General features: G+C 44.3%; 1 protein-coding gene across 1 annotated transcript; it reads right to left on the bottom strand.

Moving 5' to 3' along the window:
* Positions 1 to 36,164: 36,164 nt before the first annotated feature.
* Positions 36,165 to 127,156, bottom strand: LOC147718216 (nicotinamide N-methyltransferase-like). Its single transcript, XM_086967169.1, has 3 exons — positions 127,009 to 127,156; positions 54,801 to 55,008; positions 36,165 to 37,221 (listed from the first exon to the last, which is right to left on the bottom strand). The coding sequence occupies exons 1-3, from the start codon at positions 127,154 to 127,156 to the stop codon at positions 36,786 to 36,788; spliced, it is 792 nt and encodes a 263-aa protein (XP_086823295.1). The 3' UTR covers positions 36,165 to 36,785.
* Positions 127,157 to 144,179: the final 17,023 nt, after the last annotated feature.

Genomic DNA, 144,179 nt, shown 5'->3' with positions numbered 1-144,179 from the left:
ATCTGTAAGAAACTGTTCGGTTCAGAGAACTGAAATCAGATCTTTAAAGATGGCGCTCGAAAATGCAGAACGCGAATTCCCCACACTTATCGTGTGCGATTCTCATTTTTGCGTCAATTCTTACAACAACAAACTGCAGAGTTGGATCGAAAACGACTACAAAGATGACACAGGTGCGACAATAAAGCATAAAAAGCTCTGGAACGAGGTAGCTCTTTTACACAAAGAACTACAAAAGACTCACGTGATTCACGCACAGAGTCTTCAACGTGATGGCGTTCACGTTGCAGGGAATTCATTGGCTAATACAGCCACCACGGAAGCAACTAAACCGGCTTCCGTAGCCACAAAAAAGCGTACAGATAAGTATATAGACGGGGAAACTATGCTAGCAGTAAAAACGACCGTAAAAGGCGACTGTGCAGCACTACCCGTAAACTATCCACTCAATTATGCATACATAATCGATGCAAACTCCGTTCCTTTTGCTCGAATCCCTGGAGTGGGGGATAGAGTAATTCCAAACATGAACAGGAGAATATTTTTAATAGCAGACGCACACATGGGTTTGGGTCTTAGGCACAGAAAGATCAAGGAATCACTGGCTGAATTACAATCAGTATTCTGGTGGCCGGGAATGAGTGTAGAACACCAAATATATGCAAACAACTGTGAAAACTGCAATAGGGATCGCAGTAGCGAACCTTGCTACCGGCTACCAATCAGAAAGAGCGTAACACTGCCTACACCCCATCCTGCGTCCTATTAATAGTTAAGACGAAAAGCACTTAAAAACTGAGGTCTCCAGCGCTCGGCTGACGCTAGAACGGTTATAAAAGATTAGCGAGTCCATATCGGCACATGCGCAATTACCACGTTCCATTCTGATCAGGGTCCTGCTTTCAGCTCTCGAGCTTATGGGGGGGCCATGGCTAGCATGGGAATTGGGTTGCGGTATTCTTGTCCGTCGCACAAGTGTGGTAGAAAGAAAAAACCGGGACATAAAGCAATCTATAACAGCGAAGGTATTAGGTTCAGGCGCTGGGTGGGTCAAACATTTAATAAGTGTCCAGACTAGTCTTAACAACATGCCAAGAAATTCTCTAAAAGGTTTCAGCCCATACGAACTATTGTTCGGAATAAGAATGCGCGTTCAGGACCTCGATAGTCAGATGTCAGTGGTACAAAAAGAAACAACGCAGTTTGAAGTAAAAGACCGTTTGGCTGTTTTACAGGAACTGAATGAAACAAGAAAATCATTAAGCAACATAAAGTTAAAGCAACAGCCAAATACCACTGACGAGGCACCACCCGCAACAGCCCCAGCAAGGCCTGTCTGGATTCCAAAGATTGGGGATCTAGTCAGAGAAAAGATCGCGGTGAAGAAGGAATTTGGGCCTTCTTACAGAAAAGCAGTACCTGTCTTAGCAGTCACCGGAACAAGATCAGTTGTGCTACCGCCCCTTGCTGGTAAAAAGGAGAACAGAGTCGTGTCTATCGATCTGGTAAAACCACAAGCATGTGGCCTATAATCAACAGTAGGCCCAGTGGACTCCCAAGAAACAACAGAATACCCAAACTTGCAACAATCCAAGAGGTTCAAACTGAAAGACTCATCACATTCGATCAGCCTGCAGTGCACAATGAAGGACTATGCAATAATGCCATGGAACTCGTGCCTCTTGAAACACAGATTGAAACAGTTCGTCAAGAAACAACACCAGTCTACAATGATGTGGCATCAGAAAGTGCTACCGAGAGACAGATTGAAAGAACAATCCCATCAATTGACAGAACTGCCTCTGGTTATTTCATCAACTTCGACAACTTCTCTGAAGATTTAAACGACCCCGAAGTGATGCCAGAAACAAAAAAGTCTTTTAAAGAAAAAGCAACGGAACTCTTTCATCAACTGAAGGAAATCTACCTCATTTCCCCTTGGCTAGAGTTCTGGTTCGGTCTAGGTGTATTTTTCCTCCTGCTTTGGCTCATCATGGTACTGTGTTTGGGAAAATTCATTGAAGGAAAATATATTACAATGGACACAGCAAGTCAGAACATCAACCTAGTCCTGAAACCACACAGATCATCCCACGTGAAGAAAAGAGAACTGTCAACAGTAAATGTCACAGCAATTCCAATACCTGGTGGGGTAGTATGGGAGAAAACAGACTATGAGATCTATGGTCCGGTCGAAATCCTGAAGTATCCTCATCAACTAAAGGTTTCCTTAAGTGACTTTGTTACACCTAGTACATTCTCTGATGATTGGGACTTTAACAGTATTAATGACATGATGTCTGATTTAGTAATGTCAGCTAGATTCACAGATCATGATTATTTACAAGGTTCATCCAGTTATGAGCAGTTATTCTGTTACACCCATTATGGGGATCATTACTTGCATAAATCTGCACAGCCTAGAAATGTTTTTATGTATAATCAATGGGAACATTGTTCTACACCACCTAAAAGCAGTTCTAAAGCATTTTTTGAGAAATTCAAATATTTTTCAGGGTTTAACACCAGTGATGCAGAAACGTTTTATTATAAACTGTTAGATAAAACAGGAATGAAAACAATGCTGACAAATTCTAAATTGATATATTCAGAAGCATTTTATGACAAAATGATGACAATTGGTTTTGATTATTGGAAAAATAATATTGAAACGAAAACAATTTGGGGTACAAAAGATTGGCAGGTGCAAGGCATAGAAGCACTGTTTAGAACCTGCATGATACCAGAACAAATGTTATTTTTAAATGACACTGTACACCAAACATCTTGTTTTGGCCTAGCTAAGAACAAAGAAATGAAAACACCGTCTATACCAAAGCCAATAGCTGAGAATACAACTGCAGATAATGAGTTAGACGTGTCACACATTTTACATTTCAACAGAACACATCCTGATTGGAAAAAGTGGTTAATCTGGCCTACAGACACAAATAGCTGTCAAGATAGATTCCTGAACAAAACACAGGGTTTAAAAATGACCAGATTAGACCCAAGATACTCCCAGAGACAACATCCAGGAATTATAACCACATACAGTGTAGGCAAATTTTGCCTAGAATGGCTAACTACATCCACACTGGCTGAAATTAAGCAACACTTGTCTTTATTAAAAGATGGTGCTGATTTGCGCGATTTCATTCTTGGACCACGCAAACAGCGTCAAAAGCGTTTCATAGCGACCAGCATCTATGCTGCTTACAACGAGGCTTGGAAAGTAAAGCAAATTGAAACTGCTGAAAAAATACGAGAAATTGATCGTATTAATTTGGAAAAATCACTTTCTGTGGTAGACAATGGGTTAATGACTCTGTCTTCCAGAATATATTCTTTGGACAATATTGTATCCTCTGCCTTTGATGTGATAGACAGAGATTTGCTAATGTTACAACATGGCCAGTCTCAATTACGCTCTATTATAGAACTAGGCTGGACGCTGCAAAATCTTCGTTCAGGCTATGTGCCTTGGCGTCTGATAAACACAACGTCATTATTTTCCATTTTTAACCTTACTGATAAACAGATCAGTTTGGCACAGAAAGGAGCAGACTATACAATCTTGAGCATCGAGAAACTCGAGAGATTACCATTGACAATGTCAGAGAGCCCTGTCATTGAATGGATAATACACGGAATTATCACAATTCCGATAACAACTTTCCGTTTTAAAAAGTGCCTTGAATACATACCTGCTGGCCAATATGAACAATTGGGTAAGGGATATGTTAAATCCGAATGGAAATTACCATACACTCATTCTTGCTATAGTGACAGCGACAAAAATGTATTTCTTAGTGGTGAAAATTGTAAACACTCACTAAGCGGTATACTTTTGTGTCAGGGTATTAATTTACACGGAGCATGTGATGGAAATTCAAACAACCTTTCATGCCACCAGCTAGTCACACCTGCAACTCAGATAGAGCCCTTCTTTATGCAACTCGCAAACGGGAGTTACATTCTTAGAACGGATCACAGGTGCTGTGGCCTCGCGCCCGGACTAAGTTATCTAGTAGAAGTAACGTCCATGGTCAAATGTTGTATTCAAGCATTGTTCCCGAGCGGGCCTCCAGACATAGTGACTCCCCTCTGGCCTCGTCAGAATCTCTATTCTATACGAATTGATACATTATGCAAAATGAAATCTGTGCTTTTACAGACAACAGTGCCTATAACGTCATCTAAAGAGACGTATGATCCTCTAGTCGCAAGGACGGCTACTGAGGTCCATGACCTTTTATCAACAAATTGCCCCGTGCATTTCGTACAAATACTCGACCAACTCCTTAACATGTCTAGTGCTACAAGCATCCCAGGCATATTTAAGACAGTCTTTACGGGACTGCTAACACCCTTCCAGGCAATTTTGGGAATCTTTCCTAATTTTGTGCACTCCATCTTTGGTGGTATTCCACTATTTTTTGGACTCATCGCAGGGATTCTATTTTTGACCCTTCTGCTACGTTATGGCAAGCCTCGGCTCAGACATAGCTCCCATGGGAATGGAAGAAACAATCCTAGCAATGCGCTACAGGGACAGGATAACTAACGTCCTCGGATTGGCCAGGCTGAGAGATCTAAACATGACCTGGTTCCTTTCATTCAGACCAATATGGCAAAATTGCATTTTACCTGTGCTACGGTGTATGCTTTGCGGCGATGAATGCGTGTTGGACATCTGTCTTTCACTTCCATCAGCAGTACCAATGGACGTCGATACTTTGCTAAGTCCAATAACGGCTCACGCATTGTGTTGTCCCCAGCGGCTACCAATCCTGATGACGGCATTCGTGGAGACTCCTGTACTACAGCCAAGTGGTAACAGTGGAGCGAGTGACAAAAGCAACATCATCCAGGTACAACGTTCTGTGAGCATTGCTGGTCCCGGCTATGATGACAGCAATCATTCTCACACCTGCCAAGTTACAGCGCTATCTAATTTGGTTGAACTATCACCTGATTTTGTAGACCAATTCTTTGCGAGCCTGTCTGATACGATGTTCTCACCCATAGAGAAACAATAACTTTTGAGAAGCTTTCCGACACACGGCGTTCCCATGAACTCTGAATTCGGCCTTCAGTTTTGATCAACAAAAACTGCCAGGAGCTTTGGAAAATCTATTTTCTTTGAATTGGACTATTTTTCTAAAAAATTGACCTTTTTTGGCATGAACAATTCTTTGCTTAACGTAAAAACTATTCTTAGAGAACAGAAGCTTCACACTTCTATTTCTAAACACATCTAGAGACATAACAACATAACACCAGCCTCTAGCACACATGTTATTACAATGCATTTTTATGTGATGATTTATCTCGCATTTCTTCTGTCAGAGATACTTCATGTGTAATTCTTTTTGCATAATCGTTCATTGACTTCATATGCAATACCTTTTGAATGATTACTATGCTTTTAAAACTACGTACAGTACCTAAATTCCATGTATTACAAGTACGCCTATTTCGAATGCATTTATGTATTTTGGGGTGGGCTATGTTACACAATGTTACACATGCATCTAATTGCTTAGTTTTAGTAATTTTGATGGACATGAATTCGTGGAGTGGGTGTCATGTGCTTATCTAGGTTCCTGATCGATACTGTGACCTTATGCCCCTATTCGGCTATAAATCCATTTATTCCCTATATTGGCATAACCGTTCAAGTGCGATTTTCTGTAAAGTCATCTCTGGCCTCACACGAGCAGAGCCACAGAGCCACATTCCAGCATGACTCTCTGCTACTTCCTTTGCGACCAATTAGTGCAATGACAGAGCAGCAGTCACTATCTGATATTCCAAGATAACACTCCGAGTTCTTCAACAAGATAAAAACTTAGCAAACCTGGAAATCCCCGCTTGCTATGTTTTGATTAGTAATGGAACTCTAATGAGCAACTGATAACTATCACTTCCTAGTGACATCTTTAATTGACGTCTTATGTCCAGCAAACTTGCGTCAAACCCGGCACCTGTCAGGTATAAATATTACCAACGTTGCCTTAAGCAATGAGCGAACATGTTGCTGATGCCAGCTGCCTGCATGACCCCGTGTTGGTAAAAACTAGCACTCTGTCGCTGCAGCCTGCTATCCTGTGGTGGTGAAGCTACTGATTACCATTATCGCCGCTACAGCGCGACCTATGGTGCAGTACGCTTGAGGAGCCGTGCAGCCGTCCTCTGCGAAGACATCCAGCCCAGCTGCCCGCGGACGCTGTCACCCCTCCTTCCTCGACGCGCTGAGAGAAGCCGCTGCCTTTCTCGTGCAGAGAAATCCAGTCCCGGCGCTTCCAGTTTACCCTCGCAGGTGACTGGGATATCGAGAGAGACCCCTGAAGGAGATACCAATCCTCCATCATTCTATTCAGAGGTATGGTGTTGACTAAACCCTTAGAAGAGAATTCTTGAAACAAACCTTGGCAAAACCAACTTAACTTAAGCTACTTACTTACTCCCCCTTCTCACGTGTTAGGCCTAGGTCAGGCACACTGGGGTAGGCTTAGTTAGAAGCACCAGTTGAGTATGTTAGCCTAATGTATATATGACTGTATATATGTTTTATTACTTTTAAACCATTGTATGGCTAAGAAACCATATCAATGCTTTTACAGTTCTATTTCGCTATTCTTATCTTACTGTACGTACTTTTTATAATAACAGTTATTGCAATTGTGGCAATACATTTCTCTTGTATGAGAAGAAAGACTGTTCAATAAATGTTAACCTTTATTGATAAACGCCCGTCTCTCTATTCTCTACATACTGTGAAAGTAAACTGCACTAGACTGACTGAGTGAAATCTATGTCTATTGTTTCACACGACCCTAGAGATCGACTCTTGATCTGAGGAGCAAAGTTGTCATGTTGCACGGTTGTTGGAAAGCTGAATCCCTTCTTGTCTGTGCCAAGGAAGCTGATCACTTCCTATGCAGAGAAGAAAGTTTCCAGTGACCTCTGAGCTAGTTGGTAACACAACCCAATTAAGTTTAGCATAGTCAGTGGAGGCCTGGAATATAAGCAGTTCCACGTCGATACTACTGTTTATGTTATTCCAATGCGCAGGGCCTAGTGGGAAACTAGGAACTACACTACACAACTTACAGCATACAAATTACAGGGCAACACGAGAACCGAGGAAATGCAAAAACAACAAGAAGCGGCCGCAGAGATACCGCTTGCAACACAGTGACAGTCAGGGACAGGGGCGAAACCAAGGCAGGGGCAGTCTTGACTCGGCTCAGCAGCGGCGGCGGCAGCGGGAGGAGAACGGGCACACTCGGGGTGGCCACGTGGCAGGAGGAGCGACCGGAAAACAAGGTCAGGTCAGGTCACAGCCTTCAGTACTTCAGGGACCCCCTGAGAAGGCCTAGGGGGTCAGGGAGACTCTACCCTGCCCCCTTCTCAAGTTTTCCACTTTTGTTTTGCACTATTCTCTTAAAATACACAAAATTGCATCTGGAGGGTGCGAGCACCGTGCGCGCACCTCGCGATTAAAAGATTAAAAAAAAAGAAGAAGATTTTTGGGGGCCTTCAGGAGTCCTTCAGGGACCCCCTGAGAAGGCCTAGGGGGTCAGAGAGACTCCACCATGGGCACTTTTCATGTTTCCCATTTTTTTTAGGCTCCCTTCTTCCTCGAAGACAACACTTCCTGATTTTGACCGATTCGAATGTTGACAGACGTCCAATAGCAAATCAAACTTAGGCTTGGGCAAGGGAAGGTGCTCGCACGGGTTGTGCGCACTAGTGCTCGCACGGTGCGTGCTTATAGATATATACATGTTTTCAAATACAATTTTCTCAAAAACTATTGGAAGAATTTACACCATTTAAACAAAAGGAGGTACTGCATACCAGTCCCTACCAAGTTTGGTGTAATTCCGTTCAGAGGTTCGGGCTGCAGCCATGTCTAAACGTCCTATGGAAAATAACATGGGGAAAACACTTTTTGGGACCCTCCTTTTTTCTCAGCCACCACTTGACAAACCCCCCCACAACTTTCAGGGAAGCAGCACAGCGGAACGGGCCATCTTCTTTGAGAAATTCCCAAAGATTCATCAACCGGCGCCAAAGTTATTCCCAATAGAATGTTGCGGATTTCCTATGGAAACTAGGTCCTAACTATATATACCTACTGGCGACTGCCAGTAGGTAATTAATATATATATATGTACAGAATGTACTGTGGAGGATAAGGAGAAACTCTGCCGGTTGCTGCCGGAGGTGGTGTGCAGCAACCCTTCCTCGTGTGACATCTCTGAGAGGGCAACCTTGATGTGTCTAAAACAAAAGAGGAAAATGTTGCAAGAGTTAGATCCTTGCAGAGTGAGAGAAAAAACAGGTTTGCTTGGGCATTCACTGGCTTGTCTTTCAAGAAAAGTATGTAAGAGTGTATTTCACCATTTTAGGATGCTAGCAGTGCATCATAGTAAAATGAGGAAATTAGTGAGGAGGTTGTATTATGCAAGAAGTCCAGCACTTAAGCTAAAACAGTTAAACAGTGCTCTTTTGCATGGATCTAAATAAGATGTGAAGAACATTTGTGAAGAAATTGAGTTTTGTTATTTTGGTGAAAAAGAGGACAGTGCAGAAACTGATACAGTAATAGAAGGTAATGTGGAAGAGAATGTACAGATTTCAAGTATAGAAACATTTGACCATGAAATTACAAAGTTTAAGGTCAATTCAAGTGAAAGGCCTAATTTTTCTTGTGTGTGTTGTCAAAGAACTCATTATAAGAATCAGACTAGGTTAGTTGATTTATATGTAAAAAGTGAAATGGAAAATAATAATGAGTGGAAGGATTTTGCAACTTATTTGTTGGTAGAACATTGTTTGGATTTGGGTTCTAATCAACGTATTTGTAAATAATAAATTAAATGAAAACAGAATGCCTGCTAGAGCTGTTAATAATAATCTGGAGTTGGTAGACATTCCTTCTGAATTGATGGATTTAAATGCCTATGAGTCTATTATAATATAAAATGGGAGTTTTATAAAGTGCCTCGTTACGCTCAGATGGTGTGTCCCCGCGCTAAGACAGAAAAACTCATGCAGACTGGGCCGCAGGGTCTGCTCGGTTACCGTGTATATAGGTGTGTTTTTAGCTTCTTCCTGAAACTGGGTTCAGATGGCTCCAGACGAAGGCCCAGAGGTAAGGCATTCCAGCTCTTCGCTGCCAGGTAGCGAAAAGATCTACCTCCCATGCGAGCCCTTCTTATCCTAGGGACCGTTAATGGGCCTCCATAGGAGGAGCGAAGAGCGCGCGCGGGCGCGTATCTGGTGACCAGGTTCTGGAGCGGTGCTGGTGCCTTCCCAGTAAGGATGCGATGGCAAGTGCAAAGGGCCTTAAACTCGACCCTACTCCTTACTGGCAGCCAGTGAATGGTTTGCAGGGCAGCTTTGGAGGCCGATCTTTTGCGAAATTTTAGAATGAGGCGGGCTGCCTCCTTCTGCAACACCTGGAGGCGATTTATTGCCTTACTGGTTGCTCCCAGATACAGCAAATTGCTGTAGTCCAGGCGCAATGTGACAAGGGCATGCACCGGCGTCCTATGGGCTGACGTAGGAAGGAGATCTACGACCTTCCGCATACTTTTTAGGACGCTGAAGCAAACACCCACCACACGTCCTATCTGAAGTCCAAAGGATAGGTCAGCATCAAGCCAGACTCCAAGGTTCCTAGCTTCTTGACAGGGTGTTGGAACCTCGCCTAAGCATGAAGGCCACCACGCCGACGACCAGACAGATGGGTTCCCCCCACCACGAGCACCTCGGTCTTACTGCCATTTAATTTGAGGCAGTTGGTGGACATCCAGGCTGCAAGGTCTTCCATGCAGGCTCTGAAACTGTCCACCGCAAGACCGGGCGCACGTGAAAGGGAGATAACCAGCTGCGTGTCGTCGGCGTAGGAAACTATGTGCAGACCATGGCCCTCAGCAATAGGGGCCACTGGGGAGACATATAGATTAAATAGGGTGGGGCTCAGGGACGAGCCCTGGGGCATGCCCTGGCCCAAGCCGATTTCCCTAGAATAACATTCGCCCTGGCGGACGTGAAATCCTCTACCCGTCAGGAAGGATTGGATCAATTCGAGTGCAGCTCCAGATATCCCTCCACTATTCAGACACTGTAGCAAGGTGGTGTGAGCTACAGTGTTGAATGCTGCACTCAGGTTCAATAGGATGAGGGCCATAGTCTGATCCTCATCCACCCCCTGACGTAGGGTCTCCACGGCCATCAGAAGCGCTGATTCCGTTGAGTGGCGGGGACGGAAACCAAACTGGGTGTCGTGCAGGAGGGCAGCCTCTTCCACGAAATCCATCAGTTGCATGTTCACCATTTTTTCCACCACTTTGGCCAGGTAGGGCAGAAGGGAGATAGGTCGGAGGTTCTCTAGCTTTTTGAAGCTGATGTTAGGTTTCTTCCTAAGAGGTAGAACCACCACCTGTTTCCAGTCTCTGGGCACGGTCTTAGTCCTAAATGACACGTCCAGTAGGTGTCTGATATATGGTTCCAGCACCGGTAAGCTATCAACTAGACGTTTCGGCGTGGTGGGGTCCCTTGGGGAACCCGACTTGACGGATCTACAGATTTTTAGGAGGTCCTCTGGGGACGGGGTGACAAAGTTGGTCAGTATAAGTCTGTCCCCCATCCCTCGGGCTTTCCGCAAATTCTGTCCCTGCAATGGGGTGACTAGGAAATGCCAAGTAAATTTTAGCTATCTTTTCGGCGAAAAAGTCCGCGATCCTATCACAGGATTCCACCGAACAGTCATCTGGAGCAATGGCTGGTTTCCCACTCGAAAAAAGTATTGTAGAGCGAAAAAAGCTCCTTCGTGGAATTACCAGCTTCACTAATTCTGATAGTATAATATGCTGCTTTAGACTTCCTGATTAGTCCATGATAGATTTGCCTCTCAATTAGGTAGACCTCCCTAGTTTCCTTAGAAAAAGCCCCTCGCCACTGCCTTTCGACTCGCTTCAAAGCTGCTTTCGCAACTCGTAGTTCATCGCTATACCATGGGGCAGTTTTTTGAATGCGGCCACCTGATTTGGCGCGGGAGAGTGGTTCCGTGGAATCAAGTGCCTTGTTGATACGTTTACATAGGTTGGTGTTAGCTGTGTCCGCATCATCCCCCCCAGGGCTCCCTTCTCTGGTAAGTGCCGCACAGAATTTAGCCTGGGAAAAGGTGGCCCATCTTTGCCTGGGGTGGTACAATGTTGCTGGCTCCAGAGATCTTGCCCCAGGAATGCGTATGGAGAATGGTACCGGATGGTGATCCGACCAGGGGATAGGAATGGGAGTCATGGCTTCTACTTGCCCCCAATTGACGAATATGGGGTCTAGCAAGTGGTGAGTGGGACCACTTACTACCTGATTCAGCTGGAGGGCTCCTAGCGCCTGGCAGAAGTCCCTGCTAGCATTGTCTGTGGGGTTGTTCAGATGTAAATTAAGATCCCCCAGTACCAGGAATTTATCTTTGTGCAACGCAGCCTCCATTATGCCTTCTACCAGACTCTCTTCAAGCCTGGCCATAGGGCCTGGGGGTCTATAGATTAAAATGCCCTTCAGCGTTCAGCCTTCTTTTACTTTGATTGTAAAGCTCCCTGCCTCACTGTCCAGGATGGGAGAGTGGTCTAGTTGGCATCGTAGACTTTCCCTGGCTACAATAGCGATGCTCCCTCCTCTACTGGTGGGTCTATCCTGCCAAGCATTATGTAGCCCTCTGGTAGTGCCTCTAAGGCATCAGGGGTAGAGCCTTCATCTAGCCATGTCTCAGTGAGAAATACAAGATCCCACTGTTTCTCAGTGAGTAGGTCGTAAAGATCTAGTTTGTGTTTCCGTAGAGAACGCACGTTGAGCAGGCCACAGTCCAGGATATAGTCTCTAGGGGCCACATCCCTGCCAGGATCATAGGAGAAGTGACAGTATTCGCAGCCCATATTATCCTCCACTCGCAAGTTATGTAGACATGGGTTGGCAATGGTACTGCGGAAAGCCATCAGCTCCTGCCTGCTCCACCGTATATGTCCCTCCCGAGGGACATAGGGTCTGGCCCTGGACCACGGACGATTGCGGACGGGCACAGACGGGCTTGCCTTAGACGCGCCCGCTGCGCTCGTCCGCTGCGCCTCCGGGGAGTGCTTATTTATATAGGGAGGTGGGAGGCGTGGCCTCAAAAAGTGGGCGTGGCCCGGGGTTTGAGCACGCGATGGCGGCGATGTTGTCCCCTCCCTGTAGCAGTGCTAAGATCCGCTGCGCCAAGGATTTTGCAGCAAATTCCAGGGTAGTTAAAAGCACACAAAATACAATTCAATATTTTTAAAAGCAACGAGCAGTCTCTCCCGACTTCCGCCTCAGGAGTAGGTCAATATCTTTTGGCCCGCTAGTGATTCAGCGCAATTTAAAGGGTAGAGGTTAAGTGGGCGTGGCCTCGAATAGTGGGCATGGCCAGGGGTTTGAACGCGCGATGGCGGCGCTGTTGTCCCCTCCATGTAGCAGTGCTAGGGTCCGCTGCGCCAAGGATTTTGACGCAACTTCCAGGGGAGAAGTGCTCAGGGTAAGTGAGGCATTAGTTAAAAGCACACAAAATACAATTCAATTTTTTTAAAAGCAACGAGCAGTCTCTCCCGGCTTCCGCCTCAGGAGTAGGTCAATAATCTATTCTGATTCAATGTGTGCATCCTTTTCAGGCTATTGTTTGCATGGAGCCTAAGACAGGGAAATTGCCTCCTTCAGATTTACAGAGAGGATTAAAGGGAAGAGTTGTTTATTTGCCTCTAGATTTTAAGAAAAATATTGATACAATCGGTGTCGAAAAAGTAGAAGAGGAACCTCTGGTTATTCTAGTTAATGGTGTTCCGACAAAGAGTAAGAAAATCTGGCGAGAATTAGTAGATGTTAGGAAAGTCAAGAAGGCAACGTCGTATCTGGAAAAAAACAACTGGAGAACTGTGCTCTTTGGATCCAGTTAATGTATGCAGGTATTTCAATCATAGGTTTGAAGCTATGATGTCTTTTATCACAAAAAAAAAATCCTCCGCTTGGAAAGGTTTTGGATTTCTTTTGGAGAAAGGAGTATCAAGCAAGAGGTGCTTCTCACATACATATGCTGCTATGGATCAAAGATGCACCCAATTTTGGAAAAGATTCGGATGACTCAGTGATGAGTTTCATTGAACAGTATTCTACATGTGCTGTTCCAAAAAGTACAGAAGAAAACAATGTAAGATATCAAGTTTTACGCTTTCAAACCCATCATTGTGGAAAATACTGTTGTCGAAAGTTCAAATCTAAAGACAAGTCCTACTCAAAATGTCGTTTTGCATTTCCACGAACAGTAATATCTAAAGGAAGACTGAACAATTGTATGTCTTCTCTGCGACATACTGTGACAAGAAAATCACGGAAAAATACATACAACTTAAGAAGAAATGAAGAGTCCAAATACATAAATGACTACAACCCAGTCATTTTGTCCATGTGGAATGCTAACATGGATATTCAATATGTTGCTGACAACTCTATTGCTGTGGCTCGATATGTGATGTCTTACATCACAAAATCAGCAAAGACGGAACTGAAGAAAATGTGGGAGGAAATTTCTCATGAAAAGAGTCTAAGAAATTGTACAATTACAGTCTGAAGATGTTGTTGCATCGAGAAATTGGAGCATATGAATGTTCTGATCGGTTATCATCAGCAAGTCTATATGCAAAATCTAGAAAAATTATTTGGGTGAGTCTAGGTCTTGCTGCAACACGAAACCGAGTTTTGAAATCTGTACAAGAAATTGAGTATTTGGCAGAGAAAGAACCAAACAGTACAGATATTTTGAAGACAAACATGTTGGATACATACTATCCAAATAGAAGTAGTCATGTTGAGAACGTTTGTCTCTATGAAGTTCTGCAAACCTATACTTTTAAGAGGAACATCACAGGAGATATCAATAAAGGAGTATATGCTGTAATTGGATGTGAAGGATGTCTGGTGAAACAAAGAAAAGTCCATTTGATTAATCATAGAAAATTGAGTTGCGAGTCTCCTGACAAAAGGGAATTTTACTATTTAGCTCTTTTGCAACTCTTTAAGCCATGGCGTACAGAAGAGGAACTACTTGGAGATTTTCTCAGTTATGAAGATTCTTTCAATGCAACCAAGGATACCATAGAATGTCCTGTTTTTTCAAATTATCTGCAAATGTAGAAAGAGGAAATACAGCAAGAAGCTAAAATTGCAGCAGAGATTGCTAGATACAGTTCTCAAGACAGTCAGAGTTCTGCTTCATTGAGTCAGGATCACTAGGAGGACAAATTATCCAAAATGAAGCTGCCACTGCCATGGATGAAGTAGAAAGAGCCATGGAACAAGCTCAGGAGGATGTAGTTAACTTAGAAGATTTGGAAAAAGAACTAAACTTTGAGCAGAAAAAAATATATGATGAAGTCACAGAACAGATCGAGCATGGTTTATGTCGTGAGAAAAAAGAGTGCTCATGTACGTCATTTATGCCTGTCCGACTGCACATTACTGTAAAAGCAGGAACTGGAAAAAGTTTTATGATCAAAGCAATTGCAACTTATCTGCAGAAAAGAACGTAGTAATCGCTGTCTTGTGTTGTTAGCGCTCCAACTGGGTTGGCAGCACATAACATTAAAGGGATTACTTTACATCGTTGGTTGATGCTGCCAGTAGAGCATGATAATAAATTACAATACCACAAGCTATCTGGAGAAGCTTGTTGTAAAGTTTCCAGAGTCCTGAAGAAAATGAAACTTCTAATTATTGATGAGGTAAGCATGGTATCAAATGTAATGCTTGCTTTTGTGCATTTAAGAATGCAAGAAATTCTTAAAACAGAGTATGATGTGTTGTTTGGAGGCAAACACATCATTGTTTTTGGAGATCTACTGCAGCTATCTTCAGTGAAAGGACAACCAGTGTTTAAAATGCTTACGCATGAAGATACAAGGAAGTGCCTAGGAAGCATTGGACATTTTAACTTATGGTTAAATTTCAAATATGCAGAAATGCTTCAAAATATGCGACAGGCAAAGGATGAAGATTATAAAAATATTCTACAAGATATAAGAATTGGAAAAGTAACTGAGCATGGCAAAGAAGCTTCACATGCACGATTCATTTCAAATTTGTTTTCAAACAAAAATATTCTCCCCGAGAATATTTTTGAGAAAATTCCTGAAAACAAATCTGTGATATGCTTGATGCCAACTCTGCAAGAATGTTCAATCTTCAACAACAAAATGTTAAAGTTAGAAAATCAAGAGATTGTGAAACTGGAAGCTATTGATGAAATAGAGCATTAAGGAGCAACTATTATTTTGTCAGAAAAGTTGAAATCAAAATTGGATTCCTTAGAGAAGACAATATCTAAAACTGCTGGTTTGGAAAAGACTCTGTATGCATGTTTAAATTGTAGTATAATTTTACGATGGAATTTACATGTGGAAAGAGGTTTAGTAAATGGAAGAATGGGTCATGTTGTTGATTTTGTGAATTACCGAAATAGAGATGGAGTTGAATTTTTAAAAATTAAATTTGATGGAATTGTAGAAGTACAACAAATCAGTCGTTGTTCTGCTCAATTGTTGCTTGTGAAAGATTTATATGTCCGCCGAAAACAGTTTCCGGTTTCTTTGGCATATGCGGTGACTATTCATAAATCTCAAGGTTTAAGTGTAGATAGTGCTTTGGTGAATATTAGAAGTTCTGTGTTCAAGGAGGGTATGGCATATGTTGCTTTATCTCGAGTCAGAACTTTATCTGGATTGTACTTGATTGATTTTGATGAGACAAAGATTAATGCAGATCTAAGTTGTATAAAAGATTATAATAGGTTAAGAAGAGAGTATGCTCCAAATTTAACACAATACCCTCTATTTGAAAAGCGTGTGGTTGTCAGGCCCAGGGGCGCTTGCGGTCTAGGGCCCGCCCCATTTGGCCTACGGCCATGTCCCAAACGTTTATGTGGAAAGACTCATGGGTCTTCCCCTGCTGGACATTGGTGGTTGCTTTGTTATAGGGCCAGGGCAGGCTAAACTTTGGAAATGTATTTTGCCCTAAAAATTCCATTGATTCCCTATGGTCCGCGAGATGAGTGAGGTTTGGCAGGGTACGCGAGATGAGTGAGGTTTGGCAGGGTACGTGAGATGCGTGCACTTTGGCAACCGCGTACCGCGAGATGCGTGCAATTTGGCATGCTGTCGCATTTCAACGCCGCAAGCAGGGGAAATTACGCGGGTGTGGTTACGTTGATGTACGTGACCACACCCAAGGATCTGTGCTCACTATTCTGGAGATTTCTGAGAAGGAGGTTGATTCCAGGCAGGCTCTATGTTTTGGTATGCTGTTTAACCCTTTGATGCAGATTTGTGCGTGCCGCGCTGGAGCAGACCTTTCCGGAGGAGCTTCTTGAGTTGGTAACTTCTCCGGCAGTCTTTGAGAAGGTGGTTTTGGACTGGATTTCTTCGAGGAATTTCTTACTTTGGGGTCCAGAGATTGCAGATGAACCTATAATTAAGAGTAGGTCGTACTCTTTAGGTATGAAGGCGATTTAATGCACAAAAAGGTTTTTATTTTTTGTATTTACAGAATCTAAAGAGCAAGAAAGATTTAAACGCTGTTTCAGTTTTTTATATCATGTTATTTAAGGAATTAGAAATCTTCAATGTTTTTGGTATGAAGTAAACCCAACATAATATTTCGAATAGAAAGTTATTGTTTTAGCACAGAAACAAGATAAATCTCTTGCTTATGTTTTCTACATGTAACTTGATTATGAAGCTATATCAAGACAAAATTAGAGTGTTTTGCAATACACAGTTTCGTGCTATGTGAACAAGTTTAAAGGTTTTGATACTATCTAACAGTGAACAATTTACAGAAGATAATGTAAATCGTGCTATTTTTTCTGAGAGAGTTATTGTCAGAAAAGTACAGATGTTTTATGTGCAAAGAAATATCAAGCATTTGGAGAATAATTAGTATAAAAGGTCAAATTGCAAGAGGTTTAATTGCGATATTATTCCACAGAATTTTGTGAAGTGAATCTAGTTTTACATGAAAACTCCATGCTTAGATTGCTGCTTGCATTAAGGAAAATTTACTGAAATATAAGTAAATAGGTATTAGTGCGTGTCTAACTTTTTCCTTTTCAGATCTCCCTCCCAGCTGTTCCCTACCCAACTCCCCTTTTCCCCCCGCTTGATCACTTCAATATTCTGTGTAATAATTACAATCAGAATTGGAGGTATCAAGAGGTGGGCCCTTATATCATCGCATCAGATTCCGAGGAAGACTTCGTCTGACAGTGGTAGGCCGAAAAAGAAGAAATGAGAAAAATTGTAATGAAGTTGTAGCAAAAATAAAACAATTGATGAACCAGTAATTGTAAGCAGAAAGGAAAAGGATTCAGTTAAAGATGTTGTTGGATTTCAGTTTGAAAACAGTTCTGGTGTCAACTGCTATGCTAATGTAGTGGTTAATGTTGTTTTTTTCTTCAAACTTTACAAGAACAGATTGTTGAAAATCGGGATCAAAGATTTTGGTTTTTTTTTAATTGTGTGTTTGAGAAATGTAGCAGTGATAGAACAAAAATAGAAAGTGTTTCTAAAATTCGAAATGTTTTAGACATATTTTCTGGTCTAAATCAATTTTCACAGATTATTCAACAAGATTGTCAGGAATTTGTAATGTATATGCTTGTTGTATTGCAAGATGAAGGTATAGATGTAGAAAATCTTTTTGGCCTTTCTTATAAATGGCAGCATAACTGCGACAATTGTTCCTTTTCAAGTACTACTACAATAGACACTGAAAGATTTATATATTTGACTTTACCAGACTGCAAATCAGTGTCTTTTAATAATCTAGTTTACCTTGGTGGGGTATTATGGCCCGAATCAAGATGACCCCTCAGTATTAGAGACCATTTTTTCTCATCTCTTATCTTTCCCTGAGCCAGTAATATTTGCCGGCGATTTTAATATATAGTACTTGATCCAATTTTGGACAAGTCTCCAAACAACCGGTCCCGTATCCCTTCAAAGTCTAGGTTTTTTTTGCTTAGTTCTATGAATGCAGTATGGGTACGTGGATGTTTGGAGGGAAAGATCTGGGACTCAGCAAGGGGTCTCTTTTAGAAATTATAAATATCATCATCAATCCCGGATTGATTTTGTATTGGTCAGCTGGAGTTTAGTGTCTGCTGTTAAAGATATACAATATTTACCTATACATCTATCTGATCATTCAGCCGTGGTATTGGATTTATCAATAACCCTTAATGCCTCACATAAAAGATGGACATTTGATCGTTCCCTGCTCTCCCACCCTGATAACATCTTATTTCTTAAAACGGAGGACCGGCATTTTCTTAATGAGAATGTTGGGTCAGTTGACAATGGTACCGTCTGGGACTCCCTAAAGGCGTTTTTAGGAGGCCTCATCACCGCTAAGGTGTATTATAGAAGGAGTATAGGGAGGCTGTTGCTTCGTTTGAAGCAAATATAGCCAATGCCCAATATGATATCGATATCAACGGGGCTTCCTCAGTAACCCTTTTATCAAAGTTACAAAGTAATCTTCTCTCCTTAAAAGGGCAATTATCCTCAATCTTGAACCAGCGTGTTCAAGACAGATGGGATGCTAGTAAGATCGCCCATTTTGAGTACGGTGAGGGTGCAGGGAAACTATTAGCCTGGAAATCCAAAACCAATCAAATTCGTAACAACATAGATCTGATCACGGTTAATAACATCTCAAAAACATCAGATACGGATATAAGACAGGCTTTTAGAGATTTCTTTCAGGAAATCTATTATGAGGATAAAATACCTGAACCTGGCCAAATTAGGAAATGGTTAAATCAAACAGCTTTGCCGACTTTATCGAGCGAACAGAGTGATCATATGGATAGCATAATCACAGAAGGAGAAGTTTTAAAGGCTATTCAATGTATAAAGAAAGGGAAAGCTGCAGGACCGGATGGTCTACCAGCAGAAATCTATAGAGCATTGGTGCAAGAACTAGCCCCCTTTTTGACAACTTTGTTTAACCAAATTCTACAAGACGGTATGTGTCCTCCATCATCTTGGAATAATGCCTCTATAACCTTAATACTAAAACCTGGAAAGGCACCTACCGCATGTGGGTCGTATAGACCCATATCAATTCTGAATGTGGATTCTAAGATTTTTACCACAATACTCGCTAATAGATTGGCAATGGTGGCACCTGAAATCCTTCATTCAGATCAGAAAGGGTTTGTGAAGGGACGGCAATTATACAAACTAACATATGATTTAATAGGGGCAATAGATGTGGCCTCTTTGGAGTCCCTCCCCTTAGCGATCCTCACGCTTGACGCAACCAAGCCCTTCGACAGAGTGAACTGGGCTTACCTGTCGGAGGTCGTGGCGAAATTCAACGTGGGTGAAAAGATGCGGAGAGTAATTAGCCTCCTATACCAGAATCCGAGTGCCTGCATCTTGGTAAATGGTATACTATCTGAGCCTTTGAACATCTCAAGAGGTACTAGGCAGGGCTGCCCTCTCTCCCCACTCTTGTTCGACTTATACATTGAACCATTTGCACAGAGTCTAAGGGAGAGTTTCAACATCAGACCATTGATGTATAAAGGGTGGGGGAGAAAGGTGGCCCTATATGCCGATGATATTCTAGTATACACCTCAGAGGTACATACCGCGCTACCAGCAGTTTTAAGGCTGGCCTCGGAGTTTGGAGAAATATCTGGGTATCAGATTAATCCTGATAAAACAGAGATGTTTATTTGGAACGAAGATCAGATTCCAGCAGATATCACGATACGCCCAGGGAATACGTTGAGATACTTGGGTATTAACATCATCAAGGATATTAACCAGATAGCTAAGATAAACTTTGTTGCTGTCGCTAAAGAATGTCGTAAATTGTTAACTTCATGGGCAAAACTTCCTTTATCATTTTTAGGTAGGGTTAATTTGATTAAAATGTCTATCTTACCTAAGGTTTCTTTTCTTTTTAACACTATTCCATTATATTTTGATCCCATATTAATAAATAAATTACAATCAGATATTAACTCCTTCATCGGGAGTAACCGACTCTCGAGGATTTCCTGGAAAAAGCTTAGGAGGCATAGAGAAAAAGGTGGAATCGCGGCCCCAGATTTTCAACTATATGCATGGGCATTTCAATTATCACATGCCAGATTACTTCTAAAAAATCCATCGGGGTACGGGGTTGAATCTTTGTATTCCACTCTTCTCACAAGTGAGGGGGTTAGTCATTCAGGGTTTTTGTTTAAATTTGGAGATCCTAAGTTCTTTAAAAAAAATTAAGTTGAAGATTCTGCAAGGATTTGCCAAGTTATGGGCACAGATAACAAAATCTATTAAGGCAGGGTACTACAATAGTAGGACTCCACTGTGGGATCTCCCAGAGACCCCCACCTGGTTGAGAGATAGCCAATCGACACCAATTAAGGAAGCTGGATTGACTGTCTGGGGGATTTGTTTATAGAAGGAGAGCTACTTCCGTGGGAGTATCTCAGAAACACCATTGGTATAAATTTTGCTAGGTTTAAATACTTACAAATAGACAGCTGGTTCCAAGCGTACAAGTCCCGCACAACGCGTGGAAATAAATTCCCTATAGGAGGTCACAGTCAATTAATAGCATCCTTGGTTGACAAACCTCCCGCTAAAAAGGAAATTTCAATTTGGTATAACTTGATTATGGAGGAAAGAGACAGAGATTTCTCACTACCAGAGGACCTTTGGTCATCAACTATAATGGGACGGAATCTACAAACCCTCTGGGGCCTATCTTGTGGAATGTTGTGGGATGTAGTGAAACCATCTTGGCTCCGTAGAAATCACATCTTTACTATTCATAGGGCCTACTACTCCCCATTAAGGCTTTCGAAATTTACACAGGGGAGCCAGGTAGCATGTCCTAAATGTGGTGAGGTCGCTGCTTCGGACTGTCATATGTTTTTTGAGTGTCCAGTTCTGTCAACTTTTTGGGAGGGCATAAAAAGAACTTTGTCTCTATCTTTGAACTCGAGCATAGTCCTCGATCTCCCACTGATCATCTTTGGCATTATGCAAAATCTTCGAAGCTCAGAGAAGAAGCTAGTTTTCTATTCTATCTTGCTTGCTAGGAGGGAGATATGCAGAAGATGGAAAGACCCTTTGCCCCCTACAATAGAAGACTGGTATTCTTCGACTCTATCTGTTTCCAGATTAGACATGGTTAGGTCTAGTAACTCAAAGAAAAAGGCGTTTTGGCATCTACTAAACTGGGCACATTGATCTCCCGGGTTTTTTTTTTGGTTTTTTTCGTTTTTCCCCCCGGGTCCAATGATTAAGCCACATGGATACATCCCAGGGCATGGTACTATTGTGGAATCTTCCACTCTTATTTTTAATGATTGGTTTCCGTCTGGTGAAATGGAGTTGGTCGAGAATGAGGACCTGAGGGTTGAGTTTGGATAGTTGATTTTGAACCCCACCAGCTAAGATATCTGCTGAGACAGTATCCCGCTCGTACACCACTGAACTTCATCATCGAAACAGATCATTGTGGCAAATGAGGACAACAAAAGAAAAGCAAATCAAAACATGGTCTGTACTCAATGTAAATCTGCAATGCTATCAACATTATTCATACAAAGATATGGACAGTATGTAATTTTAATGTTCCAACGATGTAGACCTGATGGAACTAAATTGACAACTTTAATTAAAAATGTTGTGGCTTCTCAATTATCAATTTCAGGAAGAACCTTTGCAACTGCAGCAATTATTTACCATGATGGTCCTTCGACAACATCAGGACATTACACAGCTTATTTAAAATGTCAAAAAGGCTGGACTAATTGTAATGATACTCAATTGACTTTCAAACAACGTTTGCCTTTTGACTAACAAAATTCTTACCTAGTGTTCTTACAACCGAAATTTTAGGAAAGGTAATTGGCCTATGAAGATTGGAGCAGTTATTAAAACTTAGTTTGCTGTTCAAAATTACTTTGTGAGTGAGAGTGATCCACATAATAAAAAACTTGTAGTTGTCATAGAGGTAGTGTAAGTGTATCACATAGTGAGTGATATCAGTACTATAGGAAATGTTGATCATGAGTGAGCCATAGCTGGAAATATAACTATTGTTACATGATGTAAAAGATGTTGGAGATTTTCTTTCAGAGACTCGGGTAAATGGAAGTTTAACAGTACTATTGAGTAATTTCCAAAGAAAAGGACTTTCCATATACTATTTGGCCTCGTGGAAAAGTAAGTGGATCAAAAATGAGTTAAGATGTGTTTTTTTTTCTAAGTTTTACATTATTTATTGAAACGTTGTATGGTTTTTTTAAACATAATCTTTTTGATAGTTTTTTTTTTCAGCCCGCTGTCATATGATGAGTAGTATGGAACTCACTGTTTTAAGTGAAATTCAATATGTTCTGAGAACAGCAAAAATAAACCATATAACATGTTGTACAAGTTATTTTGTATTTTGTATTATGAAATATATATTATACTCCCCTTGTCTCACGCTCACTCACCTTTTTCCACCCTCTATCACCCCTCTTTACTCACCCTCACTGCCCTTCTCTCACCCTCCCTCACCCCCGTTCCCTTACTCCACTTCCCTCACTTATCCTCATTCCCTATCCTTTACTCCCCATACCCTCACTCTCCTCTCGTAGTCACCTTTTCCCAGTCCCTCTGCTTCACTCCCCTTCCCCTTCTTTCCTTCCTTTGCTCCCTCAGTTATTCCCCTTCCCTCAGTCACATTACTCCACTTTACTCACTCCTTCTCTCACTCCCTCTCTCCTCTCTCTTCCTCACTCCTCTTCCCTCACTCCCTCTCTGTTACCTTCACTTCCTCTGTCCCCTCACTCTCTCACGCCCCTTCACTCACCCTCACTCACCTTCCATCCCTCATTGTCATGAATGCACCCTCACTCACTCCCCCTTCCCTGTCACTCACTCCCCTTTCCTTACTCCCCTTTCCTCCTTTAGTTTTGATAACTCACATTCCTTTAGTATCTTACTCACCTTCAGTTCAATTCTCTCTCCCTCTGTTCCTCTGTGTCACTGAATCTATCCGCCTCATTATCCTCTAAGTAATTTGCTCTCCTTTTTCCCTCTCTCTGTCCTTCACCATTCCTTTGTTTTCTTTTCTGAGTCCTTCACTCCTACTTTATATCTTAGTACCCTTTTATGACTTTTAATCTCCTGCCTTGTCTCTTGTATTTTGAAATATATATTATAAAAATTATAAGTACTTTTTTTTGCTCTTCCATAGATATTACAATTATTACAAATATGGCTTTAAGTTTACATTACTTATAAGGTAAGTTTGACAAGCAAAATGTACTTTCTCATAACTCTTTTCCTTAACCTCACTACTCTTCTCTCACCCACTCACACCCCCGTTCCCTTACTCCGCTTCCCTCACTTATTCTCATTCCCCATGTTTACTCCCCTTTCCCTCACTCCCCTCCCACACTCATCTTCTTTGAGACCCCATGCTTTACTTTCCTTCCCCTCTCTTCCCTTCCTTCGCTCCTTCACTCATTCCCCTTCCCTTACTCACCTTACTCCATTTCACTCACTCCTTCTCTCACTCCCTCTGTCCTCTCACTTCCTCACTCCCCTTCCCTCACAACCTCTCTCTTAGCCTTACTCTCTCCGTCCCTTCCCTCTCTCACTCGTCTTCCGTCACGCTCACTCCCTATAACTCACCCACACTTCCTCACTTACCTTTCTTTGCTCCCTTACTCAGGCCTTTTCTCTCACTCTTTCCTTCACTACCTCTATGTCCTCACTCCCTTAGTCCCCTTGTCTTACACTCACTCGCCTTTATCCACCCTCTATCATCCCTCTTTCCTCAACCTCACTTCCCTTCTCTCACGCTCCCTCACCCCTGTTCCCTTACTCCGGTTACCTCACTTATCCTCATTCCCCATCCTTAACTCCCCTTCCCCTTTCTCTCCTCACACACTCACCTTTTCCCAGTCCCTCTGCTACACTCCCCTTCCCCTTCTTTCCTTCCTTTGCTCCGTCAGTAATTCCCCTTCCCTCACTCACCTTACTCCCCTTTATTCACTCCTTCTCTCACTCCCTCTGTCCTCTCACTTCCTCACTCATCTTCCCTCACTCCCTCTCTGTTACCCGCAATCCCTCTGTCCTCTCACTCTCTCACTCCCCTACACTCACCTTCCATCCCTCATTGTTGTGAATGCACCCTCACTCACTCCCCCTTCCCTGTCACTCACTACCCTTTCCTTACTCCCCTTTTCACATTTAGGTTTGATAACTCACATTCCTTTAGTATCTTACTCACCTTCAGTTCATTTCTCTCTCCCTCTCTTCCTCTCTGACACTGAATGTATCCGCCTCATTATCCTCTTAGTAATTTGCTCTCCCTCTATTTCTTTTTCACTCTCTCTGTCCTTCGTCATTCCTTTGTTTCCCTTTCTGTGTCCTTCACTCCTACTTTATTTCTTAGTACCCTTTATAACTTTTAATCTCCTGCCTTGTCTCTTGTATTTTGAAATAAATATTATAAAAATTATAAGTATTTTTTCCCCTTTTCCACAGGTATTACATTTATTAAAAATGTGTCATTAAGTTTACATTACATATAAGGTAAGTTTGACAAACAAAATTTACTTGCTCATCACTCTTTTCCTTAACCTCACTACTCTTCTCTCACTCACCCTCACCCCCGTTCCCTTACTCTGCTTCCCTCACTTATTCTAATTCCCCATGTTTACTCCCCTTTCCCTAACACCCCTTCCACACTCACCTTCTTTTAGACCCCCTGCTTTACTTCCCTTCATCTCTCTTCCCTTCCTTCGCTCCCTCACTAATCCCCCTTCCCTCACTCACCTTACTTCACTGCACTCACTCCTTCTGTCACTCCCACTGGCCTCTCACATCCTCACTCCCCTTCCCATACTCTCTCTCTCTTACCCTCACTCTCTCCGTCCTCTCACTCTCTCACTCCTCTTCTGTCACGCTCACTCCCTATAACTCACCCACACTCCCTGACTTACCTTTCTTTGCTCCCTCACTCAGTCCATTTCTGTCACTCCTTCCTTCACTCCCTATATCCCCTCACTCCCTCACTCCCCTTGTCTTACCCTCACTCACTTGTATCCAACCTCTTTCACCCCTCTTTACTCACGCTCTCTGCCCTTCTCTCACCCTCCCTCACCCCGTTCCCTTACTCCACTTCCCTCACTTATCCTCATTCCCCATCCTTTACTCCCCATACCCTCACTCTCCTCTCGCAGTCACCTTTTCCCAGTCCCTCTGCTTCACTCTCCTTCCCCTTCTTTCCTTCCTTTGCTCCCTCAGTCATTCCCCTTCTCTCAGTCACATTACTCCACTTTACTCACTCCTTCTCGCACTCCCTCTCTCCTCTCACTTCCTCACTCCTCTTCCCTCACTCCCTCTCTGTTACCTTCACTTCCTCTGTCCCCTCACTCTCTCACGCCCCTTCACTCACCCTCACTCACCTTTCATCCCTCATTGTCGTGAATGCACCCTCACTCACTCCCCCTTCCCTGTCACTCACTTCCCTTTCCTTACTCCCCTTTCCTCCTTTAGTTTTGATATCTCACATTCCTTTAGTATCTTACTCACCTTCAGTTCATTTCTCTCTCCCTCTGTTCCTCTGTGTCACTGAATCTATCCGCCTCATTATCCTCCTAGTAATTTGCTCTCCTTTTTCCCTCTCTCTGTCCTTCACCATTCCTTTGTTTCCCTTTCTGAGTCCTTCACTCCTACTTTATATCTTAGTACCCTTTTATGACTTTTAATCTCCTGCCTTGTCTCTTGTATTTTGAAATATATATTATAAAAATTATAAGTACTTTTTTTTGCTCTTCCACAGATATTACAATTATTAAAAATATGGCTTTAAGTTTACATTACTTATAAGGTAAGTTTGACAAGCAAAATGTACTTTCTCATAACTCTTTTCCTTAACCTCACTACTCTTCTCTCACCCATTCACACCCCCGTTCCCTTACTCCGCTCACTATAACTCGCGCGCGCGCAATCCACTGCTGATGATGTCACATATTACATCATTCATGACATGGTCAGTGTCATCACTGATGACATCTCAAATGACATCACTGATGAAATCACTGATGACATCTCAAATGACATCACTGATGAGGAGACGGCGTATTCCTGAGGCAGCAGACTGTAAGGATCCCTTACCAACATAGCACCATTCCACCCTGCGCAGCATCAACCAGGCAAGACTACAAAAACATTGCATCCTGGGATTGGTAGTCGTCATGCACACAGCGACTAGCCAAGGACATCTGCGATAGGACGTAATCTTTATGGGTGGAGCAGCGCTTAACTAATCAGGTGGGAGAAGCTGAAATGCATTCGCCCAATGGCGGGTGATGCAGACTTTCCTTACCTGTAGCACAAGGAATAAATACTGTTTCCACTGGTTCCTCTGGTGTTGCCTCTTCACTCTCATCGTTGGAGGAGGTGACTGGTTTCAAATGCATATATATATATGATGATCAAGCCACTCCGGTGGTGAAACGCGTTATGGCGGACTCATGAGAAAATAAACGCTACTGCTTGCATTTACTCTGGGCTCGTGTCTGCTTTTTCGGTGCTTGCTGGAGATTACACGCTGCATCTGATCTCTTCAAGCGGCTTCTGAGATATATATATATATATATATATATATATATATATATATATATATATATATATATATATATATATATATATATATGTAAAAAAAGGGGGGTCCCAAAACGCATTTTTCCCATTCATCTTTCCATAGGGCGTTTGGCCTCACTTTTAGCTCGAACGGCTGAATGGATTTACACGAAACTTGGCAAAATTGTAGGGACTGTTAGCCCGATGTGCCTTTGCTGGGTCTCAATATATGTGCTCCAGTGGATTTTGAGAAATTAACGTTTAAAAAAACAGATATATCTGTGACAGCGTCCCGGATAGCGCTCCAGATTGCGTACTTTTCGCGTAACGGAGCTTTGCGAAGCAAAGCTGATTGGCTCTCCGGTGTCTGTCAACATTCTAAATAGTCCGGTGCGGCCGCCATCTTGTCTCTCGGTAGGATCGAGAGACAAGAGGAGGAGAAAAACGAAGGGGGACTTTAATGAAAGGGGGCAAGGTAGACCCCTCTTGACCCCTAGGAATGATGTTGGGGTTATTAAAGGGTCCCGTGGGGCAAATAAAAAAAAATTGATTTTTCGCGGTAGAAGCGCTTCCCGGTTCGGGAACCGGGTCACGATCTGGTAGCGAAACGGGAATTCACCATTTTGTGTTTCGATTTAATTAAATTACAAGATGGAGGAAAAATAATGTGAGAAATGGGTATAAGGGGGTACGAGAGACGTATCTTGATACTTGTCTCCCAGCGGCTGCGCGTGAGCGTTTTTTTTTTTTTTTTTGCTGCGTGACGTCTGTTAACGTTCGATTCGAAGGAAATCAGGAAGTGTTGACCGCCATTTTGACACTGCGAGTAAATATATTGTTAAAAATAATTGTTATAAATTAATTCGTATTGATAAACAGAAAGGAGAGGTAGTAATATGGCAAGTTACAAGCGTTTTAGTTCCAGTCAATTTTGACGAACATCTTTGTGTTCGAAGAGACCCAATTAGGTTTGTGCCGGTGGGGCACAACGTTACCACACAAGGGAAGAGGGAACAGGGGGACCCTCGGAGAGAGAGTCGTCCGCACTCTAAACGAACCATTCGGTACACGTACGATATGGAGAGAGAGAGAGAGAGAGAGATAGAGAGGGAGAGAGAGAGAGAGAGACGTGTACAATAATAGGCCATTTAGTGCGCACACAACACAGAACAGCAGGGGTCAAGTAATATGGAAACACAGGCAGAGGGACGACGTAGATCCATACATTACGTACACACAAACTCGGGCGGGGGGAGACAGTACATGTATTATATACAAAAATCCAAGACAAAACATAGAACAGTTGCTGGCCAAAAAGATCTCTTCCTGCATGCTGCGCATCCTTAGCATCCTACTTAATTCATCTGGGGGCTGAGCTCTTTTTACCTTTTTCTTCTCTCTTATCGTCGGCTTCCTTCGCTGGTGGCTTTGGTTGCAAATACTTATACCTTTGCCAATTGGTCGGGAACTAACCTGGTCGGGCTAATACTCAGGGGGGATCTTCGAATCATTTTTAGCGAATGGGTTTCCAGGCTGAGGCAACGGTAGGTGTCAGTCGGGAGAACAATGGGGCAGCTTTGAGTTTCATGTCTATGAGGGTGCGAGAAGGAGGTGGTAAATCTTAAACATTGGCAACATTCCTAGTCCTCCAGACGGAGGGTACTTGGGTAAACCTCACCTCGAAATATTCCTTAAACTTTCCCTATTTAGTTAAACGTAGGAATTTATTCATTGGTGCACGTCATTCTTGGTTGTATTATTCGGGGTGCCAAGCGAAGTCATATTTTGTCATCCTGTAATAACCCGTCAAGTTTCTGCTTCAGGCTACCTCCCAAGCGCTGGGTTCAGAGAGAGACATAGTCATTGTTTGCTCGTCGTGTATAGGCACCATATTCAAACCCTTTTTCCCATCCCATCGGCCGTTAAGTCACCATTTTTCCGTACTTCAATCGACGTTCCGAAGTGACCTGCAGAAAAGAGGGAAAAAGAAGGGGCGGGGGCAGCGTTTAAAACACATCAGCACGCATAAACCCGAAAAGGCTTTTACTTACTACATACTCGGCCTATCTCCACGGGATGCAGTCCCTACCATCTCGGCGTTTAAGCCCAGGGGGGACCGGTAATGTGGGAGAGATAATTATCGGAGGCCTGTGGATAGCATAGGTCACCCAAGTGTGGCATTACGGATCGTGTGCAGGGGAGGGTCAAAACAAAGGGCAGTCGGTGTAAAGTGGGGGCGAGCTCGTGCTCTCCTTTGAGGAAGAGAGATAACCTACAGTGGTACGGGGTCATTTTCGTTCGTACTAGGGGGGCCAGGTGACATTCCTTCGGGGTGGCTTACGGGCATTTAAAACAACTTCCCTGATACAGGTAGCATATAAAGTAGAGGCTAAATACCAGGATCTTTATCGATTGCTTTATGCTGTACAAAAATGAAAAACACATACAACAAACCTGGACCATTCATATTTGCAATGTTTCTGCGTACTATACTTTTTAACCCTTAACTAATCGAGCTGCTTCATTTCACCTGCTTTTGTTTTTTTTTTATATATCGGAAACAGTGGCCATTTATTTGAAACTTACCAATCTACGCGTTACAACCACGTTTGCTTTTTCAAAAACCTTTAATAAAAATGTTGGTGCACAAATACGGGCCTACAACCCCGTGGGCTGGCCACGGAGCAGGCTGGAACTGTAAATGGGGGGGGGGGGGGTATTTATTTGTGGAAAACATAACAGAGTAAGTGGTCGTTGATTTCATAGTAAAAAGTGCAACAAGTGCAACAAAATCATATCGATAATTCATTGTGAGCAAGTACTAAAAGTGTCGACAATTCGAATCTTCAATAAATACAGTAATCAATGATGCATTAGAACTTAATATCAATTCATTGTCCGAACGTGTAATCAGTACCCGTCCCATGTCAATTCATTGTTCGAACGTATAATCAATACCCATCCCGGATCAATTCATTGTCCGAACATATAATAAGTCTTATCCCATATCAATTCATGTGCTAAAAACTGTATACATATCTCATGATATCAAAGCTGAGCAATCGGGGCACAACAAGGAGTTGAGAGTTTCATTTGTACCGGCGCCATTTTGGGTGAGGTCAGGAAGGTCCAAGTATAGTCAAAATGTCTCCACCAACTCGTGGTTGGACCGGGATCTCTTTCGGCAGTCCAAACATTTTTGTTGAAGGGTAGCAGAGGGGACTGGCGACATGAACCATCAGTCAAAGTGGGGTGGGAGGCAACAGTCTCTCCTACCGGGTCATACTGGTGTCCCACCGGAACTGATCAAGTTGGTAGTCTTGCAGGATTTTGGTCATTTCAAGACTGAGGCCGGCGCCGGCATGAGCGCGCCGACGTCCCGCGGCTACGTCGTGGTCGTTCCGTGGGTGATCATAGCAGTCATTCCCCATCGGGGGTGTCTGCGGGGGTCGGGGCCCCAGTGGCTCTTATAGAATCTTCAAAGTCGAGGAGAACGTTTCTGGACGCAAGACTCATTTTCTAGCTGAACTCAGAAGCGCTGTTGCACCGCAACAGTGGACGAGACCCCCGCTGGGTGAGCGGAGCATCATTGCCTCGCAATAGTGGACAAGACCTTTTGTTGGGTGAGTGGAGCGTTGGGGGTGCAGCTGAGGGGCCCCCAACTGGGGGGGGGGTGGGAGAGGCTCGTATGCGCCACCTCTCCCTCCCAGCGCACCCCACGCCGACACCTGGCATTGATATCCGTGATGTCCGGACCAGGCGATAAGAGGGGGGGGGGTCGGAGGCAGAGGTAAGACATCCCCCCCGTGGCCTGCAGGGCGCCGCTTCAGGGCCGAACGGGGAACTCATACCAAGCTGGGGTCAGACCAGGAGATACGAGGCGAGGGGGGGGTCGGTGGCATGTGCAAGACATCCCCCCACGCTGTCGCAGCCATTATTGAAGAAAGAAGAGGGGGGGGTCGGAGGCAGAGGCAAGACATCCCCCCCCGTGGCCTGCAGGGCGCCAGAAGAGGATGGGAGGACCAGTACATTCCGGGCCGACCATCCCACGACCTCCCCGGCCGACGGCTGCCAGCAGGACCCGCCCTACACGTGCCGAAGGCCTCGTCTTCCGGATGGGCGTAGCCGCTAACCTGTTGCACTTCGGGAGTTTCCGGAATGGGGGTAGGTATCTGCTGATTTGTATCTATTTCATGTTACCGTTATTGGGCGTGGCGGGCGGTGGGACAGACATGCTTGGATCAGTGGGGGGGTGGCGGAGCCTAGCTACCTCGGGGCTGCCGTAACGTCAAGCTTGGCTTCTCTCACCACTTTCATGTTTCTTATTTCTAGCGAAGTCAAAAACTCATCAGTGGCCTACTGATTTTGTTCGATTTCTTTCCCTTCCTTTTCAAGTGTGTTTCATGCTAAAGTTTCTGTTTAACAGGATACAGTGATTACTTCGTATTTTACATATGCCTTCTTTATTAGGGGTACCCTCCGGTTGAGACAGATGATGTACCTCTAATAAATGGTCCGGGTGGAACTAGTTTATCAATCAGTGGGGAGTAGATGGGCAAGACAGATTACAAAGGGGGACAAAGGTCCGCATTACCCACCCTTCACTACTTGCAAAGACTAGACAGAATATTTCTATTCCACGTTATTTGCAAACAGAGAATACCTCGAAAGAACTATTCCTTGAACAATAAATGTCCAGCCAATCAATCAATCAGTGGGGAGAAAAACAGGCATGACGATTACAACGGGGGACAAAAGTCCGCATTACCTATCCTTCACTATCTGCAAAGGGAGACAGAATATTCCTATTCTTCTCTGTTTGTAGACAGGGAATATCTCAAAGAGCAATCATCGATAAAAAATTAGTAGGATTATAACACTTTAATAACTTATAAATATATACATCGCAACAAAAACAGTAAACACCTTAAAACATTTTTTATTAAAACAGAAGCAACAATGACAACTAACAGTAGTGATATCCTGGGCGGGTGATGGAACTGGGATTGTTAATGGAAAAACATCTACAGAGAAAGCTATTGGTGAATTATACTTCTCCGGAAATTTAAAACTCACAAATGTTTCATTTGTGTAATCGTTTCATAAACATGTACATTAAAAAACTAAATACGCTCCACTGTTTTAGAAAATCTTTACAGCTTGCTAGATCACCCTTTAAAGTTACAACTACGAAAACCTACTTACTTAAGCTGTTGAATTCGGCTTCAAATGTAAAGTATAAGTTCAAGCTAGCATATCATATGTCTAAAAGGTTTAACATAATTGATATGCAAATTTAAATACTACCCTTTCTTAATGGTGACACCTTATCTCTCCTATATCCCACAATTTCCATGAGCAAAGCAAAAGAAATTCTGAGGCCCTGAAGAAATAAGGCTTACTATGGTGTTCAACTCAATCTGGTGTTTGGGAGATTCCATGTTTTAGGGTGATATCCTGTGACAGTGTGCAGGCACCAGAAGAATTTTAGCCTAGTTCATCACATTGGAGAATGAGGGTCTGGGTAAATATCTAATCTGGTGAAGAACCATCCCTTCTTTAAACCCCATGGTGACCAACTATAGTTTATTCTCTATTTCGTTCCCTTGCCATAACAAAATAAAAGTCTTGGGTTATTTATGGAAGGGAATACTTTTTGTTTCTTCCAATTTTTAAAAGAAAAGAGGAGGAGGGGAGGGGCAGCGTTCAAAGCACATCAGCGTGCATAAATACGAAAATGTTTTTACCTACCACGTACTTGACATTTTACAGCTTTTCATATTTGCTATTAAAAAACCATTGAAATTCACTGAAAAAAACATAGGTTATAGGCCATATATAGTTAGGAATTAGCATTTACAAAACCTTAATTTACTCGCACAAAACCATTGAAATTCGCATATATAGTTAGTTGCGCTAACTATATATCGCGCACCCGCAATCCACTGCTGATGATGTCACATATTACATCATTCATGACATGGTCAGTGACATCACTGATGACATCACTGATGACATCTCAAATGACATCAATGATGACATCACTTATGACATCTCAAATGACATCACTGGTGATATCACTGATGACATCTCAAATGACATCACTGATGACATCACTGATGACATCTCATTTGACATCACTGATCACATCACTGATGACATCATTCATGTGATTATACAATGAACCTCTTCAGACTCTAATATAACCTTAGATACACTCAGTGTAAACAGACACTCACAGACTGTCACTCATCCATGGAGTTACTCACACACATAGTCAGTCATGCAAAGAATCAATCACACATCCATTTCCTCAACTATACAGTTATACACACCTTACTTATTCAAACATATACTAACACATATTTTCTCTCTTATACAATCCCTGATACAAGTTCACAATGATCCATACAGCCACTCACACTTTCACTGGCTCTAATGCACAGTTATTTATATATGTCAACTCTCACATGTACTGTGTTTTACATATGTACTTACTTTGACATGTAGCACTGAGATATCCATTCACTCACCAATACACTCATGCAGACAGTCAACAGCCCATGCAGCTGTTTCCACATGCACTTTTGAACCCATACATCTAGTGAATCAACTGCTCACACATCTATGCACAGAGTCATACACCTCCCAGACACACACACACACACTCAGTCTCCCATACAAATACTTGGGCAACCAATCAATAACCCATATAGTTAATCATAAAGCTACTGATCAACACATGCAGCAGTTTACAGAACAGATATAATGATGCACAAATTAAGACAGTTTAGTCACTAACCCATGCACTCAGTGAGACACATTTAATCACTCACTCATACAGTCAGTCATGCACCTACTAAATCCTTCATCCAGACACTTATACATCCACTCATTCTTCAATATGTAAGACATATTTTAACTTTACAGAAACATACAGTCACTGGATGATGTCATCAGTGATGTCATCAGTGATGTCACTGACCATGTCATGAATGATGTAATATGTGACATCTTCAGCAGTGGATTGCGGGTGCGCAATATATAGTTAGCGCAACTAACTATATATGCGAATTTCAATGGTTTTGTGCGAGTAAATTAAGGTTTTGTAAATGCTAATTCCGAACTATATATGGTCTATAACCTATGGTTTTTTCAGTGAATATATATATATATATATATATATATATATATATATATATATATATATATATATATTTCTTTAGCAGAGTTTACATATGTGACCTTTGTTTTTGCATGTTCTATTCCCCTGCTGTCCCTTCCCCCATCCTTTCCCTCGCCTGATCGCTCGAACACCCTGTATACCTATAGGGGTGTTGGTGATATCAGGAGGTGGACCTTTTTCTGTTGCAGCTGGATCCTGTGGAGCGTAACCTTACACATCTATCCATTATTCCTTTACCTGATTGGTCCATGGAATGCATGCATCATGCCTCTGCCTGAGGTTAGCCCTCCTCGAGTGCAGAAACCAAGTACTGCTAAATATACACAGCAGCCATTTTATTACAATTTTTGGAACTACTGTTTTTTTACTTCCGTAAGATGCCACAGACTCTGGACTGGCACTGGGTTTCATCTATTTCACCGCATTTTGATTCAAGAGTGATTGTAGAAGCCTAATAAATAAATACCAGTCTGTCTGCACGTATGATAAAAGAGAAAATGTATTGCATGACAAGATACAAATCAATAGTACATGCATCACAGAGACAGACAGCAAAGTAACTGAATATCAAAGAAAGAAGTGTCTTCCAAAGCCTTTTATTGGTGCAATGTGCAAAGGAAAAATTTAATTATTTGGGCAATATATGCCCAGTAAAAGTACAGTATTATGACATTTCATGAGAAGTTAAGCAAAAGGGGCAGCTACTGCCCATCAGTAGCCTTAGCATCTTATACAAGTAGAGAACACTAGACCAATCAGAAGAGGCAAACACTGCGTGATCTCTGCATAGTCTGAATAGATATGAGCATTGCCACCCACATATGCTCTGCTTCTGACATTTTGGAATTGCCCAAGCTAATGCAATGTTCCAGCAATCGCGATTTCCACAGATGTGATTTGCACCATATGTTCTAGTGAAGGACAGGTAGAATGCACCACTTTCAAATATGGTGCGCCCAAGCGCTTGTGGGTAAGCTAGCGTCATGTACTGAATGTGGTTCTTGACCAAGCGTGCGTTACGAGAGCAGCTTACTTTCAGCAATCAGAGAAACATATCGAATTCTTTTGTGACAAGATGTATGGGCCTAAAGGTAGATATTGGTATCAAATTATAAAAGTGGATTCCACATGATGAAGCTATTTCCTTAGACTGACCTGATGGGTGAAATAAAGGCGAGCCTCCAACCTGCTTTTCTCATTCATCAGTAGACAGCCCTTGCGCCTAGACTACAGCTCATCTCAAAACACCAAGCCCCCTCCTTGTACTTTAAAAGATGTATAACTTTGAATGGTTCCATTCTAAAGTTGTCTGTGGCCAGGTTTGGGCTATTTAACATATTTGGAAACTTGATGGTAAACAGCCTAAAAAAGTAAGAATACCCAGCGGCACCAGCGACAGCCATTTTGAAATGGGGAAATGGCCATCTGATATAACGGGCAAGTGATCAACAAGCGGAAATATCCCTTCGAGCAGTTGGGATTAAGCCTGGCCCATCTAGTTACGTTTTCCGGTCTGGTCGCACAACTGTGTTGTTGAAAGACCTCGAGTGCCCATGTGGGAAGTCAACATTCATATTAATATTTTAAAACTTAACAAATAAAGGTGCCTCTTATCAGATGGGAAGGGCATTGCTATAGATGTCTCTGTACATTCCTGCACTGTAACACCCAACATAATTCTGGTGGTACAGTCTGCTAACCACCTTCATGCCTCACTTCATTCATCCTGCTATCACATGAGGCTCTTCAAACAAAGGCAGCACCAAGGTGATTATAATAAAGTAACAGCAAACACACTGAAGGAAACTACCTTGTGTGTGGATGTGCTCACTGTGAAACACCAAAATGTATTAATTCAAAGTAAAGTTAAGCAGTCGCTGAAGTGGGCTGATGCTGTATTTTGTAGTGGGTGGAAACAAAATGTGAATGACACAACAACAGACCAGTGGACGAAGAAAGGTGGCTAAATGCCCCTTTAAGTAAGTGTATTATGCACATAATTTTTATAAAGTCAAAAAGTGTTTGCTAGTGCCATACTTCAAAAAAGTTAAGAAAGTAACATGTAGAAGTGATAAAAGATACAAAAAAATGAAAAATGATAAGCCATGAGAAGCTGTATATTTTTAACATCCTACATCTTTTATGAGGCTAATTTTATGACAAAAGGCATATTTAAACCATTATGTCAAGCATTTCTGCAGTGGGAGAACCCTATACATTTCTGGCAGCATCACGCATGGAAGTTCTGGGGTCTTTCAGGGGTCCATCTTAACAACCTATGACATTTTACAAAATTTAAATGACAATTGTGCTTTAACTTGTACTATTTGGCCCAATGTTTTCAGAAAATACTCAGCAAAGAGCCATGTTGCAAAAACTAACGGAGGAACTTTATTCACTCAGTAAAGTTTGTGGTAGATATTTATGCCCAACCTCTTCCAAAGATCACCAGCTGTCACAAAGCAGGCCCACACCTCTTGACTACAGATGCACATCTCCAACTGTGTAATGTTCACTCTATCAGTTTTAATAGGAAAGAAAGCATAATTCTCTGTAAAGCGGGTAACCTGTGCTCACAGCTCTCTGGTGATCGAGCAAGAAGTCAGATCTTTTCTTTGATACTTGCAAAGATCATACAGTGAAGTGTGTTTTGGGAAAGAACGTGGAGCACGAGATAGTAGCACATCAGCAGTTAATGAGTGGATTTAGGTCGAGACACCTGAGTGCTGTTTATATAAATTATTGTAACTTAATATTGTGTGTCCTGCTTATAAAACATTTTAGCTTTCGCCAGTATTTTATAACCAGTGCCTCTGATGCCTCCTTTATGTACCTGAAGGCTAAATATCTTTTTCCTTGCGTGCTTTCACAATGCTAATAGCACTGTAATCAAAGATGTCATACAAACATTGCACTTTCCGATTAGTAATGTAATGCTCCACTATGACGTAACCAGCATCCGTGAGGGTGTTCCTCAGAAACCCCTCATCGATGCAGAGATGAGGAAACTTGACATCGCCAACCATGTAAAACGTTGCCTCAAGACCTGTAGTCATTATCAGGTGTCCTCCGCATTTCAACAGTGATGACATATTTTTCAAACCATCGCAGTAGGTCTTCTTGTCTTTGGCGAAGAACTCCAGGGAGTGCACCAGGAGCAGACAGTCAGCCTGGGGCAGGACAGTTGGAGACAATGGGTCCCTTCTGTTGATATCACATTTGCAAACGTTTATGATTTTTCGTTGTACCATCTTCTGCTTCTCAATCCACGTTTCACTAAAAACAAACATATAACATGATTAACATGTATTTAGTTATTGACAAACATCTTTTTGGTAGGATCGTTGTTGTTATTCAGTACTAACAAGGGGGCATATTTTCAAGCCCATAGCGCCACTGAAGAGTTGTTTGTTCCAAAGCTCCGGTGGTGCTCTATGCTTGGCCATATTTACAAGGCTGTGCTGGGCCACTTTGTATGGCCCTCTGTAATGCAGTATCCTATGCAAAAAAGTGAGTAATAGGTGTAGCTGTGGGCATTCCCACCAACACCCATGGGGTTTTAATGTCAATGGTCTGTAAATCCGAGGCAGCACCAAAACCAGTGCCAAAAGAGAGGCGAGCACAGGGATGGGCCAAATGTAATGTCATGTGTACTTATAAAGCGCACTGCAACCCATCCGGTATCCTGGCACTAAAGAGATGGAAAAGAAACCTATAACAGAGACAAGTGGGCATTAAACTCTGGCATAGAGCCGGGTTTTTATTTTTATTCAAAACGGAAAAAGATCTTTCATCAACCGCAGCTCTATGGGCAGCTTATTCCAGAGTCTTGCAGCAGCAACACTGAAAGCTTGTGCCCCCAATGTAACTCTTGTGACCAAAGGTACTTTCACACAATTAGCTGAGAAAGACCGAAGGCAACGAGTGGGGACATACCCGCTAAATTTGTTCTGCAATGGCATAGGCCCCAGACCGTGCAGTGTCCTGAACACGACACAGAGGGATTTGAAGTGAATCCTGAGAGGAGGGTAATTGGTGAGGGTGCCGTATTCTGGATTCTCTGTAGTCTCCCAATTAAATACTGAGGAGACTCCAGCAGCAAAGAGTTGCAATAGTCCAGCCTGCTCATGATCATACTCCTTACTATCAAAGAGCGTGCATGTGCAGGGAGCAGGGGGAGGACTTTCCAAAGGGACCTGATAAGGGAGAAGAAACTCCCCAAGGTCATATTAACCTAAGTTTCCAAGGTCAGCTTCTCATTAAGACAGATTCCCAGATTGCGAACCGACTTAGATTCTTCCAATGGGGGATCAGCAGGAAAAGGCCAGAAGTCGGCTGGAAGGGCGTAGGGCACTCTTCTACCCTCAATACTGAGGATCTCTGCTTTATCTGCATTAAATTGCAGAGAGTTATTTCTCAGCCAGTCAACCGCATTATGCATGCAGACATGGAAGTATCATCCACGTAGTTTACCAGGCCTATGCCGTAAGATTCGCCCCAGAGCTCCTAGCCTCCAAGCACACCTGCCGGAAACTGGAGAACATCTGGCTCAACGACAGAACACCCGCCAACCACACAGCCCACAAAGACGCCATCCACAACCGTCACCACCTCATCAGGACCACCAAAAAAGCCTCATTCAAATACCGCCTTGACAACAATGCACACAACAGCAAAGAGCTATTCAACATCGTGAAAGAGCTCTCCACTCCCAGCTTCTGCTCGAACAACATTCCGCCATCACAAGCCCTGTACGACACTCTCGCTGCCTTCTGCCACCGCAAGATCACCGACATCCACAACAGCTTCACCCCCGGACGAACCCCATGGACCCCACCACAATGAATACCCCAAACCCCACCAACCACGACCCCCTGACCACTTGGACCAACGTGAGCACTGAAGACATAACCAGGACCATGAGCTCCATCCATTCAGGCTCCCTGTCTGACCCGCTCCCTCACCACATCACCAACAAAGCCGCCAGCATCATTGCACCTCACCTGCGTAACACCATCAACCTCTACTTCGAGACCGCTACCTTCCCAAAGAGCAGGAAACATGCGGAGATCAACGCCCTCCTGAAGAAACCCAATGCTAACCCGAGGTGACCTCAAGAACTTCCAGCCCATCTCCCTGCTTCCGTTCCCTGCGAAAGTCATGGAAAAGATCGTCAAAGGCCATACTATGGATCAGGTCTTTTCTACGTCCCCCATAGAGGTGACGGCACTCTTGCTGGTTCTGTGGTCAACTTTCACATACTGGGCAATAAGAAACCCCTGAGCAGTGCCCCTAGACAGCAAGGATCAGCGTCAAGGGCATACCATCGGGTGACTCCAGAAATGTTGACGCAGGCACTGTGCGAACATCCTTGCCCTCTTACGGGGATTTTGGATAGGGACATGGAGTCCTTGCAGGCCTGGTTTGTGGACAGGCTGAATTACTGGCCCCTTCGAGGGCCCCTCGTTCATTGCCCAAACGGGTCTCTGCTCTTTGGTTCACTGAAGTGCTGCTTGCCTCCCGTAGGCAGTGCAAGGTGGCGGAAAGGGCCTGGCGAGCTCGGGTACGATCCAGCTGCCAGACTCGAATATAGAACCGTGGTCAAAACCTATCACCGAGACATTCTCCTCGAGAAGAAGAGCTACTTTGCCAGGAGGATTGAGGATGCCTCGATTTCCTGCAAAGAGATCTTCACTATCGTTAGGGAATATATTGCCCCACGGTCGAATGTGACCCAGACTGCCCCCACCGAGACGTGGGCATTGGATCTCGCATGCTTCTTTACCACAAAGATTAAGCTGATTCAGGACTCCTTTCCATCGCGACCGGCCATTGCCTCCCCTTGTTGGACCAGTTCCATCGGTTCCCCTAGGGCCAGTCCTGATAGACTTTCCGCCTATTTCAACTTCTTCGTCATTGACACTCTTGGCCAATCTTAAATCTGGATCGCCGCTCAACCCATGTCCGGCCAAATTTCTGGCGAAGATGGCAGCAGTGGTAAATCCGCTGGTCAATCCCCTCCTGAATCTCTCTTTGAGCCAGGGCGTGGTCCCTTCGGCTTGGAAACAGGCTATGATCATTCCCCTTATTAACCCCTTCAGCGCGGCGCTAATTTTTGCGCTGTGCTGAGGGTTCTAAGGTTCTAACGGGCTCATGACGGAACGGTTCCGTCATCAGCACAGCTCACCCGTAGCTGATGACGGAACCGTTCTGTCATCAGCATGGAAGGAGTTAAGAAGCCTGGTCTAGATCCCGAGGTCTTGGCCAATTACAGACCTATTTCTCTCCTCCCTGCATTGGCTAAAACCCTGGAGAAGCACGTGCATAATGTGCTTTCTAATTATTTGGAATCACACGATTTACTTCATTCCACTCAATCGGGCTTTCGCCCTAATCTTAGCACTGAGACGGCGCTGCTGGAGGTGTCTGAAGACATCAAGGAGACGCTGGACTCGGGTGGCAGAGCCATGCTGATAATGCTTGACTTGTCGGCGGCCTTCGACACCGTCCCCCATGAGGGTTTGCTCGTCAGACTTCATGAGATCGGTCTGAGGGGGACGGTGCTTAGCTGGTTTACATCTTTTCTGGCCAGCCGCCGACAAACGGTCTGGGCCTCCTTCAGCTCTGCTGAGATGCCGCCATTGGTAGTCGGAGTCCCGCAGGGCTCTGTATTGAGCCCAACTCTCTTTAACATCTTTATGACCCCTCTTGCGGCCCTGGCTGAGTCTTATGGGCCCCAGATCGTATCCTACGCCGATGACACCCAGCTGCTCTTTACCTGTCGGAAAGGAGAGGACTTTGATGGAGAGAGTATCCGTGAGTGCCTTGGGGCTGTTTTTAAATTGCTCCAACTTAACAGCCTCAAGTGCAAATCAGATAAATCGGAGGTGCTCTTCTTCGGCTTCCAATCCGATCCTGACTGGCAGGTATGGTGGCCTGCTGACATGTCTCCTCCGGTGCGGTCATCTCAGTTAGCTAAGAATTTGGGGATCAAAATTGACAATGGCCTGACTTTAAGATCTCAGATCCTTGCCCTCACTGGCACCTGTTTTGGTCTTCTCCGTATGCTTCAGAAGTTTTTCCCTTTGCTTTCTGAGGACCACAAGAGGACTACGGTACAGGCCTTGATCAGTTCAAGACTGGACTACTCCAACGTCCTATATCTTGGCCTGCCGGAATATCTCCTGCAACGGATGCAGGTGGTCCAGAACGCGGCAGCGCGTGCCATTTTTGGCCTGCATAGGTGAGTCAGAGTTTCTGGCTTGTTGCAGTCGCTTCATTGGCTGCCTATCCGGAAGCGGATAGTCTTCAAAGCCTTAACTCTTGCTCACAAGGCCTTTTATGCCACAGGGGCTAAATACCTTCAAAGGAGGCTCGTCTTCTATCGTCCTTCTCGATCTCTGAGATCAGAGTCAATGTTTTTTGCCACTGTTCCTCGTGTGAGGAAGGTCCGTATTGGAGGTCGTTCCTTTACGTTCCGGGCCCCACAGCTTTGGAACTTACTGCCCCTGACATTGCGCAGCACCTCAAATCTGTTGGCCTTCAGGAAGGGCCTAAAAACTTGGCTTTTTGCTTCCTAGATTTCTTTATTCTGCTGATCCTGTTCTCTTTTAATCTGTGTGTTGTGTTTGTCTTTTTCAGGCTGTCAATAAAGCGCCGGGACACTCTTTTGAGTAGCTGAGCGCTATAAAAGACACAAAATAACATAACATAACACCCAGCTCACCCGCTACCTAGAAGACAACAGCATCCTGGACCCCTCCCAGTCCTCAGCAACTACAGCACCGAGATTGCCCTCATCACCGCCACAGGTGACATCAGAATCCTACTCGACAGCGGCTCGACAGCGGCCCTCATCCTCCTGGACCTCTCTGCCGCCTTTGACACCGTCTGCCACCACACACTGTGCACACGCCTCTACGATGCAGGGATCCGAGACAGGGCCCTGGACTGGACCACCTCCTTCCTCACAGACAGAACCCAGAGAGTCCGTCTCCCCCGTTTCACTCCGGATCCACCACTACCATCTGCGGCATCCCCCAGGGATTCTCACTTAGACTCTGTTCAGTGTCTACATGGCCCCCTCGTTTGCATCGCCAGACTACACAACCTCAACATAATCTCCTACGCCAAGGACACCCAGCTGATCCTCTCCCTCACCAAAGATCCCCTCACCGTCAAATCCAACCTACACCAGGGCAAGTTGGTCATTAATGTATGAGCAGAAGGTGGGATAGTTATCCTCCACCTGTTTCTCAGGGTCAAAAGAACCTTCAAGGTGGAATACTGGTGAAGCACTGGCTTTTCTCAGGAGAACTTTCCAGTCCCTTCTAAGAAAGCATCTTGTTTCCTTCGTAGCAGGGTCATTCTGGTTGATGTTAAACACATCAACATTTAATCAGAAGGTTATCAAACCAGCCAACTGGTATAACATTCCCCACTTCCCTAGCAAAAATCAAGTTCAAAATATGCCCCCCGTATGTGTAGGTTCTACCACCAATTGTGAAAGAGACAGGATCATACACAATTGTAGGTGATTATTGTACCCTGGGCCCATACTCCCGTTAACCCATAAGTTAAAATCCCCTAATATGAGGACTTTGGCATGTGATAGAGCCATATTACTAAACACATGGATCAGGTTTTTCTGTTGATGAAGGCTTGCCACCCCAGAAGGCCTGAAGCAAATAATACCCATCAGCACCTGGTGCCCATGGTCTTTTAGAGCGAAGCCTAAAAGCTCGACCCCTTGGACCACATCTGTTGGACTTGGCCCTTCTGGCAGATTCACCCCTGAACTTTTTGCATTGAACTCTGAGATTTCTGGTCTTTGCGCACTTTATCACTGTGGCGCAGTGTAAAGTGTGTGTGCTCTCTGAGTGTGTGTGTGAGATTGGCCTGCCTTCCCATAGGAATGCATGGGGGTTGTGTGTGTCCATGGTAGTTCCTGATGTGTAGGGAGTGCATGGTCGAGTTTGGTATGTGCAAACTCGTGAGAGTAAATGCTGCACGAAGATGTGTGCAGATTTACTGTGTCTAGTGTGGAAGTGCCACTTCTAGAAGTTGGCATGTCAGTGCAGTTAATGTGATTTGACTGTCTGGCTTGTGATTGGTTGGAGATGGCTGGTGTGCCTGGCCCTAGGAGTCAGGATGGGTCTGTCCCGATGGTGAATAGAGAGATTGACAGCCAGATGGGGGGAGGAGTGCACCTGGGACCTGAATAGGGCTGGGATTTCCCTACGCAATGCTGGCTCCACCCCCTGTGGTGCGACTGATGACCCTAGCCTGTCCTCTGAATGGGGAGGGGGCTGAGCACAACAGAGTGCTCCAAAACCAGCTGCATCTGGTTTTCCCATAACCCTGCGCCCTAGAGACAAAGGGATTTGGTGTATAAAAAGAGGCTGTGACCTCATGTTAAATGTTCTTGTTTCCTGACTTAAATCTACCAGGGGCGTGCTGCTGCTGGGGCCTAGGGGAAGGCTTGCCTCTCTGGGCCCTGCCCAGCCCCTGGATATTGGAGGATTTCTTTGGGACCCTTCTGCCTTGCCCTCTAAGCCTGGAAAGACTTCTGGGACCCTTGGGCTGTATCTTCCTTGCCCCCAGGACTTTTGCAAACCTTTGGCAGCATGGGAGCGCTGTGATGCCTTTCTTTTAGTTTCCCCCACTGGCGTAGGGTTAATTGGCACCAGCTGTCTGCTCTCCCCTGTTCATGGCTGTGAAGAGACTGGTGGTGGCTTGTGCCCTGATCGCCGGACTGTGAGCCGTGACGGCATTTTCATGCCTCTTATTTCGATCTTTTTATTTTCTAGAGCTCACCCTGCATTATGCCCACAGTTATCTTTCTAATTACGGGTGACCACCCTGTTTTATAACTTTCGCCAAGAGGGAGCCTACCCCTCCTTTTCCAGGAGATCGCCGTCAGCGGCCCGCCTGACTGTGGGCGGGGCCACCGGACGGAAGTCCCGAGTGTCCCCGGAAGTTGTTTTTGGAGAGAGAGGAGGTCGGGAGCCCACCCCGCCTCCTCGAGCCCCCGCGAGAAGAAGGGATGTCCTCCCGCGTCCTGGGGCTCCCGTGAAGTGGAGAGAGCCCCGGGGCCGCCGGCAGAAAGGAGCCCAAGTTTTGCGGGGCTCCCATGAACAGGAGGAAGCCCCAAAAGAATAGGAGCCACCTCCCAAGTCCCGGTCCTGAGATGGGGGTCCGGGCGAAGCCATGCGCCTAGTGCAGGCGGGGCTATCATAGGGAGAGAGAGCCCCGCCGCCTATTCCTGCAGAGGGGGCAAGAGGCACACTACTAGTGCCCGCCCCTGCCGCTTCTGGAGAGAGAGACTCCCCCCAACAGAGCCGGTGAGTAGGGCCGGGGCAAAAGATGTAGTCCCCCATGGGGCACCAAGTCAGGGAGGCCCCGGTTGCACAGTGGGCTGCCCCAACTTGGCAAGATGGGCTTTAGAGGGCCCTGTAGCAGTCAAGAGTGGCCCCATCTTGCAGCGGGCCGCTCCTACGTTTGGGGCATGTTGTTTATGGAGCCTAGGTGGCTACCCCGCCCCCCATGAGTTTCCGAGCCGGATGGCTCCCGCGGGGGCTACATATCCTTTTAAAGGCCAACGTTCTTCCCTACAGTTGTGCTTCACACCTTTAAGAGCCAGATGGCTCCAGCATTTGGGCATGTTTTGATCTAGAGCCTAGAGGGCTCCACCGCGGTGCTAATGATGTTCAGAGCCTAGCGGTCTCCACGGGGCACATTATGTATTTCCAGAGCCAGAGGGCTCCAGCAGTTGGCGCAGTTTTGCTCCTAAGGGCCAGTGAGGGCCCTTGTCGCAGTTGTGAGTTCCCAGCTGCCCAGCAGTAAGTGGGCAGCTGCTACATTTAGTTTTTCTTTCTAGGGACATATCTCTGGACTCAGGAGTGAGCAACACTCCTTCGCCCCTACTTTGGCCTTCCACAGCTGTGCAGCACTTAGTCTTTAGACTCTGTTCTTGTCCCAAATGCTTTACACATCGCCTCCGGGATAAGCCTGACTGCTCGTGTCAAGCTACCAAGGGGGTGAGCAGAGGTTATCTTGGCGGTTGACTTCCTTGCCCTGACTAGAGTGGTGGTTTCTGCCTGGCTTTGGCGCAAGCCTTAGCCAACCAGAAATCCCCATTTCTAACAACGTCAATATCCACAGGGAAAAAGTTCCACACCTCCTTAAATAAAATCCCAAGCCCGCCACCTCTACCGCTAGAACGTGGCTTGTGAAAGGCTTTATAGCCCTAAGGACACGCCAGACTCTGCTCCAAATCAGAGCTGGGGTGAGTCCAAGTCTCAGTCACCACAAGGGCATCTAAGTCATGAGACTCTAGCAACAGCTGTGTCTCCAGATAATGTTTACAGAGGGACCTAACTTTGAGCAGACCACACCTTAAGGCATCCCTTCTAATGAGGTTAGTTACAGTCCCTGCCATAGCCACTGGCTGAGGTTCTCCCCAACACCACCCTGCTCACCTATTGCCCGTAGAAGAGTACTTGAGTACCTAAGAGTTGGAGCAGAAGGGGGCCTTTTCCAAAATCAGCAGAGTGGCTGGAGCTGCGCATGTCTGCTGCGCGTCAGCTTGCTAATATGGTACACCCCTGCATTTTGAAAATTACGCAGCTCAGTGCAGCACAATTACTTGTGGCACTGCGCCATTTTCATGTAAATATGCCCCAAGAAATTACAGAATGTTTCAAGAGGTATCTTCTGTACACTTTATATATCACACACTTATCTGGACTAATCTCCTATTTATGAACTATACGCCGGTTTTGCCGTGGGTTATTTTAATAACCACTCCACTCGTGGAGAAAGACTCACCGCCTGACATCGTTCAGACTCCCTTTTCTTGCTGCTGATCCCCGCTACAGGAGTAGCATAGCTGTTTGCCAAAAGCGCCGCTGAGTGACTGTGAGCGCGAGGCCGCAGAGGAGGACGAGGCGCCGGCCCCAGGACTGCGAGTACCAGCATTCACCACCTTCAGCTGGTCCTCTTCCTGTGAGAGCCGCGCCCCCTTCCAGTGCCCCGCCCCCAGCGAAGCGCTACAACTTCTCGCGGCACCCGCTGCGCGGGTGCCACACGTGGAGAAAGACTCACCGCCTGACATCGTTCAGACTCCCTTTTCTTGCTGCTGATCCCCGCTACAGGAGTAGCATAGCTGTTTGCCAAAAGCGCCGCTGAGTGACTGTGAGCGCGAGGCCGCAGAGGAGGACGAGGCGCCGGCCCCAGGACTGCGAGGACCAGCATTCACCACCTTCAGCTGGTCCTCTTCCTGTGAGAGCCGCGCCCCCTTCCAGTGCCCCGCCCCCAGCGAAGCGCTACAACTTCTCGCGGCACCCGCTGCGCGGGACGCGCGCGGGACGCGCGCGGGACGCAGCCAGGTCCCGTTGTTGCCCGTTAGTGCCCGATAGAGACCGGACCGGGCCATTCCTCTTTCAACAACGACCCAGCAACAAACAGACATGCCACCCAAAACAAGAAGTGCCTCTAAACCAAAATCCAAACACGCGCAGGAGGTAGCACAAGTAACAGGCCCTATTGACCTATTCATATCGAGGGTCCATGAGACGATAAACCAAAGCATAGCTCTGATGGAGAAGAGAGTATCATTAGATCTCATGAGTGCAAACGCAAAGCGCTCATCACTAGGCGCTATAGCAAATGCCACCTCTCCAATCAACCTTAACACTCAAAACAGCTCCCTTCCAGTGACTCTGTCAGTACCAGATTCAAATACCGTCCCGTCGGTAGTAGACCTGTCAGTCACGCACTCTGAGTCGGATCTTTCTATAACATCTGACGACCTGGAAGCAACTCCCGATCTAGCTGGCTGTCAAACTCAGGGCGACGTCCAACTCACCGAAAACCTGTCCCAGCAAGGCGAGAGAGAAGGAGCAATTCCGAAAACTCGTCTAGCAAACAGTGAAGAAATACCTAGTCTATCGTGCCAGGAACACACAACAATTCATTCAAACTCCTCAATGACCCACAGTATATTACATCTCCCCGAAACCACCCTTCCACACAAGACAATCTCCAACGACAACATCATAAACCAATGCAAGACTTACAGAATCACCTCGCAAGTTCTTACTACAACCAAAGACCTATTATACCAATATCTAAAGCCCATTCAGTTAAGCATCAGAAACCTCGAAGCCCAACTAACTATAATCTCGGCCACCCTCCTAGATTCAAACACTCGTATAGACATAAAGGGGCAGCGCAACACCTCGCACCCACCCAAAAAACAAAATCAAGCACACATGCAGAAAACAGCCAATCATACAAACCCAACATCTTCAGTACAGAAAAACTTAAATCAAAACACCACACTACCCAAATCCACAGCAAACACGTTTCATCCCCAGAAAGAGAAACCACCTCCCAAAATAGTACAGCAAACTGTAACCACAGATAAAGATACGGTAGACACCCCAGGTCCAGAACTAAACATAGACTCCAGCAGAATCTGTCCAGAAAATAAGTCTGAATCCCTTTCATCGAAACCTTTGCCCCCTCAAAAAACACCCAAAAACACACCTAAAAACCCTCCTGCAGCTAGACGTCCTGCCCATTTGCCCCCGGAAGCTACTCCTTATACAATAGTCCTTACAGGAGTACCTGAGCTAACAGACGACACACCAGAAACTGCATGGTCACTTAAAAACAAAGCCATGCAGTGGCTAAGCATCAATAGGCCCCTTGAATCCCATCTCTCGGGAGGGATCACCACAGCCCACAGGGTAGCCTGGCTAGGCAAAACGAAAAAATCAATACGCGGTGACTGCATCATCGTAACATGTAGAGATCCCTCAACCGTAGACCACATCTGTGCTTGGCCTCAACTCGACAAAAAAGGGGGTATAGACGCCCGACACCTTTCCTTCTTCTACCCCCCAGTGAAACAACAACGCAATCCACCACCCTGGGCATGGCACCATCTCCCCAAAGATTCGCGAAACCAGGACCCATGGTACCAAGTGCCATGGAACCAGATGGAACACCCACATGAATACATAGCAAGGGGCGGACCGAGAGAAAGGTATATAGAACGTCAAATGCCCTACTGGCAGGACAGACCCTATCAAGCATATGAAGGATGGCAGGGCTTCCCAACCCAAAATCGTTTCGATTGCCTCGAAATGGTCGACTGACCATTCCTGGATAAATCTAGCTACCACGAATCTGACACTACACAACACTCTGCATCCGATAAGCAGCACACAGCATCTCCAGAGTCTCCCTATACACTTGAGATACCATCGACATACCCAAATAATCTCTTGACTAGTATTTTCCCAGCAGAAGCGGATACCAACTTGGGATTAAGCATCCAGCATGATGCAGTCAATGCAGTCAATAATAACAACCGGACAATATCTGCCAACGAGAAAGAAACACAGACCATGAGTATAGGTATTGCCTATTGGAATGTTGCAGGCCTAACTGCAAAAATAACATGCCCTCTATGGCTGAACGCAGCAAGGAGCCAACAAATCCTGTGTCTGCAAGAGACCTGGCGTACAACCCCTCTCCATCTAGTGGGTTATAAAACATTCTTTACTAAAGCAACACCTAGTATAATGGGAAGGCCAAAAGGTGGACTCATGATCTTTTTTTCCAACACCGTTCCACTCACTGTGAAATTACTAAAGGAAACATGCATCTTCCAAATCATTCAAGTCACGCACTTGACAGCTTCAAAGAGAAATCTATTCATACTCATAAACTACTATAATAACACTGGCACGCTGGAATGCTGCTCACACTTAGATGAAATGGTGGCATATATATCTTCACTACAAAAAACAAACCACAACGCAACACTTAATTATATCTGGGGAGGTGATTTCGATCAAACACTATGTCCAAATCACAAAAATGGGACCTGTGGGCTACAGAATGAACTTGGAAACCCCATCCCCCATTTTTCACATACCCCGGGTGGTAATAAGCTGAACGAAATCCTCTTCACCTTGGACCTAGATTTTGCTAACGAACTAGTCAATCCGGTGCAGGAATTTCTACCCACCTTCCATGGGCGAGGCTGTCAGACAACCATTAACTATATCCTAGCTTCAAACACCTGTAAAGGACTACTAAAAAACTACAAAGTAGGGTCTAGTCCAATTAGCGATCATTATCCCCTTAGTGTGGAACTCCTCATGGAAAAAACAGGTTTATCTTCAATAAAAGCCAGCTCCCTCGACCAACACTCACTGGCCATAAAGAAAAAGAATGGCTATGCTATTAAATGGTCAAAGATCGACCCTGAAGAGACAACACAAAGGGTACTCGGAAAAACACACCTATGGTTAACGGACTGTCTGTCTGCAGAGGCATCCCCTGAATCAATCATCATCTCCTTTAATAACATCCAAGGAGCAATAAGGGAAGAGCTATTTAAAAACACAGCAAATAAACCAAAACTTCCTACGACGAGATGGTTCGACACTGATTGTCGAAAGTCCCTTACATCCCTCAAAGAAGCTCTTCGACAGAAACCAAGAGATGCCCAAATAATCTCACAACGGAGGAAAACATACAATAACGCCTGGAAACACCGCAAACAACAGATAAAGCAAGACCTATGGCGTCAATTACATGACAGCGCATTAAGGAAAGACAGCACTGCATTCTGGCAGACCATAAGATCACCCTTTCTGGACAACATCACTGACCCATATCACCTAGACGTGGCAATAACTGAGAATGACTGGGTCCACCTCTTTACAAAAATCTTCGGTATACCAGCGGACCTTCCCCAAACAAAAGACCAGAAACAAGCAAAGAATAACATTTACCCCATTAACTTACGTTTCACTCTCAACGAGGTCAGAAAGGCTATCAAAGCCTCAAAAACTGGTAAGGCCCCGGGCCCAGATGGGGTACCTATGGACTTGTTTATATATAATATTGATTATTGGTCACTAATAATCACTCGGGTAATGGCTGCAGTCACTGAAATTGGACTCCTTCCATCATGGTCAACATCTACCCTATTGCCAATATTCAAGAAAGGGGACCGCAACGACCCCGCGTGCTACCGACCGAACTCCCTTCTGGACTCCACGGGCAAGATTGCAGGTCGACTACTCCTGGACCGACTACAATCTTGGGCCCGAGAGAATAACACCATCACAGACCTGCAATATGGCTTCCAGAAGGGGCTTGGAACGGTGGAACAGGCCCTAAACCTGATCCTCCTGGCTGGAAAGTATGCACGCGCGAAAGGAGGCAACATCTATCTGGTCTATGTAGACCTGAGCGCGGCGTTCGACTGCGTACAGCACGCAAAGCTGTGGCAGATTATGACAAACCTTGGAGTGGACCCACCCATACTAGCTTTCCTGAGGGAGCTATATACCAACGCGGAAGGCCGAGTTCGCTACGGCACCGGTGGTGAACTATCACGCCCCTTCAAAATATCACGAGGTGTAAGGCAAGGATGTGTACTGGCTCCCTTCCTGTTCAACCTATACACCAACGGGCTTGAACAGGCTATGCTGGAAGGGAGCCAGGACCTCCCGCAGATAGCACACCACCCGATACCCATCCTCCTGTATGCCGATGACTCGGTCATCCTGGCCCGGACACCGAACCAACTCCAGCGGCAGTTGAACAAATACGTGTCATTCATGGACTCCCTGGGTCTAAAAGTAAACATTAAAAAAACTTTCACAATGACTATTGGACCAAAACGGGGAGTTTCAAAGCCCATATTCATTAATAACAGCAGATTGGAAAAAACATCGGTATACCCATACTTGGGCATACTCGTGGAAGACACAATGACCTGGCACAAGGCAATCGAAGCCAGAAACCTCAACTTTCGCCGAGCAGTATCACCACTAATTGCTTTCTCCAGAAAACTAGGAAAACCAGCCCCAGCGGAACTGCTAACGATATACTATGCAAAATGCCACAGTGTGGCCACATATGGAGCAGGTATCTGGGGTCATGGATGTATTGATCAACTCCAGGTTACGGAGAATGCTTTTATCAAATACATCTTAGCTCTCCCCCAAAGCTCCCCGATCCTAGCCTCACATCGGGAGCTGGGCATGGAATATGTGACCGACACCATACGATGCCAGCCTCTCATACTCTGGCACCGTATATGGTGTAACCCCGAAAGTCACATAACACGCTCCCTCATTACCGAATGCCTTGGCCTAGCGTACTGGAGGAAAATACCGTGGCTCAACTACATCCACAAATTTTTCCAAGATCTTGACCGTGAGCAATACTTTTTAGAACCACCTTCAATAGAAGATATTTCAAAGAAACAGTTGAAAGTACTATGTATGGGCCATTTAAGAGAACTTCGCAATCAAGCTGAGATTGTCAAAACACATAATGAAAAAATCCGCACCTTGCAGACAGAGAAACTCATACAGCCCTACCTGACATACTTCCTTTCGAATTATGAAAAATTCCTATTGACAAGACTACGGTTCGATCTTTTTTTTCCGCATGGTCTCATTTCCTGAAATGAAGAACTGGTCTCGAAACCTGATGCGATGCCCCTGTGATGGAGTTTCCAAACAATCAACGATACACGTCATCCTGTTTTGTAAACACTACAGATCAGCAAGGAAAAAATGGATTCTGCCCCTCCTCCGTTCAAGCGGACTCAGACAATCATACCCAGCACTTGCCTATCTTCAATCACCGAAATCCCCGCATGAAGCAAAACTGATAGCGACCTTTTTAAAAACAGTAACATCAACTCGTCGTAAAATCGTCTTTTAACATTATATGTGTTCAAATGTCAATGACCTCTCTTGATTCTGTATTATTTTTGTGTTTTTTCTTTTTTTAAAACTGTACTTTTTATGATTATACAATTTTATAATCGAATAAAAGTTGATGAAATGAAAATGAAATGAAATGAAAACTATACGCCAAGTTGTAACCTTGATTTCAAAAAGCAGGATCGATGTCTTGAAGAAGGATTCTGCAGAATCTGTCCAATGTGGGCAATGCATAGCTGTAGCAGCAGTAGCAACAGAATGCATCACTGTGCATTATCAGAGTGTAAGGGCACACTTTTTTATTGCATTATTAGAGGTTAACAGTAAACTGAATCACTGTGTATTATCAAGGGTTGTCACTGTTCATTGTTAGGTTGCAACTGCACTTGGCATCATCTAGGCACTGCTCACATGTGTTGGCCAACACAAAAAAAAGAAAAAAAGAATGAAAGGAAGAAAGAAGGAAAGGGAGAGAAACAAATAAACAAAGATGCAAAGAAAGAAAAAGGGAAACAAAAAAAGAAAGAAGGAAAGAGAAAGAAAGAAAGAAAGAAAGAAAGGAGGAAGGAAAGAAAGAAAGAAAGAAAGAAAGAAAGAAGGAAAGAAAGAAAGGAAAGAAAAAAGAAAGAAAGAAAGAAAGAAAGGAGGAAGGAAAGAAATAATGAAAGAAGGGAAGCAATGGAAGAAACAATCAAAGAAAGAAAAAAGGGAAGGAAAGATGAAAGAAAGAAAGAAAGAAAGAAAGAAAGAAAGAAAGAAAGAAAGAAAGAAAGAAAAAAGAAAGAAAGAAAGAAAGGAAATGTAAGTAGTAAGAAGTAAAAAGATGATAACTTAATACAGAACAGTTTCAAATGGATACAATCTGGTTTGTTGTCAAAAAGCAATAGTCAGAAAAGCAAAACTCTCCAAAAGTAATTTACAACAGCATTGTTAGGAGATGGGATTCGACAAAGATGGAATGTGCAGTAGAAGTGTCCTGCTATCACATCAGGCTCTAAACAAAAAGACAACACTAAAGTAATCATAAAGTAAACAAAAACACTGGCACTAAAGGGAACTACATCATCATGTGCGCACTGTAAGAAGGCAAAATGCAGTCACTCAAAGAGAAGTTATCCAGCTGCTGACCCAGTGCTCCAAGCAGGACACTGAGTGTGCAGAATCAGAATGTGAATGACACAACAGACCGAAGGATGGAGAGAGGTGGCTGAAAGCCCACCATCTCGAAGTAAATTATACATATTTTAGTAACATCAAAAGGTCTTGGCATACATTAGACCTAAAAGACAATGAGAAAGAGGACTAGCATAAATTTATGTACGATCAGATTAGCAAACTATGCAGTAGACATACCTAATGAGGACATTAAAACCAATAGAATTAAAATGGGAGAAGCAAACCTCAGATAAAGCTACAAAATATTAATATAGCAAAATAATATTGTGATAAACTTCAAAAAAAATAATGATGGCATGTCATGGGTCTAGAGCCCTGAATACAAGACAAGCAAAGGGTGTGTAATACTGGCAGGTACTGCCTACATGAGGTCACTCTGTGAACAGGTGCACCAGCAGAGGTGGTATGTGGAACACCAAGGCAGGGGCATCATCAGGTAAAAGCTTAGACCTCAACTGACTACACACCTCAAAGCAAAGCAAGCCAAGGACAGAGCCCACTGCAGGTGGACTTCAGCAGCTAGATCACATTCCCAGTGAAGACAGGGCCCACTACAGTTGAACTTCAACAGCTGCCATGCAGTGCAAGTGAATATAGAACCCACTGGCGGTGGACTTTAGTTGCTGGCCCACAGTGTCAGAAAAGATGGAACCCAATGCGGGTGGAATTCTACAGCTTGGATGCAGTGCTGGCGATGATGGAACGCACCATAGGTGGACGTCAGCAGGTGGCTCACAGTGACAGTGCACATTCACAGACAGTGGCAGGTGCAGGAAAACAACCATCCACTGAGAACAGGTGCAGCGTGTGAATGCTGTTCAAATGCCCCTTCTTCAGGTGCTGCACAGCACACTGCACAAACCATCCCAAAGTATTGTCAATATCTCAGGTTCCATGGAAATGGAAAACATCCTACAATTGTCACACTCAGTCACAATGTCACTCTGTCAATCTTTCAACCAACCAGGGGCTGATTCTGGGCTTCAGATCTCCTCGGCTACAGCTAACCACAGGCCTTGTGTGCGTACATCTGTTTTGACCAAATGAGATCACTGATTATGCCCTGGCCACAGTCTTTGTTGGAGTAATGGCTCATTTAATGCACAGTCTGATCTCTCCAAACTTATTTGAGACAAAAAGTAGAGCAAAAAGATATCCCTATTGATCTAATTATCTTTCTTTTTTTAGGCAATCTAGGCACGCCACAACTCAGATTCAACTGGCTGTGTAGGGATCGGTGAGGTGAAATAGAAAAACAGGTCCTTAGAGAAGGGACAGCTAACTCAAGACAGTAATATTGTCTAAAGGCAACCAACATCTTAAAACTACACACAAACTGATAGTTCACAGCCAGTTGTATAATGTACACAACACCATGTTTTGCACATACATTCCACACTCAAGAGGAAGCAATGGGTTCCAGTGATGACAAACTACATAGCTGTAGAAGGGGCCAGCAAGCATCCCTTTTCAACTTGGAGTGCAGGTACCTTGGTCTTTATCCCATGAATATCATACATCAGATGCCAACATACATTAGCAGTGTCACACTGGATACCAGTCACCCATGTCGAAAGGAGTACTACTTTGGATGACTCTCTTCACCAGTTGACTTGAGTGCTCACTTATTGAGTAACATATTTCACAAAAACATCCAGAGTGTCAGCCATGAGGTTGTGGTGCAAGAATCATCCCAGGTCCATAAGACATGTTGAAACATGAAATGGTGTGACCCAGTCCTAGAGTACGATGAACATGTGCCATACAGAAAGCAGTACATGACACAAGGATTACTGAGTACCTCTGACCGGTAGAAGGTGACTTACATACACTGTGGTACTTTCAAGCCTATTACACTGAATATTTAACACCATCAACACCAACGTGGTTCGCACAGAGTAGGATCCTTACCTGCTGCCCTGGAGTTCACAAAAATACTTTATCGCGTGACTACAATCCACTGCATCAGGTTCATTCTTCAGCCATTTCTGCACCTCCTCCATGGACTTGTCATGCAAGCAGGCGAAGGTGATCTCAGTGAAAGACTCACAGGCTGCGATGGTATAATGGATGAGGGGGCCAATCGAAGCTTGAATCAGAGAGCCCCCTTCCACCGCACCTGCTCAGAAAGAGATCCACACTTCAATGTACTGCAAAGCTATCAGCAGATGTAGGGTTTAATGTCCATCCAGGATCTGCACACATCCCCTCTTGGTTGTCCAAACCCCACTGCGCACAACCTTTAGCCTGCAGCCAACCCTCTGCCGGTGAGCAACCCATCGCCATTCACTTTGATAGACATATAAATATTTATGAATAAAGGACCTTTCACCAAATATCTTTATCTATTCATTTGCATCCTGCTTCTTACTAACAGTCCATGGCATAAGGCAGTTGGCATTTTACTGGCATACAAAGATAGCGACACTCAAAAACAATTTGTTAAAAACACTGTGCAATGTACCTATACATAATGGGTTCTCTTTACAATTGTTCAACAGTATACAATACATTTATTTCAGTTTTATTCATCAGCAATGCCATATGTATGAATCCTATAGAAAACAAGCACCGTTCATTAGAGTAGCAAAAGTGGACATGAAATTTTTTTGATGGAGTCACACACCCTAAACTTTGTGAGGGACCCTTGAAATGATTGCTTCTGACTCAAGATTGATATCAAGTAACAACTTGAGTTATTCAAGCTTTGTGACAGACTTGTTAACCAGTTGCTTCTGACTCGGGAGCGACATCCAGTAAAGTTCTGAATGGCTGCTGCTTGTTAAAGACTTCAAACTATTGCCTCTGACTCAAAAAGGACATCTAGCAATTACTTGAAGTACTGTAGCTATCGGAAAGGCCAAAACGATTGGCTGTGCCAAAGTGGGTTGTTAAATGCATTCATAAACTTTAAGTTTTACAAGTGCAGCATAGGGTTATTAGCACAAGGCAGTTGCACTCGAACAGTATTTCCAGGTTAAAGGTCCATAGTAACATAGCAGTGCCTTACACACATATGTTAAGTATCCCAAATATTGTTGAGAGCCCCATGACATCCGCATGCACAAGGTCAGATGTGGCAGCATCACAGACCCTCAACCTGAGTGTCCCCCTTCTGTCTGTGTAACTCCTAAGGGATATACCACATGGGGATGAGGGTCTCCTGCCTCTAGCCATAGCTTGCCCTCTGTCCATCAGCAGGCGGTGTTGCCTTTTACATAGCTATTTGTTTTCTACTTCTTACATACTTGATAGCCAGGAACCAGGTCAGAGTTTGAAGACTTAATGTCTGAAACCAAATCTAAGGGCATACCTTCTCACTACAGACAGTGCCTGCAAGGAGATTCAGCTGGGAAAGCATTTTCAGCCAGAGTGTGGTGAGGTTAAAGGTGACACTAGCAGGAGTCGTGGGAGCTGAGCCAGTGCTCAATGAGCAAACCTGCTGCTCACTTCCCACTGAAGCAAGAGGCTCTCGGGGAATAAAGGTTTGGAGGGGATGGGTGCATTCACTCTTAGATGGGGTTTCTTACTGTCAGCTCCTTCCTCACACTATTCCTACTGAAATCCCTTTGCACAGGCACCCCCTCACCACCACACCATATTCACTCAAAGAAATCCCAATCCTCTACTTAGAGTCCATCATCTCCCACACCATCTCAACTCACATGAAACCCACCCATTACCCTCACACTCTTCTCACGTATGCACAGCGGACCTTGCACAGCTTCTCATAAACCTAATTCGCAGTCAGCAATGCCCAACCAATCCTTAAACTATTTTTAATGATATGTTACCAGCACTCTTCACTCAGGCTAGCACTACTCAAAGCAGTTCAGCTCTATTATACGTATACTATCCACTCATACTGGTCCAACTCAGAGACGCTCACTCCTATCACACTCACGCTATCCCCACTCAGAGTCACTCAGTCCTCTCACACACAAACACACTATACCCACTCATCTATCCCCATGCAGAGTCATTCATTCCATTCACAAACACACTAAACCCACTCATATTATCCCCACACAGAATCATTCATTCCATTCACATACACCCTATGCCCCCTCAGAGTCGCTCACTTCTATCACATGCACACTCTTCCTACTCCCTTTATCCCCACCCAGAGCTGTTCAGTCCTATCACACAGTCAGGATAAACACTCAGCACCTCTTATTTCTATCACATGCTTATTATCCCTGCTCCAAGCTGCTCATTCCAATCACATGCACGCTATCAACCCTCATACTATCTCAACTCAGAGCCTCTCAGTTTTATCAGATGCACACTATCCTTCTGGGGGCCTGAACCCCAATATTTTGCTCAACTCCAATATCTCCATCACAAAAACATTATCTTTGATGACTCAGATCCAGCACCTTTGATCTAGCATTAAGAGACTACACCCTCCACCACAGTAGGACCAACAATTAGAAGAGTACATTTAAATAGTGATTGGGTCCACTCAAGAACTGAGTTCTAGAGAAATGGGATGCTAGAGTTTTATTTCAAAAAATGTAGAAAAGGCAATACAAAGTAACATCAATGTTAGCTATGAAGCCACAGATACAGAAATCCAAAAACAAAAACCAGAATAGTCAGGTTCAAATAATTAATGCCAACAGCAGTTCTAAAAGGGAGCTTTACAAGGTTGTGAGTAAAATACCTGTCTTGCTCAAATGGACAGAGTTCTCTGAGCAAAACAATTAGTCCTTCTTCTGAGTCCTTTTTCTGAATCTTCAGCAGGTCCAGATGTTTGCTGAAGAGTTAGATCTTAGGGTCTATTATTAATAGCTGGTGCACACTTTGAAGTGGGTGAAGCTTCTTGTGTCCTCCCCTAATGATGTTTTTGTAATTCCTTGCCCGGGATTCCAGATATTCTCGGCCCAACTTTCTAAAAGTGTAATTTACAGAATTGGGACTTAAATTCTGGATTTAGCATTAAAGAGGGTTTTAAATAATAATTCTTTAGACACCAAGCTCAACATTCCTACCCGCTCCCAATTGAAAGTGTTTAATTATTAGATGTAAGAAAGCAACCTAATGTTGTACTATGGGAAGGGCTGTGTTAGAACAAATGTGGGTTTTTTCTCTACAAGAACATGCAAAACCTAAAAGTGCATATCCAACTTTTTAAATATAATGCTCCCTGGCCCACAGTCTGTTTAGAGTCTACCCTAGGAGTGACTTTTATGTATTAAAAATAAAGGTTTAGGCCTGGCAATATTCCCATGCAGAGCTGCTCATTCCAATCACACTCAAACTATCCCTACTTAGAGCCCGGTACTCCTATTACACGCACACAATTATACTACCCCTATTCAGAGTTGCTCATTCCTATCACACACATACTATCCCCACTTAGAGGTACTCAATTTTATCACACACAAACGCTCTACTATTCCCACTTAGAGATGTGCAGTGCTATCACATGCACACTATTCCTACTTACACTATGCTCATGCAGAGCTATTCAGCCTCATTATATGCACACTATTCACACTCATAATATCCTCTTGCAGAGCTACTCAATGTTATAACAGCCCCACTATTTCCACTTACGTTATCCTCTCTCACACTATCCCCACATAGAGCTACTTAGTCTTTTGATACGCAACATACACTATCCCCACTCACACTGTGCCCATTGAGAGGCAATCATTCCTATCACACACACACACTATCCCCACTCACACTATCCCTAGTCAGAGACACTCAAGGCATATTTACAAAAAATGCCAGAGCACAGTGTTAAAATAAATTTGACAACGCAGAGCTTCGACATTTCTAAAGCTGCCAAGCCCACATGCACCATTTTAGAACAGTGCCTGCACTGCAGGGGCGATTGTTTAGTTGCAGGAAGGGACACCTCCCTGAACGTAAACAAGCAATAATGGTGATTTGCTTTTTTATGTGTGTGGTAGAATGCAGCACACATAGAAAGAACAAAAAACAAGGTAAAATTAACATTTTCTCCTCCTATCTCCATTCTAAGGCCAGGTATTACCTGGCCCTAGTTTATGGTGCTGCCCCAGCCTTGTAAATCTGGGGCAGCATCAAAAAGCAATGGGTGTGGCCCACAGCAAATGCCCACAACTTTGCCGCAGCTGACTGCTGCGGAAAGCGGCTTATTTATAAGGTTGCGTTAAGCTATATTAAGTGGCTTAGCGCCACCTTGTAAATATGGTGAATGGCGCAAAGCCACAGGAGTGTCAGAATATATGACGCTCTGGTGGCTACGGGGCTTCTTAACACAAGCAAACTATTCCAACTCACACTATCTGTACTCAGAGCTGCTCATTCCAATCACTTGCACACAATCCCCACTCACACCATTCCCACTCAGAGCCAGTTCGTCTTATCACATGCACACTATCTCTACTACCCCTACTCAGAGCAGTTAATTCCTATCACATGCACACTGTGCTCACTCAGAGCCACTCTGTCTTATAACATGCACACTATGCCCACTCACACTATCCTCATGCAAATCTACTCAGCATTATTACATGTACAGTATCCACACTCATACTATCCCCATGCAGAGCTACTCAGTCTTTTCATATGTACCTATCCCCACTTACATTATCCTCACACAGGCTATCACCATTCAACACCATGTAGTCTTATCAGACGCACACACACTAACCCACTCACACTATCCTTACTGAGAACCAATCACTCCTATTCCATGCAGACTATCCCCACTCATACTATCCCTTCTCGGAGATACTCAGCCTGGACACAAGCACATAATTTCCACTCACACTATCCCTACTATGATCTGCTCATTCCAGTCACATGCACACTATCCCTATTCACACTATTCCCACTCAGAGCTGCTCATTCCAGTCACAGGCACACTATCCCCACTAACACTATTCCCACTCGGAGCTGCTCATTCCAGTTGCATGCACACTATGCCCACTCACACTATTTCCACACAGGGAAGCTCATTCCTATCACATGTACACTATGCCTACTCACACTATTACCACTCAGAGCTGCTCACTCCTATAATATGAACACTATCCCCACTCACACTATTCCCACTTGAAGCCAGTTAATCTCATCAAATGCACACTATGTCCACTCACATTATCCCTACTCCTATCATATTCCATGTGTACATAGGGCAGTTCATTCCTATTACGCACACGCTATCCCGTCCTACACTATCCCAACTCAGGACAGCTCATTTCTATCACATACACATGATCCACTCCTGCACTATCCCTACTCAGGGCAGCTCATTTCTATCACATATACACAATCCCCTCCTACACTATCCCTACTGAGGGCAGCTCATTTCTATCACACACACACACTATCCCTACTTATACTATCCCTACTCAGGGAGGCTCATTCCTAACACACACACACACTGTCGCCAATCAAATTATCCCTACTCTTTTCATATTCCATGTTTACATCGGGCAGTTCATTCCTATCACACACACACTATCCCCTCCTACACTATCCCAACTCAGGGTAGCTCATTCCTATCACACACACACACTACCCCCTCCTACACTATCCCAACTCAGGGTAGCTCATTCCTGTAAGTAAACACACAACGAGGGGTGGAGAGACTTAACATATAACAAACTAGAGAAACTCATCTGTTTGAAATAAATGCCTTGCTGGCATTTGAGAGTTTCCATCCCCGATCCCTACGGATACATTTGCCGGTTGGCCAGTTCTTTCGAATACGTCGGTACTGTTTGGATAGAGCTGATTTTATTGTGCAATCCGATACCCTCACGCAGAAATTGCAACAGCGGGGATACCCTCCCAGGGTCATCAAAAGAGCCAGGAAACGGTCAATAAATGCAAATCGTGACTTCCTCCTATCTAAAACTATCAGACCCCATTCCAATAAACCAGTGTTTGTATCTATCGTTAATACAGCGTCACAGCAGGTTAGACGACTAGTATTAAGAAATTGGAAAATATTGAACTCAGGGGGCCTGAATATAGAGAGACTCCTCTTTCCTTTCAAGCAGGGCCAGAACTTAAAAGACCTACTTGTACATACAAGACCCAGGGTGTTGGCGGGTACGAGGGGCACGACAACTGTGGCAGGCTCTCCCAGATTGATGGGCCACACAGGGTGTGGCTCATGTAGCGTATGCCATCTTACGTGCAATACCCAGTCAATTGACCTCAGACTACCAACCCCATGGGAACAAAGATCCCACATGAACTGCAACTCACAGGGGTCATTTATTTGATCACCTCTCCTTGTGAAAAAATGTATGTGGGGATGATGAGCAGGAAGGTGCGAACGAGAATCACAGAACATCGAAGCAAAATAAGGTGCGGGAAAACCAATACTAAACTCACAGCACACTTTCTAGAACGGGGACACACGGTTGAAGACCTTACATGGACTGCCATAGAGAGAGTACCACTAGGGAGACATCAAGCGGATGACCAGAGAACATTGTTGCTGAGAGAGCAAAAATGGGTCTACCGTTTAAGAAGTCACCTTGTTGGGCTGAACGATGAGATCCTGTGGCAGTCATTGGGAAGACAGTAGAGACTTACTCTTGTGGGGACTTAGATATAATAGGTACCCACAGTACATCTTTTAGGTGTACTGCCCGTCCTCCAAAATCTCCCACTCCAAATGCTATTTCCTCAGATACCAGTCGCAAACGATTTTTATGAAACCAATTGTGGGGGTTTAATAACGGAATTGCATCAACATCAGCATACTATGGTTTAATTTGAGGTATAAACATCTTCGATCATGCCTTCAGGTGTGCTTTGCAATGATTACACCTCTGGCACACAAGGTTAATTACGTCTTGTGCCACCCTCCTCCACCTATACCAGTGTTATTCTTGGGCACTAACCAAAAACAGGTTTCTTATTATTTTTTAATGAAACCGAATTCGGATTCGCACTAACAACAGGATACTATGGTGGTATTTTGGGTATAAACACATTCTATCATCCCATCATGTGCGCGTTACTATAATTACTCCACTTACATACAAGCGCACTAATATCAGTATACTATGGTGGAATTTTGTGTATAAGCTCATTTTATCACCCCATCACATGCGTTTTACCAGAATTACACCGCTGACACACAAGGGGAATGCTAGGAACACTATGGTGAAACTACACGTTCCATTATCCTTAGGCGTTTCCCGATGGTGCGTGATGATGTCCTGGGCAGGACCGTCAGATCACGTGTGGTGTGAGCCAGCCCGCTTCAGGAAGACCCGGCAGCAAGAAAGCCCCGTGGTTCACCGACGAACTCAAGAGCTCCAAGAAGAACTGCCGAGCCCTCGAGAAAGTCTGGAGAAGGGAACCTACACCGGACAACAGGACCACCTTCAAGCTGGCCACCGGGAAGCACCACCAGCTGATCCGCGCCGCCAAGAAAACTGCATTCAAGGACCGGCTGGACAACAACGCACACAACTGCAAGGAACTCTTCAACATCGTGAAAGAGCTATCCAACCCCAGGGCAGGAAACAACGACATCACCCCATCGCAAGACCTCTGCAACTCCCTCGCTTCATACTTCCACAACAAGATTGCGGACATTCACAACAGCTTCAACAACCAACCAACGCACACCAACACCGAACAACCACTCCCCACCACCACCCTCCACGCCTGGACCCCAATCAGCACCGAAGACACCATCCGCACGATGAACTCCATCCACTCCGGATCACCGACCGACCCCTGCCCTCACCACGTCTTCAACAAGGCCGACGCTGTCATCGCACCCCACCTGCGAGACATCATCAACACATCCTTCGACACCGCCACCTTCCCTGAGAGCTGGAAGCACGCCGAACTCAGCGCTCTACTCAAGAAACCCACAGCGGACCCTACCGAACTCAAAAATTACCGCCCCATCTCGCTCCTCCCGTTTCCAGCCAAAGTCATCGAGAAGACAGTCAACAAGCAGATGGCCGCCTTCCTCGAGACGAATGGATCCCTCGACCCCTCACAGTCCGGCTTCTGAGCCAATCACAGCACCGAGACCGCCCTCATCGCCGCCACCGATGACATCCGAGCCCTGATGGACAACGGAGAAACAGCGGCCCTCATCCTCCTAGACCTCTCCGCGGCATTCGACACTGTCTGCCACCGCACCCTAGTACAGCGCCTCAGCAACGTCGGAATCCTGGACAAGGCGCTGGAATGGATCATCTCCTTCCTCGACGGAAGAACACAGAGAGTCCGCCTACCACCGTACAAGTCAGAGGCCACCGAAGTCATCTGCGGCGTCCCTCAAGGATCCTCACTGAGCCCCACCCTCTTCAACGTCTACATGAGCCCCCTCGCAGCCATCGCACGCCAACACAACCTCAACATAATCTCCTATTCCGACGACACCCAGCTGATCCTCTCCCTGACCAACGACCCCGCCGCCGCCAGAGCTAACCTGCACGAAGGGATGAAAGAGGTAGCCGAGTGGATGACGACCAGCCGCCTGAAACTGAACTCGGACAAGACGGAGGTCCTCATCCTGGGCTCTTCACCCTCCGCCTGGGACGACTCCTGGTGGCCTCCCACCCTGGGCACTGCACCCAAACCGACAGACCATGCACGCAACCTGGGCTTCATCCTGGACTCCTCCCTCTCCATGACCAGGCAAGTCAACAACGTCTCCTCGGCGTGCTTCAACATCCTACGCATGCTACGGAAGATCTTCTGGTGGATCCCCACCGAGACCAGGAAGACCGTCACCCAGGCCCTCGTCACTAGCCGACTGGACTACGGCAACGCCCTCTACGCCGGTACCACCGCCAAGCTCCAGAAGAGACTCCAGCGGATCCAGAACGCCTCAGCCAGACTCATCCTCGACATCCCACAAACCAGCCACATCTCCGGACATCTGAGAGACCTTCACTGGCTCCCCGTCAACAAAAGAATCACCTTCCGCCTCCTCACCCACGCACACAAAGCCCTACACGACCAAGGCCCGAGCTACCTCAACAGCCGAATCAACTTCTACGCTCCCAAACGCCACCTCCGATCAGCCAACCACGCCCTCGCCGCCGTCCCCCGCATCCGAAGAGCGACTACAGGAGGAAGGTCCTTCTCCTACCTGGCCGCCTGTGGTAAATATTTGATTTACCGTCCTAATTTCTATGCAGGTAAGTACTTAATCAATAATAACTCAATCGGAAAGAAAGAGGCAGAGTCCGTGGTGTTAGAGTTCTTAGGGGTTTTATTCCTTAAAAAGGAATGGTACCAGACCGGATATCTTGTTCCTGCCACCACTGGGGTGCAGGAAGGGATAGAGCAATATTTTATTGACAATACATAGCTTATATACTTAAGTCACATTATAGAAACCAATACAGTAGGCGTAACAGCTGAGAGAAACAAGATAAAACACACACGTGGTAGTGATACGTAATTAGAAGGCGTGAACTAGGCGTGAACATAGAGGTGTGGGCTAGAAACGTCACAGGTAGGTGTCACAAGTGGGTGGCAACAAAGCAGAATCTTGTGACGTCAGCAGAAATCTGAGGCCTGGATGCGCGCGCAGCTGCATGACGTGTGATTGACGTGAGACCGGAGGGTGCAGGGGACTTGACATTTACACTGGTGGAAAGAGACAGAAGTCTGGCATGTCAGATCAACTCGTACTCTATCATATCTGGTATCTGATGTTTAGGAACTATATTATCTAAACGAAAAAGGTCTCTGGGGCAGAAGCTATTCTATACTGACTGTGAGTGCGTGTATAAGCGTCTAAGTGTCTGCATGAGATAATAGGGGGCATGGGCCTACCATGGTAACAGAGGCTATGAATTACTTGCACGGAGACAGTGAGGCCGGACCCTTCGCTCTGCAGCTGGGGGGATGTTTACTTAAACTAGTAGGCAGGAATGCATTTTCGAGGAGCGGAACAGATAATTGAAGGTTGAATTCAGTCTTGGCAGGCAGCAGGCTGAGCTAAGCGCCGTTAGCCGCGCAGGAAGTAAGGCAGAGGTCACGGGTACAGAGGCAGCCCAGGCTGAGGCGTTCAGAGTCAGAAGGCAGGAAAAGGCTCGATGGCAGAATTCAGGGCCTACTTCGCCAGAGCTGAAAAACGTGTAAAGTACACCACAAAAAGACATTGGCATAGCATACTTAGGAATGGAATATTCAACCCATTCAGGGTGGGTCTGAAAGAGGACATGTTAACGTTGGACGCAAATGTATTTGCGTCTTCATAGCTGGCACAGGAGGGAAGTTACATGCACTTTAAGCTGGTACATGGAGACGGTGGGGTACACGTTAGGGAACATTACCTGACCATAAAATTTATATTTCCTCATTCCCTCCTTGTTCCCTACGGACCCTTCATGATATATCGATCCTCATGAATCGATCAGTCTGTTCTTGTAACATCATTTGTTCTTCTTTCTTCCTTTCACGTTTTGAGAGAAAACTGGAATGTTCAATGCACGATGTGGCACACAGTCCACAAATCGCTGGCCCACACTGTAGGCACAGGCAGCAACTGAATATTATGACAAGGGCAATGCCTAGGAAGGATAGGATCTTCCATCCCCAAGCGGTCAACGTTGTCCAGAACCAACCGGACCAAGTCCAGGTGCCTGGATTCTGATGTATCAAACTTGCAATTTTATGAAGACGTGTAATAGCTTGGTATACCGTTGGCGCGTTTTCTGGAATGAAAACACAGCAACTTGACCCGATGACCTTACAAGCTCCGCCTCTATCTGCCAAGATGACGTCAATAACAAGACGATTTTGAAGAACAACAACCCGCATAGCGGACTGCTCCTCTGTTAAGTTACCTAGGGCGGAGGCCGTTTCATTCACTACTGCTTCGAGTGTTCTAGTTAATCTGCGTATTAGTTTACTGTTTTGGACGGGACCTGTGAAGAAAAAGAATCCTTTATTGAAATCTGTGTATTGCTCCCATGCCGTTTCAGTGTAGTCGACAATCGGGAGATCTCTTCTTAGTCTATTCTTTACTAGGTTTGTATTTCTGTGATAATCAGGAGGGGCTAGAAAAACAGGTGGCAGAAGGAATGCAATGTAACAGGTACCATCCCAATCTGGAGGTAAGCGTATGTAAGCGGTATGGCCACAAACAAAGTAGGAATGACGAGTAGCTCTAAAGGAAGATTTGCCTTGATCACTGAATTCGACCACAGTAGTACATTTGCTATGACCTAAGTGTACTGAACCCTTCTTTCTGACACATAAATCACCAGTGACTGGTAATACTGACTTAGCAGGGAGGACTGGTGCAGCTTCGGATTCGACAGTAAGAATCATAAGGTTAATTGTATAATTACCTAATCCATTAACTTCATTTTCTAGATCAGTTCCTATTCTAGTGGGAAGTCCCTTCTTGTCCGGGTAACAGGCATTAAGCAGAACTAAGTTCAAGTTTCCCCAAACCCAATTCCCTTTGAAAACAGCGACATCAGGATCTAAGGAATTAATTATTCTAAACCATGCACCACAGGAGCCATTGTGAGTGAACGGGTACGGAAAGAGGGGCAGAACTCCCTTGTATTTCTGATAGGGAGGGAGTCGGCCACATATCCAGCAGTTTGTAGCGTTGTTAGTCTGATGGGAGTGATGTAACATACTAATGAATGTGTTGTTGCGCAGCGCGAGTCTGTAAGAGAGTTCGTGGGGAGGTAATTCACTAAAAGAATGTTCGGCATTGACATTGTAAGCAGATTGTTCATGCTTGAAAATAGGGTAATATATGGGAAGCAATATACTAGCAACAATAATCAGAAGACTTAGAAAAAACATAATCAATAACGTCACTATACAGTGACTGCGGAGTGATTTACAATATGTACGTTTCTTGAGTTGTCTCTCTCTCTCTCTATCTCGATCTAGGGGATACATGTCAGAAACTATTTAACCGATTCACCTAGGGGAGGACTTAAACAATTAAACTGTCTGACTTGCTAGATCGAAGTTTCATTCGGTACTCCTCTTGGGGAGTTTTCTCTTGTTTGGTAACTTTAAAGTCTTTAGTATCGAGGCAGTCCTTTGAGGGGGTGGACGAGTCTGTTTCTGGCAACAGTTCATTACATTTTTTAATATGACTCGTATGGATCCACCCCTTTCGGCCTTCCACCTTGATAGCGGTCCGCGTTGTAAGAAGGACGGTCTTCGGCTCTTTTCAGCGGGGCTCCAGCGGACTATTCCTGTCGAAGTTCCTAATTAGCACTGTGTCACCGGGACGGACATCATGTGGCTTTACATCAGTGTTGTCAGGGAAGGCTGCGGCAACCTGTGAACGACATGATTGGAGTGCAGACATCAAGGAGGCAAGGTAATCTGTCAGCATATTACAATCAACATCTGCAATTTTCTTAGGGATGGGCGTCCCCCACATATTCGGTGGTCTCCCAAAGACCACCTCATACGGGGATAGTCCTGTTCTCGAATGGGCGACCATTCTCATATAAAACAATGCAACTGGCAGGGCGACTATCCAGTCGACCCCTTTCTCTTTACAAACTTTAGCAAGGCGGGTTTTTAGTGTCTGGTTATGCCTTTCTACAAGGCCAGCGGCTTCGGGATGTCGGACACAATGGAATCTCCACTGATATCCTAGCAGCAGGGAAACCTGTTTCATGAGTTCGGATGAGAATGGCTGTCCGTTATCTGAGTACACGACACGAGGCAAGCCGTATCGTGGGAAGAATTCTCGAACCAGCTGCCTGGCAGTGGTCGGAGCAGTGTAATCTGGGACTGGATATGCTTCGGTCCAACGGGAAAGTGCACAAACAATTACGAGGACATATTTGAATCCTCGACAACGGTCCATCTGGATATAATCCATCTGGAGGACTTCAAAAGGGTGATCGGGAGGATGAAATCCACCTTGCTCTACAGGGACGCTTTTACCTGGATTGAACTGACAACAGATCATGCAAGTACGCACTTTCTGTTTTGCTGCTGCTCGTAAGTGTTTGTTGTACCAGAGATTCTGTAAACTGTCTAACATCGCTTTCTCTCCTAGATGTGCTGGACTATGTGCTGTATTTATTATGACTTGAACCATAGAGTCGGGGAGAAACCATGTAGATTTTCCCTTCGTCATCCAACCTTGATCTGTCTGGATCCCTCCTAGTTCAGTCCATTTCTTTATTTCATCTGCAGTAGCATGTGTCTGAATATCTATTACATCTAGTGTGGGATCCCTAACTGTCATACAATGTGTCGGTACTATTGCCTTTGTCACGTCAGTTGTCTGGGTGTGAGTCAACGCTGTATGTTTTGCTGTCTGGTCTGCCAGGTCGTTACCCTGGGAAACAGAATCCGTAGCTTTAGTATGTGCTTTACACTTCATGACGGATATGCCTGAAGGCAGATGTATTGCTTCTAACAGTGCTTGAATGAGGGAACCGTGTTGGATCTTGGCACCGTGAGAGGTCAAGAAACCTCGTTCTTGCCATAACATTCCGAAGTCGTGTACGACTCCGAACGCATAACGGGAATCAGTGTATATGTTAACATTTCTGTTCTTGGCTAGTATACAGGCTCGGGTCAGAGCGATGAGCTCCGCTGCTTGAGCAGACAGTGTGTCAATACGATATGTTTATTTTACTTCAGTTTCAGTGGTCACTGCATACGCGGCCACTAATTCTCCTGTACTTGTTCTCATACATGAACCATCCACATAAAGTGTCAGGTCTGGATTTGTCAATGGAACATCTGTTAAGTCTCGTCGGGGCTTTGTTAATGCATTAATGATCTCTATATAATCATGCGGGGCTGGATCTGTCATAATTGAAGGTAACAATGTTGCGGGGTTTAGAATGCTGCAGCGTCTGATCTCTATGTGTGGCTGGAATAGCGTCAATTCATAACCTGTCAGTCGTGCTATAGTCAAGTGTTGAGTCTGAGTTCTGTTTAAAAGAACCTCTACAGAATGTGGAACTTGTACTGTTAATGGATGTCCTAAAACAATTGAGTCGCTCTGTCTGATTGCTAGTGCTGTTGCTGTTACTGACTTTAAGCACGCAGGGAGTGCCTGGGCTACTGAATCCAATGTACTTGAAAAATAAGCGCAAGGCTTATGTGAACCTGCTTGGTCTTGAGTGAGGACAGACAACGCTGTACCATCACGTTCTGTAACAAAAAGTGTAAAAGGTTTGCTGTAACATGGTGTTGCTAAAACTGGTGCTTGGCATAAAGCTTTCTTTAATTCTTCAAAGGCCTGTGTATGTTCCTGAGTCCAAGGAAGGACAGTCGAAGTCGCTGCCTCCTGTGTTGTCAACTGAATGAGTGGTTTAGCTAGAAATGCATACTGAGGAATCCATTGTCTGCAGTACGAGGTGAGGCCTATAAAGGCCCGCACTTCCTTTTGTGTCTGGGGTTGTGGCATATTTACAATTAACTGGATACGGTCAGGAGTGAGCTGTCTCCCCACTTTGGACAGCAAGTGACCCAAGTACACAACTTGCTGAACACAGAATTGTAGCTTCGAAGGAGACACCTTGTGTCCCTTGTCGGCCAGAAAATGTAAAACTGTCAGTGATGCTTGTTCACATTCGGGTTCACTTCGTGCGGTGATCAGCAGATCATCGACGTATTGCAGTAAGGCGGTGTTAACTGGCATTTGAATACCATCAAGTTGTCTTTTCAGTGCTTGACTATAGATGCTGGGGCTTTCTGTGAATCCTTGAGGTGCGCGTGAAAATTTGAAACTTCGTCCATTTAAACTGAATCCGAAAAGGTATTGGCTCTCTGGGTCAATAGGCACACTGAAGAAGGTGTTCTTGAGGTCAATTACAGTAAAGAACGTTGCTTCTGAATCAAGCCTAAGCGTGGAAGGGTATACTCAGATGTGAGTCCCTTGCTCATTGCACCATCAGGATTCAAGCAAGCCGGGCCGAAGAGGCTGAAATGCCAGAAACCGGTCCCCGGTAGCTTGTTTCCTTCCCAGTGTAAGAATTGGCTTTTGTAGTTTGGTTTGCCCTGTTCCCATCATACACTGGGACAGGAACAGACTAATTTGCATACAGTCAGGTTCTGAAACTGGGATGGTGCAGTGAGCTAAAAAACGGTGTTGGATCTAGCCCTGATCTCTTGACTGGGTGAGAGTATTCTGTTTAATTCAGAGACTCTGTCCCTCACCACCCCTTGTTGTAAATATTTTTGTCCACCCTAAGCGTGGAAGGGTATACTCAGATGTGAGTCCCTTGCTCATTGCACCATCAGGATTCAAGCAAGCCGGGCCGAAGAGGCTGAAATGCCAGAAACCGGTCCCCGGTAGCTTGTTTCCTTCCCAGTGTAAGAATTGGCTTTTGTAGTTTGGTTTGCCCTGTTCCCATCATGCACTGGGACAGGAACAGACTAATTTGCATACAGTCAGGTTCTGAAACTGGGATGGTGCAGTGAGCTAAAAAACGGTGTTGGATCTAGCCCTGATCTCTTGACTGGGTGAGAGTATTCTGTTTAATTCAGAGACTCTGTCCCTCACCACCCCTTGTTGTAAATATGCTTCTGAATCAATAGCAGTCAGTAGGGATGAGATGTCGGGAACCACAGGGTACTGTGGTACAATGCATTTATTTAGTTCTCGTAAATCAATCACCAGCCGATATACTGGCGGTGCATTGGGGTCAGTACGTTTAAGAATCGGAATGATAGGGGAATTACAGATATTGGAGTCGGTCTCTACGACCACTCCTTGGGCAATGAGCTCTTCAATGATTTCCAGTAAAGCCACTACAGCATCGGGTGGTAACTTGTATTGTCTGATTCGGGGTAAAACAACACCTGGCTTTAGTGTAACACAGTATGGTGTAATGTGCATGCAGCCTACATCGGTTGGGCCTTGTGCCCACAGGTGTTCTGGTACATTTTTCAATCTGACATCAAACTCTCGTAATACATAGTGACCCTTAAAGTCACGCAAGAAAAGTCTAACTCCTTCCGGAGAACAACATATCACTGCTCCTAGAGCCTTCAATGTCTTTATTCCTAACAAGTTTTCTGGACATGATTTCGTAAGTAACAAGTCTGTAACACGTGATAATGGACCCACAGCCAGGGGGACGGGTTCTGATACCTCATTTAGAATAGGCTGTCCTGAAAAACCAAGGGAAACATTCTGTGAGCCTGAGAGGGGTGCCCCTGGGACTTCATTATGACTGATTGTTGTGCGGCTTGCCCCTGTGTCAATTAAGAACTTTCTGTCTTTTCCCAATACTTGACTGTGTACATAAGGACCCTCTTGATCTACAGGAATCTCAATAAGAGGCAAGCCAAACTCCCTCTCTAGGCTGTTTCATGTGTAACGCTGATAATCGGGATAATCAGATTGGGCATACTGGCACATCTGCCGTGAAACTTGCTGCGTCGCGGCAATGGGCTGTGGCTGTGATTGCGACTGTGATACCGCAGCGGTCTGTCCTGTATGTGATGAAGCATGCATAGGTTGTGAATTCTGTGAAGTCTGTTGCTGACCCTGGTCTTGTCTAGGCGGATGCGGTCTTTCTTTAGTTTTACCTGTTGCTATATTGTGTTTCAGGACTGGACATTCATGTACGTAGTGACCTGGCTGCTTGCAATAGTTGCATGTCCCTTTAACGGGAGCTGCTGCATTACCTGTCTGGGTCGTACCCTTTCTCTGGCCGTCGGCTGGAACCGACTGGGCCACTAACATTTTCATTTTCGTGTCTTTCATACGTTTCTGTTCATGATCCTGTTCTTCTCTGATTCTGTTCTGATGATACTGTAACATCTGTAACATCTGGGATGGCGTATTTGCTTGCCATGTACTTTCAACTTTATATACACGGTTCTTGACTGATGTCAGGGAATTCTCGACTAACTTTGATACAAAAAGATGTGGGTACGACTCGCTACCTGGTTTTAGGCCACTATTAATAATGAAACATTTCTCGAACCTTGAATAGAAGTCACTGGTATATTCATCGTGTTTCTGTTTACAGGCTGAGATCGCGTCCCAGTCTTCCTTTTTAGTGGTCAGTAATCTTGGCAGAACCTGTACTATCAAACCTGGTAATGCTTTAGCTTTCTCCCCAAGGCCTAGCCCTGGGGTACGAAGTTTCTCCTCGTCTTCTATTTCTGCCCATATAATCTTTTTGTCTCCCACCTCCCATTCTCTTTCCTTAAGTTTCTTGTAGATGCCTGTGGGCAACAATACCTTTAACATTTTCATGATATCTGCATATGTGTAATCTCCCATCAGTAACATGTCTTTAAGTTCTCTGTGAAAACCTGCAGGGTCTTTGTCGTGACAGGGTACTAGTTTCTTCATTTCCAATAGTTCTAACTTGGTCAGAGGTGTGTGTACATACACACGTTTCAAGGTATTATCGGTACCCATAACTGGATGTACTTCTCGTAAAGGGTTCTGTCTTTCAAGACGCTCCATATGATACATTTTTCTTTCTGGGGGCGGGGCGGAAGCATATTGTGAGCTTAAGAAAGTGTTATATCTGTGCCGTTGTTCTAGAATTATTTGTATTAACTTGGTACTTAGGCCTCCCCATCTGTCCATGAGTAGTGCTTCTAATGTATCGTGTAAGGGACCTGGATCAGAATGTTGATTTCTGTATAACTTGAGGAGGTGCTGAATCATATATGTACCTGCTAATTTCTGCTCGTCTGGAGATAGGTTCAGAAATGTCTGCGCTACTGTGTCATCATTGTATATATTAGGATTGTCAGCCCATAGTACTGCTGACCGGGCTAGTTCTTGTTCATCCATAGAATTGAGTACATGGTACCCCATTCGTTCTCGAAGCATTTTATCAGTGTCTTGAAACTGATGTTCAGGAGAATTCGGTTTTGATATGCCAGAGAGAAAAACTCTCTTGCTTTCTGGACGAATGCCTTTCCTAAGGTAAGTTCCCTTACCTACATACGCTATTGTATCTGTAGTCTTTTCTGGTTCTTCAGGTGCTTCCTCCTCCTCGGAGGAGGCATTTTCTTTTTCTTTTTCGTGTATTTCTATTACTGCTTTTCTTATTTTCTTGTACATACTAGATATACAATTCACTTTATCATGTTTTCCTTCTGCTATATTTTGACCCCACTTGTTTAGTGCTTCCATTTCATCCTGTTCTGTCTCAGGCCTGTCTCGTTCTCTTATTAAGCAATTTATGAAAAAACGTAATATATATGCTTTAGTGTCAACTTTCTGATGTTCCAGGGCCTCCTTAATACTTTCAGGATTTTCCCCAGTCTGGACAAAATGATATATTCTATCTAGATGATCAGTCATCCCTGAGAATAACGCTAGGTAATCCGTAGCTTGTCGTAAGCGTAGTGATGCTAACAATATTCTATCGTCTTTGCCGGGTACTGGATCATATCTGCAAACTGAAAGCGGTGCTTTGAGTATGTCAAGACGGGGTGATTGGAGCGTAGGGTGGTTCTGCATGTCCCTAAGGTGTAATCTGTGTGTTGCTGGCGGGGTCTGGTAACCCCCGGTCGCACCTCCTGAGGGAGAGGCTTGGGCATTATCCCTCTGTGGAGTCTGTATATGTACTTGAACTTGTCTCTTAGTAGGATCAGGTAAAAACGGATTTGGTATCTTAACCTTAGGTGTGAGAAGTGGTGGGGGTGGAGGAGGAACGACAGGCTGTCGGACGGGGGAACTTTGTTGCGGTAATGGCGGGATATGGTCTGGAGGCAGGTTGCCATCTCCGTCCCCGTCACCGTCGGTAGGCGGGGCGCGTGAATTGGAGTAAGCGGGTGCTACATCATCTAGATAGGAATTCAGAAATATGTCTTTAGTAGTCCTGTGAGTTACTTTAGTTGGAACCAATGGTGGCGGCAGGTCTTTCGGTATTTCTGAAGTGGCTTCAGGCGAACCCTCGGCCACTAAGTACATGCCATTTACAAGATTGTTTCGTGCGCGGTCTACTTGTTCTGATTTTACTCGAATCCCTTCAATAACTAATTCATTTTCTCGGACTTTATCCGGCGCTTCTCTAAGTCTGTCTTCTCTACGGAGTTCTTTCTCAACTCGTTTATGTGATTCTTTACGCCATAATTCTATGGCATCTTTCTGTGATTGTCTGGCTTTCTTTCTCCATAGAGCTTCTTCTACTTTCAGGATGCACTCAGCATCCCATGTTCCTGTAACGGGCCATCTGTGTCTTTCTTCTAGGTGCTTAGTATAATCGGCCCATAAATCTAGATACAATATGGCGTCTATGCCATGTTTATGGTACATGAAATTTCCAGGCGTGTCCCTAGGGGGGATAGGAATTTCTTCCTCTAGTATCCCTTTCCTAGTTCCTATCTGCTTTAACTTATTGAAAAACGGCATCTTGTTTACTTTAATACTGTATACTCAATCCTTGCTATTTGATTCTGAACACAGCTAGTTACACAAGAACACAATAATGCACATTAAAAACAGTCACTCATACCACAACATTTATCACATGAAAAACATTTGAGACATATATGACTACCCCCCTATACTGGATGTACTGCTAAACAGCACAGATACACTGCTAAAAACAGTGCAAGAACTGGAATAACGGATATACTGCTAAACAGTACAGATACACTGTCTAAAACAGTGCAGACCGAATTTGTGTACCCAAACCCGTCTTTACCGGATACATAATAATGCACCCGTCTAGATACGTCCCAGCAATGGTACTCACCGGGAAGCACGGAAACAGAAGGCCTCAGAAAACTCGACTGGACTGGACCGGACTCGACTCGACACGTGGATACTTCGGAAAACTGGTGGGCCTCTTGACACCTCGGACCTTGCTTCTTTCGGCTAGGCTCTGGTCGGGATCCTCCGCACTCCTCACCGCCTCGTCTGGGTGCTGATCGCAGTCTTCGTCACCTCCGTGGGCCAGAGGGAGATACAGGAAATCCTGCCAGTACGCGTAGTTCCGTCTAACTGATGGCAGGGGACAGAGCTTGCAACGCACCAACCGGCGCGTGGGGTAGGGGAGGGGTCCCTGTTCGGGCGCCAGAATAATGTGGTAAATATTTGATTTACCGTCCTAATTTCTATGCAGGTAAGTACTTAATCAATAATAACTCAATCGGAAAGAAAGAGGCAGAGTCCGTGGTGTTAGAGTTCTTAGGGGTTTTATTCCTTAAAAAGGAATGGTACCAGACCGGATATCTTGTTCCTGCCACCACTGGGGTGCAGGAAGGGATAGAGCAATATTTTATTGACAATACATAGCTTATATACTTAAGTCACATTATAGAAACCAATACAGTAGGCGTAACAGCTGAGAGAAACAAGATAAAACACACACGTGGTAGTGATACGTAATTAGAAGGCGTGAACTAGGCGTGAACATAGAGGTGTGGGCTAGAAACATCACAGGTAGGTGTCACAAGTGGGTGGCAACAAAGCAGAATCTTGTGACGTCAGCAGAAATCTGAGGCCTGGATGCGCGCGCAGCTGCATGACGTGTGATTGACGTGAAACCGGAGGGTGCAGGGGACTTGACATTTACACTGGCGGAAAGAGACAGAAGTCTGGCATGTCAGATCAACTCGTACTCTATCATATCTGGTATCTGATGTTTAGGAACTATATTATCTAAACGAAAAAGGTCTCTGGGGCAGAAGCTATTCTATACTGACTGTGAGTGCGTGTATAAGCATCTAAGTGTCTGCATGAGATAATAGGGGGCATGGGCCTACCATGGTAACAGAGGCTATGAATTACTTGCACGGAGACAGTGAGGCCGGACCCTTCGCTCTGCAGCTGGGGGGATGTTTACTTAAACTAGTAGGCAGGAATGCATTTTCGAGGAGCGCAACAGATAATTGAAGGTTGAATTCAGTCTTGGCAGGCAGCAGGCTGAGCTAAGCGCCATTAGCCGCGCAGGAAGTAAGGCAGAGGTCACGGGTACAGAGGCAGCCCAGGCTGAGGCGTTCAGAGTCAGAACGCAGGAAAAGGCTCGATGGCAGAATCCAGGGCCTACTTCGCCAGAGCTGAAAAACGTGTAAAGTACACCACAAAAAGACGTTGGCATAGCATACTTAGGAACGGAATATTCAACCCATTCAGGGTGGGTCTGAAAGAGGACATGTTAACGTTGGACGCAAATGTATTTGCGTCTTCATAGCTGGCACAGGAGGGAAGTTACATGCACTTTAAGCTGGTACATGGAGACGGTGGGGTACACGTTAGGGAACATTACTTGACCATAAAATTTATATTTCCTCACGCCAAGACCTGGAACTCCCTCCCGACTGACCTGCGCCTGACCCAAGACCACCTCTCCTTCAGGAAGAAGCTGAAGACCTGGCTGTTCGAGCAGTAGCGGCACCCCCCCCACCCCCAGCGCCTTGAGACCCTACGGGTGTGTAGTGCGCTCTATAAATGTCATTGATTGATTGAAGTAAACAGCCTTCTTAAGAGACAGAAGATGTCTCGGACGCCGTCTTCACGGTGATCCGGACAACAAGCAGAGATGGCAGGGCAGGCCCATGGAATAGTGAGGAGATGAGATAAATAGGGGGGAAGGGGCACCTTTGTGAACTATGAGAGACGCCGGAGGGCGCCGCAGCATTATGTTGTTGGAACACGGACTACACTATCAGTCCGACATTGGTGGCCATTTCCTTTTCCTTTTTCTTTCTTTGTGATGCACATTGTGTTCCCTGGTTACCCTCCTGATGGACAACAGTTCGTGTTTATATACCATATAAACTCGGTGAGTACCAATGCAGGCATAGTTGATCACGCCCGATTTTTATTAACGAGAGAGGGAAGTGTGTGATTAAGGGAACAGACAAGGTGATATCTGGAGTGTGTGTGTGTATATATGCAGCAATGGTGGTCTTTCTAAAACAAACCGAAGTAATACCATTTAAAACGTGTTTAAAACTCGGATACTCGAGGGACCATTTGCAAACCCGGGTAGAGAGTTGAGAGGGTGCATTTATACGCCTCTGACCACACAGTGAACTCAAAGAGATATTTTTAATGTATATGGAGGACAACGGATTACCTGGGAGTGTAGCATGTCTGTACCATCTCCTTTTCTTTCTAGTTAATGTTCTCCCTCACTATTGGGAACATTCACTTCATGTGACGAGAAGGGTTAGGATCTTATTAGACCAGCTCTGACTTTGGGGCACACTAACCGAAATACAGTGGGGCCAGAAGTGGCACTGAAAGGGACATCAGTCCTGAAGAAGACCGGGGTGACCTTTTGAGGCACAGTAAGTCGGTCGAAACATGTTGACCATAGCAGTACCAGGAGGGAAGTCTTGACAAGCCTCATCTTCTTATCAAGACATTACCATTATTTTTCTTTTTAGTCCTGGTGGAGGAACCTTGGAATAAAATGTGTGGGTTGGTATCCTTAAACCAGTTTTAATTCTTTCCTATTAACTGCACTTTTTTTCGCACCACTACTTTCAGTCACTTGGTAATTTGCACTGCTTCATCACTTTTGTATGTTACGTGTATTATGTGTTGAGTTCTGTAGTTATACTTTGTTTTGTGTGGAATTTATTATTTTGTTCCCCCTCCCTTATGCTCCGCCCTGAGTGTGGCTACACCAGGGTGTATTGCAAGCAGGCCCTATGATGAAGCATGTCACACACTTCGGTGTGTGAGTGAGGGCAGTTTTTTCAAACAGATGAGTTTGTCTAGTTTGTTATATGTTAAGTCTCGTGCTCTCCACCCCCATTATGTGTTTACTTGAGACTTTATGGGGGTTCGGGGTGGTAGAGTTTATTTTAGACCCCCTCCCCTTCTATGTGTAAAGTAGCTCATTTCTATCACACACACACACTATCCCCTCCTACAATATCCCTTCGCAGGGCAGCTAATTCCTATGACATACACACCCTATCGCCTCTTATACTATCCCTACTCAGGGAAGCTTATTCCTATTACACACACACACACTATCCCCGTCACATGTGTTTTTTTCACACTCATCAAAATATACTCACAGAGAGCACACCTTGTTGACTCACTTGTTTAACCAGACGTGTACATACTCATACATCTATCTTTCATCCATTACATATTATGACACCCCAGTGTGACTTTAACCACCTCATTTATTCACAGTGTCACTTCACTGAATATCTAATCATGATTACACTACCAATATGAGTTTAACAGATGAAACAGATTAAATATTGCTATGAAACGGTGGAAAACTGGCATGGGCCCTCCTGGTGGTGAGCAGGAGCGTAACCCCGGGCATCGGTCCACCCTGCCCATGCTTAGCACTTGCCCTAGGGAAAGTAGCTGTTACAGTGCATTAGCACCTTTATACTGCCCCTCATGTATGTCTCACCGTCTTCCCTCTTTTCACAGTCTCTCCTGCTGCTTCCACCACTCCCTGAAACACCACTCCCTTGTAGTGTAGTTCCTATATTTCCAATAGGTTCTGCGCATTGGAATAATATATCCTATAGATTTGACGTAGAACTTAGGTCGGCTAGGTCTCTATCGAATATATTAGACTAAATTGTGAGTGTCAGCTGGCTCAGAGGTCACTAGAAACTTTCTTGAATTCACAAGAAGGGATTAGTTTCTGACAACCGCATGAACATGGCAACTTTGTTTCCCCAAGAATGAAACTGATCTTCAAAGTTGTGGAAAGAATACATAGATATTTTACTCAGTCAATTGTGCATGCTTCATTTATCAGAGGAGCAAAGAAATAGAGAGACGGGCGTTTTCAATGAAAGGGTTTATTGAACAGCCTTCTTTCTCATGCAAGTACAGTGAACTGCTACAATCGTAATACTGGTTGCGAAGTATAATGCGTACAGTAAGAAGAGTATTATAAAATAATACTGTAAAAGCACTGTATGGTTCCGAGACCATAGATAAATACATACATAAATACCAAAGGCTAAAAGTACTCAACTGGTGCTTCTAAATTACGCCTACCCCAAATGTACATAACCTAAGTCTAGTACGAGGGAAAAAGTAAGTGAGGTGTAGCATAAGTTTAGTCTGTTTTTTGCCAAGAATCTAACCAAGATTTCTCTCAGGGTCAAATAGGCTCCGTACCTTGGTTTTAGAATGAAGGAGGTCTGGTATCTCTGTCTGGGGACTCAATTTCCCAACACCCCACGAGGGGAGCTTGTAAACACTGCAGCTGGATTCTCATCGTCAGAAAGGACAGCTTCTCTGTCAGTGCATCATCTGGAGGGTTGACTTCCTTCGGCACTTGCTGTAGGGCAAGTGTAGGCATATTTATATCTTGAAGGTGCCTTGTTTGTAAAGGCGGACATAAAAACATCACCATTCAAGTAAGGGGATGTCCCTGACTGCTGAAGCCGAGTTTTCCAAGAAATCGTTGTGGCTTTTTGGAACTAGTGGAAGTAGCTATGCCTTTATTTCGACTGGATGGGTTATGTCTAAATATGGGTATGATTTATATGCCTATATAAGGGCAATGTTAATTATAGCTTTATAAGGGTATGAATGGGTAAATTACGCTTGATTCTCAAATGCTTCACAACACCCACACCACTTTTTTATGTTCAATATTACTAAATTCCAAGCATCTTTAAACATATCTAAAGCAAGATGTGTAAAAAATCCCTCCAAAAATACATAGAATGCATTTGAAAATGGTTGTACACGAAATATGAGCATTTGTGCTGTACACATTTTTAAAAGGCAATGTTTTCATTCAAAGCATATAATGTGTCATGGAAAATGCTTATCAGAATGAATCATGAAATTACATTTATGAAATGGCTCATAAATACAGAAGAAAAAAAGTTGAGACCATTCCATGACAGAATATACGGTTTAGGTTGTTGACAAGATTAAATATTGTCTCTTGGAAGTATTTCGAAGAATTCTTGTTCTCTAAGAATAGTTCTACTTTAAGCAGAATACTTTGTGCCAAAAAAGTTCAATTTTGGAAAAGTCAAATCGTAGAAAAAATAGAGTTCTTAAAGTTGGAAGGTTTGTTTTGAAAAGTGAAGGTCGAATACAGAGTCCCATAGAATGCTGTGTGCTAACTTCAAAAATCATTTTTGTTGTTAGGAAAAAACATCAATGATAAGCGTGGCTCAAATCCACCCGAGTGACTTACCGCACTCACCTATAGTTACCATATAGGAAGTCAGCCGGACAGTGGAGAAGAATAAACAAAAGTCTTTATTAGGCCAAACAACACTCATATGAGAGGGCCCTGTCCGACCTCACTCCTAGGAGTGCGAACGAGAGGACTGACTCTCTGCATCACAGCAATACATTATAATGCAATACAGTAACGAGGGGCACGCCCCTTGTGGAAAGTTACCGAGCCTCAGACCAGTGAACAATGCTCTCATACAGCAGGCATCTGCACCTGCAAGGGATACATTATTATCTCTGCTCAAGGCCATGGAGCTAGGCTTCGGCGTCTCTGGGCATGAGAACATTACAGATAACGAGACTTGTAAGTTTCGGCCACAGTAAGCCGAGAAACGAAAACTGCTGTCTTAGTATATTTCTGTATTCCTGCGGGAGGGGCATGAGCGAGCAGAGCCCGCAGGCACAGAGAGTTACACAAAATGGTGGCACACAGGCTAAGCTAAGAAACTAATATGGTCACACATACATTTGAATATAAGCAATGAGTGAGTATATAAATTCAGCATAAGTGCATATACGAACTGCATTAGTTAGTCATATGATGCTAACTCGCACATCATCATAGGGTAATTAGGGCATTGAAAAGTGAATTCTATCAGCCCCTCCTTTTAGCATCATTGGCTAACTTATAGCCTCATTTATTTGCAAAAGGTAGTGCCGACATCCATTCTAGGGGCAGGACCTTATTTCTTCAGTCTAGAACATCTTCTGCAATAAACATTAACCAACTTGCATCAGCAGGTATTTCAGTAATCATAGAAGTGGCATATTGACCATGTAACTTCTTTTTCGGACGTATATTTGCAGCACACATTGAACAACATGGAGGGAGGCAATATATGCAAAGGCAGCAAGACAGAATTACACTCACCACTCCAACCAAACCCATCAATATTTTCCAACCCCAGGAAGAAAAGGCACCCCAGAGCCACCCTTGTAGAGACCATGTCCCATTATCTTGGTGTAGTTCAGTCGCTAATCTATGCAATTTTTGTACTGCCAAGTTAACAGTCGGGGCGGAGTCAGGGATATAGACACAGCAAGAGGTCCCGATGACGCGACAGGCCCCGCCCCTATCAGCTAGTATGACGTCAAGGACCATCCTGTTCTGGATCGTGAATAATCTCATAGCCTGAATCTCAACAGATATGTTAGTCGTAATGTCAGCCTCAGTCAGAACCACTTTTTCCATTACCCTAGACAGTCGTCTAATAGCTCTACTGTTGAATATAGGGCCCCAGAAAGGAAGCAAACCCTTCGAAAAATCAGTCCATTGTTGGTACGAGGTGTCCGTCTGATCCACGTCATCTACCTGTAGTTCCCTCCTTTTACGCTGCTCTAGCGGCTGTTCCTGAGGACTGGGGAATCGTCGATGAGTTCTGTGGTAATCAGAGGGAGCCACATACACAGGAGGAATCATATAGGCCAGGTAGCACACCCCACCCCAACCCTCGGGCAACCATAAGTACCCATTTTCACCGCAAACAAAATAGACACTGGGTGGAGCAATCAAAGAGGGGCTAACGAGCAGGCGTATTGAAGCAGTCACATTACAAGAGCTATTACCAACTTTTATGGGACCCCTTCCCTCTATACGGAAAAATGGAGAAGGACCCACCACAGCCAGGGGTATCAAAGACTTGGAGCTGTCGTTACTCTTTGGGGGATGCCTATAAGACAAAGTGGCGTTCAATTTCATGAAACTATCCCTAAGTCGATCAGTATCATTAGGTGTCAAGAATCGACCCAACTTTTTCTCACATGTCTCTATAAAGGTCTGGTCAAAACGTCCGTCAGTATATATTCGTCCAAGGGAAGCTGAAGGCAAAGGCCGCACTCGCATTGTCATCGTCCACCCCCTATTCTGCAAGCGTGGAGTCAGAGAATCTGGCTGCTGGAAATATTTAACAAGGCCTATAAGAGTATACCATCCCACACAACTATTCACTGGCGTTAAAGGGAGAGCGAGGAATCTATCTTTTTTATAGGCAGCAGAAGGTAAAAGCCCGCAAACCCAACAATCTGTCAAGTTGGTAGTGGCGTGTGCATGGTGCAAAGTCTTAATGAAAACATTGTCCTTATAATTTTTTCTCATCATTCTCTCACCATAATCAACAGTGACCATATTATGTTCTGGAACAGCGGTGGGTGTGGGTGCAAAAACATGCACGGGATAATGTTTATCTAGAAAAAACAGTATTCCAAGAGTCACTAGAAAGGCAATCAAAATGACAATTATAACCACTATTTTTCCCTTTCGGGGAAGGGCCAACCAGGGGGAATCAGGCTCAGGTCTCGGGGGAGCGGCAAAGGGCTGCTCCTCATCAGGAATGGGCCGCCCAAAGGGATACATTCTGTATACTTTTAGCACCAAAAATCAAAAATAAAAAAATAAAAATCACACTACTACTAAAAAAATAGTCCCAGACAATCCTCAACCGGCCAGAGGGGTTCTTCAACCCTTTAAAAAGGGATCTTCTCCCTGTGTCCTTCAAAGCCTCACAGGCAGGCTTTTACCGTCCATACCTATTTCCATCGCCGTTATTCAACAATGTAGAAACAAGGGAAGCACTTAATTCGGGCCCCGCGCCACTCTATAGTCTCAAAGAGCACAACCTTCGGCCAGGCACCAGGGCTCTTAGAAGTCCATCCCTACCACTAAATCTTCTTATTCATGAAAACCACTAAGCCCTTCTTCCAGTGCCCAGTCCATCATTTTCAACACTGTTACTTGTCTTGTTATTTCTTGTTCGGGGCCTCAAATTATAGCGAGTGCTCCCTGGCACTTCGGGATCAGTGAACAAAACAGGTGTATCTGTGGCAGACAAAACATCTGTGGCAGACGCTGAACTTTCCGATATCTCTTCACTAGTAGCAAGGGGAGTTGCAGAGCTCACCGAATTGTCAATTCCGCTACGCTCTTCTCCAATCAGTGAAGCATCCGAGAAAGGAGCATATCTCGGTATTCGTTCAGACTCCTGGTCAGCGATGCCATCTTGTACCCATTGATCATAGGGCAACGGGAGCGGGACTCTCTTCACGTGTGAGGCGTGAGTCCACGCTTTTCTGGCGTCGATCCGAAGCGCCGTGCGCGTGGTGAGGAGCACCTGGCGCGGCTCTGACCACCTTGGTTCCAAACAAGACTTCCGCTGATATCTCTTGACAACCACCCAGTCCCCTGGGTGGATGGTGTGTCCAGGCCCCTCCGGCAGCGGCTTCAGAGTGTCTGCTACCTGCTGATGAATAGAACGAAGATCTTTAGTCAAAGCATACAGATAATCTGTCAACAAAGGGTAAGGAATTTCTGTAAAACATTTAGGTCGGGGCACTCCCCAGATATTGGCCGGGCGGCCAAATACCACCTCGTGCGGGGAGACGCCCATTTTTGCATTTACAGTGACTCTCGTGGAGTAGAAATTGCTGTACAATCCTTCGTAGCATATGCCTCCACCCACCTACTAAAAGCACATACGACTACAAGGACATATTTCAAATTATTGACCCTTTCCATTTCGATATAGTCCATCTGGATCACCTCGAAAGGGAAAGAAGGGGGTGCAAAATTTCCAGTTGGGACAGGAGTACCCTTTCCAGGATTGTGTCTCAAACACACCATACACTGACGAACCAAATTGGTGGCCATCTTAGAGATGTTTTTATTGCTCCAAACCGGGTCTAACAATTTGCAGATACCCTTGGCACTCACATGGGCAGGCCCATGTGCCATCGTCACTACTGGAAGGACATACGCATTCGGTAACATCCATCGTCTCTTGTCTGTCACATCTGTCCAACATTCATCCGCATCCAGTCGTCCCTGCCCATCCTTCCATGCTCTCAATTCCTCATCCGTCGCTTTGCCTTGTATGTTCTTGACACTCTGTACCGTGTCTGCGAACATATGAACATCTGGGACCCATCTTGCTGGTCCTGCCACAAACATTCGTGGTAGTTTTTCTCTAGCAGTCTCCTTTGCTGTTTCATCGGCGAAAGCGTTGCCTCGCCCTACATCGTCCACTATTGTCTTGTGTGCGCTACATTTTATCACAGCCAATCTTTTGGGTAATGTCAGAGCCGTTAACAGTCGTAATTTCAGGGGGCCATGTTGGATGCGTTGTCCATGGGAGGTCAAGAATCCCCGTTCTGCCCAAAGTCGCCCATAATTATGAGCCACGCCAAAGGCGTATTGGCTGTCAGTGTAAATGTTCACATCCAACCCCTCACTCAACTCACATGCTCTCAGTAAGGCAATAATCTCGGCGGCCTGGGCAGAATTGTAAGGTATTCTAGAAGTCTCTACCACCGTCTGTAATGTTGTTATTGCATATGCTGCTGTCGATGTCCCATCTGGTAATTTAAAACAGGAGCCATCGACATACAATTCCCCGTCTGGTTCTTCCATGGGCCTGTCTGTCAGATCCACCCTCCCCTTTGTCTCTTCTTCAGTCCTATACAGACAGTCATGTATGTCATCATCATTTGTGTCAGTATCTGTGGGGATAGGTAACAAGGTGGCGGGGTTCAATGTGGCACACCTTTTAATTGTTACATGGGGTGCAAAAAGAGTCATCTCGTAACCCGTCAGACGAGCGCTTGTTAAATGCTGCGTCTGTGTCCTGTTTAACAAAATATCCACACCATGCGGTACCATTACTGTGAGGTCTGATCCCAGCACGAGCCCTGCCGATTGTCTTATGGAGACCGCAGCAGCCGCTGTGGCTCTCAAGCAGCTCGGCAGCGCTCTTGCCACATTATCAAGCATGGCGGAAAAATACGCGCATGGTCTCTGCTTCCCCCCAAAACACTGAGTTAAGACAGACAACGCGCAACCTTCCGCCTCGTGCACGTAAAGAACAAAAGGCTTCTGGTAATCAGGTGTTCCAAGAACTGGCGCAGAACACAAAGACGTTTTTAGTGACTCAAACGCTTCCTGACATGCGGGGGTCCAGGGTAGGGGCTCGCGCACTTCCTTGGTAGTCAGATACAATAGGGGTTTTGTTAGTAACGCATAGTTAGGTATCCACTGGCGACAATACGATGTTATGCCTAAGAACGCGCGCACCTCTCGCTGCGTGTTAGGTACTTGCATGTTAGTGATCGCTTTTATGCGCTCCGGCGTCAATCTCCTCCCCACTTTCGAAAGGAGGTGACCGAGATAGGTGACCTCCGTTCGACAGTATTGAAATTTCGGGAGGGACACTTTATGCCCCCTTTTAGCCAAATGGTGCAACAATTTTACAGTAGCATCCCGACAACCCTGCTCATCGTCCGATGCTATTAGGATATCATCCACATATTGCAACATGACGTTGCCAGGTGGAAGTTCCAGGTCATCCAATTGTGCCTTTAGAGCCTGACTATAAATGCTCGGACTCTCCGTGTACCCCTGGGGAATTCTCTTGAAGCGGAAGCTTCGGCCAGCCAATGAGAATTCGAAGAGGTAACGGCTGTCTTCATGTACTGGAATACTGAAGAAAGCGTTTTTCAAATCTAGGACAGAGAAATATTTGGCCGAAGGTGGAATCATAGTCAATATTGTAGTGATGTCCGAGACCACCGGATATTGTGGCTCCACTACTCTATTTACTTGCCGCAAATCAATCACAAATCTATAAACATCAAGAGTATTATCAGTAGCATCAGGTGACCGTCTTTTAAGTATAGGCAAAATAGGACTGTTACATATATTTGAATCAGTCTCTTCCACTACTCCAGACTGTATTAAATCTTGTATTATTTGTAACAAGGCCTTCTCTCCCTCCCTAGGTATCCTGTATTGTGGAATTCTGGGCAATTTGGCTCCCACCTTCACTCTTATTGTCACCGGGGCAATATCCATTTTCCCTACATCATTATCACTGACAGCCCACAAGCTGTCGGGTATGCCTCGGAACTCAGGTGGCAGCGTGTCGTCTTTTGAAAAGCACTGTAGGGGGCGGGCAACATTCGGGCCTAGAGTAAGGTACACGCCATCCGGAGAACAATAGATGGTGGCATGCAATCTCTTCAATAAATCTAAACCCAGCAAATTTTCTCCACAATTTGATGTCAATAAAAACTGTGAATCAACAGTAAAAGGGCCAATCGTTAACGTGAGAGGTTTAGAAATGGGGCTAATCACCGGAGTTCCTGCGAAACCCACGGATATGTTATTCTTGCCAGACAGAGCCGCCCCTGGGACCCGAGAACGAGCCACTGAACTTTTCATTGCACCCGTATCCACTAGAAATTTCTGTTGAGACCCCATTAAGTCAGCTTCGACATAAGGTCCCCTCTGATCAACTTCCATAAGTACTGGTCCCATGCTCTGTCCTACGCTGTCCTAGTTGTGGGAGAACCCTGTCAAGTCGTCCACCGAGTAATCATCGTTATAATACTGGCCCCCGCTCCTCTGCGACTGTTGTCTATCTGCCCCGTTGTCAAAGTAATTGCCTCCCGGTCTCCCGGCTCCTTCTGATCGCGCAGCCTGTCTCCCAAAATCACCACTACCTCGTCCTCGTCCTCTTCCTGGACCAGTACCTGACTGGAGCAGTGGGCAGTCTCGCCACCAATGCCCTTCCTGCTTACACTTGGCGCACTGGTTCGGTCCCAGCCTTTCCCTACTCTCACCTCTCCCAAAACCACCTCCGCGACTCAGCGCCGCACCTCTCCCCCTGCCTCTTGCCACTTGCTGCAACAAAACCCTCGTCTTTAAATCCTTAGCCTTCTTTTCCTGCTTGTCCTTGTTCTCATTTTCCCTGTGTTCGTAATATTGCGCCATACTTAGTATTCCCGAAGGAGAGGACGTCGTCCACATGCTCTCCGACGCTTGCAGTCTAGCTGATATTTCAGGTAATAAATTTGTAACAAACCTGTTAACAAAGAGCCGTAACCCTCCATCCAGTGACACATCCTGCCCACTAAAATCCATGAACGTTTCCTCAAACCTCGTAAAGAAATCTGAGACCGCCTCATCCTTTTTCTGCTTACAAGCCGTCAACTTATCCCAATCTACTTTTTTCGGGGGAATAAGGGAGTGCATATACTTTATTATGCGCCCCGGTAAAGCTAATATTTCAGCCTTCGGCTTCTCCCCTGGCTTACGCTCCTTGTCCCAGTCCTGTAACTCCTGCCATGTACCTCCCAATTCCTCCCTATGATCCGTACCTTTCACCTGCCGCCACACATCAACCGGGACCAAAAGCCCGAAAAACAATTCAACATCGGCTAACGTCATCACCGTAGAAGACGCCGCTTCCGTAAGCTCTTTGTAATAGGCGGTCGGATTCTTTCTGGAATCCGGCAGCTGAGCCTTCAATGACAACACCTCACTTCTCTTCCATGGCGTATACACCCATTGCTCCTGGAAATGTGCATCAATTCTGTTCCTTGTAACAGCCCTCGTGACCGGGTCTAACAACTCGGGGACCTCGGGATGAAAAATAGGGTGCACCTCGCGCATTGGGTGGAGACCTGGGAAGTGGGGTGTACCAACAGAGGGTAATTCATTCCTGTATTGCAATAGCGCGCGCAGACTACTCATCACTTCCTTCACCCCCGTGTTCGTTCTGTACGCTCCAGCCTGTATATCTCGTAAAACCGCCGGAGCCACACCTCCATATCCCTGCTCCCATAGCGGTATCAATACATTAGACATGTGCCACAAAGCGTGCTGCTGCATCAAGGGCTCAAAATCTTTCATGGTGGACCAAATATCTTCGAACGAATAAATATTATTCCTGGCCCATTGACATGCCTGATTAGCCACCATACTTTTTTCATCTAAACCAACTGTAGAGCGTGTAAGCAGCTTCCGTACCTGGGAAAACAATCCGCTACCTGCGCCGCGACTCGGTGTTAGCATCTCCTGACTGGGGGTGGTACTAGCTGAAACAGTAGGGAGTGCTAAAGAAAATGGTGAGGGTGCAGGTGAAGTGGTCTGGAGTAGAGAAACGAGGGGTGTCGAGGGCAGGGATAGTTGGGGGGCACTCGCTGAAGGACCTGGAACGGCACTACTAGGGGCCGAAAGTGGCAAGGAGGGGTACAAGGGCTGTGGGGCATAAGGGGGAGGGGGTCGGGCATTCAAAATGTCCTCCATCTCATCAGGGTCGTCTTCTCGCACCACATAACTTTTATTTTCTTTCAACCTACAAAGTCTAACTGCGCGCTCCATACGTAGTGCATTCTCATTCCCCACCTGTTCCCTCGCTTTCTGCGCCATAGTCTGGGTGGACTTTTTATACTCCTCTTTCTCCTCTCGTATCTTGCTTTTCCTGGCCTCTTTCTGCCACACTCGCAAAGAGTCGAACATACTCTGACGGCTACGCCTAGCAAACAGTTTGTCTTGCAAATAATCCAACTTAGCTTCATCAAAAGAACCCGTCAAAGGCCATTGTAAATCCACATTATCAGCAGTGTACCGATGCCACAAAGTACCAAACAAAATCGGGACCAGTCCATGTTTAACATACATATCAAAACTCGGTGTCCCTTCAGGGGGTGCAGGTTGGCTCTCGGCCAGTCTAGTATCTGAGGGTCGACAACAGCATCCAAAACATCGTAACTTACTAAAACACGGCATCTTTACTTTAATGTGAAAGTAGCACTCCTCCACTGACTACTTTTACCTTGAATCACAACTCGAGTTCATTCACACACACACATATATAAACGGACATTAGAGAACCACGTACACATATACAATATCTCCAAACACGTGTTACCAAATGGGACAAGGCCCGTCGACCAAGTCCTGGGGAACCTGGACTCTATCGCAGACCGAACAGTACGCTAACTGTTCTGAGGACGGGGAACAGATCCGTCACCCGTGCGGCACTATGGATCGCTGCGCACTTTACCGCGGGAAACCCAGGCCTCACCTCCACTGAATCACCACACTAGGTGTTCAGGGTAAGTACCGGAGTCTACCCACAATGAGCCACGCCTTCACCACAGTACCATTCGGTCGGATCGCTACAAACAATTACCTCGAAATACGTCCCCAACCCTGTCAAGTCTGTCAGAGCACCAACTCGTACTGTGAGTTCCCCGGAGCACACTAGCCCCAGGAGCACACCAGCTCCTCAAACCATCGGAGACACTCTAGTCTCCCGGAACACTCCCGTTCTTGCAACAATCACAGGTGGACCACTCACCTTCCGTAGGCGGCACCGACCTCTACCGTTCTCCACCTCCGGCTGCCAGGACCAACACGGTCAGCTTCAAGTTCCGCCTTCTGGACCCCGGCGTAAGATCCGAACCGGGACCTCTCCCGATCAGCAGGGTGGGGCAGCGCTGCGAGAACCAAGCTCGGCATCAGATGGGATCCCGGGCCCACCGTGCCGACCAGCGGGTCCCCGGTCTTCTGCTACCCACTTACGGGTGAGAAAGATCCTTATCGCGGGGTCCCTATTCGGGCGCCATCTGATAAGCGTGGCTCAAATCCACTGGAGTGACTTACGGCACTCACCTATAGTTACCATATAGGAAGTCAGCCGGACAGTGGAGAAGAATAAACAAAAGTCTTTATTAGGCCAAACAACACTCATATGAGAGGGCCCTGTCCGACCTCACTCCTAGGAGTGCGAACGAGAGGACTGACTCTCTGCATCACAGCAATATATTATAATGCAATACAGTAACGAGGGGCACGCCCCTTGTGGAAAGTTACCGAGCCTCAGACCAGTGAACATGGCTCTCATACAGCAGGCATCTGCACCTGCAAGGGATACATTATTATCTCTGCTCAAGGCCATGGAGCTAGGCTTCGGCGTCTCTGGGCATGAGAACATTACAGATAACGAGGCTTGTTAGTTTCGGCCACAGTAAGCCGAGAAACGAAAACTGCTGTCTTAGTATATTTCTGTATTCCTGCGGGAGGGGCATGAGCGAGCAGAGCCCGCAGGCACAGAGAGTTACACAAAATGGTGGCACACAGGCTAAGCTAAGAAACTAATATGGTCACACATACATTTGAATATAAGCAATGAGTGAGTATATAAATTCAGCATAAGTGCATATACGAACTGCATTAGTTAGTCATATGATGCTAACTCGCACATCATCATAGGGTAATTAGGGCATCGAAAAGTGAATTCTATCACTAAGAATAGTTCTACTTTAAGCAGAATACTTTGTGCCAAAAAAGTTCAATTTTGGAAAAGTCAAATCGTAGAAAAAATAGAGTTCTTAAAGTTGGAAGGTTTGTTTTGAAAAGTGAAGGTCGAATACAGAGTCCCATAGAATGCTGTGTGCTAACTTCAAAAATCATTTTTGTTGTTAGGAAAAAACATCAAATCTTCTAAGCTGGCAAAGAAATAGTCTACCACAGTAGGTGAAAGTTGGACCACTTCATTAAGTAAACCGATAGCACAAAAATGTGAAGCATCAGCCGCGTTAGCAATGTTTGTCGGAGATGAAGGTGGTACCCGTGTGCCTGTCGATCCACATATCTCACTGTCAGCAGATTGCATCTGTGAGATCTCAATGAATGCTGTCAGCAGGATTGGTAGCCACTGGGGACAACACGATGCATGGGCCTTTGGACGTGTGTCCAAGAAAAATGAAAGTGTCTCAAGGGCTTGATCTTGCGGGATCTGAGTGTACAGTGAAACGACGTCTAGCGTCACTAGAAGCTGGTTGCTTTGATCAAACGATATTGTGCTGATTCTTTGGAGGAAAGCCGTCGTGTCTTGAAGATGTGCTGGAATCTCTTCAATGAAGGGTTTTAAGAAAAAATCAATATATTTCGCCACTGGTTCTAATAAGGATTCACACCCAGAAACTATAGGGCGTCCTGGTGGATTTGCTTCATCCTTATGGATCTTAGGTAGTAAATAAAAAACTGGAGTTTGTGGGTTCGTATTCTGTAAAAATGCCAGTTCTTCATTCCCCAACCTCAGGGACGCCGGATTCAAATCCCCGCGGACCGAGCGCAACCCGACTGGGAAGCATCTTTTCGAGCACACACGCGCGACTTTTAAGGTAAGCGCGCAGACCCACTTTCACAACCAACTAGCTTAGACACAGTTTGATGTGAGATACACTGTGAGATTGAGTATACCTCCTTTCTCTTACAGCACCTTTCGCTCCTTTTCCGCTGGGAATACATCTGTCCCCCTTCGCTTTCTGTGGAGCCCTGACCCACTTGTTGAGGTAGGCTGAGGGCAACAGTGCATTGGTTGAGACGTTGATCTCGCAGGTTTTGGTTAGTGACGATTGTTTTCCTCTTTCTTTATAGTTAAACTGTGGTCCTGAAGAGAACCCTCAGAACTATAGGGTTCGAAACGCGTCGACCCGACCCGGTCCCGTGTCATTCTTTTCTATATGGAATGTGCCAATTAATTGAAAGATCATTTCCTTCTTTTTCCAAAAATTGTTGAAAAAGTTTTGACTAACGTGTAAAAATCAGCAAATTATATCGCTTTTACTTTTACACAACTGCTTTATGACACTGGGACCAGTATGAATGTGTTTTTGGTATGAGTGGATGGCCAAGAATGTGTTGAGTGTGAGTTTGTCTGAATCATGTACATACCAAAGCTTGTGTTTTGTTTGTATATAAATGTATAATATGTTCTTTATGTCTTTTGTATTCTCATGTACTAAAAAACAAAGAAAGACTAAAAATCATAATAGTCTTAAAAGAATTAAAGTAAACGTTGCAATTCTTAAAGCAAGTGTTCATGTTACTTTTTCATGCACATTTCAACAATTGTTTTTCTAGAAAATAGCTGCTCAGCATAGGCAGGTTTATTGTTTTCTCAGTTAAATTAATACCCTGGCACAAGAGTGTACCACTTAGTGCACTTTTGCATTGTGTACCACTAAGAAATACCTCTTTTCCCCCACCCCAACGTCTGTGTGTGATTGGTAATTCCCAGGTTGAATTAATGTATTCCTTACCCAACCTTTCATAAATGGCAGCTAGTATATGTTTCAAACAGTATTGAAAGTTGAAAATTGTGACAGGCAGCGTGATTATCTTGTGTATTATCCATTCTGTTACAGGCTTTTCTGAAACAGTTAATGGTAATCCTTCCAGTTTTTCAATGCTCAGCACCGTATAGTCTGCTCCTTTCTGTGCCAAAGTGATTTGTTTATCTGTAAGGTTAAATACAGAAAACAATGACGCGGTGTTGATCAATCAATCAATCAATCATTGACACTTATAAAGCGCGCTACATACCTGTAGGGTCTCAAGGCGCTGGGGGGGGGGTGCCGCTACTGCTCGAACAGCCAGGTCTTCAGCTTCTTCCTGAAGGAGAGGTGGTCTTGGGTCAGGCGCAGGTCGGTCGGTAGGGAGTTCCAGGTCTTGGCGGCCAGGTAGGAGAAGGACCTTCCTCCTGTAGTCGCTCTTCGGATGCGGGGGACGGCGGCAAGGGCGTGGTTGGCTGATCGGAGGTGGCGTTTGGGAGCGTAGAAGTTGACTCGGCTGTTGAGGTAGCTCGGGCCTTGGTCGTGTAGGGCTTTGTGTGCGTGGGTGAGGAGGCGGAAGGTGATTCTTTTGTTGACGGGGAGCCAGTGAAGGTCTCTTAGATGTCCGGAGATGTGGCTGGTTCGTGGGATGTCGAGGATGAGTCTGGCTGAGGCGTTCTGGATCCGCTGGAGTCTCTTCTGGAGCTTGGCGGTGGTACCGGCGTAGAGGGCGTTGCCGTAGTCCAGTCGGCTGGTGACGAGGGCCTGGGTGACGGTCTTCCTGGTCTCGGTGGGGATCCACCAGAAGATCTTCCGTAGCATGCGTAGGATGTTGAAGCACGCCGAGGAGACGTTGTTGACTTGCCTGGTCATGGAGAGGGAGGAGTCCAGGATGAAGCCCAGGTTGCGTGCATGGTCTGTCGGTTTGGGTGCGGTGCCCAGGGCGGGAGGCCACCAGGAGTCGTCCCAGGCGGAGGGTGAGGAGCCCAGGATGAGGACCTCCGTCTTGTCCGAGTTCAGTTTCAGGCGGCTGGTCGTCATCCACTCGGCTACCTCTTTCATCCCTTCGTGCAGGTTGGCTCTGGCGGCGGCGGGGTCGTTAGTCAGGGAGAGGATCAGCTGGGTATCGTCGGCGTAGGAGATTATGCTGAGGTTGATTAGGTACCATGGCACATATCCAGAACGAAGATTTTGCAACGTCCATCCTAATAGCATTATAGAACGTAATTGTGACTGTCCATGCTGTAGCATGAGCAAGTCCTGTTCCATTATGTCAATGGCAGAGGATACTATGCTGTGCAAAGAATAAATTCTGGATGACAGGGTCGTGAACCCCTTGTCAACTACAGAGAGTGCTTTCTCTAAATTAACACAATACATTTCTCGTATTCTTTCTGCAGTCTCTGCCTGTGTCTCTTTCCAAGCTTCATTATAAATGGCATATATACCTGCGTATATAAAATGCTTTTGACGTCGCTTTGCCCGACCTTGTAAGAAGTCCCCTAAATCAACGCCTTCTTTAAGTAAATATAAGTGTTGTTTACCCTCCGTAAGTATAGATTTTTGTAGCTACTCAAGGCGCAGTTTTCTAACACTGTATGTTGTTACTATCCCTGGCACTTGTCTCTGGACGTATCTTGGATCTGGCCTAGTTACTGTAAACCCTTGTGTCTTGTTCAGGAATCTATCTTGACAGTTATTTGTGTCTTTAGGCCAGATTAACCATTTTTTCCAATCAGGATCAGTTCAGTATTTAAGTAAAATTATTTATGTCGACCCCTCCCTCTGAAGTGTTTTTACTATCAGATGTAGGTGTAGGCAGAGACGGTTTGTTTAAGTCTTTTATCTTGGCTATGCTAAGGCAGGATGTCTGTTGAACAGGGTCATTCAAAAACATTATTTGATCAGGAATAATGCACGCTCGAAATAAAGCTTCTATTACCTGCACTTTCCAGTCTTTTGTGCCCCAGACAGTTTTTGTTTCTATGTTGTCACTGCAAACGTCAAAACCTAATGAGGACCGCTGGACATAAAAGTCTGCTGAATAAATTTGTTTTGTATTGGTTAACATACCTTTCATTCCTGTCTCATTAACATTTCTAAATTAAAATTTTCCAGATTTGTGGTTTAAAACCTGAGAAGAATCGATATTTTTCATAAAATGTTTTTGAGCTACCTTTTGGGGGCGTTGGACAATGTTCCCATTGATTGAAAGTATAAACATTTTTAGGGCTTGCAGATTTGTGCAAGTAATGATGACCATAGTGATTATAACAGTACATGTGTGCATAATCTGATGAACCCTCTAAGTATTCATGCTTTGTGAATTTTGCAGACATCTCTAAATCTGACATCATATTATTTACAGTCTCAAAGTCCCAATTATCAGAAAACGTGCTTTGTGAAACAGAGTCACTCAATGAAACCTTAAATTGATGTGGAATCTTCAAAAGCTCTGCCGGACCATGAATGTCATAATCAGTTCTATCCCATGCTATACCACCAGGTATAGTAACGGTTGTGAAGTTTACTGATGTCAAGTCTCTTTGTTTACGATGGGATGATTTGTGTGGCTTCAGGGGCAAGTTGATGTTGTTACTTGCTGTGCCCATTTTACTATATTTATATCAGCATCCCCAAAGTTAATACCATGATTAGCCAAAGTAGGAAAAAAAGTACACCAAGCACAATCCAAAATTCAACTCATGGTGAAACCAGATACGTTTTGTCAAGTTGCTGAAAAAGTTCTGTTACTTGATTTTTAAAAGTTTTATTTGCTGGCGTCGTCTCATGCTCACTGGGATCCTCAGAAAACGTATGAAAGTTGATGAAATTGCCAGAGGCAGTTCTGGCAGTTGCTGGAATCGCATCAGGATTATTTGAAATCATTGGGGCTACCGGATCCTTTGTCATATTAGTGAAGTCCGATGCTACATCATTGTAGACTGGAGTTTCTTGACAAACTGTTATTTGGGTCTCAAGAGGCACAAGTTCCATTGCTTTATTGCTTAGTCCTTTGTTTTGTGCTGCAGAGTCTTCAAATGTTATTAATCTCTCAGTCTGAACCTCTTGGACAATAGCAAGATTTGGGGCCCGATGTAGATAGCCCTTTACCGATCGGAATCGGCCGAAAATACCGATTTTTGGCCGTTTCTGACCGGTAAAGGGCTATCGAGATGTAGGGGCACATTTTCAGTAATTTTACCGAATCGGTATCATTACCGAATCGGTAAATTTACCGATTCGGTAATATGTACCGAATCGGTAAAATAATTACCGATTCGGTAATATTTACCGATTCGGTAAAATTACCGAAAATGCAATGTAGGTAGGCTATTTACCTTTGGCACATGGCTGACAGAATCGGTATTTTACCATGGAATACAAATCCATGGTAAAATACCGATTCCTGTGTACATGCACATCTGTGCATGTACACATGTGCCATGTGACAGACAGATGTGCCCTTAGGGCATGTCTGTGTGCCACATTGCACACATGCCCGTTTTGGGGGTGCTAGAGGGTGTCAAAGTGACACCCCCTGCACCCTTGACAAAATCGGTATTTACCGATTCAGTAAATACCGATTCGGTATTTGTATTGAATCCTATGGGCTTCAAAGGCCCATAGGATTCCTTACAAAATACCGAATTTGTAAGGAATCGGTAACGATTCCAGATGTTGGGACCTACATCCCATTTACCGATTTTGAAATACCGAATCGGTAGCATTCGGTATTTCAAAATCGGTAAATGGGATTTACCTACATCGGGCCCCAAGTCTTTTGCTACATATTTGTAGTCCACTGGGCCTACTACTTATTATGGGCCACATGATGTGGTTTGACCGGGTCGATGGATATGAACCTGTTCTCTTTTCTTCCAGCAAGGGGCAGCAGTAACATTGTTCTTGATCCATGGATTGCTAGTACAGGTACTGGTTTTCTGTAAGAAGGGCCAAATTCCTTCTTATCCGCGATCTTTTCTCTGACTAGATACCCAATATTTGGAATCCAGACAGGCCTTGCTAGGATAGGTGGTTCTCCTACAATGGTCGTTGGCTTCTGTATTATGTTGCATTGACTTCTTCTTTTCTCATTTAAGTCCTGCAAAACAGCCAAACAGTCATTGATATCAAAGGGTTTTGGTTCCACCACTGAAGTGTGACAATCGAGGTCCTGGACAAGCATTGTAGTACCAAAAAGCATTTCATATGGAGTGATTCCACCCAGAGAATTTCTTGGCAGATTATTAAGACTACGTTAAACACTTATTAGATGTTTGACCCACCGTCACCCGAGCCTAGTACCCTAGCTGTTATAGATTGCTTTATGTCACATTTTTTTCTTTCCACAACCAAATTTCCCTCAGGATAGAATGGACTTAAATACCGCAATCCAACACCCATTTTTGCCATGGCCTCTTTGTAAGCTCGAGAGATAAATGCAGGACCCTGGTCAGAATGTAGCGTGCTGATTACGTATGTGCCAATAAAGACTCACAAATCTTTTATAACAGTTCGGGTGTCAGCCGAGCGCTGAGGCCACATCCAAATGAATTTTGAGCATGAATCCACTGTAATCATGATATATTTGTAGTTACCATTCCTTTGTAAGGGACCACAGTGGTCCAGGTAAACTTATGCTAATGGTTTATCTGAAATTAAAAGGGACGTCTGACTTTCACTTTTGAAACTTTCATTTTTAGGCAGATTTTACATTTCAAAACATAGTTTCTGGTCTGTTTCCTCATGCCCAGCCACCAGTATCTTTGTTTTAATAATGACACTATAGCGGAAGCACTTGCATGTGCAGAGGCGAGCCGTTCATGTGCTGCTAAGATCAGTCCTAATCTGTGTTCCATGTTTGGAATTACTCTATCTCCCACCCCAGTGATTTGAGCAAAAGGAACATTATTTACATCAGTTATAAATGAGTACTTGGATGGAAAGCCTTTTGGTAACGTGTTACCGCTGTCTTTTTTGGAAGTGGTGACAGCCTGCATTATTTTGCTGTCTATTTTTGTTTTTGAATGAGTGATTGCAGGTACGGAAGCCGTTTGCATAGCTGCCTTTGCGGCTTCATGAGCCACTGAATTCACTGCAATGTGAATGCCATCACGCTGATGACTCAGTGTATGGATCATGTGAGTCTTTTGTAGTTCTTTGTGTAATTTAACTACTTGCTCCCAAAGCAACTTATGCTTGATTGTGCCATCTTTTGCATCTTTGAAACCATTTTGAACCCAGCTCTTTGAAATGCTTGCTTTTGCACCTCCTCTAAGGCAGGTACAGGAGTAACAATCATTATGTGTTTACCTGTGTGAGAGCTCTCTCGTTTTCTACTGCAGTTTGAACCGCTGTCAGAAATTTTTCTGTTGAAGTGAATTTCATTTCAGCTTGTGTATGCAAGTGTGATTTGAAATGCAAATTGGTACTTTTTCACCTTCATTAAAGATTAAGTACGTAAATCTGCATCTTCCTGGGATTATTCTGATTGCAAGGTTGCGTATATTTACGTGTGTCTGCAAGTGTGTTGTTGCTGACATGTCTGTTTGCACTGAACGCAAAATTTGTGTGTGTTTTGAGTCCAATTATTAGTTCTGAAATCAGGTTTGATTAATTCGTAGAGAGGTTTAACCCTTTCTGCGTAGTATAGAATGTAAGTTCTTCCGAAATTCAGGAAACCTAGAATTGACTTCTTAGTTTGTCAGCGTTTTTGGAGGTTGGAGCAGCACACACTTTTACAAAAAGTTGGCTGCAGGCTTTTGCCTTCACTTGATAACTCATATCACCTCCGTATACTTTTCCCTCTGCTCCTGATGAGTCAAATGAGGACTCTCCTACGGAGCAGGATAAAGCCTGAGACACTCGCTCAATGTTAAATACCGAACGTTCCTCTAAGAATTGGTCGGAAAGAGAACAAAAATATTTCACCAAGATATTTGCTGCAGAGGTTCTTGAGCGATTTAGGAAATATTCGGTGGAAGGAGAGCCAGTTGATATAGCAGCTGTTTGTAAGCAATTACGTGAAGGTTCTTTTGTCTTCTCCCCGGTGGCTGACACGATCAGACGCTTGGTTAAACTACGTGATGGAGCAGTCCGTTTGTGGGAGGAGAAAAGGGCAGCAGACGCAGCTGCACAAAGATCTTGAATCAACATAGCACGAGCTCCGACGCTCGAAACAGATAAGCATGTTGTAAATGTGAAACCCATGCGGGACGCCGCACCTTTATATGTTCCTCCTAAAGGAACAGGTACAAGTGATGATAAGACTTCTGTCAACGCGAAAGGGTACTTTATTTATAATTGGGTTTACACTCCTTGGAATAGAGCAGATGTCATGGCTCTTAAAAATGCATTGCCTGATCCCCGAAAGAATCCGACAGCCTTTTATGAAGAAACTGAGGGTGCCATTAGCTCTTGTACTATGACCTTGTCTGACATTGATTTGATTTTTGAATTAATATTACCACCTGATATGTGGAGAACTGTGCATAAAGTTGATGATCGTGTTGTATTTGGGGCATTGTGGACAGATATAGAACAATTAGATAAAGATAGAGAACCTGCACAGAAACCGTGTCAACTAATTTTAGATCTTCTTGCAGCTATCTTGGTTAAATTAAAGACGATTATTCCCCCTAAAAAGATAGATTGGACTATGTTAGTGTCTTGTAAGCAAAAGATAGATGAATCAGTTTCAGACTTATTCACGCGCTTTGAAGAAGCATTGCACGATTTTAGTGGCCAGTCATTGACAGATGAAATGTGTAGGCATCTGTTTGTCGATAAATATGTCACAAACCTTTTGCCAGAAATAGCTAGTCGCCTAAAGGCGAGTCAGAGTTCATGGACTACCTCCTCTCTGGTTTCTCTCTTAGCTGTGGCTCAGTATTATGGACGACAAGAATTAGAAGCTAAAAGTAAGGAGGATACAAAATGTAAAGAGTTAAAAACAAAGGTTATAATGGCTCAGACTTATGGCCCACCTTTTAGAGGTAATAATAGAGGTGGACGTGGATCTCATGGTTCGTCCTTTCCTCCCTATACTCGTCTGAATTTGTCTGTTGATCAGTGTGCGTATTGCAAGCAATTTGGACATTGGCTTTCTGACTGTCCAGTACTGTGTGCTCAGCAGGGTTCACGTGGTCGGGGATAAATGAGAAATCATTCAGGATATTAAGGGTCTTGAGGAAACACAAATGATTGTGCTAGGTTTGATGGTAATACATGTGGACAAGAGGGGTCTAATACTTTTGACAGACGGAACCAATATCGAATGTCCGACTATGAGCAGTCTGATTTGCAAGATTCTGCTTATGATTTGGATTGCCTAGGATGGGTCAAGGAATCAGTTGAAGTTCCAGTAGATCAGAGGGGACCCTATGTTACAGAACATGTTTTGGGTTCTACTGATCAGTTTCTGGTTGATACAGGAGCTACTGGTAGTGCCTTGTCTAAACACTTGATTCCAAGGGCTACCCTGTCTGGCTTAACTATTACATCAATAGGTTTCAATGGAACATCTTCCCTTAGCCCATTGTCACAGCCACTTGCACTTCATGTTGATAAGTTAACTGCTCCATGTCCGTTTTTGCTTTCTCTAAATACACCAGACAATATTGTGGGTCTTGACATGCTCAAAAATTTTAGTGCCACAATATGATGTTCTCCGGAAGGAGCACAGGTTATTTTAAATGACAACCACCCCATGATTGAGAGATCTTGTATTGTTAAAGAGGACATTGCCCTAGCTTCACTCCCTAGTACTTTGTGGGCTACTTCAGATACCGATGTAGGACAAATTGTTATTCCACCAGTACATATTAGTGTCAAGGAGAGTGCTATACTGCTGAGATTGCCTCAGTATAAAAATTCTTGAGAAGGAGAAGAAGCACTTACACGTATTGTACAAGAACTGATTGAATTGGGGTGGTGGAAGAAATTCCGTATAATGTCTGGAATAGTCTGATTCTTCCAATTTTGAAAAAAGATACTGACACTAAGATTTATAGATTAATCATTGATTTGAGAGAAGTCAACAAGATTGAGGTACCACAGTACCCTGCAGTGTCTGACATAACGACATTGCTTACCCTGGTCCCTCCAACAGCAACTACATTTTCAGTAGTGGATTTGAAGAACGCTTTCTTTTTGATTCTTATTCCTCCTGATAGCCGATATTTGTTTGGGTTCACTTTGAATATTAGATCACACAGATTTTGTAAAGTTCCTCAAGGGTACACTGAGAGTCCGAGTATCTATAGTCAAGCCTTAAAAAGACAACTTGATTCCTTTATTTTGCCTGAAGGATTGGCTCTCATACAATATGTCGATGACATCTTGTTGGAAGCTGATACACCTGAGCAGTGTAAAAAAAATATGTACTTTGTCCTTACTTTCTTTTCTTGCTTCACACAACCATAAAGTATCACAGAAGAAATTGCAATATTGTAGACCGAAGGTAACCTAGTTAGGTCATCATCTGTCTACGGAGGATGTGCACTAACACCAGATCGCATTCAAGCAATTCTAGACACTCCAGTACCTTCCACACAGAAAGATGTCAGTGCATTTATTGGTTTGACTTCATTTTGTAGGCAATTGATATTGGGTTTTTCACACATTAGTAAACCTTTCCTAGCACTCATGACTACGAACACAATGATTCTTGGACAGATGAATGTCAAAATGCTTTTCGTCAGTTAAGACAAGCTCTTTGCTCAGCACCAGTGTTAGGCACACCAGATTACACAAAGGACTTTACACTATGTACACGAGAAAGATGGGTGTGCAATGTCAGTTTTAGTACAGACACACGGTGATAAGCAGCACCCCTGTGCATATTTTTCAGCTGTCCTTGATCCTGTTGCTCATGCGTTTCATGGATGTTTTCGTTCAGTTGCAGCGACAGCTATGTCTATATGTCTCAGCGAAGGGATAGTTTTGTCACACAAACTGTTGGTGCTAGTACCCCAATACGGTAGATGCCCTTTTGAATCAGACTAAAACTCAACACTTAACTAGTGCGCGCTTGACAGTATATGAATTGACATTGTTAGAACATCACATCACATTGAAGCGGTGAGCGACTTTGAATCCAGCCACTTTTTTGCCATATCCTGCGACTCAGTCTCAATCAAAGGAGCCTCATGATTGTATATTCCTTACTGAGGAACAGACAAAGGGTCAAATCGATTTGCAAGATAGGCCCCTTCTAGATATCGATGGGGAGCTGTGGGTTGATGGCTCCTTTTTGAAGTTACCAGATGGCACAACCACAGCCGCATATGCAATCACCACACTTGAAACAGTAGTGGAAACAGCTCGAATACCACAGAAGTCGGCTCAAGCAGCTGAACTAATAGCTTTGACACGAGCGTGTGAGCTTAGTACTGATTTATGTGTGAACATTTACACAGATAGCTGCTATGCATTTGGAGTGGTTCATGATTTTGGCCTACTCTGGAAGGAAAGAGGCTTTCTTACATCCCACGGGATGCAGATAAAGCACGGAGAATTAGTACATAATCTCTTGACTGCACATATCCAAAGAAAGTTGCCATTATGAAGTGTAGCGCACTAGAAGATCACTGAAAAAATAGGACAAGGGAATGCCTTTGCAGATAGTGTAGCTTGTGAAACTGCAATACAGCGAAGCGCTACATCTATGTACGTAGTAAAATCACAAGCTGAGCGTTGGCATGATGCTAGAGAGGAAGTATTGTATATACAGAGATCTGCCTCTGTTGAAGAACTTGAGCAGTGGTCCAAAGAAGGAATGTTAGATGAGGAGGGTTGTTGGTGTAACAAAGAAATGAATAAATTGAATTTGCTTGCAGCCTATTTACAACCTATGGTTCAAATGGCACATGGGCTGGAACATGTTGGAGCTCTATCAATAACGAAATTGCTTACACAAGTCTGGGAGCATCCTGAAATTGCCAGCACAGCTAAAAGAATAGTGCAGTCCTGTTTGATCTGTTGGCAGTTCAATCCTGGAATAGGGACACAAACTCCTACAGGAGGGTTTGCTACACCAACCGCACCTTTTGAAGTTTTGCAGATGGATTACATCCAGCTTGAACGTTGTAATAATCTAAAATATGTCCTAGTGGTGGTATGTGCCTTCAGTAAATGGATAGAGGCATATCCTATGAAGGATAATACTGCTTTTACCACAGCAAAGGTGCTTCTGAAGGAATTATTTCCAAGATACGGTGTTTGTAAAATGTTGTCGAGCAACAACGGACCTCATTTTATTGGGCAAGTTGTTGAGTATGTCCTGAAAGGGTTAGGGATCGAACAGAAATTCCATACAGTCTTCCACCCACATTCAGCAGGATTGGTGGAAAGGCATAATGCTACTTTTAAATTGAAGCTGGCAAAAATACTGGCTTCCACGTCCCTAAAGTGGCCAGATGCACTGCCTTTGGCACTGTTATCCATAAGATCGGTACCACACTCACGATCAGGTCTTACACTGTATGAGGTGGTATTTGGTAGACCAATGAATATTTGGGGAGTTCCTAAGCCACGCCCCATACATGATGTACCTTGTGTTCTGTTGAAGGATTATTTGGCACAGTTTACTGATAGTTTGACCTCTATTCATCAACAGGTTCAAGAAGCTCTTCCCGACAGATCTACAGGTGAAGCCCATGATCTCCGTCTCGTTGACAATGTTATGATAAAAGTGTTTGACAGATCGAACAGCTTGGAACCGAGGTGGGGAGGCCCAGGGCAGGTGCTGTTGGCTACAAGGACAGCAGTTCGGCTGACGTACAAAAAGATATTTGGCTCCATACCACGCACTGCAAGCGTGTATCTGCCACCGTGGTGGAACCTGCTGCACTGACCGACCATCAAGAGATTGTGGAGATGGAGAAAAGTCAAGTTATCTAACCTGATGAATCTACGGAAGTATTCTCGGACCACACGATTTTAGGAGCATCACGATACAATTTGAGACCAAGAAAAGATCTTTCAGTTTTAAATGAGACTGGTTGAGCTACCGCCCTGGGTTTGTGAAACGGAGAGCCAATGAGGCAGGGGGGGGGATCAGCCCTGCGTTAGTGTAGTGACGCCCGTCTTGGCCCATAGTGAAGAAATCAACGGCTACTCAAGGGGGAAGAGCTCCTGTCGATTGTTTTGGACAGGTTCTTAGAAAGATTGATCATCACTGTCATTGACACCTTAAAACGTGGCTATTTGACCAATAATCACATCCTCCTGTAGGGCTGAATTTAGCAGATACTTAGCGCCGAGATGCCCATGGGCCTTCGTTGCGCTTTATAAGTGTTTAAATAAATAAATATTGAAATGAATAACAAGAGGATTATTTGTGCTGTAGGGTTTGTTGTTGCCCTGGTGGTTTTGGCAATAACCACTTAGTTCATTGAGAAAGCAGTTCCTGCTCGACAGCTTTTTGTTGCAACTACTTCAGCTCCACTGGAGCATCCTTACCATACTTTTCCTTATCATGAGCAGAAACATCGACATCCGAATAACACATTCATCTAGATGTTGCATCATACCCATAATGCTACAAATACTACCAATTGTTGGATATGTGGGATGATACCTGCACACCAGACGAAAGGAGGACACCTTTTATTCCTCTACCGTTTTCCCACAATTGTTAATGTCAAGCTTGTTATGCCCTTTTGTTTGCTTAAGGAAAGCCTTCAGTAGGTGGAATCATTTTTCAATTAAATAAAGAATGTTACCAAGATGAAAATGGTTATCCTCAAGCTAAAGGGAATTAATGGGAATGACATGAATACCAACCGGACAATAATTCGACACCATATGTCTTCACAAATGTGAGGAATATGAAGAACATTGGACCCTTTGTGATTTATGTTACCAGAGCAAAAGCAGATTTATGTATTGACAGTGTTGGGAGAAATTGTGTAGGACAAAGTGAATGTATTTCTGTATTGAACATTGAGGGCATGAATAATAGTAGTTTTACATCGTCGCACAACACCTACTTTGTGTGTGGTAATAATGGATACTATCAGATACCTGTTGGGTGGTCTGGGGTATGCTACATATCATTTTTGTTACCCCCTGTGTTTTTAGCACCTGCATTATATCATCTTGACCTGAAGTTGTACAATGATATTTCTAAGAATAGATACAAATGAACAATAAGTACAGATGAGATCGACCAGACAGATACCACTTTGCAACAATATGTCGATTTCAATTTGGGTTTGTTCTTTGTGGGTGCTACATTGAACAGCAGAAAAATCGTGTTGTACAAGCTGCCACCAAGCGGACAGCCATGGCACTTGGGAACATTACAGAAGAACTGCAAATTGCAAGAATTGTAGCACTCCAAAATGGGATGGTGCACGACGTGATTTTGGCTAATCGAGGTAGTGCATGCCACATCATCGGTAGCAGTTGCTGCGTCTTCATACCTGACCACTAACCTTCAGTTTATGACGCAATCTCTAAGCTGCATAAGATTACTACAGACATTCACCCAGAGACTGGTGCATGGACATTTTCAAACTGTATGTGGACACTTTTTTTACTTGCTTCTGGAAGCTACTGACTATTCTATGTATACTACTGGTGATACTATTTACATGCTGTACTTATATACAATGTGGTCCCATGATTTGTCCCATGTGCCTCACTGCTTGTACACCGGCCAAAAGAAATATTGCAAAAGAACAACAAATGTTAAATAGTGAAGTTACTGAAATGATGAGCAATAATATTCAGGATGCACATTTAGATTACCCCAGATAGACGAATGTCTTCAGCAAATGCTGAAAGGGTCGTCTGTAGCAATTTAGCAATGATTAGGTTAAGCATTAGCAGAAGACATCTAGTATTTAGAGTTTATCTTGTCCGTTTTACGGAATCCATTTTGTATTTATGTCGGCCATATTGTTTGCCATGTGCTCTGTCCTACCTTCCTGTTAACTGCTCTTGAAATCTGCCTAGAGACAAGATATATTTATCCTCTTCTGCTTTGCACATGCTTAGTCTCCAACTTGTAACTGTCAAGATGTGTCCACCAGAATTAGCTAACTGTCAGCCCTTTCAACTTGTTGCTAGCACACTCTCTGTATGACCTTATATGTATTTGAAACTAACACTCTGTGCCTTGTACCGCCTTCATTTCAGCCCCTGTGTGGGTATAAAAGGACCAAGCTCCTTCCAGTCAGTGTGCTACCTCATACTCTACTGAAGGGTGTTGTGTGAATGTAGTTCCACCTCAGGAGGTTTAATAAACTCTGTCTTTTCTATTCCAGTTTCTGTGCCAACTTCTTATTATTGGTGTAAGGACTCTATGCAGAGAAGAGTGAATCCCTTGCAATAGTAGGCCTGGCTGAGGCTTGCTACCACAATGTAGTGTAGTTCCTAAATTCCCACTAGGCTCTGCACATTAGAATAATATATCCTATAGATTTGACCTAGGACTTAGGTCGACTAGGTCTCGATCGAATATATTAGACTTAATTGTGAGTGCCAGCTAGCTCAGAGGTCACTAGAAACTTTCTTGAATTCACAAGAAGGGATTAGTTTCTGGCAACCGCATAAACATGACAACAATTTTTTCCTCAAGAATGAAACTGATCTTCAGAGTCGTGGAAACAATAGATAGATATTTTACTCATTTAATCGTGCATGCTTCGTTTAATCAGAGGGGCAGAGAAATAGAGAGACAGGCGTTTCCAATAAAAGGGTTTATTGAACAGTCTTCTTTCTCATGCAAGTAAAGTGAATTGATACAATCGTAATACTGGTTGCGAAGTATAATGGGTGCAGTAAGAATAGTATTATACAATAATACTGTAAAAGCATTGTATGGTTCCTAGACCATAGATAAATACATACATAAATAACATAGGCTAAAAGTACTCAACTGGTGTTTCTAAAATACGCCTACCTCAATGTACCTAACCTAAGTCTAGTGCGCGGGAAGAAGTAAATGTGGTTTAGCATAGGTTTAGTCTGTTTTGCCAAGATTCAAACCAATATTTCTCTTAGGGTCTAATCAGCTCCGTACCTTGGTTTTAGAATGAAGGAGGTCTGGTATCTCTGTCTCGGGACTCTATTTCCCAACACTCCACGAGGTGAGCTTGGAAACACTGGAGCTGGATTCTCAGTGAGAGAATGTGTAGGCATTTATATAGCGCACTGCTACCCGTAGGCGTCCTGGCGCTTCGACCGCTGCGAAACCCTTCCTGGCTTCCCTGAGAGATGGTCCCTTAATGGGTATCTCCAGGGTGAGACCAGGCATTCCCGGCGGTCTGGGGGGCCGTTAGTGAAGATGAGGCAAGCTAATGCCCAGAGTTGCCGAGTGTGATCGCTGATCAGAGTGGGCACCGAGGCGAGAGAATTATCGAGTCCGCTGACCCTGGTCCAGAAATCTGCCGCGCCGGGAATCGAACCCTGGTCCCGGGCCGTCCTCTGCTCTCGGGTCTGCCGCCTCTAACCAGTGAGCCACACTACTTCACTAACAGCTTCTCTGTCAGTGCATCAGCTGGAGGGTCGGCTTCCTTCGGCATTTGATGTAGCGAGTTGCGTCGGGCAAGTAGATAGTCGAGCTGCTCTGAGCCACCGTGTGTTTGCTAGGGCAAGTGTAGGCATATTTATACCTTGAAGGTGCCTTATTTGACGTAAAGTCGGGCATAATAACGTCACCAAAGAACCCCAAGGGAATGGTAGTTCTTTGAAAACGCCATGATTTCTAGGACAAATCAATATTAAAGTAAGGGGATGTCCCTGACTGCTGAAGGTGAGTTTTTCAAGAAATTGGCTTTTTGGAACTAGTGGAAATAGCCATGCCTGTATGTGGACTGGATGGGTTATGTCTAAATATGGGTATGATTTCTATGCCTATATAAGGTCAATGTGAATTAAAGCTAAAAATGGCAGGAATCGGTTAATTACGCCTGATTCTAAAATGCTTCGTAACACCCTATCATAGGGTCTTTAATCAGAATAGAATGGTGGGATGCCTACAGTCAGAAGAGCTAGGGTAACCACTGCAGTCATAAGAGAGCCTTGCAGGCTCTCTTATGACTGCAGTATGAGATAGAGTATCTATGTGGTAGATTTGAGGACCAAGGGGATAAATCAAGAAGTAATAATGTATGGATCATGGGTCTCCCGGAACAGGCAGAGGGCCCAAATATGGAGCTTTATCCTGAGGTCTAGGTTCAAGAACACCATCCTTAATGGCAAGCAATCAACTTTTTTTCTGTCAAAAGGACCAACAGAGTCACTGAGAGACCTCCCCGTCTGGGTGCCCCTTCGAACCTGTTGGCCACCTGCCTTTTGAAGGGATGGAGACCATATTCTACAGGTGGTGAGAGCCAAGAGTCCCTGGCATATCGAGTACATTCAAGTGCACATTTATCTTGGATTTACCTGAGGTTCCGTGACGATTTGAACCCGTGTTTTCAATATTGTCGGAAATACATAATATTGGTATCAGCGAACCGCAAATGATCCATTTAGCATATCCTGGTGTTTTCGCTATGCTACGAGCAAGAGCACTCTTGTAACCAACACATTTCTGATCTACCCATGGCATCCATCTTAGATCATGGCAGCCATTTTGTGTTTCTTGCCCTCACATAAGCAATAACCTCTGATCACTTCATTTCAATTAAGGACACGTAGCCTTAGCCGGAGATTCACCTCTTCAAGTGACACGTGCACCTTGGAACAGAACACGCTGTAGCTGCATGACTCAACAAAGGCTGCCTCCTCTGCCCGAGGCCAGCCCTACTGAACTGGTTCTCGTGTCCATTGTCCCGATCATGATTAGGCGGCCGAAGCCGGTAGCCTTGCCCATTTACAACCCACAAACATCCCTTATCCCACTTTTCTATCTTCCACACCTGGCTCCGTTCCTTTTCTTTCTGAATCTTTATTAGGGGGAGGTAACGAAATTTACGATGAGGCGGTCCGGCTCTTGAATGCAATATTGACAAGGGATTGTGATGAACTAGTGGGAACCCCTCTTCGTAATGTTTGGCATCAGATATTATCGACGGTTCCTGTGTAACGCCAAATATTTATTGTTTTAGACACAAAGGTTTTGGGAATGTATTACATGTAAAGAATTTGCCCCCAGCTTAAAATTCAGTATATAAGGAGCAACCCTCTTTGTACAAATCGAACAGGCTCCTAGATTCTGCCCGTGTGTAGTATCTGTGACTTCTGTGTCCCTGCAGTAATAAACCTTTGGTCTTTGACGCCACCATCGAGAAGCCCGTGTTTCTGTTCATTTGTGCACCAAGGCAGGTGGAACTCCGGGGTCTTCGGGTGTTGTTCCCTGACACCTCTGGACGGAACCAAAAAGTCCAGAACTCCAATTGGCGCCCAACGTGGGGCGACGTCATTCGGTACCGGTCCAAAAGCCTGAAGAGTTCGAGAAGCTTCGTGTGAAGATTCCTGAGGGAGGCGCCCCACTTCATCGATCCCGGCATAACGCAAAAGTGGCCCGAAGTTCTCTTCCACGAGGGTTCCCGTTCAGGACGGCTGCAGTGGGCCGTTGCCTTGACCGTCGCCCTGTCTTGGACCCGAGGTGCAGTCCTTAGTACGGCGAAACGTGACGGGTTTCTCCTTGGTGACGTCTTCAGTGCCTCAGTTAAGTATTTAGTGGTTGCTAGTTGGTTACTTCGTAAGGGTTGTTAAAAATCCTTTTTGGTTCTTGGTTTGGTTTGGTTTCGTAAGATTATCACTGGTTGTTCTGGTTGCGATAATCTATTTGGTTTAGTTTGGGTATCGATACATCAGTTCGCTTTTGGTAGGCCTAAAGTTCTTGGTTCATGTGCACATATCTGTTTCGTGTTTTGTTTGTTTTGTGTTCCGGATTGCAAAATGGTAAGTCGGAGAAATTGTATGTTGTCTTGCTTTGGTTGCAACAGTGATTCACGATTGGAGGACTCATGTCTGGTTCCTCCGATTGGGACTCCCCTATATGATTTGTACTGTAAACATGGTGTGGGTCCTATATCTTATAATGAGGTGTGGGTCCGCTATACGAAAAACGATGGTGTCCTTAGTTGGCCACTGCATGGTAGTTTTGAACCCGAAATTCTTGACAATTTAGAAGCGAAATTGTTTAGGAAGAAAGCCCGGCCGGCAATGTTTGATTCTTTCCGTTACTGGCGAAAAGAATCTAAACAAAGAGAAATGAAAAGATTAAAGAAGGAACAGAAAGAGCAAGAAGAGTTGACTCTAGAACAAGCGGCTAAGCAGCTGCAAGTTAACGAGTCTGAAAAGGCCATAGAGGTAGCCATTAGAGAGCATAATTTAGCGATCGACAAGTGCTATCCTGCCTTGCCATCAAAAACAGCTAATATACTGGAGGACCCCGAAAACGATCCTTTGTTGTCATATTTGTTAAGGTCACCTCCACCGTATGCACAAGGTGCTACGGCTCCACCTTTACCGAATGTTCAATTGCCGGTTGCTGGACAACTTGGTATTCCTGCTCCTACCCCTCAGAATCAAGCTCCTGTACCTCCTGTAGTCAATGTGAATGTTCCTACGGCTCCTCCTCCTCCTGGATTGCCGACTTCTATACCTGTATCTGTGTCGCTTACATCTACTGTTCCACAAACTATTTTCCTCGACACTCTTACTGTCCCGCTATCTGTTCCTACCTCTACTGTGTTCTCTGCGTCTGCTAGTATGTTGACTCCACTTTCTGTTCGTCGAAGAATCACTGATTCTGTTTCTAACATTCTGTCTCCTTTCTATAAAACTTTAATCAAGACTCCTACTTCTGACTCTGTTCAAAGACGTAGTCAGCTTCCGAGTACTGAGGAACGGGGAATATTAGATTCCACGGCTCTCAGATGGATTTCGAAGAGTAGGAGATACAGTACGAGAGACGTGCTAGATACATTTATGCAGTGGAAAGAACCAACGCAACGGTATGTCTTTGATGAGATGTGCTCGCTGTTACGTGAGGAAATAGAAGAAGATGATGTTGAATCGAATCTAGAAGACTTAATTAAGGTTCAGAAAGAGTTTGCTGCAGGAATGATAGTAGGTGAAAATATAGAAGAAGCGATGGAACTGATATTAAGTTATAGAAATGACCCATCACTTCGTTCACCAAGAGATTTAGAGAAAAGTAAGACGAAGCTAAGTCGCCAATATCCAATGAGGGAGGTTCCTCCAATTTGGCGCGATGCTGTACAAGCTGATAATGTCAATGGTATTGTAGCCGCTCCGGCGCAATTCCAAAGAGTGTGGATACACATTCCATGGAAACGAGCTGAAGTGCTAGCAGTGAAACAGGCCTTGCCAGACCTGCGTAAGAATCCTGCCGGATACTATAAGGAATTAACACAGACAGTTGAAGCTTGTATAATGAACTTAGCGGACATTGATATGTTATTTGGTAATGTAGTTCCGCAACCAATTTGGGCTAAAATTCGTAAAGAGAATCATCCAGTTGCCCTAGGTGGTGATTGGGCAGCTATCATTGCAGCGGATGGTCAGCAAGTAGGTGGTGCAAAACCCGAACCTCTAATTGCTAATCTTCCAGGTAGAATAATTGACTTAATGAAGACTCTGATGCCCGCATTGCGTGTTAATTGGGACAAGTTGTCCGCATGCAGGCAAAAGAAAGACGAAAGTGTCTCCGACTTTTTCACGAGGTTCGAAGAGACTTTTGTAGATCATAGTGGTCAGGATATGAGCACAGAAGGAGGACAGAGACTGTTTGTGGATAAGTTTGTGCATAATTTGTTACCTGAGCTATGCAACAAATTAAAAGATTCCGAGAGTGCGTGGGCTGTCTCTACAACTGCGCAAATACTTGCAACTGCACAGTATTATGAAAATAGGGATAAAGAGGAAAAAGAAAAATCAGATAAGAAAACGAAAGATTTAAAGACTAAAGTTCTCTTGCAACAGGCGTATCCGCCTCGCACGAATCAGATTAATACGCAACAGAGTTCGTATCAAAGAACAGACTATAGTTCACCGAGGCCTCAATATCAGTGGAATCAGTGTGCGTACTGTAAGAAAGAGGGTCACTACAAGAATGAGTGTCCGATCTTAGCGCAAAATAACGCAGCTGCAGCTCAAAGAGGTCGTGGTGGTTTTGTGCAAAATTCTAGAGGTCGAGGGCGAGGTGCTCTGCCTCCACAGACAAATGATCGTCCTTCCAATCACTTTGATCAGCGAAATGGACAGTCTGCCCAGCAAAATAGATCTCAACAGTATCTTGTTGAAGACTATTGTGAAGTGGATGAGGGATTTCAGCAAAATGGGTACTAGGACAGCCATGGACAGAGAGAGGGAGTAGTATCAGTTCCAGTGGATCAGAGTGGGCCTTATGTCGCAGTAGCAACATCAGGTGTAGTCGAACCGTTTCTGTTGGATACTGGTGCAGCAAAAAGTTCTATCATTCATGCGAAACTCCCTGGCGCACCTTTGTCCGGCTCAACAAATGTTTCTGTAGGTTTTTCAGGCGCCCCTGTTTACAACCCCATATCTGGTCCTTTGTCTATTTCTGTTGGACCGTGTCAATTGAAAGCACCCCTGATTTTGACGACGGGTTGTAATAAAAATCTGCTTGGTTTAGACTTGTTAAAACGACTATATGCGACATTGTACTGTTCTCCGGAAGGAGTACAGCTTACATTGGGTAAAAGAATCACCTCTCCGATGTACTTGTCAATGGATGCACTCCCGCCAGAGCTGCGTTCACTCCCTGATACTCTTTGGGCGACTGGTCCTAATGATGTAGGCCTTTTAGAAATACCACCATATATAGTCACTTTGAAAGCAAATGTAAAATTTCCACAAATTCCTCAATATAAAATATCTAGTGAAGGTGAGCGTGCACTTCTATTGATTGTACAAGATTTGATTAAGAAAGGTGTGGTTGAAGAAACGAGAGGAAATGTCTGTAACAGTCCTGTATTACCGATTTTGAAACGAACTGATCCTACAAAGCCTCCAGTGTACAGGTTTGTCATCGACCTCAGAGAAGTTAATAAGATTGTAGTTCCGCAGTTTCCTGTAGTTCCAGACATTACTGCCTTGTTAACATTGATTCCTGCTACAGCTACTTGGTTTTCAGTCATCGACTTGAAGAATGCCTTTTTCAGCATTCCGATAGCCGAAGAAAGCAGGGATATTTTCGGCTTCTGTCTAGGAGGTAGAAGTTTCAGATTTAAACGCGCTCCACAAGGCTATTGTGAGAGCCCATCTATTTACAGTCAAGCATTAAAAAGTCAGTTAGATTCCTTTGTCCTTCCTCCGGGCTCTGCTCTAGTACAGTATGTAGACGATCTTCTAGTGGCTGCTGATGATAAGGAAACTTGCAAAGAAGCTACGATTTCGTTATTGCATCATTTGTCTAATTTGAATCATAAGGTGTCACCTTCGAAAATGCAATACTGCTGCCAAGAAGTGACCTACCTAGGTCATCTCTTGTCAAAGGAGGGAAGGAAGTTGACCCCAGAAAGAATAAAAGCAATTATGCAGATGAGTGTTCCTCGCACGCAGAGAGAAGTGCGTGCCTTTTTAGGTATTACCTCTTACTGTAGGCAGTGGATCCCAAATTTTTCTCTTTTAGCAAAACCGTTGGTAGCTTTGACTGGGAAAAATGTTCCGAGTCCAGTGCCATGGTCTGATGAATGTCAGGAGAGCTTTTCTGAGTTACGAAATGCACTGTGTTCAGCTCCTGTATTAGGTACACCTGATTACAGCAAGCCATTCACGCTCTACGTTCACGAGAGAGAAGGTTGCGCGTTGAGTGTTCTGACACAGACATTTGGTGATAAACAACGCCCTTGTGCGTATTTTTCATCAACATTAGATCCGGTAGCTAGAGCGTTACCTAGTTGTTTGAGAGCTACAGCGGCAGCTGCGGCTTCCATTCGACAATCTGCTGGTTTGGTGATGAACAACATGCTAGTGGTCATGGTTCCTCATGCTGTGGATACACTCATGAATCGAACTAAGACACAACACCTTACCAGTGCGAGATTATCTGGTTACGAGCTGACATTACTAGCGAGTCATATTCAGATCAAAAGATGCAATGTATTGAATCCAGCAACGTTGTTGCCGGCTAATCAAGAGTCGAGTGATTCCGAGCCCCATGATTGTTGTTTTAGAACGGAGGAAGAGACAAAAGGACGTATTGATTTAAAGGACACTCCATTGTCAGATCCAGATGGCACGCTGTATGTGGATGGATCATATTTTAAATTGGAGAATGGTGATGTGACTGCTGCCTATGCGGTAACGACTCTAAGAACGATTGTGGAGACTGCAAGAGTGAGTCAGAATTCTGCCCAAGCTGCAGAATTAATAGCTCTAACAAGAGCGTGTGTTTTAGCTAAGGGAAAGAGAGTGAATGTGTTTACAGATAGTCAGTACGCATTTGGCGTGGCCCATAGTTTTGGCCGTTTGTGGAAAGAAAGAGGTTTCATTACGTCCCATGGGACTAAGATTCAAAATGGTCAGCTAGTTAACGACTTGTTGGAATCTCTAACCTTGCCGACTGAAGTTGCGATTGTAAAGTGCAGTGCTCATAAAGCAATCACGGATGATGTTGGTCGTGGGAATGCTTTTGCTGATGAAACTGCTAAACAGACAGCTAGAGATATGATGAGTAGAATGTATGTTGCTACGTCTGCAAGGTGGATTGCTGAGTCTGGAATGTGTGAGGATACAATGGAAAGTGTGAAAGAGATTCAGAAAGAGGCAACTGAGGAGGAAAAACGTGCATGGAGAGAAAGTACGGGCAAGTTGGATTCGAGTGGGTGTTGGATTGATTTGTCAGAACAACAGCGTTGGATGTTGCCTGATGCGTATGTGCTTGCAGTGGTGACGATGGCGCATGGAGTAGCGCATATAAGTTCTAAGGGAATCTGTAAGATGTTGGCTCCAGTCTGGAAGAATGATGGGATCAGTAAATGTGCAGAGAGAGTGGTGAAAAATTGTATGGTATGCCTGATGCATAATCCAGGCAAGGGAACTCCAACTCCTACTGGTCACTTCGCTCCACCTTCCTGCCCCTTTGAAGTGATTCAGTTAGACTTCATTCACATGGATCGGTGTAATAATTTGAAATACGTCCTGGTGGTAGTCTGTGCTTTTTCCAGATGGATCGAAGCATACCCACTAAAGGACAATACTGCCCTATCAACTGCCAAAATTCTTCTCAAAGAATATTTCCCTAGGTTCGGAATGCCACGGATTGTATGGTCAGATAACGGAAGTGAGTTCATAGGGAAAGTTATGCAGAGTGTGTGTGCCGGTCTGGGCATAAAACAGAAGTTTCATAGTGCGAACCATCCCCAGTCTGCTGGTTTAGTTGAGGGTTACAATGGCACCCTCAAACTAAAACTAGCCAAAATTCAAGCATCCACAGGTTTGTCCTGGCCAGACGCACTTCCCTTGGCTTTGTTATCAACGAGAGCAACTGTACATTCTAGAGTAGGGCTTAGCCCCTACCAGATTGTCTTTGGCCGCCCGGCAAATGTGTGGGGTGTGCCTAGGCCAAAGGAGTTTTGTTCTCTAGAATATCCTATGTTGATCGACTACCTTTACGACTTGACTGCTAAATTGAGTCTTATTCACCAACAGGTTTTCGATGCATTGCCAAAGCCTCCGGAGAGTCCAGGGCATCAGCTGAAACCCGGCGATCAAGTCGTGATCAGAAACTTCGCGATGACGAAGAACCTTCAGCCCAGATACGTCGGCCCCTTCCAGGTCCTGCTTGCAACGAGAACAGCAGTTCGTGTAGCTGGTCGCAAGCATTGGGTGCATGAGTCTCATGTCAAACGTGTGCCTTTGCCACTTCCTTACGACGACTGGGTGAAGAAGGGAATTGGTGCCTCCGAATTTGAAAAAACGCCAAAGTTCATCCCTTTCAGCGATGCCGAATTGATTACCGACACTCCGAAATCTGACTCTCCTCCTGAAAAGACTCCTTTGAAATCTGAACATTTGTCCTCTGCATCAGAAAAAACTCTGTCATCTGCGAATTTGAACACTGCAACAACTACTAGTGATATGCTATTTGCTGATCAAACAGTTCCTGCAAAGCAAAGATACAATTTACGACCTCGTAGTATGGACAAATAAAGCCGGCAACTGCCCATTGTGATATTTTGAAATTTTGAACTTTTTGCCTTCAGCCAGGAAGTTTGCTATTGTTTTATTGTTTTAAAATTGCCTTGCCGTCTGGGTAGCCGTAGGGTCGTGGCTGTGTGCCTAGTTGAATCTGCGGGGGTCTGACACAAGGTCGATCTTTCTGTTGGTTCTGGGAACTCCCAGGGCTGATAGAGGCATTTTCATCTACGTACACATCATCAGTGGTCGCGAGCGGATTGTAGAAGATGGAGCTTCCTGCGCTGCAACGAGAAAATGTGATTTATGTTCGCAGAAACAGACTTTATAGAATTCTTCACAGCAAATGCTTTTTAATACAATGTGCCATTACATTTTTGATTGTTTTTATAACGTTGGTGGGTGGAATCGTCTTTGGTATGGGTTTGATTTTTATGCCAGTAACCACAGTACCTCCCCTTGATCCTGCTACTTCTACTGTTTCTTCTATACACTCTTTTCACTCGTTTCCTGAACACGAGCAAGCTCGACGCTCAGAATTCATTAATAACACTTTTGTACAGCTCTTGCACCAACACCAACTGGTAGTTAACACTAAAGACTGCTGGGTGTGTGGCTTGATACCCCACACTATGGACAAAGGCATTCCCTATTTGGTTCTGCCTTTCAGCTACAATGGATCATTTCAGGCCCTTCAAACCATCTTTGCTTATGCCCTTGAAACCTATCCTCCACGTCCACCACGTTCCACTAAATATAACTCGGCCAACAAAGCTTTAGTCCAGGGAATTATTGACATGATCAAGGACGTCAATAATACTCCATCTTACCCTAGAGACGAATTGCGAGTATATTTAAGTTGGAATTCTTCAGAGTATCGCCTTAGTTTGGGAGAAAGCAAGCGTAAAAGATCAACTCCAATCTGGGTCGTACCTCACCGAGGTCAGGTCTGTTTGCAAGGTAATGGGAGAAATCCGAGAGCTCAGCTAGGGAGGAGTGAGTGCGTAGAGACTTACGTGTTTCCGGCTAACTCTTCCCCTGCTTTTCTTACTGCTAGGGGTACCTACTTCATCTGTCGAGACAGAGCTTATACATGGTTGCCTGCCGACTTTTCAGGGTCATGTTATATTGCTTGATTATTGCCTCCAACATACACTGCTTCATCTGACTACCACAGGACCAGAGTAGCGAGAGGTGTCTTCAGCAAGGAAGATACTGCTGGTCAGGAAGCTGGAGACTTCTTCAAAGGCTTCCTTCCATTCTGGGGGCCTATGGCCAATAGTAGAAACATACGTCAGCTAACACGGGTAGTTGAATCTACTATTACCGAAACTGCTGGTGCCCTTAGCAATTTGACAGCTGAGCTTCAGGCGGATAGACTCATGACGTTGCAGAACCGCATGGTTCTAGACGTTATACTTGCAGATCGAGGTGGGGTATGCAGAATGATCCAATCGAGCTGCTGTGTCTTTATTCCTAATAATGCTCCAACAGTCTATGAGGCGATCTCTAAGCTACACAAGGTTTCCGACTCTGATCTCAGCGTGGGGATGGAAGGTTCTAATGGTCATTGGTGTCATCTTAGTATTCCTCTTCTCATGCTGCCTGATTATCCAGTGTGGTCCAGCTCTGTGTAGCCTTTGTGCTGCAACCTGTTTTAGGAAACCACCTGCGTTTGGAGAAAAGGCGCGAGAAAGGATGATGATACAACAGCATGTCACTGACCTGATGAGCATAGAATTAGACTCTGACATAGACTGAGTAATTGCCTATGTAAGGGCAAAAGGAGGGTCTGAGGTTCCGTGACGATTTGAACCCGTGTTTTCAATATTGTCGGAAATACATAATATTGGTATCAGCGAACCGCAAATGATCCATTTAGCATATCCTGGTGTTTTCGCTATGCTACGAGCAAGAGCACTCTTGTAACCAACACATTTCTGATCTACCCATGGCATCCATCTTAGATCATGGCAGCCATTTTGTGTTTCTTGCCCACACATAAGCAATAACCTCTGATCACTTCATTTCAATTAAGGACACGTAGCCTTAGCCGGAGATTCACCTCTTCAAGTGACACGTGCACCTTGGAACAGAACACGCTGTAGCTGCATGACTCAACAAAGGCTGCCTCCTCTGCCCGAGGCCAGCCCTACCGAACTGGTTCTCGTGTCCATTGTCCCGATCATGATTAGGCGGCCGAAGCCTGTAGCCTTGCCCATTTACAACCCACAAACATCCCTTATCCCACTTTTCTATCTTCCACACCTGGCTCCGTTCCTTTTCTTTCTGAATCTTTATTAGGGGGAGGTAAAGAAATTTACGATGAGGCGGTCCGGCTCTTGAATGCAATATTGACAAGGGATTGTGATGAACTAGTGGGAACCCCTCTTCGTAATGTTTGGCATCAGATATTATCGACGGTTCCTGTGTAACGCCAAATATTTATTGTTTTAGACACAAAGGTTTTGGGAATGTATTACATGTAAAGAATTTGCCCCCAGCTTAAAATTCAGTATATAAGGAGCAACCCTCTTTGTACAAATCGAACAGGCTCCTAGATTCTGCCCGTGTGTAGTATCTGTGACTTCTGTGTCCCTGCAGTAATAAACCTTTGGTCTTTGACGCCACCATCGAGAAGCCCGTGTTTCTGTTCATTTGTGCACCAAGGCAGGTGGAACTCCGGGGTCTTCGGGTGTTGTTCCCTGACACCTCTGGACGGAACCAAAAAGTCCAGAACTCCATACCTTGGAAGCTGAGTCTTCATGCATGTCTTCTTTCATGAAAGTAAATAAATGCCTCTATGATCACAGCATCAACTATGCTTTGCAGTTCCCTCTTACACTTCAGATATTACATGAAGGTACCACTTCTTTTTGTGCAACACCAGAGGATGCCTGTTCCTGTCTAGATCGCATGGGTCTAGCACCCTCATCTAGGGGTAAAGCAGACCACCCTACTTCAAGGCAAACAAAGTGACAATGCAAGCCACGTAACATATATCTACCATGGGTTCCCATTAAAGGGGAGGCAGCCAAGGAAAGGGCTTGTGTGGTGGAAGACATGGAGAAACATTTATAAAGTACCTCTGGTAAAGACTGTTATTTAGGTTGTTACTATTGCATTATAGTGCCAATGGTTGGCCACCCGTAGCTGTACTGGCATTGGAATGGGATTTTAGCATTTTTGCTGATATTTCTATTGTATTCAAAGTGTGAATGTTTCTTATATATTAGTGGAATGTTTGACCTGCTGCATGTGCAGGAGTATGAATGGGTAAAGTTGCCTCCAAAGGAGTTTGTTAATGGACCTAAGTTGGTAATTTGTAGCTATTGTGTCAGGTAACTCAATTAGCCTGGATGAAATTAATTCGTTGACAATTCAGTATGCAAGTGTGAAATCAGGACTAACTGGACAAGACAAAACAAAACAAATAGAGTAATACAATTTCAAACAAAGACTATTAAGCATGTGTATAAGCAAAAAAATAGATTTTATCAAAATTTTTGGTCATCAAGGGAAATTACAATACAGAGGTAATATGTAAAACAGGAATACAGGAAGAAAATCAGAGATAAATCAAAATCACTGTAATGCCTGTAGAACACCTATCCAAACAGATGTAGATAATTTTTCTTTGGATAAGGTTGGGGGTCGACGTTTCGGTCTTTATGGGTGACTCGTTAAGACCATCATCAGGACAAGGGTAAATTAATATTGTAGCTCCCTATTAAAAATAGAATAAAACGATTTCACTATGATATACAAATTAAATTTGACATTTTGATTCGCTTTATACACATGCATGCACCTAATAGACTATCCTAACAGGACTAAAAGCTTAAAGACAACAACATATACACAAAATATTACAACACATATAATCCTGTACATTTAATATACATGCCACAATTGATATTAGTACATTGATTTTTGAGCATTTTTGATGTTAGTACATTGATTTTTGAGCATTTTATGCTAAAAATTCTTTAGAAACCAGTATACTTAATAGGATGATGCTTTTCTAATGTTTAGCCTGCTCTATATGTATTATCACTAGTTTAACTCTATTGGATCCAGTTGGTCAAAAAACCTATTTTGGTTGTTTTTACCTTAAAGCGACAAGACTCTTTTCTTATGTTGAGAGGTTATAGTGCAATCAATCCAAAGAGATATTTATCTGTAGATATAGATAAACAAAGGTTGTAATCTACAATATTGAGGATTATCTGAGCTGATTGCCCACAACAAACGGAGATTATATTACCTCAGTTGCCTCTGGGGCAACAAACAGAAAACGAATTATGTTGAATTTAGAATGTTCCACTTCTCAAGGTAAGGGATGGTTTGACGTCTTTGTAAATTGAAGATCTATTGGATTTAGAAGGGGGGATTTTTAATTAGAAGCGCTTGTCAAGATTGGGACTGTATAACTAGTTTGTTACATGCCAACTTGGACCATTTACCTGTTCAAATAGAAATAGTCAAAGCGGCATCTAGCTGGTTTAACTCCGTGCTTGATTCCTTGGGAGTCTGTAAATTAATTGTAGGCAAAATATTAGGGCTCTAGTATGTGAAGATCTATCAGGTATTTATTGCGTGAGCCAAGAAAATGTACCTGTTTATATCCCAACGGTTCGCTAAACGCGGGAAAAATCAGCGTGTACCGAAGTAGCCTCTTGAATTAGTTAGGCGAGGAACAATCTGTAAGTTAAAGGTAGGAAGGGGAATTAACACCAGGCATAACGAGTCTGTCTGGGTGTAACGATTATCGATGCTTGCAGCGGGTAGGTACCTGTATAATTCTCGAAGGTTCCCGAAAGCGTAGGGTCTCAGCCGTCACTGCGCAAGGTTTCTCTAACTTGACCGGCTGTATTTAAGAGTGTGTTAATTGCTGTCATGCCGGTCATTTAAACATAGACAAAGGACTAGTTCAGCCGTTTTCGGTCGCCATATTGGATTAGTCAAAAAAGTGCGCATGTGCAGGAGGGCACTCCTTCAGGTGACATTCCTATGTCATCAACACTGGTATCTATGTGCAGGTTGGAGGGGGATGTTGATAGAAACCACATACTCCAGTTATGCCAAGGGAGCATTGATGTGGGTGGCTCCTTGGGTGACCCTAGAAGTTTAGAATATTCAAATTGACCCAGAGGGCTGTTAAGTCATGCTAAAAGGCTTAATGTATAATCTCCCACATTCACTAATATCACTTTATATGCACCTAATGCTACTCAAGCTCCCTTTCTGCAATCCTTGGCCCTAACGCTGCTGTGTAACGCATTAGCATTGACTTATTTGGAAGGGGACTTTAACTGTACCCCAGACCTAAACAACAACCTCTCCTGCCCCCGAATGTCAGTAGCACAATCGATATCTCTCTCACAACATTTATAGATATGGACTACTAATACTCAGGTCAAGAATCTATGATTGACATAATTTCTTGCTCACAGGATGCCCTTCGCAGGGTGGCATGGGTAAATACATTGGACGTACTTGCTCACATAATTGCCTTTTATAACTGCAGTTGACCTGGGGAGAAGCAAGCCCATAATGCTAAGGGTGGGCAGGCGGCTACGCTCCGTGCACGGAGTGTGTGTAGTGCCGGCTTCTACGCATTTTGCGTAGCAGGCGTAGAATCCGGCACTACGCAGGCTCCGCAGACGGAGCGTAGCTGGCCGCCACCCGCCTCCCTACCGCCCTCCCTAAATACTTTAAATTACATCTGTAAATGAATTAAAAGGCACTTACCTTGCCCGCCGCTGCCCGCTGCGTCCCCGGGGCTCGCTCTCTTTGTCGCTTCCGTCTTGGGTGATATTGCGCATGCGCGGGCGGCCGCGCATGCGCATTTCTCACGAGAAATGCGCATGCGCGGCCGCCCGCGCATGCGCATTATTACCCAAGACAGAAGCGACGAAGAGAGGGTGCCGAGGAGACAGATGTAATTTAAAGTAATTTAAAGTATTTAGGGAGGGAGGGAGGGAGGCCTGTGGTGCGTAGTAGGGCTACGCGGAGTGCGGAGGTGGGCGTAGTTTCTCGCCCACTTCACGTAGCTCCGCGAAGCCCCACTACGCCCAGGGTTACATAATGCCAACATGGTGTCTACCTTTGGAGGCACTTTGTGACACCCCACTCTGGTCTACTCTCTCAGATGATTTAACCTCCTATTTTCAGGAAAACGAGGGCTCTACTAGCTCAGGCCAGACTAGCATATTAAACCACTCTAGAAAAGCGGTGAGCCCTAGATTACAGGGCACACTTGGCTGGAAGAAATGCCCAGGGCTACAAGGTTGGTTAGCTACTGGCGTGGCTGCTTTGTTCCAATTCACCCAGGAATCCAATCATGGCTATTAGAGATGGTACGGGGCATATTATCAATGCCCCAGATGACATCAACACCACTTTTTACTCGTATTAGGCCTCCTTGTATAAAGCTCCACAAGGGGAGGACCTACGTGCAGTACAGTCCTTTCTAGAATAAGTGACTCTCCCCTGCATTCAACCCACACAACTGGTGGAATTGGAATCCTAATTAACTGAAACTGAGATTTCTGATGCAAGAAAGCATATGGGACAGAGTAGGACCCAGGAAGCAGAAGGCTGGCCTCTGAAGTTTTATTCCACTTATAGAGCCCAACTGATACGACACCTGCTCAAAACGTATACAGAGGCTTATGTAAAATGAGAGTTGCCCTATTCTCTCAAGTAAGTGGTGTTGGTAGTATTGCCCAAGCCAGACAGGGACCATTACCCCTAGGGACCTATTGACCCCTGTATCTTCTGAATTGATATTATAAGATACTTGGGAATGAACTAGCCAACTGACTCATATTGGTAGTACAAACATGACCAAATGGGGTTGTACCTGGTAAGAATACCTTCCTGAACCTACATAGGCTCTTTATATTAATAGACCGGGCATGCGAGGCAGGTGCACACCCTTGATCTTATGTTCTTGCTGGATCCGTTTTGAAAGTGAATTGGGATGAATCCCAAATATTTTTTATGACGTTACTGCCTCCTTATCAATGTAGGGCACTCCCGGTTACTCCACTCCCATGGTCAGGCGACTCCGTAAAGGCATTGATCAGCGCCAGGTCCTCTTTACCATTCTGAACTGGGCTGCTGCTTTCCCCTATGGGCGGCTTAGCTATTTCAAAGATCCTGCTGCTTCCCAGATTGCTATATTTTTCTGCTGCTCTCCACAGTCTAATTCCTCAGAAATGTTTTCAGGGCTTAAGGGCATTATTAACCGCCTTACTATGGTATAACAGAATGAAAAAAGTGTCTCCTAATAAATGATATGCTCCCCCGACGGAAGTATTGTTAGGCCGCCATGCAATCACAATGGCCTATGCAGTGGTTGGCTGCTCAAATTATAAAGAAGTGGGGCACAGTATGACAACTGGGACATTATGGAATTGGCAAAGTGTGTGTTTTGATGGTGTTGTAAAAGATTGTATTATGAACTGACAGCAGAATTATACAACAATGTGAAATGACATCTGACTGCTATCAAAGACTCGGAGCACTGTTCCTGTTTGCATTACTGTACATCTTTTAGCAGGTGCTTAGAATGTAATTACAAGTAAGGCGGCTATTGTTCTGAGACAGCACATTCAGTGAAATTCAGAGTGGCGTCAACACACCTGCAAATTGAAGTTGGAAAAGATTTTCCCCTGCAGACGGGTGCAGTCAGTGACTGAACTCAGCAACAGGGGGGTGTATGTGTGATCCCGAATCCTTTTCCCCCTTCAGAGGCTGCCCTCTGGCAAGGGGGTGCACTGATTGTACACCACCTCTATGCGGAGCACCGTCAGTGCTCATCTTAAGGGTATATTCGTTTCCTACACTCTTGCTTCCGTAATAGGGTTAGGGGCGCAGAGACATAGTGATTCTTTCATTTGCATTGAGCAAAGCAATGCAAATGAGCGAATGCACTCTCAAGATAGTACTGGCACTACATGTGTACCAACGCTATCAGTGTAACAAGAGAACTGCACACGTGTGTGAGGCTGCTTCTGTATTACCATGGTGCCCGGGTATATACATAGGGGGAGTAAATGCCTGTTACACCTTCAGGGCACTATCCATAATACAGACTTTGATAACTTTTTATATAATAGCAAAATATACTAGGGGCCATTGCCAAACACTGCAATGCACATGAGGGAGAGGAATTACAACTGTTAACTGAAACAATGGGAAACACCAGATGTGTTGATCAGTTTCCCAAGCCTATTTTATATTTTGTGTTGTATGCTGAGGCAGAACTCACATGTCCTCTTCAAAAATGAAATGCCTTGGTTCTCCTAGTGCAACATTTGCTACTGTGCGACTCCAGGCGGACATTGGGGAATAATTTCATATTAATATCTAGTTCACTTTAAGGATACAGGAGAAGTGGATTTATTCCTGAATTCTGCCGCAGGGTCAGATTCCCATAATTCAAAGTCAACTTCATGCAGCTTAAAGAGTCAGACTGTCCCTGACAACTCTTCCCATGCCCACTGATGATAAAGGTACTTTACATTTTAGTCTGGAACTCTGAAATTATGGATTCTGCCAGAGGATTTCCCTTAAGCTCCATTGTGGACTAAACAGAGTCTGTATAGAAAGGCCACTGTGAAAGCTTGGTGTGCTGAGTGTGAACAATTGTGCCTCTTGGAAACTTGAGAAGTGCGGTAACTGGGTCCTTGAAAAACTGCAGTGTTCTAAAACACGAGTGTAAATTGTTCTTGAAACCTATCAATTTTTCTCCAAGTAACCAAATTATTTTAAAATAAAATTCACTATTTGGTATTTTCCAAAACATCCTAGTTCAGAGCACTGCTCTCACTCCCTGCACCGTAGAAAGTGGTCTTCATATCCTACACGATTTTGACCAATGTCAATAAACTGTTTTCCTCGTCCACTACTCCTAGTTTATAGGATAATCTTATAAAACACCCCATATTTTCTGGCTGACAGATTCAAGTGCTAGGGCTCAGAGAGTCAATCCCTTCTGGTCACCCCTCCTCAGCAGGTACCCAGATTAGGAGGCAGAGTGATCTCAGTGGCCAGCGCCACACTTCAACATCCCCTTCCACTTCAGAAACATAAGTAGTCCAAACTACTGCATTTTTGGAAAACTCCCTCTGACTTCAGCTGCAGAAGGTATCACATCTAGTGAATTTTAAAAATAAAAGTGAAGACATGACTCTTTAGTTTGTATGTCTGTCCACCCACATGTCCGTCTGTCTGAGCACCTCTCACGAATGATTATTTAGTCCTATTAGCTTCCTATCGCACTCGGTAGCTGACAGGACGTATTCAGGTGCTGTACTGTGCATTGAAGAATCCTACTCGAATAGCAAACGATAATTGGATCTTGACTTATCTCTGGAGAAACGCAACACAATTTGGAACCCCTATGTGGGTTGGAAATATCACCACATTTCAAATCTCAACACTTTGAAAGATATAGCCTTGATGAAGTCGCGGGACCGTGCCCTTTAGTGACAAAACACGAGAATAAAATCTTGAAAAGAAAGAACAAAAAGAAAATGTTTACACTTTGTTTTTTGAAAAATCAATCTTTCTTTATTTAATTGGGAATACCATTCATAACATGTAACGTGTGCTTGGGAGTGAAGTATATTTTGTATAAAGCTCAGGCTTTATGATTGTGGAGTTTAGTGGTTCTCCACACCTTTGAGCACCGTTAATATACTTCTCAAATACCATATTTTGTGCTATTCCACCAAGAGGCGCCGAAATCCCTTTACTAAATACCACGCATCTTTGGATTGATTAGTGTTGATAAGCTTGGAGAATCCCCTTTTATTCTTGTCTTGTCACATAAAATATTACGTTTTTTTTAAACAGACAGTAGGTTTGTTGAGAGATATCTTGTCCTACTGTATTCTAAGCTTCTAAAGCTCTTAACCCCCAGGCGTATGACTTTGGGTCCCTCCCCTGGACACATGGAGGGACAAGCGCCTAAAGGGAGTGGCCGGGATATTTAAGTGCAGTGCAACAGTGTAATAGTCCTGGGACACCACATCCTCTGACTGTCCCAGGACCCACACATGATACTGCCCTGTACACACTGACTGCCCAAGGAGCCCACAGGGAACTGCTCAGTAACCACTGCCTGCCCCAGGGCCCACACTGGATACTACCCTGTAAACACTGACTGCCCCAGGATGTGGACAGGTTACAACCTTGTAGCCACTGGCTGCTCCAGAACCCACACAGGAAACAGATGAGTAACCAATGACTGCCCTAGGATGCACACAGGTTACTGCCCTTTAACCACTGTCTGCCCTAGTAACCTACAGGAAACTGTTCAATAACCACTGATTGTCCCTGGGGCACTCAGGTTACTGCCCTGTAACCACTGCCTGCCCCATGACCCTCACAAGAAACTGACTGCACCGGGATCCAGACATAGAAACTGCCCTGCAAGCACTGACTGCACCAGGACACACACATTATACTGCCCTGTAACCACTGACTGCTCCAGGGCTCACAGAAAAGGCTTCAAATTTTGTATGACACGTGCCAGACTCCTGTCCCAATATTGCCAAATCTAGAGCCTCCCCAGGAGCAGCAGTTCTTTCTGCAGGTCTGTAATTGATAAACATGTCTCTTTTTACATCAAGGGAATACTGTCCATGAACAAAGGGTCTGGGTTACAAAGGACTGTTTTCTGTCTTATGCCTCTAGAGTAGCATGAAGTACTTCAAATTGAAAAAGAGTCAAACTGGTGCAAACACATGTGATATATGTAATCGAAAACTACTGTCTCCAGTGTTGTCTATGTGGATGTAGTTCTGAACTTAATTTAGACATGAATGATCCCAGGAATGTGCACTAGGGCTGTTGGGTAAATCCCATGTGAAAGATATTCCTGCATGATTAAGAGCTAAGTGCTGCAATCAGTGAGACAAACTGCATCAAACGATGTGGCAATCACAGAGAGTTCAGGAGAGGAGACAGAAAAGAAAATAATCTGTTTGCAAAATGAAAAATCTAATCCAAACAAAAAGCCAAATTCCAGAACTTTCCTGGACATACTCATGCATGCAGGTATAAGATGTACAAATTACACATGCTAAGGTCAGGATAAGAAAACATGTTTACTAGTGGACATCATGAGTGACCTCTAACGTGTACACCCATACATAAGGGATGAAGAGTTATGAATTGGTGAGGCAGGTGTAAATTATACTTATGCATAAACGTAACTTGCATATGTCGTATTTTGCATCAGCATTGATACACAGGATACGTTGTTTTGACAGAAATGAAACATTCAATAAACTTGTTGATTAAAATGTCTTTTTGATACCTTGTCATCTAGAGAAGCATTCCAATAAACTGTACTTAGATGTCTGCAGAGAGGAGCATGTGTTGACTGTTTCATGACAGAAGGTGTGTAAACTACATATGCTGGATATGCACCCTCCTTCAGTGTTTGAGCGCAGGTGAATAAATGCAAAGTGAAGGGGAAGGACATGGATTTATATGGATTCCAAATTCAGACCACACTTGTGACCCAAAGGTCCAGACCAGAAAACATCACTTCCCTTGCTCATCATACTGGCAGGGAAACCTTAACTGTCCCTTTGTTGTGGGTGCAACACACATTCAGCACAGAAATGTGTTGGTAATTCATTTGTGAAAGCTTTTCGGTTCAAAACACTATTCCCAATGACTGCAGTATGGGCATGTGTATGATAATTACATATTTACTTGCACATTACAGCGCATAATGAATTGATTAAAAAGGTTATTATTCTAGTCATATGTGTCCCAAAGAAGGCGTTAATGCCCTAAGCTTGAACAAAGCCAAATTCTGAAACAAGGTTTCTTAAATTTGATAGCAGAATGGAATAATCTGAAATATAAAACAGAATTACTCAATTAAAACAATTATATTTGTCAATACTGTTCTTTGAAATGGATCAATATATTGTCTGTGGATGAGTTGGGGCACAGCCAACTAAATGTGAGGCATGAACCACTCATTATGTGGTGAGGAGTGACACAGAGAGTACTCACATGATGATAAGATCCTCAAGTAAGCAGGATACAGTTGATTAATTGAATCTTCCACATAGTCACCGTCTTGTTCTAAATACATCTGGAGAAACTTTTGTGGATCAAATAACTCCTCATACATTTCCTTCAGACTCATGCCAGAGGCCATGTTCTCAAATGTGTTGCTTTCCTGCTTTCAGTGCTCTTTGTCTGTGCCCACACAATGTCTACAAGAAATCTGCATTGCAAAGAATATATACAAGAAATCTACATTGTAAATGACGTCCTCAAGAAATCTAAATTTTAAATGATGTCTACAAGAAATCTACATTGTAAATGATGTCTACAAGAAATCTACATTGTAAATAATATCTACTAGAAATCCACATTGTAAATTACACTCACAACAAATCTATATTGTACGGAATATCGATTCTCCTAATTATTACACAAAGAGAATCTGAATTTCATAAAAGAGACAGAGGCTAACAATATGCACTATTCCTTTAAGGCAAACACCACCTAGCCACTTTGAAGTATTACATCATGAAGAAAACTGTTTTAGGACGGAATACTGCTGGTCCATATTAGGGCTTCTCACAGTACAATCTGCTTCTTTAAAATGCAGTCCAAATTCCTTCATCATACGTCACAAAGAACCAGAATGGTATAGTCACAACAAGAAATTGAAAAAACTCCTTAAATAACAAATAAGCTGCATTGCAGACCATGGTGAGAAAAACACTCAGCCCGCAGAATCTTCCAGGTGGTGGAAATCCATGTGGAGTCGATCACCAAGGTATTATCTGAAATTAAAGAGGAATGTTAGTGCACCCTCTACAGTTAATTGTATTACATGCCCAAAAACTAATAGCATATGAACATGTTCAATGAACATAATATAAATTGTTAAATTATTAATACTTTACATTTTGTTTACCTTCTTTTAGTTGTTATGTCCTTATCCAAACATTTCATCCAATTCCAGGGATGGGAGTGTGAGAAAATGTTAGCCTCCATGTCTTTATTAAAATTCAGATTCTCTTGGCATAATCATTACAAGATCAGAAGCTACCCTTATGCATGTTGGTAGCTCCGCATAACCACATCTCACATGTGCTCAATCAGTTTACAATACTGTTTGGTAATGGTAACAGGTTGAACCAATCAGCAGCCATAAGGATGTCCTCTAGTTTGCTACCCCTCCAGAAGGACTGACTTGTCATATGCCCTCTCATAGAGTGGTCTTGAAATTTATTAAAACCTTCGCTGCTAGGCCTTTCCCCCGTACTAAGCCTTTTTTTTCTATTTCGGGTAGTTTGCGCTTAGGCCCCAGTACCTTTTTGTCCACATACGGTATCCATGCCAAATTTGCGCCATTTGTTTTCTAACATATTGAGGATTCTAAATGTACCCAGTATTTGTGGATTCCCCTGGAGGGGATCCAGAAATTAGCCAAAACACAGCCAATTGTTTTTTTTCAAATGGGAACGAAATTCTGCGGAAGAAAGCATCTGTTTTTTCCCTCCAAATGGTATCTTCATAGGATTTGTGGTGCTGAAATAACTCTCTTCCCAGATTTCAGGGACAGATAGATCACAAAAACCAACATTTCCTACACAGTTTTGTCATTTGACTGGGACAGCCTATTTTTGTTATTTGTTTGTGCTTTCAACCTTCTTTCAGTTAGTGGTAGAAATTGGTACAAATGCAATAATTGAGCCTGGAAAGCTGTATATTTATGGAAAGTAGACAAAATTCTGAATTCAGAAAAGGGTAATTTGTGTAGGTCCTTCAAGGTTTTTTTATAGAATCTAACAGTTGAAAATAAAAAATATTGATATTGAGTTGAAAAAACTACCACTCGAGCTAACATTTTCACATGCAACTTCTTCTAAGTATGACAGTTTTTTTTAAAGCAATATACCGTTATATCTATATATCTATCTGGGCCTTTATGGTTGTGGGTATATATAGGAATTGTAGTTTCACCAAGAACCAGAGGAACCCAGACCCAATAACTGAGCTGCATCTTGCAGTCATTTTTCAATTGATCTGGTAAAATTTAAAGAGTGAAAAATAGGTTCTAAGGAAATCTATATAGTTCCAAAATGGGAACAAAATAAAGATTTCAGAATAGTTGTTATTTGCAAATCTCCAAAAATTGTGGGTACCCATACTAGCATGTAAATAGGAGGTCATTTTTCAAAATAACTTATTTTTTACAAATTTTCTTGCATTTGGAAGGCAGAAATTCAAAGAAAGTCAACTAGTAATAACACTTGTTCTGCTATTATGTGTTCTCCTACGTCTTCCAATATAAATGCTACCACATTTCTGTGGGTGGGCCTAGTGCCTGCCACAGGAAATGGCCCAAATTGCAACATGGACACATCACATTTTTCCTGTAAAAAACGCCCCTTTCTTTGAAATGTGCTTAGTTGTGGAATGTGGACCCTAGCTCAGCCAGCATCTAGTGAAGCCTAGCAAACCTACACATTTTTTAAAAAACTAGATATCCACAGAAATCCATAATGGGGTGACTCTACTGGCTCCCATCAGGTTCTATGTCCCAGAATCCTTTGCAAACCTCAAACTTTGTAAAAACAAAATACATTTTCCTCACATTTCTGTGATGGCAAGTTCTGGACTCTGCGGAGAGCCAAACAATTCATGCCACATAGCATTCCCCAAAGTCTCAGATAAACATGACACCTCTCTTGTGTGGGTAGGCCTAGAACCTGTGATAGGAAACGCCCAAAATGCAACGTGAACACATCATATTTTTCCAGTGAAAACTGACCGTTTATTCTCGAAGAGCCTAGCTGTGGATTATGGACCCTAGCTCTGCCGGCACCTAAGGAAACCCAGCAAATCTATAAACTTTTTAAAACTCGACCAAGGGGAATCCATGATGAGATGACTTGTGTGTCTCCCGCCAAGTTCTGTTACCCATAATCTTTTGGAATCTACTGGAAACCTCAACTTTGTAAAAAAAAAAAATGTCCTCTCATTTCTGTGATGGAAACTTCTGGAATCTGCAGGGAGCCACCACCCCACCAGCATTCCCCAAAATTCCCCCAAAACATTCTACCTCACTTGTGTGGGTGGGTCAAGTACCTGCAGCAGGGAAGGGCCCACAATGTACTATGGAGACATCAGAATCATCTATCGCAAAATTACCTGGTTTTGCTATTGGGCACCTGTGTTTTTGGTCCCGGGGTCAGTGGTCATCTATGAAAACCTACCAAACCTAGACATTTCTTAACTAGACACCCGGAGGAGCCCAGGGAGTAGGGTTTGCGTGGATAACCCAATGTTTTCCTACCCAGAATCCCCAGTAAACCCCAAATTTAGCACACAAAATTGAATTTTCCTCACATTTCTGGCTGAAATCACTGCACCAGCACAAATGTCCTACCACTCAGTGTTCCCCTCAGTCTCCCGAGGACAATTATAACTCACTTGTTTGGGCTGGCCAAAGACCTGCAACTGGGAAAGGCCAAAAACATAGGGATTGAAACGCTAAGCACTATAATTTTTAAAAATACATTTTTAGGTGATTCTGCATAGTCTATTTAACCCACCTTATGATCGTCGCACAGGTGCCCACTCTAAAGTGTTTTATAACAGAAATGAGAACTTGATTAAATCCATCTGGGCGATGTACACTCATTCTGGCATCATACTTCATACAATCAATCACATACAATCTCCTGTACAAGTCGGGATAAAACATCGTATCAGACATTGTTTCAGTCTTTCTAATGATCTCAAACTTCACTCCAAAGGCATCATAAACTCTGTTGCTTACCTCAAAATCTTTAACATTCAAAACACGTCAACAGGAAATCAGACAAGCAAGAAGCTATCTTCATTGAAAGCATTTTCTTACTCAGAAATATATTACTTGTCCAGGAAGTAAATACGTTCCGAACCAGATTCACATCCTAAAATGTCTCTTATTTAGGATTAGGGGGTCTCCTTCATCTGATACTCTTAAAAAGTCTACACTACCATGAAATGTTTTCCAACACTCCTTCCATTTACCAAAGCATGGCCATTTGAGACTGCAGACCTATAGCAATTAAGCGTTCTATAGCTAAGTCACTACAACCATAGGTGCCTCAACAAGATCCAAATCTCTCTAGAAAGCACCAACATACCCATGTCTTATGTTTATGTTTATATAGTGCTCGAACTGCGTGGCATCTTGACGCTGGGTGTGTGGACATGAATGGTGCACTATGGTTGACGGAGGCCGATGCAGATGTAAACAGCAAGGTTTTCAGGTCCTTCCTGAAAATCAGTAGGTTGGGTTGAAGCTTCATAGATAGTGGCAATTTGTTCCAGAGCTTTGCCACACATTGTGATATTGCCCTGCCCCCCCATCTTGCACGTCGGGTCTTTGCGATCTTAGTGAGTCCCAGGCTGGCAGATCTAAGAGCACTGGAGGGAAGAATGAGGGGAATCATTTTTTAATATCCTCAACACCACCACCAAATATTGCCATGTGTACAAGGCTGAGGGACTTGAATTCTACACGCTGTTTGATCTGAAGCCAGTTGAGTGATTTATTTCCGGCAGAGATTGACTGTCCTCTGGGTATGCCCAAGGGTAGTCTTGCTGTGGTGTTTTGTAAGGACTGAATTATTCTCAGTTGGAATTTGTCAAAGCCCAAAAATAGGGTATTACAATAGTCTAGCTTGGATAGAAAAAGTGCTGCCATCACCGTCTTTTGCAGCTCTTGAGAGATGTATGGAAAAAATGTTCTCGGAGTGTTTAATAGGAGAAAACAGGATGACGTGAGGCTGATTACCTGGGTGACAAAGTTCAGTTTATCATCAAAGATGATCCCTAAGTTCCTGGCCTTGTTCACCAGGCTGGGGCATTCTCCGGCCTTAGTTGACCACCAGAACCTGTTCCACAGGGGCTGGCCCGGACTGAATTCCATCACCTCTGTCATGTCTGTATTTATTTTCAGGAAACTATGGCTCATCCAGATCATTATATCAGTAAGACAGACATGGAACCTGGCTGCTGTGGTCTCAGACTGATTGGTGACAAAGATGACTAGTTGTGAGTCATCAGCATAAGAGACTAGGATGAAACCACGCCTCCTGATAACTTTAGCCAGTCGGGTGACATAGAGGTTGAACATTGTCGGGCAAAAGGGAGGACCCCTGTGGAACACTGCATGGAAGATAGAAGCTGTCTGACTTAAGGCCATCCCAGAACATCCTTTGCTCTTTTGCCTCCAAGAAGGAGGACAGGAGGGCCAAGGCGGTCCCCTCTGCCCATATGTCCCTCAGCCACTGCACCAGAAGTGTATGGTTCACGGTGCCAAACGCAGCTGATAGGTCCAGGACCATGAGGACCGCCCCCCCCCCCTTGTCCACCACCCTAAGAATCTCTTCGGTAGCAAGGATTAAGGCAGATTCGGTGAAATGGCATGAACGGAAGCCATGCTGGGAGGTGTCCAGCAAGTTATTAACATCCAAATAGTCAGTCAGCACTATATTCAGATGTTTTTTTCAGGACTTTGGCTGCAATTGGTAGGCCAGCAATGGGACGGTAGTTTTTTGGTTCATTAGGGTACAGATTGGATTTCTTCACAAAGGGTGTGATTGATACTTTCTTCTAGGTTTCTGGGTAGTAGCCAGATTCCAGGACTTGGTAGAGGAGGGGATGAGATTGTCGCAAATCTTGTGAGCAACCTGATGCATGATAAAGGGAGGGCAGGGTTCGATAGGTAAAGCTGTTTTTATGGTAAACAGGAGTTTTTGTGCTTCATCGTTGGTTATTGTCTGGAAGCAGGCTAGTCTACAGTGGGTAGGTCCCATTGGTGCTTTTATGTCCTGAGGTCCTGGGACAGTTAGGAAGTCATTGTAGATTCCTTGCAACTTGTCTTGAAAGTACCCGGCAAGTTTATTGCACAAAGTTTGATCGGGCTTGAAGGCATTGTCCTGTTGCGGTTTGGCTAGCATGTTAACAGATTTAAACAGTTCCTTTGCGGAATTGCTCGCTTCCTTTATTTTGGCTGTAAAAAAAAGTTTTTTGCGGCAGTGATTGCCTCCTTATTTTGTAGAATAGCAACATTTTATGTGGATTTCATTGAGGTGTTGTAGTCTCCAGAGGTGCTCAGATCTTCTGCAGTTGATTTTTAGGCGTTTAAGCTCTGGGGTGCATCAGGGTGATGATGTCTTGACTCTCTTTACTGTCACTAGTTTTTTAGGTGCAACCTGATCATCTGCTGACGGTAACCAGCCATTGAACTGCAGGGCTGCTGCTTTTTCATCTGTTTCTGGCGTAGCAGGAAAATGGTCACTCTTGACTTTATTCCAGCGCCTGTTGTGTACCTTAGAAGATTTGTCCTGTGTACAGAGATGTGGCTGCGTAACTCTGATGTTAAAATAAATAGCCTTGTGGTCTATCCATGGCAGGGCTAACAGGTTAGTCAGAATGTTATCAGGATTAGTTGTATAAATCCTGTCTAATATATGACCTGCCTGGTGGGTGGGTACAGTTATAAGTTGGTTTAGGCTAAAGGCCTCTAGCTTATCCAGTAGTCTGATGGTGTCAGAGTTATTTTTGGATTCTAGGTGGTAGTTAAAATCCCCAAGAATTGTGAGGAAGTGGGGGTCAGAAGCGTCTGCTTTAGTACCAGGTGGACGGTATATTAGTACCCTCTGGAATTACGAGAGGTTATTTACCTGTATGCAGAAATGCAGTGCTTCTGTAGGCAAAGCAGAGATCGCCTCCACGTACACTTAAATGATTGTGGTAAAAAATCGCTATGCCACCCCTTTGCTTATCTCCCTGTCCTGTGAGAGGAAAGTATACTCTACTGGTAGAGCGATATTCCAATCTGACGCTGATGTGGTATCAGTCCAGGTTACAGTCACAAAGACTTGGGGCCATATGTATCATCATCACCATTTGTGATTTCTAAATAGCGAATTTTAAGGAATCGCTATTTAGAAATCGCTAAATGGTATGTATGTACAAAATCAGTATTTTTTAGCGATTTCCAATTATTCCGTATTTGCGAATTCATTCATTTCTATGGGCCAGGAGGCCCGTAGCAATGACTGTGAAATAATTCTCAATTTGCGAATTCGCAATTTGCTAATCGCAATTTGAGAATTATTTCAAGGGTGCAAGGGTGTCTCAAGGACACCCTGCTGCACCCCTGTAAATTACATGTGTGTGAATATGGGCCACATACATGCCCTATGGGCATGTATGTACGTCATATGCCACCCTCACAAATGCACAATTGTGCATATTTACAAGAAATCGCAAATTACCACCAACTACAAGTTGATGGTAATTTGCGATTTCTAAACCTGAAATCGTAATTCTAAAAAGCTTCATACATAGCATTTAAGGAATCACAAAATTGTGATTCCTTAAATGCTTAAGCAAAATAGGGAAACTGTCAGAACCAGCTCTTCTCTGTCGCTGGCTAAATGACACAGGAGCAGAACGACGCAAGCTCCCAATTCCTCGCTAGAACTCCCCCGGTCACGCACAATATATAAATGCGTAGCCAGCAGAGACCCAACAGGGAAAGGGGAATTGGACAGAGAAGAGAATGCACACATTGTAATCTTCTTTTTCTTCAGCTTCTTAATGAGCTTCTTTTTCTTCTGTGCTACTGTTGTGACGTGCTGAAACAAATAAGTACATGCATATAACTCTCTCTTAACTCTCTATTCAGTTGCACTATACTTTCATATAATACTCTAAACTTACTCAGTAGCTGTGTGCCTTTACTTTCTCTTCTTATGCTTCAGGTTCTTCTACTCTTTTAAAATGATGCACTGGAATGTAAGGAATTTATATTGCCAACTATTCCTTCTCTCCTTCAGCTTTTATCTATACTTTTCTTATAGTTACCCACTTACAGAGATAGAAAACTGAAGCCTCAGTACATATAAATCTTCTTCTTCACCTGAAATCTTCTCGTTGGTTTTACAGTTACTTCACTGTCGTCTTTTATTTATTCTGGAACTGGGAGCTAATTACCTACAGTTACTTCACTGCCGTGTAATTGTTTTTAATGACTTAACACCATAGACGCTGTTGTGCTTACTTCTACTGTATTCGGAATTTTCATTTATTACTTGGGCTGGCTCTAGTTTAAATGGTTGTCTGAGGCTCTGCACACACGCTCCGAATAAGTGTAGTTTTCAGCGAGCATGCACAGAAACACTATTTTCGAAACAAATAACAAGGAACAGTCTTACTGGTTTTGCTATGAACTCCGAACTCGGGTACTTCTCCTCCGAACTCGCGACGCGTAAGTTCTTGGCCCTAAACTAACGCGACGCTTGGAAACACCTCCGGCTCCTCTCACGGTTCAGGTAAAGTGCGCAGTTCTCTGTGCGTTCCACCTGCTTCAATCAGCGCTGCCGCTTTGACTAGAGCGCTGACTCGTTTATTCTTATGGAATTCACCGCCGCCATGTTGGATCCGATTCCGTACTCCAGGCTGCTTTATCAATCTGGACAATACGGCAACCACCATTGCTGTTTGATATTGTTGGACTTTCTTCTTGTTAGTAGACCCTTTAGTTTGGGACCTGACAGAAATGCAATTTTTTTGTGATTCCTTATTTTGCTAATTTTTAATACATTCCAAAATCGGTATAAATGCCGTTTGCGATTCGCTAAGGCCGAAATTCCACGAATTTTGGCCTTAACGAATCACAAAAGGCTTGATACATATGGCCCTAAGTCTGGTGTAGTGAGTTGGATTAGATCTTCCAACTCCTGTTTATGCTTAACTACTGAATGGGCATTTAGCAGAAGACTCTTGGTGAACACCATAGATGTTGCCTTAGAGTTCTTGATGGTCCTGTATGAGATCTTATCCTTGCAGCCATTCTCTCCGTTTTTTTGAATTGCAGACTCGTTAGCATCCCGCCCTTTCCCTAGCATATTTGTGGATGTAGGGATCAGGGAACAATCAGGATTAGTGTGAAAGGAGCAGGTAGTGCAGTGAGTCACGGCCCCACCCAGGCTCTGAGGGAGTAAGTTGTTAAATGTAAATGTGTTTCCTCGCAGGTCGAGCAGTTTTTGCCTACCGTATATATGGGACCTAGTTCGGCTAGGAGTTCTGGCTCTGGACGTGCTCCGGGCAACGAAGGGCGCAGACGGGCATGCCTTTGGCGTGCCAGCGGTGTGCCAGTGGCGCACCGGCTGCGCGGTCGCTTCAGCATGCTAAATATAGTGGTGGAAGGGCGGAGGAAGATTAGAGCATCAACCCCTGTACAGTGCGGTCCCATCTAACATATGGGTACCGAGGGTGCCGAGCTCCGAGCTGGACAAAGTTTACTGAGAGGTTTTTAATGAGTGTAAGATTTCCAAGAAAAGCAGTGCAGGTGATCAAATTTAAAAAATATCAATTCTGGTGCAAGAAGTCGGAACAGTGCATCAGGAAGTTCAGCAAAGGGAGGTATAAGGATAAGAAAAGTGAACAACGCGCTGGGTGGGTAATGCACCGGAATAATGGAAGTATGAGGAGGGTTAGGGATCGGGGTAGATTAGGATGATGAAGTTATCACAGGGGAGTCATTGACCGAGTGAATGGGTGTTTTGCATAAAATGGAGAGAAAATAATTAGTTTGATTTACACATTGTAGGTAACATTACTGAAGGTTTAAGATGTCAGCTAGTGAAGAAACTGTGTAAATTGTACCACTAGCATAACGTAATGAGATTTAGTTTACATATACAGTAGTTGTTTAAAATATGTCCTATTGTTATTTAACGAGGGTATGTCCTGCAGAAATTGCCGATCTAAAGCAATTATTGGATCTATAACTAAGTCCCTTTTCAAATTGTTTGACTAGAAAATTAGTCACGTCAACAATAGGAGCCTCCAAGGGATCCAGGTCCCTTTCCAAACACCAACGAACCCAAAGTTTCCAGATTTTATTGTATCTGTAATGTGTGCCTGGTGCCCAAGACTCCTTGAGGAGAATTGAAGCCGTGTCCGAAAGTCCCGAGATTTCGTTAGATCTCCTGACACCTTCCAGGCAAGAAGGGATAAAGTCTGATTGAGAATAAGGGGATGTATTCGACCATCTGAATCTGTCAGAAGATCTTGCAGAGATGGGATTAAAAAAGGAATGCAGCAAGTTAGTTCCAGAGCAGTTGGAAACCACGCTTGGGAGGGCCAGAAGGGAGTTATCAAAGTGAGGAGACATTGTTCCTGTCTCACCTTCTGCAACACTCTCTGAATCATCGCAAAGAGGAGAAAGGCATATCCCCGGACATCCCTCCATGACTGGAGGAAGGAGTTGAATGCCCGAGCACCAGGGTTGGGCATCCAGCCTAAATATTCTGGAAGTTGGGAGATGAGTCTGCTTGCAAAATGATCCACCTCCAGAGGGCCCCAAATGTGATTCAAGGTCCTGAAGACAAAAGGGTTCAGCTTCCAATCGCTGAAATCCACAAGGAAACTGGAGTTCCAATCCGCGGATGAGTTGGCAGCGCCCGGAAGGTATTCTGCTTTTAGAGCAATCTTGTGCTCTAGGCAAAACATCCAAAGTTTTTTTGCTAGATCCGAGAGGTCTGCAGACCTCGGGCTTCCTAGGCGATTGATATAAGCTACCGCCGACATGTTGTCCATTTTCAAAAGGACAGACCTTCCTTGAAGCGAATTTTTGAAGCTCATAAGAGCATAAAGTCCGGTCGTCAGCTCCAGATAGTTTATGTGGTGGAGAGACTCCTCTTGAGACCAAAGTCCTCCAGTGTTTATATCCGAGAGGCAAACACCCCAGCCGTGCAGGCTGGCATCCGATTCCAGTACAAATTCCGGGGAAGAGCCAAAAATGGCCTTGCCGTTCCAAGCCTCCACATTGTTTAGCCACCAAATCAATTCTGAACGAGAGTCTGAGTCCAGAGAAATCTGGTCTCCGTACCAAAGGCCCAACCTCAGAGCTCTCGCTTTGACCCTCTGAAGAGCCCGATAATTGAGTGGCCCTGGAAAAATTGCTTGAATTGAAGATGAGAGGAGACCTAGCAACCTGGCTAAGTCTCTGAGGGAGAGAGACTGTCTGCTTAAAGCATGTTTCATTTGCTTCTTTATTTTCGAGATTTTTTTCGAAGGAAGAAGAAGGAGACAACGGGTGGTGTCGACCGTGAAGCCTAGAAACTCTAAGGATTTGAGGGAGTCAGGTGAGACTTCTCCCTGTTTATGAAGAAACCTAGATTTTCTATGAGTTTCATAGTAAAATCCAGGTCTCGAATTAAGTGTGATTTTTCTTGTGCCATAATCAGAATATCGTCTAGGTAGATAATTAGACGAACACCCCTTGATCTTAAGTGGGAAACAACGGCTCTCATCACTTTTGTGAAGCACCATGGTGCGGAAGAGAGACCAAATGGTAGAGCTTGAAACTGGTACAATCGACCCTTCCATAGAAATTGGAGAAAACGTTGATGAACCTTGGCCATCGGAATAGTAAAATAGGCGTCCTTGAGGTCCAGTTTGGCCATGATTTTGGGGAGGGTCTAGAAAATACAAATTCATCCACTAAGGATGTGATTTGCAACCCATTGGGTGAGGAGATGCTTTCTCCTCAAAACTTGAAACACCCACTAAGCTCTGAGTAGTACCCTCAAGAACATGTTTCCAAATTTGTTAAAAAATGGCAGGCAGTAAGGACCCTTCTTCTTGCCCGTCCCAAAAAAGCATGGTTAAGGACTTTATTCATATTTGTTTAGGCTTTGTCTGGGCTGCAAAAGTAGCAACAATTTTCCCTAAAGAATTAATCATGCCTTCCCCAGAAGGAGGCCCTTGGCGTTCACAAAACTCTCTTCAATGGCTGTTACACCTGCCATCATTGGCGTGAGTCTCTCTTCCATTTTGACGGATTGCCTCCTCTGTGTTTTATATATTTTTGCTGGATTTATGCTTTGGGCACTGTGCCACTGCTAATCAGTGCCACGGTGTAAGTGCTCCCTATGTAAAATTAATGTAGTGATCGGTTATTCCATTATTGGGTTATTTGATTTACCTGTCAGGCCCTAGTACAGTGCACCATGTGTGCCCAGGGCTTGTAAATCGAATGCTGCTGGTGAGCTTGCAGCACTGGTTTAACCACCCACAGAAGCAGCTTGTAAAGTGTGTCTCAGACCTGCCATTGCAAGGCCTCTGTGCAGTCTAGCACTGCCATGTCGACTTGGCCAAGTGCATCTACTTGCCAGTCCCTAAACCTTCCCTTTGCTTCATATTAGACACCCCTATGGTAGGCCCAAAGGCAGGGTGCATTGTATGTATAAGGTAGGACATGCTCTGATGCGGGTAGCATGTTCTAATAGTGAATTACAGCCTTTTTCGTTTTTCACTATTGAAGGCTACCTGTTCTCATAGGCCAGAATGAGCAGCTAGATTATACATGCTTGTAATCCAAACTGACTCAGGGAACATGGTAGAAATTTAAATTTAGTATGCCTGAACTCAGAATAAGAAAAAACATATTTTAGTAAAGTTTATCTTAATATTCTGTGTTTGCAAATACCACTTTTAGAAAGTAGGTATTGGCTTGCCTAACCATTAGATCCTGCCTCTGCTGAGTTGTGTATTCCTTGTCTCGGTTTGTGAGTGACAGGGCTGGGGAATTCCAGGAGACAGGCTGGGGCAGCCCAGTGGTGAATAGGGAGATCTACATCCAGATGGGAGGGAGGAGTGCACCTGGGACCTGAATAGGGCTAGGCATTCCTTCTACAATGCTGTCTCCATCCCCTGTGCCTTGTCTGATGTCTCTGTCCTGCACTGTGAAAGGAAAGGAGGAATCATGTCAACAGAGTGCCCCAGAGCTGTATCTATCCTCCCCTGTGCTGGCTCCACCTCCTCTGGGGCGTCTGTTGTCTCAGCCCTGCACAGTGAAAGGAAGAAGAGAGTCATGTAAACAAAGTGCCCTGCACAGTGAAAGGAAGAAGAGAGTCATGTAAACAAAGTGTTCAGGAACTGGTTTGGACTAGGCAGAGGCCTATCTACCTTCAGAGAACAAAGGATTTTGGGGTATAAATATTGGGACCCTGCTCCCAAGAAATTAGATCACTTCTGGAATAAGAAACCTTTCTGCCAAGGAGAAGAACCAAGGAAGCTGCAGGAGTTGTACTGCCCCTCTGCCAGTGTGCTGTTTGCTGGGTTGGACTGCAGTGGTTGCTTCATTGCCAAGGGAAAGGAGAAGGAACTTTGTAAGGACTTTCATATAGAGAATATTCTCCAAGGGCTTGAACTGTGCTTGCCTCCTGCTGAAGTCTCAGGGCCAAAAAACGTCACCTCCAGCTCCCTCCTGAATTTCCTTGCTGTGAATTCTGACTCCAGTCACTTGCATGCTGCTGGGACTTTGAAGCGCGATGCATCGAGAGGAAGCGTGTCACCGCCGCAGCTAAAATAATCGCAACGCCGGAAAAGCGAGCCTTCGCCCCATCTCCCTGGAAGCGTATGTTCATTGAAGCTGCCTGCTGTCGCATCACCGGAGAAGCCTGACACCATCGAGAGAGTCAACATCGCATCACAGGAGAAGCGTGTCACACGGCCTGTCGCGGCTCCAAAGTACAGTGTCGCTGCAAGGCTGCCAGGGCATCAATGCATCGCTGCATCAAGGATGCCATATTCTCGCATCTCAACTGGATCATTGCAACGTATCAGGGTGCCATCTTGCTCACCGCAACAGGCCTGCAAGCTGAGAATCAACGCATCACCTTCACTCTGGTAAGGCTCATGACGAGTCCCCTACTCTGCACAAGGATTGAGGAAGGACGCAACCGTTCCCCCGGATCACAGTACCGACGCATCTCCACTTTTGCGAGCGTTTTGTTTTACTTTGCGTTATGCATCCAGGTACTTTGTTGAGAACTTTGTTGCATTTACCAACAACATGAATTAAGAGACTTCAATCATCCTTTAAGTAATCTTATGTGTAGTATTGTGGATTTTTGTTGTTTGTGGTCTTGTGTTTAAGTCTATATAAAGAATACTTCTTTTTTTTAAAACCTGTGTTGTGTCCATCTGTAATGTTATCACTGTATTACTGTGTATATTCACAAATGCGTAACACACTGCCTCTGCGATAAGCCTGTCTGCTCGTGCCAAGCTACCAAGGGGGTGAGCAGAGGTTATTAAGGAGTGTAATCCCCTCATCCTGACTTAGAAGTAAGGGTCCCTATTTGGACAAAGGTGATACCAATTGCCAACTAGAGACCCCCAGATCTAACATTGGTGGTCAGCGGTGAGGATTTGGACTTTGCATTTGTGTTTCATATACAGTGATTGGTGTACGCTACTAGTGAGTGCGGACCAAACGCGACCACATACTTTTTAAATTAGAATCCTTTTCCTTGGACTGTTAGTTTGTTACTGAAAACTCCCATTTGTTTACTACCATGAGTAGACCAGCATCTCTTGCATCTATGGATCTTGATTTTGGGGTAGAGAGGTTGGAAACCTACACTGTGAAACTGCTCAAGTATCTCTGCAGGAAATTGAAAGTTGCTACACCAGGCATTTCTAAAAAGGAAGACTACCAAAAGGCACTGAGGGCCTGGGTAGAAGCAAGAAATGCCCCATATCTTGTGGTGGAGCCTGTTGGGGATGCAAATGGTAAAATTGATGGGCCAGAGTTTCCAGCCAGGGAAGGGGTGCCATCCCCACCTGGCAGCAGCGTCTCTTCCAAAGACTTGTCCCCCAGACAACTGGAAGATAGGGAGAGACCTCTTGCTTATTTCTGTACCTCTCTTTCTTCTTTCTGCGCCTCTATTCCTCTTTGTGCACCTTTATTCCTCTCTATGCAGTTCTCTTGCTTCTTTCAATTATGTACATCTTTTCATCTTTCTGTGCTCCTCCTGCTACTTTCTGGCCCTCTCTTGCTTCTTTCTCAACCTCTCTTTCCTATTTCTCAACCTCACTTGCCTCTTTCATGACTTTTCTTGCTTCTTTCCGCACCTCGCTTGCTTCTTTCCCAACCTCTCTTGCCTCTTCATGTACCTCTTGTGCTTGTTTCTGCAATACTCTTGAATCTTTCTGTACCTCTCTTGCTTCTTTCTGAACCTCTCTTGCCTGTTTCATATATTCTCTTGCTTCTTTCTACACCTATCTTTCTTCCTTCTGTACCTTTCTTCCTCTTTCTGTACTTCTCTTGCATCTTTCTGCACCTCACTTGCTTTTTTCTACATCTCGCTTGCTTCTTTCTGCAACTCTCTTGCCTTTGTCTGACCCTCTCTTACAACGTTCATCTCTTCTCTTGCTTCTTTCTGCACCTCTCTTGCTTCTTTATGTACCTTTCTTACTCTGTCTCTACTTCTCTTTCCTCTTTCTGCACTCCTCATTCCTCTTTCAGCACTTTTCTTTCCTCTTTCACACTTCTCTTGCCTCTTTCTGGACCTCTATTTCCTTTTCCCTGCACTTCTATTTCCTCTTTCTGTACCTCTCTTGCATGTTTATGCACTTCTGTTGCTACTTTCTGCACCTCTCTTGCTTCTTTCTGCATCTCGTGTGCTTTTTTCTACACCTCTCTTGTGTTTTTTTGAACTTCTCTCGCCTGTTTCAACAATTCTCTTGCTTCTTTCTGCACCACTATTCCTTCTTTCGGTACCTTTATTCTTCTTGCCGTGCTTCTGTTGCCTCTTAGATTACTTCGATTGCCTATTTCTGTACTTCTCTTTCTTCTTCCTGCAACATCCTTCTTTATGTACTGTTCTTGCCCCTTTCTGCACCCCTCAAGCCTCTTGCTGCACCTCAATTGCTTCTTTCTGTACCTCTCTTGCTTCTTTCTGCACCTCCCTTCCTCGTTCTGCGCCTTTATTCCTCTTTATGCAGTCCTCTTGCTTTTTTATACACCTCTCATGCCTCTTTCTGTGCCTTTTTTCTTCTTTCTGTACCTCTTGTGCTTCTTTATGCACCTCTCTTGCCTCTTTCTGTATCTGTTTTCCTTATTTATGCACCTCTCTTGCTTCTTTCTGCACCTCCCTTCTGCCTGCACATCCCTTGCTTCTTTTTGCACAGCTCTTGTTTCTGTCTGCACCTTTCTTACTGCACCTCTCTTGCTTATTTATGCCCCTCTGTTGCTTCTTTCTCAATCTTTCTTGCCTCTTTCATCACTTCTCTTGAGCTTTCTGCACTTCTCTTGCCTCTTTCTGCACCTCTTGTTTATGTTTCTGGAGTTTTCTAGCCTTTTTCTGTACCTCTCTTGCTCTGATCAGCATCTCTCTTGCTTCTTTCTGTACCTCTCTTGCTTCCTTATGTACCTTGTTTCCACTTTCTCTACCCCTCTTGCTTGTTTCTGCCCTCTCTTGCTTCTTTCTCAACCTCTCTTTCCTATTTTTCAACCTCTCTTGGTTATGTAATCACCTCTATTGCTTATTTCTGTACCCCTTGTGATTAATTCTGATGCTCTCTTGCCTCTTTCTGCAGCACTCTTGCCTCTTGCTGTACCACTGTTGGTTCTTTCTGAAACTCTCTTGCGTATTTCATCGCTTCTCTTGCTTCTTTCTGCAACTCTCTTGCTTCTTTCTGTGCCTTCCTTCCTCTTTCGGTACTTCTCTTGCCTCTTTCTGCACCTCACATTTTCTTTCTTCACCTCTTATGCTTGTTTCTGTACCTCTCTTGCCTCTGGCATTGCTTCTCTTGCTTTTCAGTACCTCTCTTGCTTCTTTCTGTACCTTCCTTCTTCTTCTTCCTGTACTTTTCTTTCCTCTTTTTGCACTTCTCTTTCTTCTTTCTGCACTTCTCTTTCCTCTTTTGCACTTCCATTTCCTCTGTCTGCACTTGTCTTCCTTCTTCCTGCAAGATTCTTCCTCTTTGTGCACCTCTCTTGCATCTCTCTGCACCTCTCTTGCCTGTTTCATAACTTCTTTTGCTTCTTTCTGCACCTCTATTTCTTCGTTCTGTGACTTTCATCCACTTTCTGAACTTCTCTTCCTTTTTCCTGCAACATTCTTCTTATTTACGCACTTCTCTTGCTCCTTTCTGTAAACCTCAAGACACTTACTGTACCTTAATTGCTTCTTCCTGTACCCCACTCTATTCTTTCTGTATATTTCTTGCTTATTTCTGCACCCCTCTTGCTTCTTTCTGTGTCTCTCTTGCTTCTTTCTGTACCTGTTGTTCTTCTTTCTGTACCTCCCTTGCTTCTTTCTGCACCTCTCTTGCTTCTATCTTCACCTCTCTTG

Source organism: Lissotriton vulgaris, chromosome 4_1, assembly GCF_964263255.1.
Source record: "Lissotriton vulgaris chromosome 4_1, aLisVul1.2, whole genome shotgun sequence".
NCBI classification, from domain to species: Eukaryota; Metazoa; Chordata; class Amphibia; order Caudata; family Salamandridae; genus Lissotriton; species Lissotriton vulgaris.
The sequence above is the reverse complement of the archived record's forward strand: the minus strand, read 5'-3'. Positions and strand labels throughout refer to the sequence as shown.

What these genes read in the sequence shown, in the direction of transcription:
- LOC147718216 (XM_086967169.1), bottom strand. Translation starts at nt 127,156, where the DNA reads ATGGCCTCTGGCATGAGTCTGAAGGAAATGTATGAGGAGTTATTTGAT. An exon ending in CTTGAGGATCTTATCATCAT is followed by an intron (nt 55,009 to 127,008) that starts GTGAGTACTCTC and finishes CTTTCTGAGCAG; the next exon opens with GTGCGGTGGAAGGGGGCTCT. An exon ending in TGTGAACTCCAGGGCAGCAG is followed by an intron (nt 37,222 to 54,800) that starts GTAAGGATCCTA and finishes GTTTGTTTTTAG; the next exon opens with TGAAACGTGGATTGAGAAGC.